We start from the raw sequence: 120,305 nt of genomic DNA, 5'->3' as shown, positions 1-120,305 counted from the left end.
ACACAGTTGACTCCTTTTGCGTTTCACCCACCCTAAACCCCCTTACCCTCTGGTAACCACTATTTGGTTCTCTGCATCTATGAGTTTGTTTTCATTTATTTTATTTGTTTGTTTTATATTCCACATATGAGTGAAATCATATGGTATTTGTCTTTCTCTGTCTGCCTTATTTTACTTAGCATAATACCCTCAAGGTCAATCCATGTTGTCACAAATCACAGGATTTCATTCCTTTTTATGGCTGAGTAGTATTCCATTAAAACACACACACACATATATAGATATATATTTATATATATTTATTTTATATATATGTTTATCTATTATCTGTTATCTTCTTTATCCATTTATCTGTGAATGGCACTTAGGTTGTTTCCATATCGTGTCTATTGTAAACAATGCTGCAATGAACATAGGGGTGCATATATCTTTTCAAATTAGTGTTTTTATATTCTTCAGATAAATACCCAGAAGTGGAATACCTGGGTCATATGGTAGTTCTATTCTTAATTTTTTGAAAAATCTCCATACTTTTTCCCACAGGGCTGAACCAATCTACATTCCCACCAACAGTGTATGAGTGTTCCCTTTTCTCCACATCCTCTCCAACGTTTGTTATTCCTTGTCTTTTTGATAACCATTCTAATAGGTGTGAAGAGATATCTTATTGTGGTTTTGATTTGAATTTACCTGATAATCGGTGATGTTAAACATCTTTTCATGTGGTTGTTAGCCATCTCCATGTCTTCTTTGGACAAATGTCTATTCAGATTCTCTACCCATTTTTAACCTAGATGTTTGTCTTTTTGTTGTTGAGTTATATGAGTTCTTTATATATTTTGGATATTAGTACTTGTCAGATATATGATTTACAAATATCTTCTCCCATTTAGTAGGTTGCCTTTTCATTTTGATAATGGATTCCTTCACTATGCAGAACCTGTTTAGTTTGATATAGTCCCATTTGTTTATTTTTGTTTTTGTTGTCCTTGATTTGAAATTAGAGCCACAAAAACATCACTAAGACCCATGTCAGTGAGGTTACTGCCTATGCTTTTTGCCTAGAAATTTTATCATTTCATGTACTACATTCAAGCCTTTCATCCCTTTTTAACTTTTCTATATGATGTATGCTAGTGGTCTAATTTTATTCTTTTGCATGTGGCTGTCCAGTTTTCCCAGCACCATTTATTGAAGAGACTGTCTTTTCTCCATAATATGTTCTTTGCTCCTTTGTTGTAAATTAATTGTCCATATATGTGTAGGTATATATCTGGGCTCTCAGTTCTTTTCCATTGATCTTATGTGTCTGTTTTTGTGCCAGTACCATACTGTTTTTATTACTACAGCTTTGTGGTATAGTTTGATCAGGGAGTGTGATACCTTGAGCTTTGTTCTTCTTTCTCAAGATTGTTTTGGTTATTATTCTTTTGTGGTTCCATGTAAATTTTAGAATTATTTATTCTAGTTCTGTGAAATATGCCATTGGCATGTTGATAGGGATTGCATTGAATCTGTAGATTGCTTTGGGTAATATGGACATTTAAGCAATATTATTCTTACATCCCATGAGCATGGTATATCTTTGCATTTCTTTCTGTCTTCTTATATTTCTTTCAACAATATCTTAGAGTTTTCAGTGTACAGGTTTTTCACTTCTTTGATTATATTTATTGCTAGGTATTTTGTCTATTTGATGCAAAGGTAAGTGGGATTATTTTCTTAATGTTTCTTTCTGATAATTTGTTATTAGTGTATAGATGCCACTGATTTTTATATATTGATTTTTTATTCTGCAACTTTATTGAATTTATTTATTAGTTCTAATTGTTTTCTGGTGGAGTCTTTGGGTTTTTTCTATATAGGGTCATGTCATCTGCAAATAATGAGTTTTACCTTTTCCTTTCTGATTTGGATGCTTTTTATTCCTTTTACTTGCCTGATTGCTGGGGCTGGAGGGGACTTCAAATATTACATTGAATAAAAGTGATGAGAATGGGCATCCTTGTCTTGTTCCTTATCTTAGAGGGAAAGCTTTCACTATTTTCACTACTGAGTATGTTGGCTGTGGGCTTATCATATACAGCCTTTATTATGTTGAAATATGTTCCCTTTATACCCACTTTGATGAGAGTTTTTTTTTTTAACATCTTTACTAGCATATAATTGCTTTACATTGTTGTGTTAGTTGCTGCTGTATAGCAAAGTGAATGGGCTATACATATACATGTATCCCCATATCCCCTTCCTCTTGTGTCTCCCTCCAATCCTCCCTATCTCACCCCTCTAGGTGGTCACAAAGCACCGAGCTGATCTCCTGTGCTATGTGGCTGCTTCCCACTAGCTATCTATTTTACGTTTGGTAGTGCATATATGTCAATGCCACTCTCTCACTTTGTCCCAGCTTACCCTTCCCCCTCTCCATGTCCTCAAGTCCATTCCCTACATCTGCGTCTTTAATCCTGTCCTGCCCCTAGGTTCTTCAGAACCATTTTTTTTTTTTAGATTCCATATATATGTGTTAGCATATGGGCTTTGTTTTTCTCTTTCTGACTTACTTCACTCTGTGTGACCAACTCTAGGTCCATCCACCTCACTACAAATAACTCAATTTCGTTTCTTTTTATGGCTGAGTAATATTCCACTGTATATATGTGCCACATCTTCTTTATCCATTCATCTGTTGATGGGCACTTAGGTTGCTTCCATGTCCTGGCTCTTGCACTGTTGGTGGGAATGTAATTTAATACAGCCACTATGGAGAACAGTATGGAGGTTCCTTAAAAAACTAAAAATAGAACTATCATATGACCCAGCAATCCCACTACTGGGCATATACCCTGAAAAAACCATAATTCAAAAAGAGTCATGTACCACAAAGTGGTGTTCATTGCACCACTTTGGTGAGAGTTTTAATCATAAGTGAATGTTTAATTTTGTTAAATGCTTTTTCTGCATCTATTGAGATGATCATATGATTTTTAGTTTTCATTTTGTTAATGTGATGTCTCATGTTGATTGATTTGCTGATGATGAACCATCTTAGCATCCCTGGAATAAATCCCACTTGATCCTGGTGCATGATCCTTCTAATGTGTTGTTGGATTTAGTTTACTAATATTTTTTGAGGATTTTTGCATCTATGTTTGTTCATCAAGGATATTAGCCTGTAGTTATCTTTTTTTGTGTGGCGTCCTTGTCTGGTTTTGGTATCAGGGTAATGCTGACTTCATAAAAACTGTTTGAAATGTTTCCCTCCTCTTCAATTTTTTGGAACCGTTTGAGTAGCATAGGTAGTAACTCTTCTTTAAAATTTTGGTAGAATTCACCTATGAAGCCATCTGGTTCTAGACTTTTGTTTGTTGGGAGCTTTTTGGTTGCTATTTCAATCTCCTTATTAGTAATCAGTCCGTTCGGATTTTCTGTTTCTTCATGATTCATTCTTAGAAGATTATGTTTCTAGAAATTTATTTATTTTTTCTAGGTTATCTAATTTGTTGGCATATGATTGTTCATGGTAGTCTCTTCCAATCTATTGTATTTCTGTTGTCTCTGTTGTAACCTCTCTTTTGTTTCTGATTTTATTTATTTGAGCCCTCTCTCTTTTTCTTGGTTAGTCTAGCTAATGGCTTGTCAATTTTGTTTATCTTTTCAAAGAACCAGCTCTTAATTTTATTGATCTTTTCTATTATTTTTTTTGTCTCTATTTCATTTATTCCCACTCTGATCTTTCTTATTTCCTTCTTTCTACTAATTTTGGGCTTTGTTTGTCTCTTTCTAGGTCCTTTAGGTGTGAAGTTAGATTGTTTATTTGGGATTTTTTTGTTTCTTGAGGTAGGCTTGTGTTACTATGGACTTCCCACTCTGAACTGCTTTTGCTGCATCTCATAGACTTTGGTATATTTTATTTCTGTTCTAACTTGTCTCTAGGTAATTTTTAATTTCTCCTTTGATTTCTTTGATAACCCGTTGGTTATTCAGTAGCATGTTATTTTAACTCCACGTTTTTGGGGTTTTTTTTCCATTTTTTTCCTTCTGATTGGTTTCTAGTTTCCTATCACTGTGGTCAGAGAAGATGTTTGATATGACTTCAGTTTTCTTGAATTTGCTGAGACTTGTTTTGTGACCTAAGGTGTGATCTATCCTGGAGAATGTTCCATGTGCACTTGAGAAAAAATGCATGTCCTACTACCTTTGGGTGGACCATTATGTATATATCTATTAAGTTGTTTAAGTCCGATGTTTCCTTATCGATTTTCTATCTGGATGATCTCACCATTGATATAAGTGGGGTATTAAAATCCCCTACTATTACTGTATTGCTTTCAATTTCTCCCTTTAAGTTCATTAATATTTGCTTTATGCATCTTGGTGCGTCTATGTTGGATGAATATACATTTATAAATGTTATATCTTCTTGCTGAATTGGTTACTTTATCATTATGTAATGCTCTTTTTTGTCTTTTTCTTATTTTTTTCTAATTTTGTTTGTTAGGAGTATAGATACTCCAGCTTTTCATTTCCATTTACGTGGAATATCCTTTTCCATCTATTCACTTTCAGTCTCTGTGTGTCCTTACTTCTGAAGTGAGTCCCTTGTAGGCAGCGTATCAGTGGATCTGTTTTTTTTTTATTTATTTATTTTTGGCTGCGTTGGGTCTTTGTTGCTGCGCGTGGGCTTTCTACAGTTGTGGTGTGCGGGCTTCTCATTGCAGTGGCTTCTCTTGTTGTGGAGCACGGGCTCTAGGCGCACGGGCTTCAGTAGTTGTGGCACACGGGCTCAGTAGTTGTGGCTTGCGGGCTCTAGAGCGCAGGCTCAGTAGCTGTGGCACACAGGCTTAGTTGCTCTGCGGCATGTGGGATCTTCCCAGACCAGGGATCAAACCCGTGTCCCCTGCATTGGCAGGCGGATTCTTAACTACTGTGCCACCAGGGAAGTCCCGGATCTGTTTTTTTAAATCCATTCAGCCACTCTATGTCTATGTGCTTATTGCCATTTTGTTAACTGTTTTCTGACACTTTTTGTGGTTCCTTTCTGTTCCTTTTTTCTCATTCTCTCTACCCTTGTGTTTTGGTGGTTTTCTTTAGTGTTATATTTAGTTTCCTTTTTCATTTTCTTTTGTGTATTTACTATAATAAGTTTTTTCCTTGTGGTTTCCATGAGGTTCACACATAACATCCTATTAAATAGCAGTCTATTTTAAGTTGGTAGCAACTTAAATTTTAACACATTCCAAAGCTTTATCTTTTTACTCCCCACCCCAACATTTTATCCTTTTGGTGATACATTTTACATCTTTTTATTTTATGTATTATTTAACTAATTATTTTAATATTAGTTTATTTTACTACTTTCATCTTTCAACCTTTATGCTTGCTTTATAGGTAATTGATTCACTACCTTTATTATACATTTACATTTTACAGTGAGATTTTTACTTTCATATGTTTTCTAATTATTAATTATTCCATTTCTTTTCACTTTAAAGAAGTTCCTTTAACATTTCTTGTAAGGTCAGTTTAGTGGTGGTGAACTCCTTTCGTTTTTGCTTACCTGGGAAACACTTAATCTATCCTGCAATTTTTAATGATAAATTTGCTGGGTAGAGAATTCTTGGTTGGAAGTTTTTTCCTTTTAGCACTTTGAATATGTCATGCCACTCCCTTCTGGTCTGAAGAGTTTCTGCTGAAAAATCTGTTGATAGACTTACAGGGTTTCCCTTGCACATAACAAGTTGTTTTTCTCTTGCTGATTTTAGGATTCCTACTTTATCCTTAACTTTTACCATTTTAATTATAATGTGTCTTGGTGTGTTTCTGCTTAGGTTCCTCTTATTTGGAACTCCCAGAGCTTCCTGGACCTGGATGTCTGTTTCTTTCCCCAGATTATGGATGTTTTCAGCCACTATTTCTTCAAATAATTTTTCTAGATCTCTCTCTTTGTCTTTCCTCCTTCTGCCACCTCTGTAATGTGAATGTTATTCTGCTTGATGTTATCTCAGAGATTCCTTAATCTATCTTTACTTTTTAAAATTCTTTTTAAAAGTTTTCCTGCCCTGTCTGAGTGAGTTCCATTGCTTTGTCTTCCAGCTCACGGATTCATTCTTCTACCTTATCCAGTCTGTTGTTGAACCCCTCTAGTGTATTTTTCTGTTCAGTTATAACTTCTCTTTGGTATTTTCTTACAGCTTCTATCTCTTTTTTGAAGTACTCACTGTGTTTGTCCATTCATCTCCCAAGTTCAATGGGGTTTAGAACATTACTTTGAACCCTTTACTGGGTAGATTGCTTACGTCTGTTTCACTTGGTTCTTTTTCTGAGGTTTCATCTTGTTCTTTCAGTTGGAACATATTCCTTCATCTCCTCATTTTGCCTAATTCTCTGTGTTTGTTTCTATGTAGTAGATAAATCATCTACCTCTCTCAATCTTGAAGGAGTGGCTTATGTAGGAGATGTCCTCTGGGGCTCAGAAGTGCAGTCTCACCAGCCACAGAGCCAGGCACTCAAAGAGTGTCCCTTATGTAGGTTGTGTCCACCTTCCTTTGTGGTGGGGTTGCCACTGCTGCTGTGGCATTCTGGTGGGTGAGGATGGCCCCTAGCTGCAGGGCCTGGACATGGCTGCTACCAGGTGCTGGTGGGCAGGCTTATCACCCAGCAGGCTGTGAAGCCCAGCTGAGGCACAGGCATGTGCAGGGCCCTTGGCGAGGTGCACTTACAGGTGCTAACAGGTTAGATGGATAATTTCAAATTTGCGCCTGCCAGCTTCAGTATTAGCAAGGTAGCCTGGGATTGCAAAAATAATTTCCACCAGTGTCTCAGTCCCCAGGGAGCATCCCAACAGGTTCTTGACTACCCAGCAGATTCTTCAAGATTAGTAGTTGGGTCACATTCACCTATGGTCCAGGTGCTTTTCAATCTGGTGTTTTTGTGCTGGTTTTTGGGTTGAGTGAGACTGTGAGCAAGCTCTTTTAAGAGTGGGTTTTCTGTTCCATTTAGTTCTATAGTTTTCCTAGATATATTCCCCATTTGTTTTCAAAGTCAGGTGTTTTGGGGGCTTGTCTCTTTTGTGCAGGATCTATGGGTTAATGTGTCTGATGTTGAGCTCATATCCCTCACTCCTCAGGGAAAATAAACATACCTTTGTAATCCCTCCCATCTGTGGATCACCATGGTTGGGGTGTGGTTTTTTCTTTGGCAAGTCTGTATCTCCGTTTCTCCTACCATCTTGATGCTGTCTTTTACCCTTTGTTGTGGGGACTCTGTTCATCCAGTTTCCTTTCTGAAGGAATTATTCCATATATATAATAGTTGTAAATTTGTTGTTGTGTTCATGAGAGCCATCTTGAAACCTTCTCCTTTTTTTTTTTTTTTTTCCTAGTCTGGTTTCTCCCTGTTGTTAAGATTGGGTAATTTCTATTGTTCTATCTTCTAGTTCACTGATTTCTTTCTTATGTTCCTTCCACTCTGCTGTTGAGCCCATCTAAATAGCTTTTTATTTCTCCTATTGTATTTTTTAGTTCTAAAATGTCCTTTTGGTTCTTCTTGATATATTTTATTTCTTCACCAAGGCTTTGTTGTTTTCATTTGTTTCAAGCATATTTGTAATTGCTCATCGAAACTTTTTTATCATGGCTGCTTTAAACTCTTTGTCATATGCTTCTAACACCTTTGTCAGCTTGGTGTTGGCATCCATTGATTGTCTTTTTTCATTCAGTTTGAGATCTTCCTGGTTTTTGGTATGATGAAAGATTTTCAATTGAAACCTGGAAATTTTTGTACTATCTAATGATACGCTGGATCTTATCTAAACATTCTATTTTAGCTGGCTTTATTTGACATTGCTCTGACAGGGAAGGTGGGAGGGTATGTCATTATTGCCAGATGGGTATAGACGTCCAGGTTTTCCACTCAGCCCCCAATGACACCAGAGTAGGGAAGAGTTTCTTGCTATTGCAGAATAGGGATGAGAGTTTTAGCTCCCCATGTGTCTCTACTGACACTGGCCTGCTCCATACTTGGCCTTCTCTGATACAGTCCTAGTGGGGGTGTTGGGAAAGACTCATGAGTGTAGAAGTCTAGGTTTCCCCCTCTACCTTTGCTGGCATAGGAGTGGATGGGTGGAGCCATGATGTTTTCTGTGGTGTTTGGCTGGAGTAGAGCAATTATTGTTTAAAAGTTTTTTTGTCTTTTTAGGCTGCTTCTTTTCCTGGTCCTTTGGCAAAAGACCAAAGGGGTCTTTTATTGGGGTTTTTATTGTCTGTACACATTGGTGTTTCCAGGTTGCTGGCTTTTTCAACTACAAGTCTAAGGTATATGAGGCAAAAAAGAAAACCCAGGGAACTGGCGACTGTGTTATTCCTTGAGTCCCCAAGTCTATAGCCAGTCTATACCTTTCAGAGTCTTCTTATCCCTATAAAGGGAAAAGGAGAAAAACTATATGAGCATTGCTGTGAATATAGAAAAAGTAATTGATGAATTTCAGCACTCATCATGACAACCCTCAACACCCCCAAAAGTGAAATATGAGTAGAAGAGAATTTCCTTAGTGTGATAAAGAATATCTATCAATAATTTATTTTAACATTGAAACATTAGAAACATTTAATGGTGAGACGTTAGAGACATTCCACTTAATCAGGAATAAGGCAATGGTCCCCACTCCTAGCTAATATTATACTAAAGGTCCTTGTCAGCCCATTCCAGATTAAATAGAATGCAAGTACGTTATCTGTCTTGCTCATAACTGAATCCCAATAGCTAGAAGAAGTCTCAAAATATTATAGATATTCAGTAAATATTTGCTAGATAAGTGAATGAAGCAGCCTTATCTATGAAAATGAGATACTGAAAAGGAGGAATTATATATATATATATAATCCATGTTCATTTAAAAATCCAAGCAACATAGAAAAATATAAGGAAAAAAGTAAAATAACATTTCAAATCTCATCATGAAGAAGCAACTGTTACTAATTCTGGACACACATCATTTTAACTATTTCTCTATGCATATTTACAGCTGGACGGTAGACAGATAAACTGATAAAAGTGGATCCACGATATGCATAATATTTTAAACAAAATGATATTAAATTTTAACTGAGAGAAAAAGAATTGAAGTGAAACTGAAGAACAGGCAAACTCCAGGTAGATATTTCCTCTCCAGAAACATTATTAGTTCCTAAAAGATCTCACCAAAGGTAAGGAAAACCTTAAGTGATTGGAGTCATATTTAAAGCTACATTTTCCTAATTAAACTGGATCGGTCAATATCTACTTTGAGAAATTAATCAATTGATACGTTTTATGTCTCCTATATTCCTTCTTCTAGCCCTTTGATTTTTTTTTAAATTTATTTATTTATTTTATTTTATGGCTGTGTTGGGTCTTCGTTTCTGTGCGAGGGCTTTCTCTAGTTGCGGCAAGTGGGGGCCACTCTTCATTGCGGTGCGCGGACCTCTCATTATCGCGGCCTCTCTTGTTGCGGAGCACAAGCTCCAGACGCGCAGGCTCAGCAATTGTGGCTCACGGGCCTAGTTACTCTGCGGCATGTGGGATCTTCCCAGACCAGGGCTTGAACCCGTGTCCCCTGCATTGGCAGATGGATTCTCAACCACTGCGCCACCAGGGAAGCCCTGATTTTTATTAATTATATTATTGTCTTGTTTTGAGACATGTGCATTCTCTTCTGTAACAATAACTTCCTCAATCATCAAGCATTAGTTTATGTCAGCCATTGCCAACTGGGGGTAGTTGTGTCTGAAGGGAATGTTGGTCAATGCCAGGAGGGATTTTGGGTTGTCATACCTTGGAGGGGGGGAAGCAGTGCTATTGGCATCTAGTAGATGGAGAACAGGGATGCTGCTAAACATGTTACAATGCACGAAACTTTCTCTACAACAAAGAATTAATTGTCTGATCCCAAACACGAGTGCTGAGTCTGAGAAACCCTGATCAAATGTATAAGTGGATTCAGTGCTCACCAACAGTCCTTTTCAAACAGCTTCTCCTTCCTTGTATTCTGAAAAGTTTTTCTTCTTTAGCTAAATGTAACATCTAGGAGTATTTTTTTTTTCTTCACAGGGCCTTATAATGAATGTATTCCTTTCCTTAGTTGATAATACCTTTCTATTGACTTTAAATGGAGAACAACTTGGCTGGGTGTAAATTTCTTGTGTTAAATTTTATTTTCCTCGGAAAACCGTAGACCTATTTCCACTGTCATGTGGCATTAAATATTACTTTGGAGAAGCTCAAGGTAAACCAAGTTCATTTCTTCTGGTATGTGCCTGTTATATAATAATTTTTAAAAAAATGACTGGCCTTTGTCCCTGGTTCCTAAGGCCTTGGAAACTCTTGGAATTTCCTGAGTAATAGGAGTGCCTTTGTTACTCATGAATCCCTTAAGTTACACCGGAGTTCATGCTAGCAAGACTCAGGATGAGGGGTCTGGTCACCAGAAAAATCAATGATATGATTACAGGGTTGGAGTTTTGAAGCTAGTCCAACCTCTGGGGAGGGAAGGGGAGCTGGAGACTGAGTTCAATCATGTGGCTAAAGATTCAATCAATCATGCCTACATAATGAAACCCAATAAAAACTTGGTGAAACTTCCTGGTTGATGAACAGATACATGTGCTGGGAGGGTGACATGCTCTGATTCCACAGAGACAGGGCACCGAAGTTCTGCATTTGGGACTCTCCCAGACCTTACCCTATGTTTCTCTTCACTTTGCTGGTCCTCATCTATATCCTTTATAATAAAATTGTAATCATAAATATAGCACTTTTCTGAATTACGTTAATTGTTCTAGTGAATTAACAAACATGAGAGGTTTGTGGGACCCCCTGATTTTGCAGTCAGTTAGTCAGAGTTCTGGGTGGTGTGGGGACCCCTAAACTTACAGCTAGCATGGCAATAGTTTTTAGGATGCACTAAAATATTCAGTCCATTAACTTGAACATCATCTCCTTCATGCCCTCACATCTTGCCCATCTTGGATTCTATGTACTACTCATCTCCTTTGCACTACTCTCTCTCACCGTACTCATTTGGCAAAACCCAGCTTTCTGCCAAGCTCCAGATAGCTCTCTGCCTATTTTGTGCTTGCACAAGAGCAGCTTAACATGGTTCTGGAGAAATGTGCTTTGGATGTTTATGATACTTGTTGACAGACTTCAAAAATCCACTTGGACCTTCCTCACTGCTTGGAAGCCCCACTACATTTCTGTAGTTGGAGACAACCATTTCATACCTTCCCCTGTTTCTTTAAACCTCTACCTCTACTTCCTTCCTCTTATTTCACTGAGATTTGTAAATAGCCAGAAAAGAAAGTCCTCAACCTCTTACCATTTAATCAACCAATACTCCTGCAACTCTGCCTGTAACTTCTGCATTCCTTCCAGTGAAGATGAATGAGCTGTCCAAGTTCCTTGCTTAGACCAAACTCTCCACTGTGCACTTGACATCATCCACTCTCTACTACTCAAGAACATTACTCCTTCAATTACTCCTCCTTTCTCCTGCATGATCAATTTCTTCCTCTCTTTTGAACTAGGATTGTAGTAGGGAAAGACAGTCAGCCACAAACACATGGAAATATCTCCCATATTAAAACAATAATATCTTAGGCCATTTATCTTCCTTCACCTCTTCATTCCTCTTCTTTTTATAGCAAAATTTCTCAAAATAGTTATCTATATTTGTAGCTTTTACGTCTTTATTCTCTGTCTCTCTGTCTGGCTCTCCATCTCTGTCTCTTTCTCCCTCATTATGGGAAAAATTTCAAACATATATACAAATAGTTACAGTAGTATAATGAACTCCATGTATCCATCACTCAGCTCCAACAATTGTCAACACATGGCCAAGCCTGTTTCATTTATATCCCTACCCACTCCTCCCTCTCTTTGCATTACTTTGAAACAAACCTAAATATCATATTATTTAATCCATATATACTTCCTTATGTATCTCTGTAAGATAAGGCCTCTTTTAAAAATACCACTATAACACTTGAAAAAGCCACAATAATCCCTTATTATCATTATCAAATATTGTTAAATCATTTAAAAAGTTTCACATTTTCCAGGTTGGCTTGTAAAATTTTGTTTTACAGTTTTTGTGGTTTTTCCCACTCAGAGTCCAAACAAGGCCCACACATTGCATTTCATTGATATATACCTTAAGTTTTTTATCCATAAATTCCATCTCCCTCATCTTTTTAACTTATAATTTGTTGTAGAAAATAGAGTATTGTCCTGAAGAGTTTCCAAAATTCTGGATTTTGCTAATTCAACCCTGTGGTTAAGTTTAACTTGTTTTTCTGTCCCTTTATTTCTTGTAAGCTCACAGTTAGATCTAGATCAATTCTTAGCAAAAAGATTGCATAAATAGTATTGTGTAATTCCTATTGCATGACATCTGGAGAAACAATGTCTAGTAGGCTCACCTTATATTATGTTAAGGCATCAGCCTGATCCATCCAATGCAGCTATTGATTATCAACATCTGTGTTAAAAAAGAAACAATGGGCCCCAAATGGAGTCACTTGTGCTAAAACCAAAACTTACTACCTAACCTAACTGTAGTTAAAACCTTCCCCAGGAACGTAATCCTAACCAGTCAGTGTGGAATTTTCTGGTAGGCACCGATGAGGTAATCCTTTCCATCCTGCAAAGAAATATGAGGTAGTCTGCCACAGACCACGTTTGTCCCCCATAGGTAGGTTACCTAAGCTTGAAATAATCTTTTTTGTTTATGACTTTCTTGTCTTGCCTTTAAAAACCTTTCCCTGTTTTTAGCCCTTTGGAATTCCTCTCTACTTGCTAGATGGGATGCTGCTCGATCCATGAATTTTTTAATAAAGCCAATTAGATCTTTAAAGTTTACTTTGTTGAATTTTTGTTGTTTAACAGATTTTGTGGCAGTGGTGGGATCCAAAGTGAACTTCTGATGGCGTACCGGGACAACAAGAAACACAGGTGTGGTACTCTGTGAACTCTGAGTTCACCGACATTTCTGCCATTTCTGAGGCCATAGGTAAGTTCCCTCTCAGTTCTGAGCTCTATTCTCTTTGTGTTGATCTGCCAATCTAATTGGTTTTTCAGTCTGCAATTCCCAGGTTATTCAGTGGAAACCCCAGCCCTTAATTTTGTCACAAGATCCACATGGGAACTGTTGATGGAAGTGCATAGTTTCCCATCCATGTGGAGCCTCCAGTGTGCAGTACCCATTTATTGAGGTCTGCTGGTTCAACCCTTTCCTCAGTCCAAGATTCCACAGGAATTGTTGGTGGTGCATGCAGGGCCTTCTATTGGAAAATATCCAGTAACTTCTAAACCCCAGGCCTTGGTTCTATCTCAGATTCCATGCTGGGAACTGCTGGTGGTTTAGTCTGCAGTCCATGTTTCTTTGGAATCAATCCACAGTCTCCATTAATTGAAGTCTGCTGATTCAATTTTTTCTTCATTCCCTAGTTCTTTGGTTACTGCTGGTGTCCACAGTTCTATTTCCTCTGCTACTGTTGGTTTCTGTTAATGTGAACATGAAGTAAAGGCTAAATGCTAATGGGGATCTTGGAGGCCAAAAAGCTGCAAAAGTTGGTGGGCACAATTGAGCATTTAAAGGTTGTTAGAGTGCTTGCCCCCTAACCCAAAAACTCCTGTTTTAAGATAAGTTGGTTATGGAATGAGTTAGATTGACACTAGGCGACCTGCCAACCTCAAGAAAATTTCCATGCAATGAGGTACACTGTGAGACACCACACAACCCCAACCCCATGACGCATCTCTCTTAAGTATTAATCTGGCTCTGAAAAACCTAGACTTAGCTAAAATCAATAATAATAATAATAAAGATGGGATCCTTCATTTCAAAAGAGTCAAGTGTGCCACCTTTCAGCATACCTGCTTATTTTATGTCTAAGAACTGCAGTCCTGGAAGCCTGTAAATATCTACAAAAATGGCAAAATCTTACTAAAGACAGCCTAGGATTACAATGCCCATTATGGGAAATGTTCCAATTAGACAATATCAGTTACTTAAGAAGTACACTTGAAAGTAAGGGCTCCCATATTAAACAAACAGAATTGGATACCTATCTTAATTGGTATATGAAGCTTCTAAAAGACTTAAAATTCCAAAATAGTTACATTGAAAGTTTCGCTGCAAAAGGCTAATGAAAAATTAAAGACACAAAAGATATCCAAAACAATACCTAGGCCTCCCCCATTACACCCTCCTAGGGCTCCCTCGTCAAAACACTGGTGCAGAAATGGATGTCTCAGTTGTAATCAACTGGGACACTGGAAAAAACATTGTCCTCAAAGGCCCTATGCAAATTCTTCAACACCAACTCAAATGCCTTCATATCTACCTTCAAAGGAGGGCCCTGTATGGGCACCTTCCAGAGCTGACAAGACTCTGAGGGATTTTCTGATAAACTGCTAAGTTGTTCCTTTAAACAGCCAAGGGAAAACTAAAATTAAAATTAATGAAAAACTTTGCCAAATTTTAGTAAATATCAGAGCTACACTCTCCACTTTAAACACCACTCAGAACCTGCAGATGGGATCGTGGAAAAACTGGCAGAAGCTGGCCAAGGTTGAGAATTCTTACCAGAGTAAGTTCTTTTTTTTTTTTTTTTTTTAATTAATTAATTTATTTTTGGCTGTGTTGGGTCTTCGTTTCTGTGCGAGGGCTTTCTCTAGTTGTGGCAAGCGGGGGCCACTCTTCATCGCGGTGCGCAGGCCTCTCACTATCGTGGCCTCTCTTGTTGTGGAGCACAGGCTCCAGACGCGCAGGCTCAGTAGTTGTGGCGCACGGGCCTAGTTGCTCCGCGGCATGTGGGATCTTCCCAGACCAGGGCTCGAACCCGTGTCCCCTGCATTAGCAGGCAGATTCTCAACCACTGCGCCACCAGGGAAGCCCCCCAGAGTAAGTTCTTTTGAATCTGTCTGTAGTGCCCAATTAAGAGAGGGAAATAAAATTTCATGCTGTTCCTTCCCTTCCAAATCCAGACCAATTGGTTATTAATCCTTTCTCTTCAAAGGATAGCTATTGCCTTCTTGCTTGTCTAGTTTTATGTCCTAAAAACATGGCTTGGCTTTTTGCCTACCTGGGACATGCAGGTGGTTGGTTCTTTCTTTTGGCTATCTTTGAGAGTGACTCTAGATCTTGTGAAGATAATATATTTTGCACCCTCCTTGGGGACACCTCTTGAGTCAAATTGTTACTGAATTAAACTTGGGTCTGCTCGTCCATGCGCAGTAAAGTCAATCTACTGATACTAGGTTGTGGTAAAGGAAAGTGCAGCGTTTACTGCAGGGTGCCAAGCAAGGAGTCCAGGACAGCTAGTGCTCAAAAAGCCTGAACTCTCCAATGGGTTTCAGGAAAGCATTTTTAAAGGCCTGGTGAGGGAGGGAAGTCACAGAGTATGTGATCAGCTTGTGCACAGTTCTCTTATTGGTTGATGGTGAGGTAATATGGCAGTGTCACAGGGGTCAACGTTGTCAATCTTTATGCTTCAGTATGCCTGCTGGCTATGTGCTCATGGTCATCAAGTATTTAATGTCTTCCATTTGGTGGGGGTTTTAGCATCTGTAAAACAACTCAGGAAATGTGCATCAGACACTGTTATCTAGGTACTTCAGAGAGGAGCTAAAGCAGAGGGTATGGGGAAAAGGTCTGTCCCGGGAAGGCCCCACAGGGTCCTACTCGGTGACCAAGAGGTTGTTCAATATTGTCAGAAGTATTCACTGCTTGTCCCAGCTGAAATCTGACATAACTTCATAATGAGAAATTTGGCCAAATTGGAAGCTGATATTCAGAGCCTGATAGAAAAAATATTTTAGACATTCTCTTCTAAGCTAAATGTACCCAGAAGGAAAGAAAAACATCCTAACATAAGTGGATGGTTATGTCAATCCTTAAGTATCTAGGCTACAACCCAGTTCTTTGAGGAACTGAGAGCAACTGTGGAAACTGAGCAGGACCCTGTGGGGCTCCTGGGCACAAAAGTCTTTGTGTGTCTCCCATTTATTGATGAATGAAATAGGCTTCAGCCTTCATGACCTTCCCTGAGTTCCAAAGGGCAGGTTCAAACAGTTGCTAACCAGGGAAGGGAGGGGATGCAGAGACAAGGGAGGAGCAGTCAAGAAACAATAGTGCAGCCTTGGGGCAGGGTCCTGGTTCCCCCTCAGGGGATACACATAAGAATATCTTTGAGCTCTTCTGCAGATACTGAAATCCCCACCAGGTGAAAGAAGTTAACTGTATGCTGCCCACAAGCACATAGACCCAAGACCAGTTGGAACCAGAAGGTTGATGATGCTGACTCCCAATTGCCTCACCACCAACCAGTCAGAAGAATGTCCATGAGCTGATCATGCCCTCCTGTTTGAACCATTACTATAAAACTCCTCACTATACCCTCCAGGTCGGGACACACAATTTTGAGGGCATTAGCCTGCTGTGGCCGCCATTTGCCTGGCAAAGCAATAAAGCTATTCTTTTCTACTTTACCTAAAACTCTGTCTCTGAGATTTAATTCGGTACCGGGTACAGAGGCCGGATTTGGCATCACTGTCCTTACCTCACAAATCCTTGAAAAACTAGAAATACAGCCTAGTGGCAGTTCAAATTCACCTATTCCTTTTACCAATCCCCAAACATCTCCTATTTATCTCAGAAGACATAAATTATTGGCCTTAGGAAACCAAAGTCCTTCTTGGAGGAACTTGCATTTCTTCACCATGACTCTGAGATATAAATGTTTAAGTATAAACTTCAGGGAGGTAATTCTTATCAGAAAAACAAAAATAAAAACAATAAAAACACGAAAGGGAAAAGGTCATTTGAAATTTTGGCAAATGTTAGATTATAATCCTGTTAATTGTCTTTGAGGTTTTCTTTTATACTTGCAAATTGGACTGGATTTTTTTTTTTTTTTTTTTTTGGCCATGCAGCTTGTGGGATCTTAGTTCCCTGACGAGGGATCGAACCCGGGCCACCGCAATGAAAATGCCATGTCCTAACCACTGCCAGGGAATTCCCTGGACTGGATTCTAAATCCTTCCAGCTTCCTGAAATCTGGCTACAACTCTCCAAACTAACGTTTCCAATTTTCTCCCATCCTTCTGATTTGGAGTTAGTAAGAACAAAGTAAATCTCCTTGGAAGGAGGTCCTCCTCACTATCCAGATGGCAGCCAAACTTCAGGGACTAGAACCTTGGATGTACATCTCACAGCTAAAGAAGGCTCTACCTGACATCTGATCCTGTAAAAACGCTGGAGAATGCCAAATCAAATTGACTAGGAAGGTAAGTAGCTGACATCAAGGTAGACTGCTTCCTTCCAAGATGCCGATGCTGGATCAAGACTTGATACTTTAACTAAACATGAAACCCTCTCTTTTTCTGTTTCTTCCTTTGACCTGGAAAGATGACACCACTGATTGTATCTCCCAGGCCTTTGTTAAGGGTGAGGGTGTGTGTTTAACTTCTCAGACTGCTGGATTTGTCATAAAAAACTCCTATCTGCCCAGGGTGCCAAAGACCCCCAGTGCATTTCCCTGTCTCCGGTTAACTACTGCAAACTTGGGGAATTTTGCAGCGAGGATCTTTACAAGGAAAGGAATATAAAGTAAGGGTAACCAGAATAAAACTGCCTGTGTGGCCTACAGACCCTTATACAGATTCAAACGGAAATTACCAGGAGGCATTCATGATTGAAAATTAGCTCCCTTTGACAGACCCCTACTCCCTAGTTAGGAGTAGATGCAAATGAGGAACCTCTCCTTAACTCTTGAAAATATTGCAGAATTAACTGCTTTAGCAATAGCTATCCAACAAAAATCCTTAGACTCTCTGGCCAAAGTTGTTCTTGATAATAGGTTAGCCCTTGATTGCCTTTTAGCTGAACAAGCGTCTGTGTTGTGGCCAACACCACACACTGCACCTACATGAAAGGTTGAAATTCTGGGAAGGTTCTGGGAAGGGTGAAATTCAGTTACATAAGACCACTGAAGTAAGCCACTTGGCTTAAAAAGACGACTCCTTCAGAGTCTTTTTTTGACTTATTTGATTTTGATTGGTTTGATTCTTGGAGACCATGGCTCCAAAGTACACTCCAAACACTGGGAATTATCCTGCTTATAATAATCATAACGATCTCCCTGGAGCGTGGTAGTCTCTCAAAAGCTTACAACATTCTCCAGGAATGTAATTCTAACTGGTCAATATGGAATTTTCTGGTCAGCACCAATGAAGTAAACCTTTCCATCCCCCAAAGAAAGATGAAGCAATCTGCCACATAGACCCCTTTGTCCCCCACAGATAAAGCTGAAATAATCTTTTTTGTTTGACTTCCTTTTCTTGCCTTTAAAAACCTTTCCCTCTGTGTAGTTCTTTGGAGCTCCTCTCTACTTGCGAGACTGGATGCTTTTCAACTTATGAATTGTTCAGTAAAGCCAATTAGACCTTTAAAATTTACCTGGTTGAATTTTTGTTAACACCTACATCCCTTATTTTATAGGGATCGCTGTTTTCTCTGGAAAAACACTTGAGTCTTTTTCTAAGATTATTTGAAATGAGATCTCCTGGAGGATTCTGACTTAAGCTATTGGATCATTCTTATACCCACCTGTCTTAAGAAAAACCTGAATAAATAAATGTACTTCCCAGCCAAGACCAGGCTTTTGAGAGATTCTTTTAACATACCCCCTTTTCCATCATAAGACAACATCATAAGACAACAACAACAAGGAAAATGGGATTAGTGTTGGAACCATCTCTTACATGGAGTGGAAAATAATTACCATTTCTTGAATGTTTTTTGTATGTCATATAGCAGCTCTGTAAGGTAAGTATAACTATGACCATTTTTTTTAAATATGAGGAAATGATTTGAGTAGAGAACAAATAACCTTAAAATAAGTCATACAACTTGAAAATGACTCTGTTGGAAGGGTTATAGCCTTCTACTTTAATGTCAAGTTGTTTGATTCCACCTAGAATCAACTTGACTGGAGCAAAGATTTTGATAATGAACATGTCAAAATAGCCCTTAAGCTGCCTACCCATAAAGTTCCCAAGAGAAGGGGAAAGGGAAAAAGGGCAAGGTGACATAACTGATATGTGATTAGACCCCATCTTTCCATTTTTATTCTTCCCAATATACCCTGCCCCTACATATACAAACGCAGAGGGAAAATGGCAGGCCTTCTCTGAGCCCCACTGAGGTTTTCCATCACTTGCAGAGAGCTGGGTGTGTGTGTGTGTTTTGTGGAATTGGCATAATTAAGTCAAAAGTGGAAAAAAGTTACCTGGAACACTCTCTCACTCGCTCCTGATTTCCTGTCGCACCAGCCAAGGTTGACTAAATCTTTCTCAACATGTAAAATAGTCTGAAGTTATGAATATTTCCCCCAAATAATTCAAGCAACAATAACAAAAAAACCCTTCAAAAATAAAAATATTTTCATAAATGGTTCTACAGGAAAAAGAGCAAAGTTTATAGTACTGTCTCAACCATTTTGTAATCTACTTCCAGATAGAAGTCTACTTCATATACATTTTGTAAGGAGGGAGTAAAAGGCATGATGTGGTGTTTTGGCAAGAAAACAGAGGCCTGGCCACCAGGCCAGGATTTCTTTATGAATCTACTGAAAAAACTACAGAACTGGGCTTTCTACTCAGGTCAGACTTCAAAACCCATGTTCTCTTCATTTTGTTATGAGGCCTGTTCTTTCAATTTATCAGAAGGACAGTGTTATAATCACTATGGACAATAAGACTCTAACAAAAATAGTAAAGACATTCTGAACAAACTTTAGATTCCCAGTATATTAGTTAAAGTGTGCTAGGCTATGCTGCAGAAACAAACCCAAAACTCAGAAGCTTAAGTCTAATGCAGAAGTTCCTGGTTAATGTGCTTTCCCGGGCAGCTCCCCTCCACAAAGTAGCCATAATCCTTATATTCACAGGTTTCACTCTCCCCTAGGCCTCCTAAGAGCCCTGAATTTGATCCTCTAAAATCAGCAAGTTGGCAAGCAGGAGAATGAGAGCCAGAGCAAGGGAACATCAGAGAGAAGAGTGCATTTGTGGAGGATCTCATAAGAATTTAGGCCTAGAGGCATGCATCACTTCCACCCACATTTCCCCACCCTTACTTACAGGGGGCTGAGAAATTAGTCTTGCTGTAGACCCAAGGAGGAAAGAGAAATACTTTGTGAATATCCACATCAAGTAAATGGCACTTTATTTTAACTTGTAAAAAGAATACATGCATGTGGCCAAAAACAAAGTAAAAAATACAGAATGATATAAAATAAAAAATAAAGTAGTCACTGAATTTGTTGCAAAACAGGGTGTGTGTGTGTAGGGGGTGGGAGGGAGATATACATATATATATGTGTGTAAATCTCTGTGTATATATATCTATATAAAAATAAGTTACATATATATGTAACTATTTATATGTAGGTTTTCAAATGAGTCTTAACTCAAAACTTTATTTTCCCCCCAATTTCTGTTTTCTCCCTTGGTACTCAATATCCCTTTTCCATCACTTAATCATTTCTTGGAGGGGGGCTTGAGCTCAAGATGGCAGAATAGAAGGTCATGGGCTCACCCCTTCTTACCGAAACACCAAAATCACAACTAACTGCTGAACAACCATCAACAGAAAAACGCTGGAACCTACCAAAAAAGATACCCTACAGCCAAAGACAAGGAAGAAGGCACAACAAGATAGTAGGAGGGGTGCAGTCACGATAAAATCAAATCCCATACCCACCAGGTGGGAGACCCATGGACTGGAGAGCAATTGTACCACAGAGGCCCTCCCACAGGAGTGAAAGTCCTGAGCCCCACGTCAGACTTCCCAGCCTGGGGGTCTGGTAACAGGAGGAGGACCCCCAGAGAATCTGGCTTTGAAAGCCAGTGGGGCTTGATCACAGGAAATACACAGGACTGGGGGAAACAGAGACTCCGCTCCTGGAGGGCACACACAAGGTCCTGTGTGCACCAGAACCCAGGAGAAAAATAGGAGTGACCTCAATAGAGACTGGGCCAGACCTACCTGCTAGTATTAGAGGGTCTTCTGCGGAGGAAGGGGGTGGCTGTGGCTCATGGCGGGGACAAAGACACTGGCAGCGGTAGTTCTGGGGAGTACATATTGGTGTGAGCCCTCTCAGAGGCTGCCATTAGCCCCCCCCCAAACAGCCTGTAGGCTCCAGTGCTGGGTTGCTGCAGGCCAAACAACCAACAGGGTGGGAACACAGCCCCACCCATCAGCAGACAGCTGGCTTAAAGTTTTCCTGAGCACAGCCCTGCCCACCAGAGGGACAAGACCCAGCAACACCCACCAGTGGAGTCCCTCCCATCAGGAAGCCGGCACAGGCCTCTTAGACAGCCTCATCCACCAGAGGGCAGACAGCAGAAGCAAGAAGAACTACAATCCTGCAGCCTGTGGAGCGCAAACCACAATCACAGAAAGTTAGACAAAATGAGACGGCAGAGGAATATGTCCCAGATGAAGGAACAAGATAAAACCCCCGAAGAACAATTAAGTGAAGTGGAGATAGGCAACCTGCTAGAAGAAGAATTCAGAATAATGATAGTGAAGATGATCCAAGACCTTGGAAAAAGAATGGAGGCAAGGATCAAGAAGATGCAAGCAATGTTTAACAAAGACGTAGAAGAACTAAAGAACAAACAAACAGAGATGAACAATACAATAACTGAAATGAAAAATTCACTAGAAGGAATCAATAGCGGAGTGACTGAGGCAGAAGAACGGCTAAGTGAACTGGAAGACAGAATTGTGGAAATCACTGCTACAGAACAGAATAAAGAAAAAAAGAATGAAAAGAAATGAAGACAGTTTAAGAGCCCTCTGGGACAACATTAAATGCATCAACATTCGCATTATAGGGGTCCCAGAAGGAGGAGAGAGAGAAAGGACCTGAAAAAACATTTGAAGAGATAATAGCTGAAAACTTCCCTAACATGGGAAAGGAAACAGTCACCCAAGTCCAGGAAGCACAGAGAGGCCCAGGCAGGATAAACCCAAGGAGGAACATGCCAAGACACATAGTAATCAAACTGACAAAAATGAAAGACTTCTTGGGATGGTCCTACAACTTTCCAATCATTTTCAGTTATTAAAAGTTTGTCCACTCAAAATTTAAATCTCAGACTCCATGTACATTGTACCTGCTCCCCTCTCCCCAGCATAGACTTGCTCTGTGCTTCTGGGGACCTGCAGTGGACAGGAGGGCTGGCCACTCTTTCTGCTGCTCCTCCCACTATCGTGCCTGGAACAGAGACAAATGGTCTTTTCTATCTCCCAGACACATTTTCCCCCCTCCCAATTCTAAACACTAGATCCTCTGTTTTGGAGGGTAAGGAAAAAAGATTAGGGTAAGAGGAGTTACCATGACAGTGTGACTTTAATCCTCTGTCTGTTGGGTCTACTTGTTTAAGCTCAGGTACTTTCTGGGAGTCTACTTGACACAGATATGCACACATCTTTAGACCACCCTATCTTGGGTGGCAGTCCTCTTCTCTGTTGTCCCTCCCCATTCTCTCACTCTCTGTACCCTGCCATCTACCTCTACTTCCCATTCTGACTCATTTTCTCACTTAGCCAGGAGGAAGGGGACATCAACCTAGAATATGATGCCAGTCTCTTCTTCTTCCAGGCACCTTTAACCTTTATGAGGGATTCCGTTGATGCCCCTCTCTGCAAAGGGGGTGAAAACACTCTTAAGAGCATTGACTAAAGTGGAAATAAGAAGCAGGAAAGGGGGTGAAAGCACTCTCTCCTCTCCTGTCCCCAGGCTTCTGATGTAAACTGAGAAGCAGAGTGGTATGGGGATAGCAGGGCTAATTGAGCCAACTTTTTCCAAACTTAGAGAGACATGCCTTAGTCTTTGTTGACAGTTCTTTTTATACTGGAAAGGGCAGAGACAGTGCCTCTTAATTCTTAGCTTTGAGTTTTAGTTGAGAAATGTGGAGAACAACAGAACTCTTACTAAGCATCATTTATATATATATATATATATATATATATATATATATATATATATATATGATATATACATATATGTATACATATACATATATATAGGATTAAGACACATACACATATACATATGTATGTATGTATGGGTACATATATGCACATATATATTTCCTTTTAAAACATGAATTGGTTCATACTACACATACCTCACTTTGATTTTTTTCCCCAGTTTCCAATGTATCTTGTAAATCTTTCCATATTAACACACTTAGATATAATAAGGTATCTCTCGGATCCTGGGAATCAGTAAATGGTGACTGGAGATACTTCAAAGCCAACTGACCAACACAAAAAGCGTGGGCCTTAAACTCAATTCTGGTTTGATAAAATTACTCTCATCAAACCTTCCAATTAGCAACAGCTATAACAAAACAGCAGCAGCTAACATTTATTGAATATTTTTGTCTGAGACTGGCATGAATTATTCAATACTCACAATGACCTATAAGGTATATATTATAGCTATTCCCATTTTACAGATGAGGAACACGAAGTTCAGAGCAGTTAACTTTCCCAAGGTCATAAGGCTAGCAAAGTAGTGGAGTTAGTATTTAAACCCAAGACTGTTTGACTTTCAAAGTGTGTTCCCAATCAGTTTGTCTCTCTGTTCATCTGTACACTGAATGCTGTATTCTAATTGACTTCCCTTCAATTTTTTAAAAAAAATTATTCATTTATTTATTTATTTGGCTGTGCTGGTTCTTAGTTGTGGCATGTGGGATCTTCATTGTGGCATGCAGGATCTTTAGTTGCAGCACGTGAGATCTTTAGTTGCAGCATGCGGGATCTAACTGCCTGACCAGGGATTGAACCCAGGCCCCCTGCATTGGGAGCATGGAGTCAACTGCTGGACCACCAAGGAAGTTCCAACTTCCCTCCAATTTTTAATTTAAATACAAATTATTCAAACTGAGTACTCATGTAGATCATTCTTATTTGGCCTCATCTGTGCTAAAAGATCCTCTATACCTGAGTTACCCTGGGCTCTTAAATATTGGGTTGGCCAAAAAGTTCATTCAGGTTTTTCCATAACATTTTACTTTGGCCAACCCAATACATACTATACCTACTCTGAATTTATACTTCTTGCATTAGTGTATTATTCAAGACTAGTGTTATGCATTGGTGGAATGTGCAGTTCATAGTATGATTTGAATTGCAAATAGAAACATTTCTAAGTTATAACACTGCCTGAGATTCTACCATTAGGGATTCATTCTTAGGAGCATTGATTAAAGTGGAAGTAAGGGGCTTCCCTGGTGGTGCAGTGGTTAAGAATCTGCCTGCCAATGCAGGGGACACGGGTTCAAGCCCTGGTCCGGGAAGATCCCACATGCCGCAGAGCAACTAAGCCCGTGCACCACAACTACTGAGGCTGCACTCTAGAACCTGTGAGCCACAACTACTGAGCCCACGTGCCACAACTACTGAGCCTGTGCTCCACAACAGGAGAGGCCACCACAATGAGAAGCACCACCTACCACAGCCAGGAGTAGCCCCCACTCGCTGCAACTAGAGAGAGCCCACGCATAGCAACGAAGACCCAATGCAGCCAAAAATAAAAATAAATTAAATAATAAAGTAGAAGTAAGAAGCAGGAGGGGGATCTAGAAATACTCAAAGAAGTAGAACTAAATAATAAAACAACTAAATTTAAACGTAGATTATTCAACAAAATCTCAAATGAATAGGGAGAAAGTACTCATGAAACGTCAGGAAAAGTTTTAAGAAGATTCATACATGTATAGGGTATAAAACTGGAGAAGAAAATCGGAGAAAAAAAGATTCATTCACTTTTGCCTTCAAGAACCTAGGTCCACAAAATGCAAAATTTGCCTTAGAGAAGCATACCTGTCAAAATTGAGACTCCAGAAATGGTGGGATGAAGCAAACTGGGGGAGGCCAGGATCAGGAGTTATGAACACCCAGTAGGGCTGAGTGAAGGGGCACATAGGAGCAAAGAGCCAGGCCAAATGTGGTTCTCCAGGGATAGACCCAAGTTCACATGCATTCAAATTTAGGTTCCAGCTTGTGGGATGAGGCTGTTGGACATCTTTCTTAAGTAGCTTGCGGGTGTGAAAGTGCAAGTGTGACACAAGCGCTGTCAGCCAAGGAGACAAATCCAGTGAAACACCTGGGGTGTCATTCAATCAAATATTGGCAGGAGCCAATTGGCAGAGGTAAGGGCATGCAGGTGTTATGTATTTTATCTTATTTTACTTTGCACTATTTTATTTTTTGATTTATTTCCCTTCTAGCTTCTTTCCTAAAAGGATTAAATTTAACTTTCAATAAGTTACACATACAAAAGAACCACTGAAATAAGAGATTAAGAGATAAATAATGAATTTAGGAGACTGGATTGGGGAATGGATACTAGTGCCAAAAAAAAAAAATCTAGGCTTCGGTGAGCCACAACTGTTTTCAAGTCCACATTGGTTGAACAGTAACTATGAGCTTAGCACTTGTCATGCCTGACCTTAATGAATTTTCCCAGTAACCCATGATGTGGGTATTATCATTTCCATTAAATTTTTTTTCCATTAAAGTCAATGAAGAAACTTGACTTAGGTAACTTGCTCGGACTCCCACAGCCTGGACATGGCAGAACTGGGATTTGAACTTGATTCGACTTTAGAATTTGGGCTCTTAAATCTTACATGATACCAACTCTGAAGGTGGCAGGTGTTGAGCAATCAAGTCAGGAGGATACTGGGGTTCAGCATCAGAACATCTATTATCTGAAGATGCTGGGTATCAAGAGAATAAGGCAGGAAACCCTGGAGGGATAGCGAGGTCAGAACATGAAGGGTATCTAAGAGTGTTGTGTTCAGGGCCAGAACGGATTCTGTACTGAACATACAAGTATAAGTTAAATGGTAGTAACTTTGAAGGTTAGGAAGAGAAAGCAAAAGGAAATTTAGAATGTCTTACACCAACCCCTCACTTGTTGGACTGTAAGCCCTCCTGAATATGTGAAGCAAATAGGTTAGTTAGAATAAAAGGCAAATTCCTCAGAGCACCATTATACACTCCACAAGATGTCAAGTGCCACTTTCTATAATGTCAACATTTCTTCTTTATAAAACACAAATACAGAAGCCACAAGAGGGGTTTACAAGCCACATCATAGAGCCCTTAGTGCCCAGTGATAGATATTAGTCCACTGACCATGATTGGTGCCCTAAGGAGGTGAAAGTTCACATAAGCAGAAACTGTGTACAATTGTGTTTCCAGCATTGCCAAGGAAATCTCTCTCTAAATGATATAATGATGTCATAGTCATGAAGAAAAAAACGAAAAAGAATAAAGAAAAATCAAGAATAAACACAGGCTGAGTTATTTAGAGCTGGATTAAGGGCCTAGTTCAGAAGAAAGTGGAAGTGTCATGTGAAGTTGCCACGGGATGAGGGGGAAATTTATATAATTCTGATATCTAGACTGGGGGTTGGAAGTTTGCATATTTTTCTCACCTAATAGGGTTTCTCCCAACATAGCAAACGTGAAATACAACAGAGTTTGGTTTTCAAGTTTGCCTCCTGATTTGCCTCCATACCTCCAGCATGTAGGACTCAAATATGCTTAGGGGTCAAACTATATATCTTAACTTTTATCTGTATGCTAACTTCTAAGATCATAACGACAGAGGGTAGTGTATGGGCAACTGAAATTCACCTAGTGAAAGAGAGGTTCTGGGGGAGACCAATGCCCTTTTCCAGCTTCTCTGACATGGTTTAATGGGATCAGGACTGGGGCGTACTTTCCCTTTCAACAGCGTGAGTCTTAACCCTTTTTGTTTATTGAACATTTTTTGGGTGGAATTCAATTCAAAAACATTTTCGAGCACCTACTATGGGCCAGGCACTATGCTAGGCACTGAGGATGAAAAGAAAAAAGTTTTCCAGTCAGCTTTCTCTATGCCTTCTGACACCGCAGCAACACCAGTGTAATAAGACTGCCTTTCACAAGCAACTCAGGACCTCCAGAAATATATGCTATGCAATCTCCACAGATGACACTCTGAAAAGTAAAGGCGGAAGCAAAGATGAAAGAAAAAATGAGATGGTGATAAGATTTTTGGAAATAGTGGTAAATCTGGGGTTAGAATCAAAGATTATTGACTCTCAGTTCAGTGCCCCTTTTGCAGATTACCTCCTCCAGGATTTGTAGTAACTGAAATCTGGCAACAACTTTGTACCTGAGGAGTAGTTGGGGGTGAGTGTGGGGAGCACTTACTCCTCCTGAACACATTCTTCAAGAGTGGCATCTTTTCAACGATTTTTAAAAGATAATATATTAACATGATAGTTGCTGAGACTAGGGATAAAACCCCAGAGAAAGCAGTGTGACAAACCACCATTCTTGGTTGTAAGTCACATTAGAAACATATTCCTGCAAATTTAGGCTGAAAAGTTGGGAAGCTGACAGAATTATAGGGTAGGCTGGAGGAACAGGTGCCAAGGATGGTTGCAGAATCCAGGAAGCTTGAACTGGCATTAACGTTCTGGAAAGTGCCACTACCGCCACTTTTGGAATGGCTGCAAAGCCGCTGATACTGGACGCGCAAAGCCACCTCCACCTGCGGCAGGCCACTTCTCCAGGGAAACACCTTCTTCCGGGGTTGAGGTGAAAGCGAGTGCCTATCAATCCTGGCGAGGGGCGGGCCTCACGCCACCTCTAGGCAGCCTGCCGCCCACCGGCTTTAGGACCCGGCGGAGCCGGGAATGAGGCTTGGAGGAGGGACTAGGGGAGGTCATCGCGCACACCTGACGTAATCAGCCCGCGCCAGCAGAGGTGAGGGCGCGAAGGTCTTCGAGAAGCACGTTTCTCGCTTGCCTCAGCTCTCACCTACCATGGCCTCTCCCGTCCAGCAGTCTCCTCAGCCTAGCGGCGGGAAGCGCAAAGGCAAGGCTCAGTACGTGCAGGCCAAACGGGCTCGACGCTGTGATGGCGGCGGGCCCCGGCAGCTGGAGCCCGGGCTACAGGGCATTCTCATCACCTGTAACATGAACGAGCGCAAGTGCGTGGAGGAGGCCTACAGCCTGCTCAACGAATACGGCGACGACATGTATGGTCCAGAAAAGGTACCGGCCCCGGGGAGGGCGGGCCAGCAGGCCTTTGTGGGAGGAGGGAAGGGTGGCAGGCCGGCTACCTGTATACGCATGCGCGAGGTTGGCCGCTTGAGTGGCGGTGAGGGGGCGTGTCCTCGCCTCCGTGTCCTCCCCGCCCTCCCCGCCCCTCCGCAAGGTCTCGGCTCCCGACCCCTACCTGGTCTTGTGTTTCAATGCTTGCACTTTGGGCTTTTTTTCCCCATCATTAATCACGGTTGCTCCCATGTATAGATTGCTTCCTGCGGTTCAGGTGTTGTTTCTGAAGCTCTTTCAGAAACATTTACTTCTCATCGTAGTTTTGTGAAGTATTGCTCACCAGGACACTGAGGTTGAAGTAGGTTAGGTACTAGCTGGTCCAAGTTCACAAGGGCACACTTCATTCGTCGTTAAGGTTTTTGCCATATCTTACCACCATTTGAACATTATGGCTGTAGTAATGTGTTTGTCCTAAGCAATAGCATCTCTAAAATAGTGTTTTTAGTACTTACTAGTGCTAGTTACTTCTCAAATGCATATAAAAATACATTTCAAAAAGTAAGAACTTTTTGAAACAATACTGTATAAAGTCTCATTGTCCCATTTTGGAAATAATTATATTATTGGCTTAGGATTTGGACCAATACACACATGCACACCCCAAGGAATTAAACGGAGGAGCATAGTACAGAGGGCATTTAAATTCAGGTACTGTCATTTACTAGCTCAGGGGATGGGCATGTTATTAATTCTGCTGAGCTAGATAAAAAAGAGAATAATGGGCTTCCCTGGTGGCGCAGTGGTTGAGAATCTGCCTGCTAATGCAGGGGACACGGGTTCGAGCCCTGGTCTGGGAAGATCCCATATGCCGCGGAGCAACTAGGCCGGTGAGCCACAATTACTGAGCCTGCGCGTCTGGAGCCTGTGCTCCACAACAAGAGAGGCCGCGATAGTGAGAGGCCCGCGCACCGCGATGAAGAGTGGCCCCCGCTTGCCACAACTAGACAAAGCCCTTGCACAGAAACGGAGACCCAACACAGCCAAAAATAAATAAATTAATTAATTAAAAAAAAAAAGAGAATAATGATAGAACTTCAGAAGGTTGGCTAAAAAAATTGCATATATACATAAAATAACATCCTGGTATACAATAAAATCTCCATAAATGTGTAAAATTACCATTAGTGCCTGATTGGCAATCCCGTTAGTGGAGCAGAGTGGGCAACAAGTGCATGTCTTGTCTACACCGACAGCTTGAGCAAGTTCTTGAACTATTTCAGTAGAACAGGAGTAAGGATTTTTAACTTCGTAACTATTTGGTTCAATCTCATGAAAGGAGAGTGTCATATCAGGTGCAATCATATCTATTGATAGGATTAAGGTCCACCCTGAAATGATTCATCTGATGAGCACATTTCCCTCTGCCCCAGACTGTCAAGATGCTTTAGAAAACATTTTCAAATGATATGTACCACAGTCTGAGAGAACTCCCTTCTTCCTCCACATTTTGGAGGGAATGGTGTCTGAATAAGAAGCTTTATTGTCAATATTGAATCATCTGCCACTGGGGGTTTCAACATGAGTAGTTAATTAAGAGCTTTTAACATAAGCTGTTGTGGCATTTCTGCTCATTAGTTTTATGCAAACAGTTTGCAGACAAGGATCAGCAACCATCTGGAAGTGAGGGAGAAGATGATGATGTGGAGGCCGCCTTGAAGAAAGAAGTTGGTGACATTAAGGCATCTACAGAGATGAGGCTGAGAAGATTCCAGTCAGTGGAGAGTGGAGCAAATAATGTAGTCTTCATCAGGACACTTGGGATAGGTGTGTCTGACTAATACATTTTAAGATTTATTGATCCTGTAATATCTGGACACCTGTTCTCCAAGAACACTGCCTAGAAAATGGCTTCATGGGCATGGCTCAGTTAATCATTTGATTGCATCCTCTCTACACTGTGTTAGCACTAGGCATATGGAGAGGTAGAATGGGGTGGTGGACATAGGGCTTAGGAGTGGAAACCTGGCTTTGCCACTTTATCTGTATGTAACTTTAGGCAAAAGAAGAATACACGGTTCTGTCTAAAAGGAGCAGCTGCTACTCAACCCCAGGCAGTTTGGAATGGCTCCAGCCATTTGGGAATGTAGTCTTAGGAGAGCCAGAGCTTCTGATTTTTCAAAAGAAGTTGGAAATCTGGAGAAGTTTCTAGGTTTTTAAATGTAGCTAACTACTTTAAAAATATTGAAAACACTGAGCAGCCCAAAACAGACTCGTATATAGTCAGGATGCCTCCTGAGTACTACATTATGATCTTGTGCGTTCATGGCTCTGGGGCTCCTCTGAAGTCTGAAATCTAGACTTCTGTACAAACTTAGCTAATGGATTGATTAAACCTTTTTAAGTGACTTGCAGATTTTTGTTTTGTTTTTGTAAAAAAGCATGTACTATTTAATGTTTATTACTTGGATAGTTGCTGCTGATACAGGAAAACAACAGCATGGTGTTGCCGTCAGATAAATTAGACATCACAAATAAGTTAACTCCAGTGTCTTCAAGAACAATTGTTTTTGATAAAAGCAGAGTTAAAATATGAGATACAGTATTAATACAGAGTAGGCACCAAAGAAATATTAATTGGAAAAAATGGTTGGTTAAACTTGTTTAAAATTCATTATAATGATTTTTTCTACTCTACTGTCAATTTATGTCACTGCCAATGAAAATTCATTTTAGAGAGTTTGAAGAGTTTAAAATGTCTGAGAACTTTTAAACTTACCTGTTTGTTCTGTGCTGATTTTTTCTTTTTATTTTAGAACCTGAGAAATTGGTGCATCATATTCTCCAAGATATATACAAAACCAAGAAGAAGAAGACTCGGGTTATTCTACGAATGTTACCCATCTCAGGCACATGCAAGGCTTTCTTAGAAGACATGAAAAAATATGCAGAAACATTTTTGGAACCCTGGTTTAAAGCTCCAAACAAAGGGACATTTCAGATTGTATATAAATCTCGAAATAACAGTCACATGAATAGAGAAGAAGTTATCAAAGAATTGGCAGGTATGTTTCTCTTAGTGATTTTACATAGGTGTGCCATGGTAAATACTTGTTTATAAGATTTTTTTTTTGAGATTTAAGGCTTACATTTTTGAGTGTAGAACAAGTATATTAAAATGCACTTAAATAATATCAAACCTAACTTTTCAATATGTTGGGTATGAAATTTTTTTGGTAGTTAGATACTAAAGTCTTTTCCAAATCAAGATTGAATTTTCTTTGGGGAAAAAGTTGCTCTTGTTAAATGTCTCAGGATTTTATTTGTATTTATTTATTTAAAGCATTCAGGGAATTTGATGGAAGTCCATGTAGAAGAGTGGACTAGTATATACATATTGTTTTAACAAATTCTAAATAGGAGGAGATGAAAGATTGTTTTTGTATCCGCCAAGCTTAAAGGTATCCTTCTTAGCCTGTTTTCCTGTTATTTTTGTTACAGGAATAGTAGGCAGCCTCAATTCGGAAAATAAAGTAGATCTTACCAATCCACAATACACAGTGGTAGTAGAAATCATTAAAGCTGTCTGTTGCCTGAGTGTTGTGAAAGATTACACATTGTTCAGAAAATACAATCTCCAGGAGGTGGTGAAGAGTGCCAAGGACTCGTCACAGCTTAACCCAAAGCAGGCAGCGCTAACAGGAAATGGGAAAGAAGCTAAATTGGAATCTGGTGACAAATCAAATCAAAATGACCCAGCAGAAGGAAAAAATAACCAGCAGGTGGTACCAGAGGATAGTGAGGAGCTGGGTCAGACAGAACCAATATCTGAGACACATGAGGTGAGTGAGGGGGCCGCTAAACCTGAACTTGCAAGTCAAGTCACAGAAGGATCTGAGACACATGTGGTGAGTGAGGGGGCCGCTAAACCTGAACTTGCAAGTCAAGTCACAGAAGGATCTGAGACACATGTGGTGAGTGAGGGGGCCGCTAAACCTGAACTTGCAAGTCAAGTCACAGAAGGATCTGAGTCACATGAAAATGACCTCTCATAGGAAAAAAAATCGTTTGGTGTTGGAGGTGGATTTCTCAACTGCGGTTCTGTGGGATGTTGCTGGGATTCTATATAAAATTGTTACTAAAAATATTGTTTTTGAGTTTGTGTGCTGCATAATGCTGTACTCACAATAATTGAGCATCCCCGTTAATAGTTTTGTTAGAGATCTTTCAGCCCTATATGGCAGTGTGCATTTGGTTGAGCTAGAAGAGGCTATGGATAAATTGGTGAACGCTACTGCACAGAGCGGAGGGTGGTGGGAGGGTGATGTTGGCCTCTCCCTCTTGATTACCTTCCCCACTCCCCCGCTTCTGCACTGTCAGCTGACTTACGGGAGTGAGCAAGCTCTGTGAAATCGAAACTCAGAGGGAAATTTTCATTCTAAGGAAGGAATTTTTGCATTTTGCAACTCAGCTGTCCCCTGCCACCCTGTTGTAAACATTGCAAAAACATGGGCCATATAGGTTAGAAGTGTATTGTTTTGTGAAGTTTTTGTACTTTTTGTGATTTTCTTGTTTAGTTTTTATGCCCCGCCCGCCTTTTTCTTTGGCCGCTCCGCGACGCATGTGGGATCCTAGTTCGCCAACCAGGGATCGCACCCGCGCTCCCTGCAGTGGAAGCTATGCCCATTTTTATGTTTTCATAACATTTGTTACAACCAAATCTGACGGTGCAGTGCTGCAGTTTTTGGAGGCAAGGTGTGAGATAGAAGTGTTCATTCTAGGAATACAATTAGAGATATTTCTGATGAGGTTAGTTATGAAGAATTAGTCTTCTGAGTTATTACAGTATACTAGTGCAGCAAGGCACGCAAATTCTTTACAATGTAAGCTACTTTACAATGTAAATGGACTTATTATTCAAGCTGTTCCATTCCATATCCTTTGTGAAATGCAACTTACAAACCGAACATTTGCTTCAGCAGTTGTAACTATAAATCATAGCTCCTTGACAAATAAAGATGATTATTTTAATGGCTTTGGAATATCAAGACAGTAAAGCTTTTGTTCAAAAAATCACATTCAGTGAAAAGGTTTAGGAAGCAAATTATGTAGTAGCAGAACTTTTTCCAGGAAAGAAAAATTCACATAGTTGGTAAGAATCTAACAGTACCAACATTAAAATGCTAGGTCAAGGAGCAGTACAAGAAATTAAAAAGATTTTTCTCTCAATGTAATAAATTGACTTATGTCACATGATGCTAAAGAGGTTTTGTTTAAAAGCAGCAGCAGTTGCTGATGAATCAACAGATTTCATGAATATTTGTCATGCTGTAGCATTTGTAAGATTTGTAAATGATGAGGAAATTCAAGGAAACTTTTGCCTGCTAGGAGCCTCCCAAAACAATGGTCAGTATAAATTTAGTAGGTCTTCATATCTGAAAAACAATAGTCTGTCATCTGTACTCCTGGTGCCCCATCAGTGGCTGGCTCCATGACAAGTTTTGCCTCATTTTAATAAAAGAAAATCCTGACGTTGATGTTATAGCACACTGCTTTCTTCACAGAGAAGTGCTGATATTAAAAACTTGGAGATGAAATGAAGAAAGTTTTAAATAATGCTACAAAAATGGTTAACTTAATTAAAGATCCATTTTATGCAAGAATGTTTAAAAAAAAAAAAACTGAAACCTGAACAAAGAGCACATAAATCTCCTGCATACAGAAATCCAGTACTTATCAGAGGAAGAGTTCTCCACAGGATATTTGAGTTGAAAGGTGAATTACCAGTAAATTATAAGTACAATAAAATACTAGGCTAGATTTTGCTAAATGCTTTGAAGACGAAGAATGGCTACAGAAACTAGTCTATTTAGGAGACATTTTTTCATTGCAAGAACAAATGAACAGTTTTCCGCAAGGGCCTGGAGGAAAATGTTTTTTCTTAAAAGTGACAGGAGTCTTAGATTAAAAGAAACTGACTCTTTGGAATAATTACATTGCATAAGGCACTCTTGAAATGTTTCCACAGCCACTTGGATTTGAGAATGAAGAAAGCAACAAGTCTCAGGCCTTATTTAAACTGCTCTTGCAGAACTGCAAAACCAAATTAAATAACATTTCCCCTCCTTTTCCCAACACTGGTGTGTGACTGGGTGAGGAACCCTTTCGCAAAATCTCAGCCTGGGATTTTTTCACTGAGAGAAGAGGAAGAACTCAGAGTCCTCTTCTGACAGTTCTGGATTTCTGTGAAACAAGAGTGTCTTTCAACTTAGTGCTCACACTCATATACATTGAAGATCCCCTTAATTTGAAAGTTTTTTCAAGGGTTCCGCCAGGGTAAAACTGAAAAAAGATGGAAGAGACAGACACCAAAGAGGGCTGCAAAATTAAATGTCCGGATTGAGAATACTAAGGGGTCGTGAAATTAGCTTTTGGAGTTGGATTTTATTAAGTTTTAACAAGTTCGGAAGTATTGTAAGTGTTAAGTCTTCCTGCACCAATGGCTATGTTTGTTTATTGGCTAGTGAACATGGAAATATATTTTTATCCTCCTGGCTAGTGGTCCTGCCGGTAAAACGAAGGATTTGGGAGGAGCAAAGAGAATAGAAAGGGCCTTGCTGGTGCAGATGAGGCTGGAACTTCCTTATATATCTTTAGATATTTAGAATGTTAACTCTTAACAAGTTGAAGTTATCTTGAAAGGATGATAGGAGCATTGTAACTATCATTGGGGGAACACGGATGATAGGATTTTGGTGCCTTCATCAGACTTTTTCCAAGACAAAGATAACTTTTATTTTGATAGTACAAGACTCTGGGAATAAAATTGGCTGTATGCTTACAGAATGTACGTACAACCCTCTGGAACTGGGTTCCTTTTATTTTTTGAAAGCTGCTACTCTACAGAAAGATTTTGATTTAGTAGTTTGTTTTTAATCCTCTTTTGTATTTATTTTTACCAGTATTTGGTAAGACCTTAGTGTGACAAAAGCTATTCTTCCCCAAATGTAAGGTAGTACTGTGTTCTGTTGGAATCTGAATTCAGTCATTGAAAGATTTATTTTCAGGTTTACCAACTGTTTATTTTCACTGACATCTGAGCATGTTATTCTATAAATGACGAGATTCCAGGGTGGGAATTGAGTGCTTTTTGTCCTTTTAATTTTTATTTTAAAAAATTATGTCAGTTAAACTCCACTTAAGTGTTGTGGTTTAGTAAAACTTGTTTCGCTCTGTGGAGGAAAGAGTGTTAAATTTGATATTTTAAAACATGTTTCCCTTTAGTTAAACATGGTTTCTAAATGTTATTTTTACTTGTATTTTGCTTTTGGTATGGCCAGATATTCAGCTTGTTTTTAATAGTTTCTGATGTTTTCAGAAAAATCAAAATAAATTTGTTCCCTAAAGACTGGTGTTCTCTATCTCTCCTTTCTCTTTCTGCCTCTTAGTAAATCTCTTGCTTTATTGTCATAAAGTAGATATATCATAAAAGATGTTTTTATGTCAAATTATGTATCAAAAGTCATGTACATTGTTCAAAAAGTAAAGACACAAAAATTTATTAATTGCTCTTGAATAACTAAAAACTCTTAAGCGTTTTGTATCTTATTCAAGCATTAGATATTTTACAGTGAGTTTGCTTCAAAATGTATAGTACAGTACTTAATTAAGTTCACTTAATTGGCTTTTGAATTCTTTACATTCCTTACTTTAACATTAGTATTTTAATTCACCTTAAAGAATTAGTAGTATATAAAGATTTTAAGCAGAAGAAATTCTGTCTTGAGCATTTCTGTTAGAATAGTTCTAATCTTTATTTTGAATTAATCAGGTAGAAGATAAATTCATTGTCTGTTGTGCTTCTCTAATTAATCATTTGACCCCTGCTATTTTAAACACTACAAGTCATTAATCATTGCCTTTGTTGTTTGGTCATAGTAACAATTTTCTTCCCAAATATTTTTAGATTTTTACTTATTTATTTTTTGGCAAAGTACAAAACAAAAATTCAGTTGAATTTTTCAACCAGGAAAAATCTTAAGCATTTTAAGAGAGTAGTCACTGAATTATCAGGAAGCAAGGACTAAAAGAAAGCAGCCCTGTTAACTACTTAATACCACAGTGTTCTTGTCAGGCTATGTTCAACCCCATTCATGGTCTCTTAAAACGTTGTGTTTGATTTTTCCCAGTGATCGTCTTTGGGAGTTCTTTAACAAATTCCACCTAATTAACAGAAAAACGTATTATGAGACACTTGATTCCATTTTTACTCTCCCAACTGTCAGTATAATAGGGGAGAGCTTTCATGAAACTCTCTGGCATTGAGTGTCAGCGTCTGGGTGTTGTCTTAACAAGCTAATTGGATGCCTTGGTCACCAGAAACTGTTCCATTTATATATAAAGATGACAGTGGAGCGCCATCATACTGGTTTTTAGTGCAAATTCACCTGTATGCTTTGACAGAAGAATAATCCCTTTATTCTATTGCTTTCCTCCAGTTCAAACCAGACCTGGGTCTCTATTGCCCCAGGGAAATGGAGGCCACAACTAAATGCAAAGAGAAACATCAAGTTAATTCTTGGCTTTTGACCTTTTAAGAGCTGGGTCCTGGAGGTTTAGAGATAATTTTGAGTTTATACAATTTTCCCCTTATTCCCTGACTTGACATGACAGTAAACTACTCTTTTTGTTCTCCCTCAGGATATGACTACTGTATTTTAAAATGTCCTCAAACATTTCCGAAAAGCAACTAGTCACTAATTTAGTGATTTGAATGGAGAAAATGTAACTAGTTCTTAGGTTGAAATTAACTACATTTTAGCTGAGATGATGCCAGTCGAAATGGAATTCTCATGTAGAGGATCAGTCAATATCAACTAATAGGATTCTAAGACTAGAAGGAAATTGCAGTGCCATCTGTGTGTCTTTATACAGAATTATGCTTAAATCCCTCCTTTGAAGAAGAAGGTTTCAGGAAAGATTCCACAGTTTCTTTGGATAATATCTTCATCCTGAGCCTTAAATTTGGTCACTTGATACTTAAAGGCACCCTGCTTTGAATTTATGAGTGTGTAATGGCCCAAGAGTACTATGATAGATAAGTCAGGTGCTGTCTTTAAAAACAATTTGCTGTCTTAAAAAAATAATTTTTTTTCCTCATATGGAATGGGACTGATTAGTCTGATAAAGATCCTTAGTAGTTACTTTGTATTGCAGAGTTGACTAAAGATTCTAGTTCTTCAGACATTTGTAGTGTCCTAATATAAAATATTTTAAAGCAAAATTCTTAGGGCTAAAGTTGAAACAGGTGTCTTCTACTTATATAATGAGTTACTATAAAGTCAAAAGCTAGTAAAATCTATATACTTACTAGTTTAGATCCTTATTTGGTAACACACACTTTTAACTTTTGCGCACAATACTTGCCTTTCTTGGATATTTATACGGTGCAGTTGATTTTTTTACATGATCCTGAAGTTCAAGAGTTAATTTCTCTGGGTTGGATGATTTAAAGGGTGCAGATAAGACAACAAAAGCTTTCACTACCTGCAGGAAAAAAAATCAATTTATATTGATACATTTGTTTTTCAGACACATCAGGAATTTGGACCAATGCTGAACACTAACTGGTTCTTTATTGAACCAGTTAGATATTACCCACCTGGACATCATAGGGTAGTACTCCTTTCCCCACTGAACCTGGTTTAATTTCTTGCCCTTTCTGATTGGCACAAATTATTCCCTATTAAGAGGACATGTTTTATATAACTATGTAAAATTTCATTTTCTGTAGCTATATCATGACAATGAAATCCAAGACCCAGCTTTGACTGATTTTCCCAGTATTCAGTCTCATCTTCTGAAATATATTATCTGAGACTAGTGGTTCTCAAACTCGAGTGTGCATCAGAGTCACCTGGAACATTGTTAAAACAGATTGCTGGGCCCCATCCCAGTTTCTCATTTGTAGGTCAGGGAGGGGGCAGGGGTATTAGAGTTTGTATTTCTGCCAAATTCCTGCGTGCTACTGATACTGCTGGTTTGAGGACCACACTTTGAAAATCACTCCTTTTGACTAAGAGTGCCATTAAGTGCACCTTGTAACTCCCCACTGGGGCTCTCTGGGGTCCTTCCCAGTGCATTGGAAAGATGAGCTACTCAATTCTGCACCTCTTCAACCCCTAACACCTCTGAGACTTATCCTGTGTGAGGAGGAGGCAGGAAGACCAAGTAATAATCATAATTCCCCTTCAGTCAAACCTAATTGGCAATTTAGAAGTTTTGGGAAACACCATCACAGTGTAGAGCATGGTGGGAGCACTTCAGGGGCTCAGTTGGCAGTCCTGGGGTTGAAAGGGTAAACTTAAGCTTTGTCCATTAAACATACCACCTGTCTGTACGTAGCCCTTGTATAGCATTAGTCCAGTTTGCACTTTCCATGTTCCAGCACCTCTGGATTGAGTGGCTCCCCTCCCATCAGGCAATGCCGCAGCTTCTTGAATTTATATCTGAAGAGAGAGTTGCATGGGGTCTTTGGGGAGAGAAATATGAGTGGCTTTCATTGCCAGATAACTAGGACATTAGCAACAAGCAAAGAGCTAGGAGAGGCAAGTCTTAGGAAAGTTTATTCAGTGAATATTTGTTGAGCACCTACTCTCTTGCCAGACATTGTTCTAGGCACGTGGGGCATGTTATGATTAAAACAAAGATTCCTGGTGGAGTTTACATTTTAGCAGGTTATTCAAGAGAGGAAAAGTTCGGAGAAAATGCTAATAAGGATATTAAGCACTTATTATGAGCCAAGAAATATGGCAGCTAATATTAATTGAACATTTTTTATGTTACAAGGGCTTTTGGAGCACTCTCATAATCTTCACAAACCCTATTTTATAAATGAAGACATTGAGGCTGAAAAAAGTTAAAGAATTCTCCCAAGGCCTCCCAAATAATAAAGAACAGTGTTGAATAATCTGTACTCTGCACTTACCACTTGTCAAGTATCTCACTCACCAAGCATGCTGCTGACATTGAATTCTTTCCAGAACCTTGTGAGGTAGCTCTTAACTATCTCTTATGGATGGAGGTAAGGCAGGCTTAGCAAGGTCCTCTTGAGTGATTGAGGTCCACTATTAGAAAGTAGCAGAGCCCTGCCTGTTTGACTTTGGAGCTTGAGCTTTTAACCAGTGTCTTACTACTCAGCTGCCCTACAGGACTCAGGTGAGAAAGCTTGGGACAGCCCGACCGATACAGTGAGCCCCAAAATGGGTAGTAGGGTTTGGTAGGACATGAATTGTGTCTATTCAAAATAGAATAGCCCTTGAATTAATCTTGAAATGTGAGCAAGATGTTCACATTCTGAGGGCCACAAGGAGTTGATCAGGAAAAGAGAAGATTCATATCTGCTTTATTCTGTTTCTCATAGCATTCTCCCTCCTAGATGTCTACACCTTGGGGAAACAAAGGATGTCCTTTTCCCATTTGTTTTGTTTTGGCTTTGAAGCATCCACGTTTAGGGGAGAAAGGGGTGACTCTGATGACTTAAATTGTTTCTCTCTTTATCTTCTTATGTATTGAATTCATATTAGTTAAATAAATATACTTTGTAACTTCATCTAATGTTCAGGTGATTTGGCTAAGTTGAATATAAGCTTCAAGTCATAAGACTTTATTAACTTCAAGACAGTATAAATGTAGTTGTGGGTTTTTTTTAGGGTGGGGGTGATGGGAGTGCTGGGATTGTAGAGCTCTGGTTGTCTCTGGAAAAATATTCAGTTGCCCTTAAAGGCCTTCCCAGTGATTCTTAAACTGGGGATGCGGCGGGTGGGTTGCCCCCCAGGAGACTCTAGGCAATGTCTGGAGACAGTTTTGGTCATCATCACTGGTGGAGAGGGAGGTGCTACTGGTATATAGTAGGTAGAGGCCAGGTAGAATGCTGCTCAACATGCTACAAAGCACAGGACAGCACTCCATGACACAGAATTATTTGGTTCAAAATGTCAGTAGTGGCGAGACTGAGAAACTCTGGGCTATCCTGTGCTGAAAAGGGGAGATCCGTGATGCTGGATTATAACTTCTGTTTGTGGTTCAAATGGAGATTTCTGCCCAAATACCTATTAAGGTCTTTTTGCACAAGCATCCAGTACACAGTGGGAGCGCTGCACAGGGTCATGATGGGATAAGTGGTATGATGGAGAAAGACAAAGATGTCAGCAGTGGTTAATTAAAGGTCATGACTGGAGGTGATGTCTACAACCTCTTATTCTCTTCCATTAACATGTGCTCATCTCATGGTCACTCAGTAAGAAAGAAAATAGAGTAATATGATAGTTTTAGGCCTTTCTGGGTGGGTAAATTTACTTGGCAAAAAGGAGAAGGAGCCAGACATGCTGCTGTGGGGATTGGATCAAGGTCAGTTCCTAAGTTCTTGCTTGATCAGTTGGTTAGATGGTATCATTTACTGAGCTAAGACATTAAGAGTTCTATTTTGTAGATGTTTCACTGGAGATATCTAAGTAGATGTGCCAACTAGGCAATCGGGTACACATGTTGGTAGTTCAGGGGAGAATTTAAAAAAACAGTTTTCCTGCCTACCTTCCACAGAGGGTGTACCCAATTCCGAGGCTGCTCTGAAAGTGCTGGCCATCTTGGGAGAGCCTGTGGTCCCACTGGTGAAATAAATGGCCATTGGTTCTTGACTTCCTGTCTCCACACAGCTGTGCTCTGCAGAGGCGGTTCTGCAAAATATGGGCCCCAAGATGGTGGCTGAACATGGCAGACCAGTCTAGCTCTGATATTTCTTCCATGGTATTTTTGGAGTTATGACACTCCAAAGTTATTGGCTTTAAGTGGGGATTCCCTTTATCTTGAAAAATACTCCCCAAATGTGTAAATTTCAATGTGAAATTCATGTGAGTTCAAAGTCCTCTGTCTTCTGTGAATTTTGTGGCATCTTTAAGGTTTCTTGGGGACTCAGCCGAATGTTGCAGGGTTGTTTAGGACAGGGGTCTTAGAAGTGGGGGAACTTGCTGCCCAGGCGATGTGCAAGACAACTGGGATGGGGAAGAAAATAGGAGAACTTCAAATTATATGTATTTTAGAATTCATTCTTTAAAATGTTTATTTTTGATATTTGTGTGATGCACAAAAGTACATGTATATAATTTATAAAGAAATAAACATGTATTAGAGTGTGGTAAAAAATATTTTACTGAGGGATGTGCATATTCAATCTGAATAATACTACCTTAGGGAATTACTACACTGCTGAATGACTTTATTAACTTGAGAATAATCATAATAGTAATTATAATTACTGTAATTCTTACAGAGTGATTACTCTGTGCCAGGTATTATGCTAAAAGCGTCACATGCTTCATCACATTTGATTCTTCTACAACTCAGTTGTGTAGATACTATGCTATCCCTATTTTACGGCTAAGATACAGAATTTTAGAGATGTTACTTGACTTATCCAAAGGTACTCAGTTTATGAAAGACACAAACAGCATTCTGTGGCGTGGCCTTGGGAGAGAATTTTGGGATTGACCAATAGGATTTGGTTTACATTAGCTAGTAGGATAAAATTTTATTCCAACAAAGGAAACTGCCTTTATTCAACAGAGTTTATATGGCTTCTTTTTATAAGCTTCTCTGGAAGAATTTTTTTTTAAACATAAGCTACTTAACAGCTCTTTGAAGGATAATACTATTAATTAACATTTTACTCCCTTTTTTTACAGTTTAGGAAGCACTTTCTCACATATTAGCTTATTTTATCCTCAAAACAACACTTGAGATATGTGCAGTATAATTATCTCCATTCTACATATGAGGAAACTTGAGGGTAAGTGATCTGTTTGTTCATTCATTCCTCAGTAAGTATTTCTTAAGCACCAACTAAATGGTAGGAACTGGGGATAGAGTGATCAATCAAACAGACAAACAGCGCCTTTGCCTTCTGGGAAGTTACAATTTAGGACAGGGGTTGGCAAATTTTTTTCTGTAAAGATCTAGATAGTAAATATCTTAGGCTTTGAGGGTCATAGAGTCTCTGCTGTAGCTACTCAACTCTGCTCTTGTAAGATGAGAGCAGCCATAGACAATGTGTACTCAAATGGGTGTGGCTGTGTTCCAATAAAACTTTATTTATAAAAGTGAGTACCGAGCCAGAATTGGCTCATGGGCCCTAATTTGTCAACACCTACTGTAGAGCAGAAAAATAGACAGTAAATAAAGGAACAAATGAATGGATATGATATCTGGATAGTGATGAGTACCATGAAGAAAACACCAGGATGTGATAGAGTGGCTTGGAACTCTACTCTAGACAGGTTGGTCATGGACAGCCTCACTGATGATAAAACATTAGAGCTGAAATCTGACAGGAAGGCGTCAACTGTGAAAAGGACTAAGGAAGAGCATTCCAGATGGAAGAAACAGCAGGTGCAAAGGCCCTGAGATGGGCCATGTTCGCAGAATAAAATGGTGGCCAGAGGGTGTCAAGGCAGTGAGAGTGTTGGGAGTTAAGCAAGAGCCAAGCCAGGCAGGATACTCATCTCAGGCCCTGGTAGGAAGCAGAGAAATGGAAGCAGAGCTACATCCCTTCCTTCTGTCCTTAAACACTTTTTAAAAAAAAATAAATTTATTTATTTATTTTTGGCTGTGTTGGGTCTTTGTTGCTGCTTTCTCTAGTTGCAGCGAGCAGGGGCTACCCTTCATTGCAGTGCACGGGCTTCTCACTGCAGTGGCTTCTCTTGTTGCGGAGCATGGGCTCTAGGCACGTGGGCTCAGCAGTTGTGGCTCGTGGGCTCTAGAGCGCAGGCTCTGGAGTTGTGGTGCACGGACTTAGTTGCTCCGCGGCATGTGGGATCTTCCCGGAACAGGGCTCAAACCCGTGTCCCCTGCATTGGGAGGCAGATTCTTAACCACTGCACCACCAGGGAAGTCCCTTAAACACCTTTTATTAGGTGATTCTTTCCTGGGAAGAAGCCTAGATCAACCCACAGTATGCTGAGTCCTTGGAATCAAGGAGACTCTGAGATGTAGTTGTGACTGGTGTTATTGCTGGCACTACAGATGAGGCAGGGAAAATACTCACTGAAATAACTCTTGGAAGCTGAGCCACCGATTCTGGCTGTGTGGAGACAACAGGAATTTGGTCTTCAAGCCGGGACACTCTGAAACAATGGACTCCACTGCTGGGATCACCTCCTCACTGGCTACAGTGCACTTGACTTTGGATGCTTGCAGCCAATGGAGGATGTCTTTTGCTGTCAGCTGGGTTGTTCCTGGCATGAAGACAAGCCCTGGGAAAGAGGGAGGGCCCTGAGTAGACTGTGGACTGTGGAAACTTGGACTTTGTGCCTGGGTGGCAAGGAGCTACGAAATCTAACCTTCAGCTACCCTTGCCTTGGTCCCCAGGGACATCCCACAGGACCCTGATCCCTGGGAGATCCTTAGAGCACTGGCTTCAGAGTCTGACAGTCCCTGGATCTGATCTTGTCCTTGCAACTTACTAGCTTTGTGACCTTGAGCATGTTACTTGATCTCTCTGTGTGTTCCTTTCCTTCTCTGTAAAATGGGGAGAATAATAGTGTCTGGTATAAAGTAGGCATTATAATGGTGGGCTATTATTATGTATCATTTTTGTGGAACATTTGAGTCATTATTATGTAACACTTAAATAGCACTTTACAGGTTATAACACATTTTCATGAACATCATCTCATTCAGTCCTCTGAACCAGTGGTCTCCAAAGTGAGTTTGGCAAGATAATCCACTGGGGATGAGAGAAGAAATGAGAATTAAAAAAAAATTTATTTGAGATATTAGAATTCTGTTTATGACTTTATCTCATTTTCGTATGTATTTTATAATATACATACTATATTAACAGAGTAGAACAACTTAAATAACTATATCCAGATGGGAGTATATGTGTCCCAAATATTTTTATTGATAGACTGTGTAACCATAAAAGCTTGGAGACCACTGTTCTAAGCAACCGTGTAGGTCCATGTAGTTGTTGCCATTTGATGGAATATGAGATTGGGTCATAGCTGGCAAGTGGTAGAGTCAGCCCTCAAACCTGGGTCTTCCCAGTGGTCTGGCATCATCAAATTTCGCCTACATTACTTTGGCAATGCTTAATTTATCCCAGCTTCTCACTTCATTCTAAACACTGGCCTGGGCTTCCCTGGTGGCGCAGTGGTTGAGAGTCTGCCTGCTAATGCGGGGGACATGGGTTCGAGCCCTGGTCTGGGAGGATCCCACATGCCGCGGAGCAACTGGGCCCGTGAGCCACAACTACTGAGCCTGCGCGTCTGGAGCCTGTGCTCCGCAACGAGAGGCCGCGACAATGAGAGGCCCACGCACCGCGATGAAGAGTGGCCCCCGCTCGCCGCAACTAGAGAAAGCCCTCGCACAGAAACGAAGACCCAACACAGCCAAAAATAAATAAATAAATAAATTAAAAAAGAAAAAAAAAGATAATTATAAACACTGGCCTGAGATGGGCCTGATTTTAATGTACTAGTTCCTTATGAGAAGAACATATATGGCAGAATTAGATGAAAAACAGAGGGAAGACGGTTTGCACTTTCTAAAGCAAATCAATGGGAAGAAAGTGGAATGTATGTAAAGCATTACAAACCGCCACTACCATTTATTGAGTACTTGATAAGTGCCTGCTATCTCACTTAAAATTAATCCCAGTGTATAGATGGCAACCAGCCCAAGGGTTGCAAAGTGAGTAAGTGGCAGAACCAAGATTCAAAGATACACTTCCCAGACTCCAAAGACCTGTGTCATATACCAGACTCCTTATTTCTTGGTGAGTTTCCTGAAGTCAGCTAAATAGGGAGATGTGGAATTGAGTTCCTAGGAAGGAAACTTTAATTACTGCATATATTTTAAAAGCTCTTACATGTCATCCCCTCTTGAGAAAATGAATAAATATGTGATGATAAGGAAGTTAATCAAGAAAACATCTCTTATCATTCACTCAATATAAAAATATAAGATTATTTATTTTGCAAACCGCTTGTTCTTAGTGGCTCAGAAATTATTAGTACTCTTGGTGGATTTGTGATGTGAATGTATTCAATGGACACGTTGGGGGTCAAGAGGAAGTTCTCTTCTAGTGAATTTTAGACTGTATACACTTCACAGCAAAAGCAAAATATTTTGCCATGTGGTGTTTAGTACTAGCATCTCAATATTCACTCAGAAGATTTAATTATTCTGAGCTTGAGAACATAATCCTCAGCTGCTTGTTTAAGATTTAATTAACTGTATATTTTTGACCATTCAGCTTGTGGGTTTGTTTTTAATCTCAGCATTTCACAAATTGCATACATTATGTTAAGTAATATTAGTACATTTTTTCTCACAAATAAACCACCTTTAATCTCCTTCCAACCCACAGTTTCACATTTGCAAGTTCCTTTTTATAGTGAATGCAAAAAGAATTTTATATATTGCTGTATTTAATATTGGCAATAAGAGCATTTTTCAACACCATTATGAAATCCTTATTATTATCTTTTTAATGACATCCCATGAAATTGAGGCATCATAATTTCAACTAGCAATAAACACACCTCCACTAAACTTTATTCTCAGCTAAGTTGATAAGTTATTTAATTGTTCCTATATAGTTGTTTCCATTTTTTTCTATTATAAATGATATTGCAACAAACGTTTTCGTGTTCTGTATAGTAGTATATCCTTTGGTATTCTTATTTATTTTTAATTGACTTATAAACATTTATGTTGTGTTCTAGAGCAGGGATTGGAAAACCTTTTCAGTAAAGGGCAAGATAGTAAACATTTTAGACTTTGTGGGCCATACCATCTCTGTCTCAATTAGCAATTCTGCTGTCGTAGAGCAAAAAGAACTATAGACAATATGTAAAAGAAGTGAGTGTTGTTGTATTCCATTAAAACTTTATTTACAAAAATAGATGGCCAACCCATAGGCCATGGTTTTTGCTGACTTCTGTAATAGAGGGGAAAAGAATCCTATAGAAATTTTATTTGGGGTATGTTATAAATTACTACTGTGGGAGAAAATGTGTCATTGAATACATTAATCTTTCTGTCTGGAAAGAGGCAGAGGTTTTCCAGCTGGAACCTACAGCCATAGTCTTACAAATCCTTGTGTTATAAAATCCTTTTTCTTCCTTTTGTACTTCCATGTCAGGGAGAATCCAAATATATTCAGAGAAGTTAGTTCTAGAGCATCTGGATGAACACATCATAACCAGCACTGCAAAGAGGCATTGGTACCCACATTTGCTTTGATAGAGTTTTGTGTTTAAGTCCCAGTTGCATAGCTTTCTAGATCTGTGACTCTGGGCAAGCTTCTTAACCTTTCTGAACATCAGTTTCCTCTCTTACAAAATGGGCATCACAGTAATACTTACCTCTTAAGGTAGTTTTATTATTATTGCATCATGATTGCTCCTAATTTCAACTCTTATTTTTCTGTTCTTTGTAAACTTAACTTCAATCAAAACTAACAATTTAGAAAAACCTCTTCTTTCAGTCTCTCTCTGTTTCTGCATGATTTAGAAATGTTAAGTATTGGCACTGACCTGTTCTCATACAAGCCATGTTTATGAGCCACCACTCTGGGATTTGGGGAAGAATCACGGCCACTCTGTCTCCTCTCTCTAGGCTGCAGGGCTTGATGAGCACATTGGCAGCCTTTCGGGACAAGGAGCCCAGTTCTCCAAAGCTCCATTTCACCTCGTCCCCTTTGCCATTCACTCACCACAGGGCTGGGTTGGCTGGTCTGTCTCCTGTCTGGGCATGCATGGGCACATGGGAAAGAGAGGAGAAGGCTTATATGAGTGGTCATCAAATAGATGGGACACCCTCAGTGACTTCCCCTCAGCCCCTGTGCTGGTGGAGTCCAGTAACAGAACCCCGGTTTGTCTTTGGGGGAACAACTGCTCTCAAATACAGCCTTGTTGAGATAACCCATCAGGGTGCCCATCCTTCCCTGACCTGGGCCTGTGACCCAAGTTGGGCCAATCATACCTTCTCTCCCTGATTTTGAGTTTTCTGAGAAGAACAAAAAGATAGAAAATAGTTAGAGCAGTCTATTGGCTATTGGTGCTTATGCATCTGTCGTGGTTCCTGTCCTAGTTAAAACTCCAGCTTCCAACCCAGTTCTGCAAGCTCTTCCACATCCCTCCGATAAATTTCTTTTTTTTTTTTTTAACATCTTCATTGGAGTATAATTGCTTTACTGTGTTGTGTTAGTTTCTGCTGTATAACAAAGTGAATCAGCTATATGTATACATATATCCCCATATCTCCTCCCTCTTGCGTCTCCCTCCCACCCCCTCCAATAATTTTCTTTCTTGCTTAAGTTAGATTCTGTTCCAACCAAAAGCCCTAATGAATGGACTAAGACTGATTAGGAACTTATCATTTTTTTTACCCGAAAGGCCAAGCTCTGGGTTTCATAGGTAACAGAGAATAAGATGGCGGGCCTTTGCTGGAGGAGCATCAACTTGATTGCTTTCTGGAGGAAACTTCTTATACATGATTCTAGAAAGTGAGTCATCTGTACTGCAAAACCTCTTTGCTTTACATATTACCTGGGGGAAAATATCACTCCTCCTTTCTTCCCCTATCTGGAATGCTCTTTTACTTTCCCTGGTTGGAAAATACTTCAAAACCCAATTTCCATTTCACTTCCTTGGTGAAGCCTTTCTTAGCTCCCACTTCTCCTCTCTGACTTCTCTGTGTTCCTGCAGCTTTGTGCTTACGTTCCAGGGGACTCCATTATACTGTGCAGTATCACAGATGTGTCCCGATCCTATGGATGAAAGCTCTGTAAGATCAGGAGCTGGTTCATTTACCTTTGGAACTGGTGACCTGGGATACGTAGCTTAACTTCTATGAGGTTAATTTCCTTATCTGCAACCCCCCAGGGTGGTGGTGGGGATTTGATGAAATAATATAGGTCAGTATTTCTCAATCTTTAGTCATTTGAGAATCACTATTTTGCCAGATCTATCTTTGTATTCTTCTTTACATCGACTCACTTATACTTGTTTACTTTTACTTAAGAAGGAAAATGTGTTTACCACCATATGGGAAAATCGGTACCACCTGCTGAAAGTGGGTTACTGAAAAATAAATATGTATACTGAAAATAAAATAGTCCTTAAATTTTATCTAGAGATTATCAGCTTCTACCCACTCTTTGTTCAAAAGTGAGTTTACCAAGTGTAAGAGCACTGTTAAAGACAATGGATTTGAAGGAAGACTTTCCCCTCTGTTTAATAGGAAGGATTGATTCCGCATATTCAGTACCTTGTATGTCTAGTGTATCTTCTGAAGCACAGGCCCTTGCAGTGCATTCTGGTAAGCACAGGTAGGTAAAATGTTCAGCTTAGTACCTGGCAGGAGGTGGGGGGTGGTAAGCAGGGACCTTGACCTGAGGCTACACTAAATGCGTCATAAGGCTTATTGCTTTATTCTTCTCAACCTCTGTTTCTTTCCCAGTCACGGCAACAATAACTATTCGTAAAACCAAAGCTCAAATTACTGCTTTTTGTGACTAACCCCAACAAATGAATTGGAGAGCAGAGAGTGACTGTGTGGGACTTGGAGAAAATGAAGGGAAAGAGGCATAACTCTGTGAGTAATCATGATGAGATGGGGCTGAGGAAAAAGGCAGCCATACATAGTTGAGGAGCAAAGTTCTTCCCTGGGGAGAGACGAGGGCAAACAAAGGAAACCAGAGGGATGAAAGAATGGAATTAAAAGCAGACCACAGAACAAGGAAATGGAAGGTTGAGAGATAGGTGGACACTAAGCGTCTAAGGGAAGCCCATCATCTTATACCTTCTCTTTTTGGGACCACTGGTCCAGCACATCCCCAGCAAAGTCAAAGTTCTTAGGCAATGATCTCTCACAGCGATTTATGGCTTCAAAGTCAGCAAGAGTCAGAGGTGCCCAAAGCTGGTGACCTTTGTGAAAGCACTGGCCAGAAGGCAACTAGGAAGGCAAGGTAATAAGTCACCACAATTAGATTGCCACCATCCCTCTAATGATTCTTTTGGAAGGACCAAGATTTCTTCCAGTGATGATAAACCCCAGGGACCTTGTTATGCAGGAGACCCCAGGGAGTACATGGACATGCAGCTTGGACCATTAGCTGGGACCTTAGGGAGCATACTCTGTACGTGGTGAGTGAGGAACTACAGCAATTGTAACCCAGCATAGGTTTTGATGGAGAAGTTGCAAATCATATCAGAATAGAGAATCTACACTTAACCCCTTAGGTAAGCTGCTTGGATCAGAGACTGAGAATGTTGAATTGCTCCTCAGGGTCTTGTAAGCACGTCAATCCAGATGCTAGGAGTCTGTTTCATCTTCGGAGATCTGTTTCATTTGGAAACTGTTCCCATAGTAATAACAGCTATTTTTAACATGCATGCAATACTTCATAATTTCCTGGGATCCCATATGCTATTATTTTATGTAATCTTTACAAAACTCTTATAAAGTAGGCACTGCTAGTACCATTATTTGACAAATGAGGAAACTGGAACTTTGAGAGGTTAAGTTGCTGCCTAGGGCCAAGGGTTATTTTACTGCTTGATTCTTTCTCCTTGTTATCATCATCAATTTTCAGCATATCGAGTTGGTGCTCAGCAACCTGCATTGGTGACTAGTGAATTCTTTTCACTAGTAAATTTTTAAAAGTTAGGATAAAAAAAAGATAAAAAAAAAAAAAAGAACTTTTGAAAACTGTTAAAAAACAAAAAACAGCAGGGCAGGAACCTAAATTCTGAGACCAAAGGTAAAAGTCAGATTTGGTGGTTCTCAGTGACAATGGGGGAATTTCCAAGAGGGGTGAAATGGGAAGGTGCAGGGTGGTCAGAGGTGGTTTCTCTTGTTGGCTTTTGTGTCTCACTGATTTTTCATCTTCCACATCCTGCAGCACTTCTTTATCCTGCTCTTCACCATCACCCTTCATGTCTGAAGTCCATAGAGTCAGATTATCACATAACGATTCCATGATACTTGTAGAGTCCTTGTAGCTTTCTTCAATCAGCGTATCCAGTTCTACAGTTGCATCATCAAAAGCTGCTTTTGCCAACCTGCAGGTATGGTCAGGGGAATTAAGAATTTCATAGTAGAACACAGAAAAATTGAGAGCAAGACCTAAGTGAATGGGATGCGTTGGAAGTTCTGCCATTGCAATATCACTAGCAGCTTTGTAAGCCACTAGGCTGTTCTCTGCAACCTCCTTCCTGAAATTCAGCCAGATACCTGCGGTAGTCCTCTTTTATTTTATAATTAGAAAACCTTGTCCAGAATGTCCAGAATGTCACAACAGATTAACTTTAGCTCAGTCTCAACCATTTGCCAGTATTCTCCCATCATTTTAGTTTGTCTTCTCCCTTTTTTTTTCTTTCTGTTCAATGCTGATGATTATTCTCCAGGAAGCTCTGCTAGCTCCAATCACATTTTTATATGCAACAGATAGGAGGTTTCTTTCTTCAGCTGTCAACTCCACATCCATCCCTGCTGCTTTCTTCATTGATTCCGCCGTTTTGTTGTATCGCTCAGCCTGCTCGGCCAGCTTCGCTTGGTGCACCGGATCCTCCCAATCATCCACAATGGCAGCGGCTCCCGCAGGGTCTATGGGCCTTGGACGGAAGGGGATAGCTTCTCCGACACTCTCCCACAACTTCTTTTATTTTGTTTGATTGTTTCTTTGGCTTTTCCTTGTTTTTTTCACACCCCTCTTCACTAGAAGGGAGCTCTTTGGGTAGGGACATTTTGTCAGTTACCATTTACTTCTCAGAACCAAAATAAGGTCTGGAACATATTTGGTCAATGAGCGAATGCATGAATGAGTGAACACGGGGACGTGTATTCATTCTGTTACTCTCAGTGAAACATTTGTACCAGTGATTCCTAAACAATTGTGGGTCACATTTTCCTTGAGAGCAGTGTGCACATAAACACACGCGACCGTGCTGCAGACAGCATCAAATGCTCTATTTTCCCTATGAAAAATTGCACCTCAACCCACTAGCCTTAAATTGCCCAGGCTTCTTAGGCCAGAAATATGCATGCCTTTAAATGCTTTTGGGAAAAGGTGCGTGTGAAGTTGACTCAGCCCAGAGAATACTTTTAACCCTGCAAAACAAAGGAAGCCTTTCCACTGCTCCTTGAGGGAGCCTACAGACTGGTTGAGACCCACAACCAAAACTATTTTAGAATAAGGTCCATACTGCTCTCTCTGGCACCAGCAACATGCACCAGGGTATTGGGTTGCTATCCTCATGCCCACTGCCAATCTGGGGATGGTAGGTGGTCAGTTTGAAACACCACAGCCTTCTCTTAGGTCAAAGCAGAAAATTCTTGCTTCACCAAGTCTTCCTCTGGTTGTGAAGTGATGGAAGTTATTATTTGAAGGTAATAAAATTGGTCACTTGTGGGACTGATGGAAGTTATTTCATCCATCTGCCATCTCTAAAGCACTTTTCATGGAAAACATCAGCCAAGGAGTTAACAACAGGTATGTAGCTTCCTCTAGGTTTGCATTCTGACCCTGTCATGTGTATGTCACCAAATGGCAACTTTTAAAATAAGCTCTCACGATCAAGATGGTGATGCTAGAGAAATTGTCTGGTATAAACTGAATTTCACATATTTAAAAATGACCAGAAATGCTTTTTTAAAAATGAAGAAGATGAAAGCGAAATGGAAAACTCGTGTAAAGAATGTGAAAATTTGGTTTCACCGAAATATTTTCATGGTTAAACACAATCATCTGCCATTTAGCATGTGTAAGTAGTAGTCTGTATTTATGCGGCCGGTGCTTACAGCAGTACAATTTATGCAAATACATACATAAATTCTTCGTTTCATTCAACACTCAAAAAACCCAAAGATTTCTTTGTTTTCCAGCCCCTGTGGGTAAGACACGGCCCGATAGAGGAAAGTCTTGGCTGGAGCAGTGCCCCAGCTTAGTGACCACCTCGCTGAGAATTTCCCAGGACGTTCCCAGAACGGCCAGGAGGGGGCGCGCGGTCACGGCTAACGGGCACGGGGCGGTTTCCCTCCATGCAGTGCGCAGCGAAGGCCGGCAGGGGGCGGGCGCACGCGTCTTCTCCGACCAAAGGCGCCTCAGGGCGGCCCGGGTTCCCGCCCCACGGCCTCGGGCGCTGCTTCCGCAGTGAGAACCGCCGCTCCGTTTCCAAAGGTTCCTTGTCTGAGGGAGCGACTGCGGAGGCTCTGCCCCAGTGCGTCCTCAGCCGGCTGAGCGCGGAGCGGGGAGGTTTGTGGGGCTTCCCCGGGACCCTTGCGTTTTCCGGGCTGTTCCTGGTGTTTTATTCTTTACTTTCTCTAAGAATGTTTGAACAAGGCTTATTGACTGAAGTATCCGTTGGTTGAGGGCTTGACGACTCTAAATCAGGGCTGCAGTGGCTTGTTTCCTTGTTTCTGTACAGATTCGAGGATGTTTCTGGGGAGGAATCCCAGCACGAGCTCAGAGGAAGGGGAGAGCCCTTGAGTGGGACGCGAACACACTCAATACTCAATATCGGGACCTTCGAGGAGAATGAGCTGGGGACCCGCTTTCCGAGTCATGTGGGAACCAGAACCCCAGGTAAAAAGCGAAAACGCACTCCAGTGCATCCATGCTTTCACTAATTTTTAATGGCTCAAGTTTTCCAACAGCGTTGAAGTAGCTGAAAACTATGGAAAACCTGACAAGTAAGTGTAATAAAACTTACGTTATTTTAAACTTAAATATTTCATATATATCCAAAGCAGAATTTATTATAATTTTACTTTACTGTCTTTAATGAAAGCAAGGTCACTAATAATGTTTTAAGAATATACTTGGGGCTTCCCTGGTGGCGCAGTGGTTGAGAATCTGCCTGCCAATGCAGGGGACACGGGTTCGAGCCCTGGTCTGGGAGGATCCCACATGCTGCGGAGCAACTGGACCCGTGAGCCACGGCTGCTGAGACTGCGCGTTTGGAGCCTGTGCTCCGCAACAGGAGAGGCCGCGACAGTGAGAGGCCCGCGCACCGCGATGAGGAGCGGCCCCTGCTTGCCACAACTAGAGAAAGCCCTCGCATGAAGCGAGGACCCAACACAGCCAAAAATAAATAAATTAAAAAAAAAAAATCCTTCCCTCTACTTTAAAAAAAAAAAAAAAAGAATATACTTGTTAGCTTGTCTCCTTTTCAGTTGAGAGACTTGCTGTGTTTTATAATTTCTCATGATCTATGACGATCTTAAATAAGTTTGAATGATTTAAGCTTACTAAAACCTCATTCACAGGACCCCACTGTTACTTATTGTTAATTAAATGATCAAGACCACATTAGAATTGGTTAATATGGCACTAAGCAAAATCTGTGCATCAGTTTTAGAAGCAGCAGCATGATGGTGTTTTTAAATATATGAACATTGATGCTTACCTTCATACATTTCCAATTTCTATATTTTTCATTTTTGCGTATTTTCTTTTTTTTGGTTAAATTTATTTATTTATTTTTATTTATTTTTGACTGCGTTGGGTCTTCGTTGCAGTGTGCGGGCTGCTCATTGTGGTGGCTCCTCTTGTTGCGGAGCACGGGCTCTAGGCACGTGGGCTTCGGTAGCTGTGGCTCACGGGCTCTAGAGCGCAGGCTCAGTAGTTATGGTGCACGGGCTTAGTTGCTCCACAGCATGTGGGATCTTCCTGGACCAGGGCTCGAACCCGTGTTCCCTGCATTGGCAGGCGGATTCTTAACCACTGCGCCACCGGGGAAGTCCCTCTTCTTTGCGTATTTTCTAATTTAGATATTATATTCATATGTCTTCCTACATTTTACATTCATCACCCATACTTTCAAGCCTCGTTTCATTTGCTGTAAGAAAGGAGATAGGCCTTGTACTGAGCATGTGGCTTTATTTAATATCAGAATTGGTTTTTATATATCTTTATTAACTTTCAACTGAGTTGAAAATATCATCCTGTAATGACAAGTTACATATATAATCGAATCTCATTGCATCAGGATGATTTGATTTCATCATAGTGTATTTCTTCATTTGATATTTTATGTGTATGTACTTATTGAATATATGTATATTAGACATGAGACTATCCCACCAGTTCATCGAATTTGAAAAAGGAGAGGTATTTTTTCTTCTTATATTCTCAATATTTTCCGGGTCTAACCTAATTTCCTAGTAGCATTTAAAATTCATTTTGAATTTTATTACATAAATAAGGGCCATATCTCCATCCATCATTAGCTATATGATTAGGTTTATCAACAGTATAATAACCTATAATTCCTCTTAACTCAGAAACATTCTGAGCTTTCAGTATATTCTTATGATCTCCTAAGAAGTGAATTAGTTATTGCATGAAACTTATCAGAATCTAAGTCACTTAGATAAAATATTCTTTTATTCTTTAAATTGATTTTATCACTTGCTGGAAAACATCATCTAGTAAATTATGAGTTTGAATAATTCTTTTAAACCCTTCTGTTTTAGAAAAGATCATGGTGAAATACTGTATCTTTGTGGTAACCAATTCTGTTTATGTTCTATCAATGAGCCAAAGATGGCTCTGGTGTATTGGCGGGCTGGTACCCCCGTTAGCTCAAAAGCCTCCTGGTGCTAAACTCAAATTTTTATACATTGAGTGTTTTAAAACATAGCCTCAGTAAGAGAGTTTTAGTCATTTACATTGTTCCTGATTTTCATATCCCGTGAAACTGTGCCCAACATCTGCTAATTGTAGGTAAGTCCAACCCTGTAGCTCTGCAAGACCCCAAGCTACTGCTGCCCTTCTGAGTGCTCTGAGACTCCCAGCCTGGCAGCGCAGGGACCTCACTTAGGCACGTCAGCTTCCTCTCCAGTTCCCCTCTTCCCAGAGAGATGCCTGGCCACCTTCTGCTTCTGGGTATTAACCATTGGAAGGTCTCCTGCTGTGATGGACTTCTCTTCATGCAAACCTTGTCAGAGTTGCCCACATGAAGCTTGTTGCATGCTCCTGCCACCTCATGGTCACTTCTTTCTCCTTTAGCCTGAAACCCCTCAAACTCACTGTACATTCTGCCAATCTTTGAATATCTCTTTGAATTGGAAATATTTGATTCTGTTTGTTACTGCTGAAAGGTATGCATGGGAACAAAATAAAAACAAGGATTATTCAGAACAACTGAGCCAGTCACAATGAATCACTTGGCTGTTTGTTCCTTTTTTGAAAATGTTCAGCCATGGTGTGAAATACACTCTCTAAAATCTCAATATTGTCTACCATCCATGGTGACCAACTTTACAGAGACACTTCAAAACCAGAAAACCACATAATTATATAATACACAATGTAATGTATGCATATATGTATTATTTTAACATAAAATAGGTAAAATGGATGTTTCTGTGAATTATATATTATTGTGTAGTACTTGATCTAATGTATACATAATGGCAGCATAAATGCTAGTATTTAAATAAAACAAGGGTACAATAAGAGTAGTTGTGTCAATTACTAGTTACTAATAGTAGGAGTAAATATGCAATCATATGTAAAAAGATAAAACAATGATTATTAAAAACTTAATTTTATAATAGATTTATTTTTTAAATTTAAATTAAATTAAATTTTTTTTTTTTTGGCCGCACTGCATGGCATGTGGGATCTTAGTTCCCTGATCAGGGATCAAACCTGTGCCCCCTGCAGTGGAAGCGTGGAGTCCTAACCACTGGACTGTCAGGGAATTCCCTATAATAGGTTTAGATTTGTGAAAAAAAAAATATTGTGAAGATAGTATTGAGAGTTTACACATGCCTAAGACTCAGTTCACCCTAATTGTGAATGTCATAACACTTGGTACATTGTCACAATTAATAGCCAAAATTGATACAATATTATTAACTAAAGTCCACATTTTACTTAGATTTGCTTGGGTGGGTTTTAACTTTTTCTGTTCCAGGACCCAGCCCAGCTGGCACATTGTATTTAGTCATCATGTCTCCTTAGGCTCCACTTGGCTGTGACAGTTTCTCAGACTTGGCATATTTTTCATAATCTGGAAAGTTTTGAGGAGTATTGTTCATGTATTTTATATAACAGTCCTAGTTGGTATATATTTTATGATATTTCAAATGTTTAGACTGGGGTTATTAGTTTTCTGGGGCAAGGAGGGGTGACGATCAGGAGGCACAATGTCATTCTTATCACTTCATCTCTAGGATGTTTACTTTCGATCACTTCATCTCTAGGATGTTTACTTTCGAGATGACGACTTGATGTTGCCTTTAATCACCTGGCTGGGGCAGTGTTAGTCAGGTTTCTCCTCTGTCCATAGTGTACCTTCTCTTTGATGAAATCACTATGTGCACATCATAAGGAGTGGGAAGTTATGTTTCTTGTCTTTGAGGACTGAGTATCTATGTAATCATGCAGATTTTTTCTATATGGAAAATGTTTATTTCTCTCCATATGGACTCCTTGAAATTTCTTTTATGTTTTCTAGAATAGTGCAGTACTTCTTTATATGTTTTCTTGCTCAAATAGTTCCAGCTTTAGCCATTGGGTTCTCTTTCAGGTAGCTCCAGTGTCCTGCTTGTGCACCCCGTCTTTGTTTTTTGTTGTTTTGTTTGTTGGTTTTTGAGAACTACCTTACTTCCTGGCACTAAGGAAAGTTGCTGTGCACTCACTTTGCATATCCTGCTTCAGTCTTAGTATCAGCCAGTTCTTCAAAGTGCCCTTGTTTCTCCTTTTGGAGAATGGTATTTAAAACCTAAATCAGGGAGTTCAGTGTGCTCATCACTACTAAGGTGTTCTTGATTCTTTGCCATCTCAGCGGACAGTGCAAAGAAGAATGTGTCTATATACTAATCTGTGTATATACACGTAACAACCACTATCTGTATGGAGCAAGTTGAATGCGTATGATGGCAAACATGAATTCATACAGATGACTCCACCTGTAACCTATTACCATATGGATGATTCTAGCCTTTTCCATATAAGAGGGTGTGGAGACAAGGGAACCCTCTTAAACTGTTGGTGGGAATTTAAACTGATACAGCCACTATGGAGAACAGTATGGAAGTTCCTTAAAAAACTACAAATTGAACTACCATATGACCCAGCAATCCCACTCCTGGGCATACACTCAGAGAAAACCATTATTCAAAAAGATACATGCACCCCAATATTCATTGCAGCACTATTTACAATAGCCAGGACATGGAAGCAACCTAAATGTCCATCGACAGAGGAATGGATAAAGAAGATGTGGTACATATATACAATGGAATATTACTCAGCCATAAAAAGTAACAAAATTGTGTCATTTGCAGAGACGTGGATGGACCTAGAGACTGTCATAGAAAATGAAGTAAGTCAGAAAGAGAAAAACAAATATTGTATATTAACACATATGTGGAATCTAGAAAAATGGTATAGATGATCTTATTTGCAAAGCAGAAATAGAGACACAGACGTAGAGAACAAACGTATGGATACCAAAGAGGAAATGGGGGGCCTGGGATGAATTGGGAGATTAGGATTCACATACATACACTACTATTTATAAAACAGATAACTAATAAGAACCTATAGTATAGCACAGGGAACTTTACTCAGTTCTCTGTGGTGACCTAAATGGGAAGGAAATCCAGAAAAGAGGGGATATATGTATATGTATGGCTGATTCACTTTGCTCTACAGCAGAAACTGACACAGCAGTGTGAAGCAACTATACTCCAATAAAAAAAATAAATAAAAGTTTAATTTGAAAAATGAACCAAATTACATTTGCAGTATAAAGCCGAAAAGTGGGGCTTGGTCAAGCCTTGCCCTGAGCTTTCAGTTCAAGGAGACAGTTAGGATTTCCCAGGTGTCTCGTCTTGCCCATATAATTGCTTATATGCCCTTCATTCTTATGGAACCTGCAATTTTATGGGGAAAGAAACTTGAATATATATAATACAACAGTAAACTCATTGAGGACATAGTGAAAAGATGCCTAGTTCCTTTGTTCTCCATTTCTTCATGCTTAAGTGTCTACAAAGAGTCTTGTCATTCAGGGCAGGTCTGAAATATAGTGTATTAATAGAAAATTTGAGGTAAATTTCACAGTAAAAATAAGTTTGACTCAGTAAGTCATGCATACAGTGAATGGTAGACCCACAAATAGTGTTTCTTGGGCAGCTTTCAAGGGGCAAAAATCTTAGCTTTCAAATGAGGTAACTTTGTATCTTCCCCAAATTCTACTTTAAAGACTTGATTTCACCGTGCATTTACTTAGATCTTTCTAACTAGCTCCATGAGAGAAATTTGATGCACATTTTTTTTCCAGTGAAAGAAAATTATCTTCACTGAGTTATGCATATAGTGAATTCTATAACAGAGTTGTAGCACTAGGTTTTCTAAGTCTCCATTGACCTGAAAAAGCCTCACTTTTCAGCGGGGAAAATCTGTACCTTCTTTTCTGGTTAGAGGGAAAGTTTTGTTTCCCCATTAGATAAATAGTTGTTTGTGGTAAGCTGCTTAAAAATAATTGTATGGTTTTTCTGGAAAGCTTTTTTACTCAGAGTTTCATGCATACAGTGAATGTTAGGCCCAGAACACCAGTGTTTCCAAGATGGCTTTGAAGCTCAAAATCTTAGCTTTCAAACCAGGTAAGGATGTATCTTCCCCAGTTCTGCATTAAAGATTTGACTGAACCATATATTTATGTAGATGTTTCTTACAAACTACTTATTTAGCTTTTAGAGAAATAATCCTTGGCATTTTTGGAGTTATGACCCTCAAAAATTGTTTGTTTAAATTGAGGATTCCCTTTATCTTAAAAAAGTCACTCCAAATGTGTAAATTTCAATTTGAAAATCACATGAGTTCAAAGTCTCTGTCTCTTGTCAATTTTGAGGCATCTTTATAGTTTCTTGGGAACTCTGTAGAATGTTGCAGTTGTTTTTTTTTTGTTTTTTTTTTTTGCAGACAGGGGACTTAGAAGTGAGAGTGAGAAGGGCAACTGGGATGGGAAAGAAAATAGGAGAACTTCAAATTATCTGTACTTTTTATTCATTCTTTAAAATTATTTTTGATATTTGTATGATGCACATAAATACATATGTATAATTTATAAATAAACATGTATTAGGGGAGTGTGTTAAAAAATATTTGACTGAGGGGTGTACATATTCAATCTGGATACCACTACCTTAGGGAATCACTGCACTGCTGAATGACTTTATTAACTTGAGAATAATGTATAATAACTTGAAAACAAATGAACACACAAACAAAACAGAAAGAGACTGATAGATACAGAGAACAAACTGGTGGTTGCCAGAGGGGATGGGGGTTGGTGGGGGATGAAAAAAACAGGTGAACAGAATTATAGGTACAAACTTCCAGATATAAAATAAATAAGTCACAGGGATGTAATGTACAGATAGGAAATGTAGTCAAAATATTGTAACAACTTTGTATGGTGATGATGTTAACTGTTCTTATTATGTTGATCATTTTATCATTTTTTTTTCATCTTATCATTTTTTAAAATTAATTATTTATTTGGCTGCGTTGGGTCTTCGTTGCTTGTGTGCGGGCTTTCTCTAATTGTGGCTAGTGGGGGCTACTCTTCGTTGCGGTGCATGGGCTTCTCATCGCGGTGGCTTCTCTTGTTGAAGAGCACGGGCTCTAGGCACGCAGGCTCAGTAGTTGTGACTCGCAGGCTCTAGAGCACAGGCTCAGTAGTTGTGGCGCACAGGCTTAGTTGCTCTGTGGCATGTGGGATCTTCCCGGACCAGGGTTCGAACCTGTGTCCCCTGCATTGGCAGGCGGATTCTTAACCACTGCGCCACCAGGGAAGTCCTGATTGTTTAATAATGTATAAAAATATCAGTTCACTGTTGTACACCTGAAACTAATATAATATTGTATGTTAATTACAAATCAATAATAAAATAAAATATCCACCAGAATGTGAATATACTGTGATACACTCATCTCCTGGAGTCTACTCAAATTCACCAGAGTTTTATGTTTGGCCTCATAGAGAAATATACTCTGCTAATCAAACAGCAAAACTTTTTCACAATCTGGATTTATCACTGTTGAAGGGAATATCATTTTTAACTGACACATTCCAATTTTTTTTTTTTTGTATTTAAAGATATTTATTTATTTATATCCTTATTGGAGTATAATTGCTTTGCAATGTTGTGTTAGTTTCTGCTGTACAACAAAGTGAATCAGCTATATCTATACATATATCCCCATATCCCCTCCCTCTTGAGCCTCCCTCCCACCCTCCCCAAAATTTTAAATCTAGCAGATTGATCATTCTGACACTTTAAGTGTTATCTTTCTCCTATAGTGAGAATGATTTTGATCACATCTCCTTACTCAATGCCCATCCTATGATCTCCTTACCTTTTCCAGGCTCTGGAATGAGTGATGTTGGGAACCCACACTTTTAGGGAAAATCTATGACTTACCCAAAGTACAGAATCTGCCTCTCTTCCCTTCACTCCATCTCCTTCTCCATTTGGCTTGTATATAGAAATCACAGTATTAAGCCAGTACCTTTCAGATTGGCTTACTGTAACTACAGGCATACTCATTTTATTGTTTCACTTTATTGCGCTTCACAGATACTGTGGTTTTTACAAATTGAGGGGTTTGGGCAACCCTGTGTTGTTAGATGATGGTTAGCATTTTTTAGCAATAAAGTATTTTTAAATTAAGTTATGTACTTTTTGAAAGATATATTGCTACTGCACACAATAGATTACAGTACAGTGTAAACATAACTTTTATATGCACTGGGAAACTGAGAAAAATTTGTGAGACTCACTTTATTACGATATTCGCTTTATTGCAGTGGTCTGGAACTGAACTTGCAATATCTTGAAGATGTGCCTGCACAAGGAAATCACGGACTCTTGTTTTTTTCATGATGAGATAAAAATAGACTACCTCATCCTTCCTGTCTTTGTCTAGTTAAAGCCTTTAAGATGCCCCAGTAACCCTCAGAACCAAGAAGTAATGATTGTCAACTCCCTGTGACCCAGTATATGTTGTGCATAACTTCCCTGGATAATCATTAGCTCTAGAGAATTCACAGACTAACTAACTTGTGTATGTGTTGATGGCCTAAGTTGCCCCCGGATTGCTGCAATTATCTGTAGATAGAAGGAGGAACTTACCCTGAAAAAGGATAGTCACCTCACTTGCATTCAATATTATTTCAACATCAGGTTCAAGTTGCGAAATGTCAGAAGGGGTGGTCATTATAACACATGATAAAAAGTTTGGACTTTATCTGGACAGTAATGAACTCAGTCAACAATTTATTTCTAAATGATTACCTTGGTAACTGAGTGGTAAATGTATTAAAGGAGAATTTGAGAAATGCTTAGAAGAAGAATTCCTTCTTCTTGGAACCTGGTAACTTAGTGACTAAATAAGGCAGATAGGGTTAAGGGCAAGGAGGCACAGAATTATGATGTCTAGGTGTTTGACTAAGTAAACTGGGATAGGTGGTTGTAAGACTCTGAGAGGAATAAGTTTGGAGGCAGGAACACAGAATTCAATTGTGGTCATGTTAATTTATCTATGCTGTCTATGAAATACTGAGGTTAGTGTATATTTAGTAATCAGCTGGATATTTAAGTTTGAACTCTGGGGGAAGTAAAGATTTTTAATGTGGTTAGGAAATTATTGAGAGAGAGAGGGAATAAATGGAATGAGGGAAACTGTTGGGTGTGGATGAGTCCTTGGAGAACAATAATACTTTAAGAGAATAAAGAGGAAGAGAATCCTATGATCAATACTGAGAAAGAAGACTCAGAAAAGGCAGGATGTGATAACAGAAAGGTAGAAGAGAGCAATGAAAGGGCTGATTAACATTGCTGTTTAATTTTAGCTACCCTTAATTAAAACTTCAGTCCACCAAAAGAGCCAGTCTGCCTACAGAAGGGGAGATAGAGGGGAGGAGTGAGCAGGGCAGGGGCATTTGCTCAGAAGAGCAGGTATATTTTCAGACTCTAAGTTCTGGCTTTTTGATGGAGTCATGACTTTTTTCAGTCATTCTTCTCTACCCACCCATGGGCACCATTCTGTCGTCCACGTCCCACCAGGGCCCAGGTACTCTGAAAAGAAGAGGGTCCTGGGAGAAGAGAAACAGAGACCCCTGGGGCTGTGAGCTGGATATAGAGCCTGTCCCACAATTGGTTTGGGAGGTCCAGATGTCCCAGCAAGCCCCGCAGAAGGTATGAGAGAATGTGATATCTGAAATGTGTAATGCAGAAAGGGCCCTACAGAGAGCCAGGCTGATAGAATCTCTGCCATATTTTGATGCTTCTATGTCCCTACCCAGTTACCAGGACTACTGAGTCAGAAGAAGATTATAGAGAACTCATAGCAGCTCTTAAATGCCCTAGACCAGAAGTGACTTGTGTCACTTCCACCTGCAGTTCCTTGTCCAAAAGTGGAATTCAATAGCCTCACCCTAACTACAGAAGAAGCTTGGACATGAGAGAGACGTGCACATGGAATCTTTAGAGAATTCTACTGTATCTGAGGCACAAAGGGATACTAAACTCGCTCAGTGTCCCAGAGCTGGTAACAGATAAAAGCTAGACTGAAACCCAGGCTGCCCGGCCCCAGAGCCTGTCTTCTTGACCACAATGCTGGTGTAACAGTTCCACACGGGAGATCTACTGAGATCCAGAGGGCACCTCGTGCACTGTTCCTCCTGTCCCCACTCTCTTCTCAAAAGTGACCGCCTCTTCTGCTTGAGTAATAGGGTGTTTTGTACTTCATAATCCTTAGCTTACTATGGCCAGTCAACTAGCCCTGCCTGCTTACTTGCTCCTCTCCATAAAATAAGAGTCTATCCTGAGCAAGGATTCACCATGAATGCATCAGCCAGAAAGAGCAAGACCCACCCCTCAGAAGCCAGGCTTGGCCCTCCGCCCTAGCAGGGGTGTTCTAGCTGTCTCCAGCAGTCTTTGGTGGTGGCTTTGAGCAGAGGTATTTTTCTCCCTGGTTCAATGGAGGTTGGGAGGCAAAAGGTGCTGGGAAAGTTGCACCAGGATACTAGACATCCCCCATCCCCTTACAACTCCCCAAAATGGCTCTAGAAGAAAATGAACAGTACAAGCCACTACTTGTGACAATCTGGACTTATCCAATGCAACATCAATGTCAACCCAGTGTCTACATGGCTGGGCCAGGCACGCTGCAGACCGTACATTGTGCGAACCTTTCAAAGATCCCGTGGGACAAATCTTATTAACAACCACCCACTCCTCCACTTTTCAGATGAGAAGACAAAAGTTAGAAGAGGTAAATGGCTTGCCATGGGCCATCTTATAAGAGTCTGTGCCAGGATTTAAGCTCAAGACTTTGGGATACCAAAGACCCTGCATCTTGCCAGTACACCACACTGTTTCTCTTAGAATCCCACGTTAATAAAAACAGGCAACATTGATTATGCCAAGCACTGTGCTATGTGCGTTTCATGAATTATTTCATCTGATACTAACAATGACAACAAGAAAGAGCAACCATAGGAAATAGGTGTCACTATTGCCATCCCATCTCATAGATAAGGAAACTGAAGTGTAGAAGAAGGAGGTCCACGAAGGTCAAAGAGAGCGTAAGCGGCAGACCTGACGCTTAAACCCAAATCTCTCTGCCTCGGATCACAGACTTTAACTACTAGGCAACGCTGCCACCTGGCTGTCATTTAAATGAGAACATTGGAGACCTGGGACTGGGAGAGGGGAGCAGGTTAGCTACAGAGAACTTGTGAAAGTGCTCCATTTGGCTTTATCTGTTCATTCACAACGCAAGGCCTCCCTACAATAATTGGAGATTACTTTATATAGTTTGTTTTTCTAACCGATTTTCTCTCCATGAGGGCTTGTGATTGCTTTCTGACCCATTATACGTGAGCATCTCCTCCCCCTTCTGAATCATTCAATGCCTGCCAAGTTTTCCACCCCAGCTGTGGCCAGGGACCAAGTTCTGTTTTGTGCACAGAGAGAACTGAACTTCTGATCAGAGAGAACTGAACCTGCAAAGTCCCCATCCAAGACCTAACCCAAGTGTTTCCTAGACAGTACCAGGTAAGATGGAGGTGAATGACAGCTTCTTGGGGGGGGGGGTTGTGTTTATATGTGTGTGTTTATCTGCCACAGTGCAGTAAAGTATATGCTGAACTTAAAATCTGAAGACCCAATTTCAAATTCTGGCAGTGCCACTTACACAGACCTTGAGCATGTCTCTTAACTTCTCTGACACTTCTTTTCCTTTACTGCAAAATGAGGATGGTGATATCGAGAGAGAGGGCTCAATGGGAATATACATGTGATATGCCTAGCACCGTGGCTGGCACATGGGTGATCGATTTAATGTTAGACAGCTCTGAATGTGGTGGGCTATGGGAGGAGGGTACCGAGAGGGGTAAAAAAGACCCAGAAAATAGACACTGGAAAGAAAACTCCATTATGCAGAAGTTTGTTCACAGTATATAAGGTGAATGCCTTTTATTAAAAAATATGTTTTTAATATCTAACAGGGAAGGGGTTGGCCTCAGAATTTGCTGGGAGTTAGAAGGCACCTCAACATTTATTGAGCCCTTATTCTGTATCAGACTCAGTGCTGGCAAAGTGATTTATATTGATTATCGTGCTAATCCTGTGGAAGCCAGATAGTGGGTATTACTACTATGCCCTCAAGTTTGGAGACATGAATGGCGGTCAAGATCGCTCAGCTGGTACCCAGTGGAGCCAAACCTGGCTCTGTAACTCTAGGATCCCCTATAACACGCTAAGGATGTTGCCTCATAAAATAAACAGCTTTTCAGTCCAAATGCTTGTGAAATCAAAGCTCTGTTGCAAGAACTCGTCAAGGCACTGTGTACCAGTCATATGGGATTAGGGTCCATCTAATGACCTCGTTTTACTTAATTACCTCTTTAAAGATTCTATGTCCAAATACAGTCACATTCTGAGGTATTGAGGGTTAGGACTTCAATATGTGAATTTTGAGGGGACACAATTCAGCCCATAATAAAGGATTAATTAATTTCCTCATTATTTCTCTTGGTGTTGTTTTGGTTTTTAGCCACTTATTAAGGGGTTGTTTGCACTGTCCTTGAGTATTTTAAGGACAATCCTGCAGTGATGTAAACACCTGTGTATAAAAATAGCAACTGAGTCTGGTTTCTTGCTCTCAATGAGCTCATGCCTGTGAAGAGAGGTAGGTGTTGGAAAAAACAGCAGGAAAAGCAGGTTTTAGAAGTAGCTCTGCTACTAAACTTGCCTTGAAACCTTGGGGAAATCCCTGTCCCTCTTGGGATGTTGGCCTAGAATGGGGGTTTTAAGCTCAAATGTCGACAAGAGCTGATTAGGTACAGTAAGTGCAGAAGCAAGTAGCTGTAACAACATAGGGAGTAGTGGAAACCCTGTTGAATTGGACAACATTCCGTTTAATTTTCAGCTCCAACCAGTTGGTGCCAGGTTGAAATAAAGGCCCAATGTTGCCAGGCCTTCTGAGTTTTCAAGAGAAATCTTCAATTCACATTTTAAATGAAATGTCCCAGATTTTAAATATTGGCAATTCAAATTTTTTCCTCCAAAGGATGAGGGTCAAACGCCTGGGCCAGCTGATTATCTTAGGGTCTTTCTTCCCTTAAGTGCTCTGATAAAACAAAAGACAGTACTATTGATTGACAGGCACTAAAAAGGAAGGGGACATACTTTAGTTCATGGGGTCTAAGGATCCACACAGACAAGGAAACTCTAAGGGATGAAGCTTTCACATATCTGTCCTCTTTTCTGCAGACAGTAGCAGGGTTCTGAGGGCAGCATCAAAATTAATTGGGGTTAGGTTACTACGAGTCTAAACAGGTTGAAAATAAATTGAGTCAAGTTTTATTGATCTCTTTTATGGGTCTATTGTCAAACAGTATTATCTTATTGCTGAAACAGGGGGAGGAGGCTTAATTGTTTGCAGTGATGAAGTGCTTGAACCTCAGAGCTATTTGTGAAGTGGCTTTCTTCTCACAGAAGTTCTAGCTTAAGCCAATTTTCACAATCGAACTTCAAGAAGCATCCTAATAAATGAGCGTTCTGCTCCCATGTTAGAAGCATTTGTTGGGATTTGGAGTGGCAAAGAAACTTTGTTTCATAGGTCAAGTGATGGATTGGTAATAGCTACCTGGAATGCTGTCCTGGGGAAAACCCCGAGGCCAGATCCCGGTCCAGTAAGGAAGGTGCTGTGATATTAGCCTCCTCTGTCCTGAGTGTGGTGGTGCATAGTTGTCAATATTCTTAGAGTCTCAAGTGACAGAAACCCAATCTCAGGCAGGAAAAACTGTTGGCTCATAGAATTCAGGACAGGATATTACCAAGAGAGGGGTAGAGATGCAGATGGGCCTCAGGAACAATAGTTCTGAACCAGAGACTGGCATGCCTCTGAGATACTCTCTGCCCCTTATTTCCATGTCTCTGAAATCTTCCATGTTTTCTTCACTCATGCAGAGCAGTTATCTCCACATGACAGGAATTATAGCCACCGACAATTTCCAAAGTGTGCATTTCATGGCTTCTACCAAGGAGAGACTGCCTTATATACCCTTTGGTAACAAGCACACACACAAATTTTGGAGAGGGATTATGATTAGCCCAGTTTGGATTAAAAAATCATGGGAAATGACTGCTCAGCTCTGGACCAACTTTGAACAGGGGGTGGAATCATCTAAAAATATGTTAGTTTCCATAAGAACCATACATTTGGGCTCGGTGGGAAGAGAGGTCTCCAGAGCAAGGATAACATGAGGTACAGGGCTTTCAAAACGATGAGTTTCTACCAAAAAGGAGGTGGCCACATGGCTGCCATCCCAGGGGGTTAAAAAAAAGAGAAGGAGAAGACCCTCAGAAATATGTGCCATCCTTATCTGGTAGTTATAGCCCCTCCCCATCATTTTTTGCCTCATCTGGAAAGAGAAATCCCCACCTTAATCAGTAAGTTGTGCCTTCCATATTCCAGTGAGCTGAAACAAAGTTATCACTCTAGCAGTTAACCAGAATGTGCCTTCCTTTTGTGGAAGAAATTCCTGCTCTAATGACCGACATATTAGCCATCTCTTCTCAAGGCAGGTGGTGGCCTGAGAATTCTGTGCCTGCTTCCTGAGGACTGCTCCACCATGCAACGGCTGATGAAGTTCCGAGTCCTCTGGGACATCCACAGAGCCCGCTGTGGCTTCCACCCTGCCCTTCAGCGCCTGCGCTGCCAGTCTTTATCGGGAGCTGGAGCCCTAAGATGGAATGACAGTGATACACCTGAGGAATTTAACTTTGCAAGTGATGTACTGGACTATTGGACTCAAATGGAGAAGGTAAGGAGGCACCCATGATGGGGGGTGAGAACAGGATTGACCTCTTTCTCCTAGTAGGTTGAGGGGCACAGAACTAAGAATGGCTTCTGGCTAAGTTTACAAGTATCATGAAAAGCTTAAGTTTTTGGCTTCAATTCTCAGCCTGGACACTTCCTCAATTCTCTGAGCCCCAGTGGTTTTATCTGTGAAATGGGGATAATCTCATTTAAGAAACAAGACAGCAGGTGAAAGTGTCTGGTACACAGTCAGGTAATTGTGACCAAGTGTCAAGTTCTAATCACAGGTCAGCAAGTTGATGTTGGTCTGAATTCTCACCTTCAACTACTGGAACTGTGAGTCTAACTAGAGTTCATCTCATCACACTTGGGCTTGACTTCAGGCTACACCAAGAGGGAGGGTACAGGCAACCTGACTGTGCACATGAACATCTGACCATGTAACAAAATCATGTCATCTATCTTCCTATGAGGATGGCAAGTACATCTGGAGTCTTCCCTGTCAACTACCTACTTGAGCATGTGGCTTTAGGGTGTGTCCAGAGAAACCTGTCCCTGTGGTCTCTGCAGAAAAATGCACGTTCTTGGTTTGTCTTTTACCAAGAGACAGACCAAGAGAGGAGCAGTGGTGACACTAAGAGTTGGGGTCGACAGTGGGTGGTGTTCCAGCTACTAAGTCGCAGCTGGTAATGTCCACATTGTGAAAACCCACTGAACACTGTTTTTGTACAGAAGAAAGAATTCACCTAAGATGGAGTCAGAGAGTTGATGTATTTTTAATTTCCCATGAACATACATTCATATGTTAGTATTCAAAGCTTACATGCCTTTCATAGGGACTTTTTTTCCTACCTCCATCTTTTTCCTTTTTCTGAATTTCCATAATAACTCCAAGGAAAATAGAGCCCTCAGTTGTGGAGAGCCTTTTTTTAATGTGCCATGTCAAGCACTTTGCATTTATTATTCTGATTAGATGGACACTTTAATTATCCCCATCTTCCAGCTGAGGAAACTGAGGTTCCAAGGGTTCAAATAACCTACAGAATTCACATACCTAATAAGTGAAGGAGCAGGATTTGGGTCCAGGCTGTCTGATTCTATAATCCACTGTTTAACCTGGTCTCACAATCTGATGATGTCCAAACATCTCTGCCTTTAGACTACAAACTGACTTTCATCACTGCCCAGACCAAAACTCTGGTTAGACCTTTTGCATCATGAGAAATGGCTGGAGAGGCCATCGTTTTTTTTTTTTTTCTGCATTTATCTTCATAAAGTCCTTATTAGTTCACACATCAACCCCTGGAGATGATCACCATGTAAATATTTTCCCAGGGAATGCCCCGTCTTTGTTGGGTCATTGTCAATTCCTCCATATCTCCAAACTTCTCCTACCCCCAGCACCTCCACCCTATTTACATTCATTCTCACAACAGTTCTGATCTGTCTCTTTCTACTTTTCCAACTGCCTTGATCACGATCGGTGTCTCTCTAGTGACGTACGGTGTCTGACACCTAGCAACCCCTCAGTACACATTTGTGGAACACATTAATTTCGAAGCTTGCCTTACGAGCACCGTAGGGATTGATGCTGCTCCCATGGAAGACCTTCTGGAGGGCGTGTGCCACCACAGTCCACTCTGGCTTTCTGGGCCTCCCCTTACGACTTAACAAGCATCATTCAGAAACTGATCCGTAGCCTAATCAACAACACAACCCAAACCACAACAAATAGACAGAATTTATTTTGACTCAATTTTCAACACATTTTACTTATTAAAAATGTTAAGTTAGAAATCCAACATTTTAATGTAACTTTTTTTAGCATAAGCCAGGCAACATAGGTTCAGGGGTGGAGAATATAGTCACTCATTCAGGCCACCAATTTACAACCCCTGACTATCCTTGGGAATTAAACCCTATATTACTCTAGGCTCCAAGGATACTACACTCCAATTGATTCATGGAGCAGCCTCCCAAATCTATTCATGAGAGGTCACGTTCATGTCCAAAATCATTCATTCTGTCTCTTTGATACTGCATTCATTCATTCAGTTAGGATTTAGTGAGTACCTAACATGTGCCAAACACTATTCTAGATAAGATAGGGATAGAAAAGTAAACAACGTACAACGCTCCATCTTTCCTCTTTTGATAGTGTGACTCTCCACTTCATGTCTCAGGAGAGATGAGTGCAGCATCTGTGACGTTGACTTCTGTTTGTTTGGGCAAAAATCATGACAGGAGCAAATTCTTCTTACTACCTTCTGATGTGATTTAGTAATAAATATTGCTCAATAAATATAGTGAAATATCTATTAACCACAGAGCTTAAGAAAGCAACAGCTGAATGTCATTGCCACATAATGTCTGGCTCTTTGTCCTATAATATTTTCCCAAAGAAATTAAATGCTGACAAATTTTCTAAATTTCTTAATATACAATAGTCATGTTTGCCTACGTTATTTTTTTCTGAGCCAATAGGTCTATGTTTCATGGCTCTTGAATTTATTTCTATGTGCAAGTCCCCACACAGCAAGGGAAGAAGAATGCTTTTATAGAGAGGTAAAGGAAGTTGGGAGGGCTATCGTAAACAAAGAGTCCATGGCTTAAGCTGAGTCCTTGCCAGGAAAGAAGAAGAGTCTTTCTTCTTCCTTTTGGGCTTTGCTATCATTACAGCATGTGAGAGCTTCCCTGGCTGGTCTCCTAACTCTGTTTAATTGAGGTTCTGTTTATTAATTTTTTTTAACAACACAAAACATTCATTCCTATATGGCAGCAATCAGTAGAGCTGAATGGTTGCTGCCTCCTTGGGAGATGCATGGCTCTCCAGTTTGCCCCTGAGGAACCTGGCCAACTTATCTCGTTTGTTACTTGCTTGGTCTCTACAGGCTCTGAGTTTGCAACCTCTGGAATAAAAACAAGATTATCTCAATTTATCTAAATATTAATGGCATAATACATGTTATTTCCAAATTAATGCAAAAAGTTTTAACATCCAGAACTTTAATCTACTTTGGTAAATTTGTTAAAGGTCTGTGTATTAATCAATTAGTTAATCCATGTGAAACTGATACTTCATGACTGTGTTTCCTAGTTTGACATATCATACTACACAGTGATCATTTGATGAGGCTGTAAGGATTATACTCATTTCTTATCAATGGCAATTTACAGAAGGATAACATGGCACTTACCATTTTAAATTATATTTAAACCACTTTCTTTGTAAGTTAAATTACAATCAATCTGACATGTAACCATATTTAAAATAAATAGTTTGGGCATAATCTACATACAGAAAATTTAATTACTGCCAAGTTTAGAAAAATAAATCATAAGTTTTATCTAAAGAGATAAGTCTGATCTTATCTTTAGATTTTTTATTGAAGTATGTTGACTTACAATATTATATTAGTTTCGGGTGTACAACATAGGTGATTTAATATTTTTATACATTACAAAATGATCACCATGATAAGGCTAGTTACTACCTGTCACCATAGAAACTATTGCTTTTTATATTATTGACTATATTCTCTATGCTATACATTACATCCCTGTGACTCATTTATTTTATAGCTAAAACTTTGTGCCTCTTAATCCCCTTCAAGTATTTCATTTCTCCCCCCTCTGGCAACTACCAGTTTGCTTTCTGTATCTATGAGTCTCTTTATGTTTTGTTATTTTTTGTTCATTTACTTGTATATTTTAGATTCCACATGTAAATGAAATCATTATGGTATTTGCTTTTTCTGTCTGACTATCACAAGACCCACTAGTTCCATCTATTTTGTCACAGTTGTCAAGATTTCATTACTTTTTATGGCTGAGTAATATTCCACATATGTGGAATGTATGTATATATATATACATTATATATATAAAATCCATTCATCTATGGATGGGCACTTAGGTGGGTCCCATATTTTGATTATTGTTAATATGTTGCAATGCATATATCTTTTCAAATTAGTGTTTTTGTTTTCTTCAGATAAACACTCAGAAATGGAATTGCTGGATTGTGTAGTAGTTATTTTAAATTTTTTGAGGAACCGCCATACGGTTTTCCATAGTGACTGCACCAATTTACATTCCCACCAACAGTGCATGAGGGTTCCCTTTTCTCCACGTCCTTGCCAACACTTGATATTTGTTGTCTTTTCAATAATAGCCATTCTGACAGGTGTGGGTTGATACTTCATTGCATTTCCTTGATGATTACTGATGTAGAGCATCTTTTTATCTATCTATTGTCCATCTGTATGCCCTCTTTGGAAAAATGTCTATTCATGTCCTCTGCCCATTTTTTAATCAAGTTGTTTGCTTTTTTGCCCTTGAGTTGTATGAGCTCTTTGTATACTTTGGATATTAACCCTTTTCAGATATATCTTTGGCAAATATCTTTTCCCATTCAGTAGACTGCCTATCTGTTTTGTTAAAGGCTTCTTTCACTGTGCAAAAGGTTTTTACTTTGATGCAGTCCCATTTGTTTACTTTTGCTTTTGTTACCCTTGCCTAAGGATACAGATTCATATAAATACTACTTAGATCAGTGTCAAAGACCATACTGCTCTATGTTTTCTTCTGGGACTTTTCTGGTTTTTAGGCCTTATATTTAAATCTTAGTTCCATGCTGAGTTTATTTTTGTATATACTGTGAGATTCTGTTGCACACAGCTGTCCAGTTTTCCCAAACCATTAATTGAAAAGATTGTCTTTTCTGCATTGTATAGTCTTACCTTTTTTGCTGTAGTTTAATTGACCAAGTAAGTGTGGGTTTGTTTCTGGACTCTATTCTGTTCCATTGATTTTGTCTGTGTTTGTGCCAGTGCCATATTGTTTTGATTACTATAGCTTTGTAGTATAGTTTGAAATCAGGGTGCATGATGCTTCCAGCTTTGTTTTTTTTTCTCAAGATAGTTTTGGCTAATTGGGGTCTTACCATGCGAATTTTAGAATTATTTTTTCAAGTTCTGTGAAAAATGTCATTGATGTTTTGATAGGAATTGCATTAAATCTATAGATTTCCCTCGGAGTCTGGTCATTTTAACAATGTTAATTCTTCCAATCCATGTTTTTGTTGTCATCAGTTTCTTTCATCAGTGTGTCAGTTTTCGGGATACAAGTTTTTTTTTGTTTTTTTTAAAAATTTATTTATTTATTTATTTGTGGCTGTGTTGGGTCTTCGTTTCTGTGCAAGGTCTTTCTCTAGTTGCGGCAGGCGGGGACCACTCTTCATCGCAGTGCGCAGGCCTCTCACTGTCGTGGCCTCTCTTGTTGCAGAGCACAGGCTCCAGACGCGCAGGCTCAGTAGTTGTGGCTCACGGGCCCAGTTGCTCCGCAGCATGTGGGATCTTCCCAGACCAGGGCTCGAACCCGTGTCCTCTGCACTGGCAGGCGGATTCTCAACCACTGCACCACCAGGGAAGCCCGGGATACAAGTTTTTTACCTCTTTGGTTAGAATTATCCTAGGTGTTTTATTCTTTTTGACACAATTGTAAATGGGATTGTTTTCTTAATTTTTCTTTCTGATAGTTAATTGTTAGTGTATAGAAATGCAACAGAACCCACACAGTTCAAACCTGTGTTGTTCAAGGGTCAACTGTATTTGCTTTATGTATTAGGTGCTCTTATGTGGGCTGCATATATATTTACAATTGTTATATCTTCTTGTTGGATTGATTCCTTTATCATTATGAAATGTCCTTCTTTGTCTCCTGTTACTCTCTTTGTTTTATTTTTTTTATCTTTATTTTTTAAAATTTATTTTATTTATTTATTTTAGGCTGTGTTGTGTCTTCGTTGCTGCGCATGGGCTTTCTCTAGTTGCGGCAAGTGGGAGCTACTCTTCATTGCGGTGCGTGGGCTTCTCCTTGTGGTGTCTTCTCTTGTTGTGGAGCAAGGGCTCTAGGCGCGTGGGCTTCAGTAGTTGTGGTGCGTGGGCTCAATAGTTGCGGCACATGGGCTATAGAGCGCAGGCTAAGTAGTTGTGGCGCCTGGGCTTAGTTTCTCCGCGGCATGTGGGATCTTCTAGCACCAGGGCTCAAACCTGTGTGCTGCACTGGCAGGCAGATTCTTTTTTTTTTTTTTTATTTAATTATTTATTTATTTATTGGCTGCATTGGGTCTTCGCTGCTGTGCGTGGGCTTTCTCTAGTTGCATTGAGCGGGGGCTACTCTTTGTTGACGTGCGCTGGCTTCTCATTGCAGTGGCTTCTCTTGTGGAGCACAGGCTCTAGACATGCGGGCTTCAGTAGTTGTGGCACACGGGCTTAGTTGCTCCGCGGCATGTGGGATCTTCCCGGGCCAGGGCTCGAACCCGTGTCCCCTGCATTGGCAGGCGGATTCTTAACCACTGCGCCACCAGGGAAGTCCCTGGCAGGCAGATTCTTAACCACTGCGCTGCCAAGGAAGCCCCGCTCTTTGTTTTAAAGTCTATTTTGTCTGATATGTGTATTGTCGCACCAGCTTTTTTTTTTCACTTCCATTTATGTGGAATACTTTTTTCCATCCCCCGACTTTTTCAGTCTGTGTGTGACTTTAGATCTGAAGTGAGCCTCTTGTAGGCAGGTTATAATGGGTCTTGGTTTTTTTTACCCATTTAGCTACTCTATGTCTTTTGATTGGAATATTAATCCATTTATATTTAAAGTAATTATTGCTAAATATGTAGTTATTGCCATTTTGTTGTTTTCTGATTGTTTTTGTAGTTCCTTTTTTGTTCCTTTCTTCTTTTTTTCCTCTCTTCCCTTGTGATTTGATGACCATGTTTAGTATTATGCTTGAATTTCTTTCACTTTTCTGTGTGTGTACCTATTATAGGTTTTTGGTTTGTGGTTATCATGACATATATATATATGTATATATATATATATATATATATATATTTTTTTTTTTTTTTTTTAAGTTGATGATCTCTTAAGGTCAAATGCATTCTAACCACCCTACATTTTTACTGTTCCCCCCCATGTTTGTTGTTTTTGATGACATATTTTACATATTTTTCTTTTGCATATCCATTAACTACTTATTGTAGGTATAGATGATTTTATTTCTTTGCCTTTTAACATTCCTACATAAGTGGCTCCTGATCTTGGAGAAGTGGCCTAATGTAGGAGATGTCCTATGGGCCCAGCAGCACACTCCCCACTGGTCACCAGAGTTATATGCTCTAGGGTTGTATGCTCTATGGTTCCCCCCTCTGTGGGCTATGTGGGCCCTTCTGTAGTGGCATGGCCAACTACCGTGGGGGCACTGGTAGTCAAGGCTGGCCCCCAGACTGATTGGCTGACATTTCCTGTCTCATGTAGTGGTTGCCAGCCTGTAGGCAGGGCTGGTTCCTGATGTGGCTGGCCATGTGGCCTGGGGTGTTCCAGGGCTGATATTGGCCCTGGTGGGTGAAGCTGGATCCTGGGATAGCTGGCCGTGGGGTTAGGGAACCTGGAGCTGGGGTCAGTCCACCGGTGATTGGGGTCATCTTTAGATTTAATTTAACCCTGAAATTCCTTATTTATATTCCAGAGTTGTTGTTTTTTATTTATTCATTCAGTACATATTTAACGAACATTACTATATACCAGGTGCTCTTCTAAGAGCTTTGATAAAGAATTTAAAAGTTATCACTAATTTTTTGTTGTTGTTTTATTGAGATATAATTGAAATATAATTATCACTGTTTTCCTAAAAAAACAAAAACCAGCAGTTTTTCAGGTCAGACTCAACACACTAGCATGCATATCAAAATATTTAGACATAAAATCTGGGGTTTTCATTGCAGAAAAGCTTTTAGTAAAGGATTTAACTTTTTTTTTAATACATAGGTTATTAAGATTTCTATTCATCAACTTTGGAAAGTTAAATTTTTTTAGCAATTTGTTCATTTCATTCAAAATATCATAAAGTTATTTTTTGACATAAAGTTATTAATATTTTTATTATTGCTATTTTAATGTCTGTAAGATTTGTAATAATGTACACCTTTTATTCTTGATATTTTTAATATGTTTATTCTCTTTTTTTTTCTTGATAAGTCTTCCTAAGAGTTTACCAATTTTATAAATCTTTTCAAAACCAGTTTTGGTTTTACTGATATACTCTATTGTGTATTTGCTCTCCATTTGATTGATGCCTACTGTTATCTTTATTATTTCTTTTCTTGTATGCTCCCTTGATTAATTTGTTATTCTTTTTTTAGCTTCTTGAAATGGAAGCTTATGTCCTTACTTTTAACCCTTCCTTCTTTTCCAATATATGCATTAAAAGTATAAATTTCCCACTAAGCACTCCTTTTAGGTACATTATACAAATTTTGATATGTCATATTTTATTACCATTCTGTTCAAAATATTTTTTATTTGCCTTTTGATTCTTCTCTGGCCCATAGATTACATAGAAATGTATTGGTTAGTTTCCTGATAGTTGAGATGGGTTTCTCATTGTCTTCTTGTTAATGATTTCTAGCTTAATTTCATTGTAGTCAAAAAGTATACTGTGACTTTTGAAATTTCTGGAGGTTAGTAAACATTACAAATACAATGGAAGAGAATGTGAGTTATATCATTGTTGGGGAAAGTGTTTTATCTATGTCAGTTAGGATTTAAATTCTATGAAATCTATCATATTCTATCATTAATTTACAGAAATTATAGAAATTCTACTTGTATTTCATTTTAATTAAAAATGAAGCAAGCCCTTTCTATAGGCAATAAATTCTTATGTGTTTTAACATTCAGAAAGAATCATCTCATTCATTAATCACATGAGTAATTGATCTACTTTCCAATTTTCCTTCTTTAAAGTATATTTTAGTTAGAGATTAACAAGGAGTAGCTATGTAGGTTTTTGTTTATTTAAATCAACTGTTTTGATCTATAATTTACCTAGAATACAATTCACACATTTTATGTGAAAGTTTAATAAGTTTTAGAACATTTCTACCACCTCAAAAATTTCCTTTTGTCCTTTCCTAGTCAATACCCACCCACCCCGACCCTGAGCCCCAGGTAGACACTAATTTGCTGTCACTAGCCATTATATTTCTCTTTCCTAGGGTTTCATAGAAATGGAATAATATAAGATGCACTCTTTTGTGTCTGGTTTCTTTTACTCAGCATGTTTTTGAGATTCATTCATATTGTTTTGTGTATTACTTCTTCATTCCTTTTTATTGCTGAGTTAGTGTTTTATTTTTTAGATCTATTTCTCAATTTCCTTTGGCTTCAGACTTCCCTGCATAAAACTTTAAATCTCATATCCAGTTTAAAGGTTGTGTTTTATCTTCTTGAAAACATGCTAATCTTAATATCACATTATCAGATTAATTCTGAGCCCCCAAAACCATAAATGCTTAAGCAATATCTTCTTCAAGTTGCAAGAGTTAAGAGTCTAAACTTTTGTCTGAATTAAGACAACAATTGTTTTTACCTTGATACCCCAAACTTTCTATCATTTTGTAAACTCATACAGAAATATTATATAATCTGTTCCCCTTATATAGACAGTGTACAACTAGTCATTTATACTTGCTAACATTCCTTAATCTGTTGGAGAATATTTTTTTCATAGCACTGATTTTTCCATAGATATGAATATATGTATATACATATATCTGTGTGTGTGTGTGTATGTATGTATGTATGTATATAAGTCTTATCTCAGGTGAGACACACTCTTTTGTTCCAGTCATATGAGGCAAAGATGGTAGGATCATGTTTGCACATATGTGGGAAATAATTTCTGGAAGATTATACACCAAACAGTTATCAGTGTTGACCTTCAGGGAGTGAAAATGTGATGAGAAATTTGAAGAAATTTTTCTGTTCATAAGAAATTTTTCTGTTAGTAAGATTGTGCATTGCCTGAACTTTTACTCTGAACATGCTTTGTTTGGGGAATTAAAAAAACTTTAAAAAATCATTTTACTTGGGGAAAATAAAAGACTTGATTTAAACAAGAAAATGAAAATTGTCCATAAACATTTAAATCTGTTTACATACATGTGTCTTGTATGTCTTGTTCACCATTGTATCCTTTTGGTCTAAGAACAGTGCCAAAGAAATAATGAGAACTTAGCAAATATATATTGAATGAATGAATGGATACTATTATATAAATTTGGATTTAATGTAAATATGGTTTTGCTTTTCTAAATTGATATTGTATTATAAGATTTTTACTGCAAAAATATTCTGAAAGTTTTCTTGATTGGTTTAATCATATTCCATAACATGGAAGTAACAATTCTGTCAACAGCATATAGTTGAATTCTAGGTTTTTTATCCATTTTGCCAATCTAGTTCTTTTGATTGGGGAATTTCATTCACTTACATTTAAAGTAATTACTGATAAGGATGACTTACTATTGCCATATTGTTAATTGATTCCTTGATGTCACAGCTTTTGTGTCCCTCAGCTCATCCCTTACTGCCTTCCTCTGTATTTAGTTGATTTTTTGTAGTGATATGTTTTGATTTTCTTTTCGTTTCCTTTTGGGAATATTCTGTAGATAATTTCTTTGTGATTACCATGGGGATTACATATAACATTCCAAATTATAACACTTCATTTTAAACTAATAACAACTTAACTTCGTTCACATACAAAACCCTACTGTTTTCCAGTTCCCTTGCACCTTCCTATATTATGTTATTGATTTCACAAACTATATCTTTACAAATTGTCTACCCATTAAGATAGATTTATAATTATTTTTTATGCTTTTGTGGTTTCCATACAGTGAAAGAATAAAAAGTGAAGTTATGAACCAAAATTATAACAATACTTTTTTTTTTTTTTTTTAGAAATTCACGTTCTTTTATTTATTTATTTATTTATTTCTTTATGACTGTGTTGAGTCTTCGTTTCTGTGCGAGGGCTTTCTCTAGTTGCAGCAAGTGGGGACCACTCTTCATCGCGGTGTGCAGGCCTCTCACCATCGCAGCCTCTCAACAATACTGTTTTTATATTTGTCTTTGTATCTATCTTTATTAAAGAACTTTATACTTTTATATTTAAGTTACTCTCTAATGTCCTTTCGTTTCAACTTGAACTCCTTTTAGCATTTCTTGTAGGGAAAGTCTAAGGATAATGAATTCCCTCAGTGTTGTTTTTGTTTTTATCTGAGAATGTCCTAATTTCTCCCTCAGTATTAAAAACTTTTTAATTTATATTGGAGTATAGCTGATTAACAATGTTGTGATAGTTTCATGTGCACGGTGAAGCAACTCAGCCATACATATTCTCCCTCATTTTTGATGGACAATTTTGCTAGATATAGAATTTTTGGTTGACAGTTTTTTCTTCCTTATCACTTTAAATATATAATCTCACTGCCTTCTGGTCTTCAATACACTGGTAATCTTATTAAGAATTTCACCTGATGAGTCACTTTTCTCTTGCTGCTTTTAAGATGCTCTCTTTGTCTTTGTCTTCTGTAGTTCGATTGTAATGTCTCTCTGTGGGTGTCTGGGTTTTCCTACTTGGAGTTCATTGAGCCTCTTGTATTTGTCTCTGCATGCCTTTCCTCAAATTTGAGAAGTTTTTAGCCATTATTACTTCAGATAAGTTCTATGCTCCATTTTCTCTCTTTCTTCTCCTTCTGATATTCCCATAATGTGTATGTTGGTCTCTTTGATTGTGCCCCATAAGTTTCTTAGGCTCTGTTCATTTTTCTTCTTGTATGTTTCTTTTTGCTCTTCCAACTCAATAATTTTAGATGACTTGTCTTCAAGTTTACTGATTCTTTTTTCTGCCTACTCATGTCTGCTGTTGAGTCCCTTTGTGAAGTTTTCAATTCAGTTATTGTATTTTTCAGCTCCAGAATTTTTGTTTGGTTCTTTTTATAATTTGTATCTCTTTGTTGATATTCTCATTTTGTGTATATATTATTTTCCTGATTTGCTTTAGTTCTTTGTGTTTTCTGTTAGCTCTTTCAGTGTATTTAAGACAGTCATTTAAAAACCTTTGTCTAGTAACTGCAGCCTATGTCTCTTTAGGGTCAGTTTCTGGAGATACATGTGGTTACTTTCAATAGGCTGCTTCTCTTTTTCTTTGTAGACCTTGTGATCTGTTGTTAAAAATTCGATATTTAAAAACAATAGCCACCTCTGTCAGTCTTTGCAGACTGGCTCCATGCAGGGAAAGACCTTCAATAATCTGCTCGGTATGAAAACTTAAGGTCTTCTCTGGCATGTGTCTTTCCTGGTCCTGTGCATGTGCTTTTATTTTTTTATTTTTTTCTAGTTTTGGCTGCTCGTTAACGTTTTAACTTTCTTAAAAGTCTGCTTCTTCTGGGGGACTTAAATGTTCTATTCTTTCTTTGTCTGTAGTCTCTAATCCCTAGGTAACCACAGGTCTACAGTTTCCACACACTGTGACATCTGCCACTGTTTTCAGATACCTCCACTATGCCCTCATACCCATCTGAGCTCCAAGTCAGTCAAGACAGAAACGAGTGCCTAAGGCCGCCTCCAGACAAGCCAGAATGTTGCACACAAGTTTCAGTCTTTTTCATCTCTCCTAGGGGAGGGGCTGGGAATTGGGTGGCTTCCTCTGACTGCACTGTACCACATCAGAGAGCGGGTGGTGCAAGAATAAGCAAAAACACCACAAAATTTCTTACCATTTTGGTTATGACTTTTTATTGTTTGGGCATTTGTTGGTTGCTGTGGATTTGTGACTCTTTTCTAAATTCCTACAAAGCCATCGTAATCTATTGTTGTTTACTTGATGTTTTTGTGAGGGGGAAAAAGGCTCTGGAGCTTCCAAGACTGACTTCTTGCACCGCTTGAGGTACCTTAATTTAAAAAATAATTTCCCCAAATATTCAGGAATTAAATTATCCTCTTTTATTTTGTTGTAATAATAATAACAGTAATTTTATTGAGCACCTACTGTATGCCAGGCACTGTTATACACACTTGACCTTTTAAAATAATTAATTTGAACTTTACTACATTCTAGGTAGTATTATTATACCCGTTTCATAGGTGAGAAAACTGAGGCACAGAGAGTAACCTACTGTCCATGTGGAACTAAGAGACACATGGGGAATAAAATTGTAAGTCTTCAATAAGTAACATGAAGGCTCTTCATGGTTTTATGTGACTTAAGAGGAGGGGGTTAGAGTAGACCAGAAGAAGTTGGCTGGATCACACCTCCCCCCAACATCTCTTGGCGCTATAAATGCTTTAAAATGGGATCTCAGACCTTGAGCTACACTCACAGTGGAATGTGACTGTGGTGGTGGATTGGCCAAATTAGTGCCCCTTTCCTTTGAAGCAGGAAATAACATGTAGCATATGATCCTAACCAGGAAGGCAAGAGAGGTCCAAACCCAGCCCTGTGGTGGGTGAATAACCAAGGGGATGAAGTGAAGTGGAGTTTCAGAGAGATGACAGACTTAACCCGTCGTGCAGCCAACGTCTTCACACAGACCTGTGGCCTCCAGGAGGGAGACAATCTAGCCTTGATTCTGCCTCGAGTGCCTGAGTGGTGGCTGGTGATCATGGGCTGCATCCGAACAGGTCAGTGACCCAAGCAGACCTTTGGGCTCACCTAGAGCCAATTTGTCCTGAAATATTAGGTGCTTTCTCTTCCCCCCAATTTTTCTTTTCTTTTCTTTTTTTTAAACATTTATGCTGAACTTGAAACATGTATTTTTTTTGTTTTTTAAAATTTTATTTATTTATGGCTGTGTTGGGTCTTCATCTCTGCACGAGGGCTCCCTCCAGTTGTGGCAAGTGGCGGCCACTCCTCATCGCGGCGTGTGGGCCTCTCACCATCGCAGCCTCTCTTGTTGTGGAGCACAGGCTCCAGACGCGCAGGCTCAGCAATTGTGGCTCACGGGCGTAGTCGCTCCGCGGCACGTGGGATCCTCCCAGACCAGGGCTCGAACCTGTGTCCCCTGCATTGGCAGGCAGACTCTCAACCACTGCCCCACCAGGGAAGCCCCCCACCCCCAATTTTTCTTCTTCACAGTCTTTCTTTTTCTCAGACTCACTCAAATATTATTTTACTCCTTCTCAACCGCTCTCTCCCTTATACTCACATGCTCTCAAACACAATGTCGTAATTCTCTCTCTCTCTCTCACACACATGTGCACACACACACACACACACACACACACACACTTTCTCTTACATGGTCTCAGACATTCTTGCTTTTTTATAAGATTCATCAGTTGTTAACGTTTTGCCATATTTGAGCCCTCTCTCCCAGTGAGTCATTTAAGAATCAGTTGCAGACACTGTGACACCCATAAACACCAGATAAACACTGGAGCATGCGTCTGCTAAGATCCAAGACATTTCCTTCACATAACCACAGTAGAGTTATCACACAAGAAGTTTAACACTGATGCAATATAGTTACCTGATATACATCCATCATCAAAATTCCTCGATTGTCCCAATAATGTCCTTTATAGTATTTATTTGGTTTAAATCAAAAATCCAATGCATTGCATTTAGTTGTTATACCTCCCCCGTCTCCTTTAATATATAATGTTTCTCTATGTTCTACACTGTCTACATGACGATGATAATTTTGAAGCGTCTAAGCCAGTTGTTTTGCAGAAGGTCCATCAAAATTTGTATTCCTGACTCCTTCTTCATGATTATCTTCAGGTTAGACATTTTTAGCCCAGGTACTAGAAGGGCAATATTGTGTCTTCCTTGGTGCATCACATTGGGGATATATAAAGTTGGTTTCCCCTAATATCATTGATGTTGTTTTATCACTTTAGAAAGGTAGTATCCACCTTTGTAAAGGTACCTTTTCCCTTTGTAGTTAGTAAGTAATCTGTCGTGTAATATTTATGGGACTGTGTGAATATCCTGTTCCCCAGCTGTCTTTCACCTTATAGTTTGAGAATCCACTGATGATTCTTGACTGAAGTGAATACTTTAATGGTGGTCGTTTATTAGGATTTTCTATTTATATCATTCCCTCTACATTTATTAGTTGGCATTCTTCTATAGAGATTTTCCTTTCCCGTTTAATTGCTTATCTATGCATTAATCTATATAATCAGTATGGGACTCATGGATTCTTTTTTGAATCGCTTCAGTTGTTGTATAATGCATGCTCATACAACAATATGTCGTGCTCTTGCTCACATATTCTCTGTCTCATGTTTTCTCGCAAATAGTTGATTAATCCATCAAGATCAAGAATTAACAGCAGTGGCTGAGGGAGTATAGAGAAGCCATGCCATCTGTGTAGTGAAGAGATGGTCCATGAGAAACCCAAGACATGAGTTGAGTTGAGACCTCTGGGATAAGAAGAATTAAAGAGGAGTAGAAGCAAAGGACGGAAATTCCAAGAATGGTCATAACACATGGAAATGCCTAGAGTCAGGAGTAGCCTATACGAAGAATGGTCATCTTGAAATAGAGAATAGAGTTGTGGGAGAGAAAGATGGAGAGTGAGCAGTGCCCTCAAAGTCAGGATGGGGAGTGTGGTGTTTTCCTGGAAAGAGGGTCCAGGTGTTAGTGAAGAGAAGAAATGTGGAGGGGAAAAAGTCAGTGCTCTGTGGAACTAAGCAAGCTAATAATACGGAAGGTGGGTAGTAGGAAGATTCAGGACAGGGCATCTGGTGGAGAAATTAGAATACAATAGGGACAGACAAAGACTTGAGCTAATTGTTGGTGATGGAAGATGGAAGGGAAAGTAGAAAAGTTCAAAGGACATTGTAGTTAACTTTGGGTATGACGAACGAAGGAAAGAGGGGAAATTCAAGATGACACAAGGAATGATGACAAGAGATGACAAGAGATTCACGATGACAGAGAAGGAAGTGAGAGGAGAAAAATGAGGGCAGGGATGCAGTGTCAGGGACACTGTCCTACTTGTATCTTTCCCAGATCCTGTGTAAATTTGTATAAAGAAGGACTCACCTGTCTACTGGCTAGATCCATTTAGAGTAGAAATTATTAGGGCAGGCTTTTCAAATTTTAATGTGCATAGAAATCCCTTGGAGATCTTGTTAAAATGCAGATTCTGATTCAGTAAGTTTGGGGTGGGGTGTGAGATTCTGTGTCCTAGGCGGTGTTGATGCTGTGGACCATACTTTGCATATCAAGAAGTTAGGGGATTTCTATGCAGATAAACCAGGTCTGACAGCCAAGGTTGTGAGGCTGTGAAAGAGATACCAGAACAAGCAGTTTCTTTCTCATCCCTAGGGATCGTCTTCATGCCAGGGACCACCCAGATGAAGGCCAAGGACATTCTCTACCGACTACAAGTGTCTAAAGCCAAGGGCATCGTGACCACAGATACCCTTGCCCCAGAGGTGGATTCTGTGGCCTCTGAGTGTCCTGCTCTGAAAACCAAGCTCCTGGTGTCTGACCACAGCCGTAAAGGGTGGCTGGACTTCCGATCACTGATTCAGTGAGTTTCTGGTCTGATGAATGTGCTTTCTGAGGAATGGCAGGAGAAAGCCACTCACTGCCAAGTGCTGGTAGAGAAGCAGCCAGTGGGAGGAAGCTCACCAGGTCTGAGCCTCTCTTCACAGCTATGTCACTGATTTGCTGTGCAACCTTGGGCTAGTTCCTTCTCCTCTCTTGGCTGCAATTGTTTTATGTATAAAATGAGGAAATTGAACTTCTATGGCTCTCTCACTAAAATATAATCACCCCTGTGCAAAGGAGATGTGTAAAGTCAGAGGGTTATTGTGTTGCATATTCCTTGTAGGTGGGGAATCTGAATATTATTTTTATGTAAATAATTAGCAATTAAAGAAATTGAACGAAAGGTTAAGATGAATTTTTAAGGTGAAACTTGAGACTGAGAAAAAAATGACAGGCAGCTTTGGGAGCAAACACTTTCCATGTCTTAGGGGGTGGGTGTCTATAGGGACACCTTGAAGGGAAAGTTAGGGAAGTGCTGAAGGTAAGAAAGACCCCTCCACCTCCAAAACTCTGATTCTGCAACCCTTCAGACATTCTTCATATCACACACAAACCATGCTGGATTTGTTTTCTTGAAGTACTTCCACAGTTTTTAAAGCTCTTTACTTCAACCCCCAATGGCAAATATTACAGTGAAATCACATCTTATGCTAGATTCTAAAGTCAGAGAATTAGATTAAAATAGCTTAAACAAAGAATACTCATTAAAACTCGCCTAAATTGCCCAGACTCAGTATGGTATCATTTCTCCACAAGAGCCAGTGCTCCCTCCAGCACTGGGATTACTTGCAGCCTCTCTGACTGAGTACTATAGGAAGCTTGCATTTACAATTGTAATAGGCCCAAGAAAGAGACCCTCAGCCAAGGAGAAGCTCCCCAAGAACCGAGGCAGATGGAGGGAGCTACGGATTCTACCTTCCACCTCTAGCTCATGCTAGGGCAGATGTACATATATATATTCCTTACACTCTCATTCTCCCTAGCTTTCTCTTTCCCACCCCTCAACACCAAGTTTATGAGGTTAAATTCCCATGAAGCTAGTCTGTGTAAAATACAAGGTTAGCAGTGTGACTAAAAGCATAGTATATGGATCACACTCTCTGAGTTTGAATCCTGGCTCTGCAACTTGCTGGCTATATGTCTTCAGGTAAGTTACCTAACCTCTCTGAGCCTCAGTTCCCTCATCTATAAAATGGGCATAAAAGCAGTACTTACCTCTTAGGGTTGCTATGAAGATTGAATGAGTTCTTATTTGTAAATCATTTAGAGCATTGTCTGGAATCATTGGCAATACTATTTCAATGTTTATTAAACTAAAAATAATCCATCATATTTTCCCCACTTTTTAAAATGAAGAAATGTCAGTCCACCTATCCAAGTCACCCATAAACTTTGTTTGATGCCTAATACTGGGAGTTGCAAACCCCAGTTTTCTGACTCTAAGCCTCATATTGCTTCTTTTGCTTCCCCAGAGGATGGAAAAACAGGAAACATGACTTCTGTCCTTTTGTATTGAATCCCTTTGCAGATCAGGATCCCCAGTTCACACCTGTATTAAGTCAAAGACCCTGGACCCAATGGCCATCTTCTTCACCAGTGGGACCACAGGCTTCCCCAAGATGGCAAAGCACAGCCATGGACTTGCTTTGCGATCCTTCTTCCCTTCATGGTAGGAGAGAGGGCACCAGCTTAGAAGCTGGGCCACAGATCTGGGGTGAAGTGTGTATGTATATGTGTATGTGCTGGGAAAGGAACTCTTGGTGGAATTGACCCCATGCTGTTTATCCTTTCTGCTCTCTTTGGTTCAGACCCCTAAGGGTGTGAGAAGTATAGACTATGCATGAGTGTTTGCTGACAGAGGCATCTGAATGACAAAGGAGGCACATTTGGGTCCTTCCTGAGCACCTTCACAGCAGGCATGGAGGAGATGTGGGTGGAAACAGTAGGCATTCTGCAAACCACACAAATGACAAGCCCCTGTGTCACTGTCAGTGGTTCCAGGGTTTAGTGGGGAAAGATAAAATGCTCCAGCAATGTGACCTTATGTGACAGGTCCTCTCCTCTCCTCGATTGTGGACAAATCCGGCATGAAGTTTCCCAATCATGAACTGTTAGGGAAAAATAATACCTGGAACTAAGCCACACCAAGCCACTGCCCTAACCTGGAACAAACATAGAGGCTGAAGCTGGGTTAACCATTTAATCAATTTTAAACCAAACTCTTCTCCCTTCTCCCCGTCCCCCAACTAGTAATATTCAAACCAGACCACGTTCTGTATACTTTGTACCTTATTAACCAGACCAGGGGGACAAAGAAGGCTTTTTGTAGACATTTGGTATCTGTGCTAATGATAACAACTGAGTAGCAAAATCCTGGAGAATGGGGGTGGAGAAAAGGGAAGGATAGTATAGTAGTCAGAATAGTATCTGAGGCTAACTGTATTTTGGAGTTAGCAGGAAATTACTGCAGCTGAAGACATCTGATGTCCTCTGGTGCCTGTCAGACACAGGCTGGGTTCTGGCTGTCCTGGGGTCCCTGCTTGAACCATGGACAGCGGGGTCTACAGTCTTTGTCCATCATCTGCCCCAATTTGACCCCAAGGTCATTGTACAGGTAAGAAGACGAACCTTTCGATATCAACAAACTCCCAGAAAAAACTCATTTCGAGTTCAAAAACTGGATCCAACTGAGAAAATACTTTATTTAGCAAAGAAGCCTCTTAGTATAATATAACCCTGGTTCTGGGTTTCTCAAATGTGAAGGACTGAATCAATCATTGTATCAGAATTACATCAAGATGTAACTCTGAAGAAAACACATATTCCAAACCTTTCCCTAGACCTATGGATCAAACTTGTGGACCTGGGAACCAGAATATACATTTTGAGATATGAAAGCAAACAGAACAAGCTCAGGTCTCCTGTATCCTGGATCCTGGCTCTACCAGGGCCAGGTAGCTGGTGTGTGAATGTTGTATTTGTGTGGCTACTCAATTTAATGACGTATTTAGAAACTAAGGTGTTGGAATATGACAGATCTAGTTTCGTATCCCATGATTGACATTTATTAGTGGTTTACTTACCACTCTGAGCTTCAGTTTCCTCATCTGTAAAATGAGAGTCTTAATGGTTACTATCTCCACAAAATTGTTGGGAATATTAATGAGATGACATAGGAAAGGTGTGTAAAGTGCTTAGCCCTGAAACTAGCACAGAGAGAACACTCAGTAAGTGGTAGCAGTTGCTATTATGCATACACCATGATAATAACAGGTCACCTGCGTGAACTCCTTCAACGTATTTCTCTTCACTTAAAAACTGTCTTTGTGTCTCCACTCACTCCCCTGCTTTCTATCTCAGAGGTAGACCTGCCCCTTCACCTCTCAACGTCCAACTCCCTCCCAACAACTGCTGCCGATCCTGTTCTTTTCCCTGCCCTTCTGTTTGGAGCCCCTCTCTATTAATCTTTAACTCATTAAACCTTTTCTCCTGTATTTTCAATCTCTCACTTTTCATTGACTCTACTCCCTCAGTCCATAAACATATTCAAAGTTCCTCATCCTAAGAACACCTTCCCTTCACCCTGGTACAGCTTGGACCAGCCCCGTCTCTCCTCCCTTAAGGTCAAATTGCTCCATAGCACATTCTGCACTTGCTACAGCTACCGCCTGTTCCCCCAGCTTAGTCCTGAGCACCGCAGTCATCCAAGGCTCTGCCCTCAACTGTCCCTCCCCTCTAAGCAGCTGCCTTTACTTCCATTTCTCCAGCAGGTACATCTACTCAGGTGGCTCTCAAAACTGTCCAGTCTTCTCTCTCCAGGCTAGTTCCCCCCTGTTTTTCTGCTGGTTGGTTAAGTTAATCTGATCATCCCTCCGACACCTGAAACTGTACCTCCCACTTCTCACTCCCTGTCCCTGTGTCAATATCTGCCTCTCCGTCATTATTTTCTGCCTGCATCCTGCCAGCCTCTGAGGCATAAAACTGTGCAAGCCACACTGAATCCACCTCTCTCCTTCCCCCACCAGGTCTAATTCTCCTTCCCCTACAAGGGGTGTCCCCAAAGTCTCAGTGTATTTTAAGCTTGAATGATTTCAAAGAATTGAGTCTACAAATTCACCCCCATCCCTGCATTTGAAAGTTTAATTGTTTAATTTACTTTACACTTATTACTTTCGTGAATTTTTAAAAATAAACTTTTTAAATTACTTGGTTTCAGTCTCTCCTATTGAAGATGGGAGATAGTGACTAAAACGAAAAATGTTAAATTAAAAATTTCCTATTCAAATTCACAAAACAAAACTTTCCCTTCATTCCCTCCCTACCCATCCCCTCAACTTAGACTTCCTTGTGTTGCGCCAATAGTACCTGACACATGCCATGTACGAAATTCATGCTCAATTTAAGTATACTGAAAGAATTAACAGATGAATAAATGGGCTCTCCTAGAGGAGAGGTCAGAGTTAAAATGCTAATAACAAATCTATATTTTAAATCTTAATTGTAAAAATAAAATTTTTTCTCTCCTAACTCTCTAGACTTTATTCAAATACCCTATTACTCAATGCTTTGCTGCGCCCTCTGTATTTCGAATGATTCTGCAGCAGAATTCCACCAGGTATGGTAGAAGTGGCTGCGGTTGGTAACAGGAGTCTTCGGGTAGGATTTTAAGTTATGTGATGCACTGTGGTCTGACTGATTTTAGCTATGGTTCTTTGAGGATACTGTGTGTGTGGGGGGGGGGCATAAATGTTGGTGGTGATATTTAGCAGCTAGTCTAATTATTTCTTTAAACAGGATTCAGAGAACCAAATGAAACACTCAGTGAGCCTTGCATCATTGTGGGTTTTTACTTTTACACACATTTTGTTGTGAGATAAACATACAGAAAAGTATATAAGATATGCATTTACAGATTAATGAATTGTCGAAAATAAAACACTTATGCAACCGCTCACCCAAGGCACAGAAATAGAACATGGCCAGTGGCCCCAGAGACCTCCTCATGCCTCTGCATCTCCACTAAAGGAATCCACTACCTTGGCTTTTATGGTGTTCGTTTCCTTATTTTCCCTCATAGTTTATATAGGAAATATCCCTAGACAAATTACTTTACTTGCTTTTGAACTTCATGTAATCGTACATTATTCCGTAATATCTGGCTTCTTTTTTCAACATTATGTTTCTAAGAAGTGTCTGTGTTGTTATATAATGCTGGAGTTAATTTTCATTGCTGTATAACATTACATTTAATGAAAGTAGCACATTTTTAATCAGTTCTATTATTGGGCATTTGGGTAGTTTTCAGTTTGGGACTATTGATTAATGCTGCATTTAATTTTTGAACATGTACATAAACACGTAAACACACATTGCTGTAGATCTTCTCTGGGAGAGGAATTGCTAGGTCACACTGACATTGTCCCCTACTACTTTATTTTCCAAAGTATTGAACCAAGGTATGCTTCCCCTAGCAGGGGAGGAGAATTCCCATTGTTCCACATCTTTGGCAATATTTGTTTTTGTCCAAGTTTTAATTTTTCCCAATCTGATGGGTATGTAGTATCACACTGTAATTTTATTTTTGCATTTCCCCATGTTTGTGGATTAATTTTTAACTCACTTGATCTGCTCTTTGAACCTTAGGGTTGTTTATGTATCTTTTAGCGACTCTGAAATTGAAATGGCTACTTAAAAATCAGAGCTAACATTTTTTAGACATATAAGACTTAAAATATCAAGGACTTCAATTTATGAAGGTAATTGAAATACAGCTTGATTTTATTCATGAACCCTCAATCTGACAGAATTATGTTTCCAACTGTATTTCAAAGCTCATATTACAGCTACTTGTTGCAACGTTCTTGAGATGGTGAACAAACCCCATAAAAATTCAACCAGGGCATGAATATTGACTCTGTTGGAGACTCTGCCCATTTTATGTACTTTGGATAAAGCTCAAGAAGAATGAGGAACATACGCTCAACGAAGCCAGCTCTCCTGTCCATCACTACAGGCTCTGTATATACGAGGAGAGGGTGACAAGGGATTCTGCCACGTCCCTCATCCGTACAAGCTGGCTCAGCTCAGCCCCGTGCAAGGTGGTACTAAGACCCCAGTCACTTCTACCCATTTCCTTCAGGGAATCCATCATTATTTTGTGATGGTTTTTGTATTATTTATGGAAATCTTCATGGGGAAAATAGATGAGAGGATTTACATCACACAATGTACCTAGCAAACTGCTGCAAATGTTCACAGCAGACTTTTCTGTTCTCTCCCAAATTCCTGCTCTCAGGGCTGTTACCTGTGATCCTTCTTCCCTTCACTTACATGAAGCCTGGTCTTCCTTGATGTCCCGAGCAATTCATTTCCAACCCCTAATTTGCGTTCTCCAGCCAGAAACACAAAAGGCCTTCAGTTCACATAAGCCCACTCTTCCCAGAAGGCGGTACACTTCTATTACCATCCTAGCATATCCTTGGGGTCTTATCCCTCAGCCCTTATGGTTTATACAAATATCCCTCTTAGCCACATAGAATGCTTAGAATGTGTTCCAAGCACACTTTTCTCTCTCTTGTTACATCAACATCCATATTCAATCCTGATCTCCCTGATTTAACCCATTAGCCTCACCACCACCACAACCTACCCCTGCCAGATGAGTTAACAGGTACCAACAGGAAGTGACTTCCACTTGGACTTGACCATCAGTAAAATGCTCAGAAGACAAGTAAGAAAGCGAAGAAGCAGAAAGGTGAATGATCCAGATGACAATGCTCTGAGCTCTCCCTGGGCCTGGGGCAGAGCGCCCAAGCCCAATCTGCGGAGGCCCTGTTGACACCTTGCCTTCCCCTCAGCCTCAGGTTCCCCACCCTGGAGCACTGCTGTACTGGTGGGGAGGCCCTGCTGCCCGAGGAGCAAGAGCTGTGGAGAAGACAGACAGGCATTCTGCTCTACCAGGCCTACGGACAGTCAGAGACGGTAGGTGAATGGTCCCTCTGGGCCAGTCAGGATGTGCTCGTCCACGGAGCCCAGCAGGTGAGCTGAATCCTGCTATGAGTGTGTGCAGAGGCCCCACTGTGCACGCAGCATTGCTCAAAGCCAATGGGAGGTTCTAGAGCTCTAGGCTAATTTGTCCCAAATCAATTTGCAGAAAAGACAATTGTAGCTCATCAACTTGTCAAAAGACCAATGTGCTGAAAGCTATTGGACAAAAACTTAGAAAGGGGTTTAAGGACATGGTGCCACTGTACCTGTGAGAATTAGTTTACGGGAGCCCAGGAGGGGCACTAGCATAGAAGGCACTCTCCAGGAGCATGGAAGCCACCACTGCAAGTCCTGTCCACTTCACCGTCCCTTCCTAGGCAGCAACCACATGAGCAGGCAGGAGCTGGCCCCGGAAGTTCGCTAGTTCATTTCTGGGTGTTTATGAGGAGAGCACACAGCTTTGATTGTGAGACACTAGCAGGAGGAGAGATCTTCTATATACACGCCACACACACACACACACACACACACACACACACACACATACACATACACACAGTGTGATCCCAAAGAGGATCACTGACCAGTCAGGTGGGCAGGGCATTCAAAGAATAATGCATGTCTTGAATCTCGAGGACTTTATCCATGATAGTGTGGGCAGGTATCTCACTTCTAACTCATTTTCAATGCATTTCCGATGCTGGACAGAGCCACTTTCCTCTACTTCCCTATCATCCCTTTAGCTGACAGAGGGATGACTGTCATCTCAGAGCCTGTAGCAAAATAGCTGTTTTAGTCCCAACTGACATACTTTTCTGACATTATTTTGCAAATAAATAAATAAATAAATAATCAGTTACTGGGTCTGCTTCCGGGATTGAGAAATGTTAAGACTCTAGGACTGTCCTTACTGGTTCACAGTTTGCATTCAGACAGGGAGGGTGAGGTTAGAACTACACGCTACACCCATGACACTAGTCCCTTTGCATCAACTATTCATAACAACAGAATACTCCCTGATACCCGGATGTTGCTTTATTTCTGTGAACATTTTCAGACCTATCCACTCATCTCTGCAACATTTTCCACATGCCTAGAGTGTGAGCAGTGACATTGCAGAGGGGAAAGTACTTCCTCTCTCAGGAGCTCAGACCCCAGTTCAGATCTCAGCCTTGCCAGTTATAGGCTTCGAGACTATCAGCATATCACTGAATCTTGCAGAGTCTAGCTTCCCCATCTCCAAAATGGAAATATAATGCCTATCTTGCCAGGTTATGATAAGGTAAATGAAAGAAAGTATACAAAGCTCTGGGCACAGTGTCCAACCCCTATTGCAGTTATGGTTGTCACTGTTGTTTTAAGGTAGGTATTGTGTTTAGATGCTGGGGGTGCAGAGATGGATGGGACAATCTCTATTCTCTGAATGCTCATTATCTACTGAGGGAAACAGACAAGCAGTAATACAAGTGTAGGGAAAAATACCACAGAAAGAGAATCTCCCAACTTCCTTTTATTAGGGCCTGAATGATAGCTAGTAGCAGTTGTTTATTGAATTCTTGGTGTGTGCCTGGCACACACTCACAAGCACTCTAAGCGATAATGTTATAATTACCCCCCTTTGGCAGAGGAGGAGATCAAGGGGGATTACTTGGTACATAGCTAGTGAGCGGTGGAGTCAAGATTCAAACCTTGGTCTCTCTGAGTGTAAAGCACTTAACTTTAGGAAGAATGATAATTTAGAGAACCATAGAGAAGGAATAAGGTTCATCAGGAAGACATAGGGGGTAGGGGAACAGCGTGAACAATCTGAATAATCTCAACACAGCTCTGAGAAGCAGTTGAGGCAGCTACAAGTAAATGTTTGTTAAATATACTCATGGCCCTCCCCGGCAAATGGACACTTGTCTGGCATACAGTGGGCACTCCACACCCTACGTTACATGCCCACAGCTCTGGGCTCACTCCTCTGCTTCTTCTTGGCCTCTCCCACTGGACTCTGTAGCCCCAGCACCGGGCTCAGGCCCAGCCCATGTCAGGTGCAGTGAATGTCTGCTGACTAGAGTTGGGTCTATGCCTTCTAGCTTCGCCACGAGGGCTCTTTGCACAGCATCAAATGACATCTGTGAGCAAGGATGCTGTTTTTGTGATCAGCCTGGACGCTTGGCCAATCCCACTTCTCTTCTTCTGTGAACAGGGAATAAGTTGTGGCACTCTCCGGGGGATGAAGATCAAGCCGGGTTCCATGGGGAAGGCCATCCCACCCTACGACATTCAGGTCTGCTGGTAAAGACATTGGCAGAGAGCAGTTAGTGCTCGGCTATGGTGGGACCATTGTGTGACACGAGGTGACAGAACCAGTCATGCCTCCCGGTTGTCCTTCGTCTTCTCCGCCTACTTTTCCTCCAGTTTCCTGGCGAGGTTTCAGTTGAGACCTGCAATGTCCTGGGCATGAGTGCAGCTTGCCAGGACAGCCAGAGGCCTCATGCACCAAGCCTGGGAAAGAGTACTTGCAGTAGCTCAGGCGGCTCTCTCCACTGCTGGTGCTTTTAGTTTTTCCTGATCCGTGTTTTCTAGCTTGAAGACACATTTGTGATGTCTATATATGCATGAAACACATAGACCCATGGCTTGGGTTTCACCATTTGCTGATTTCAAAGCCTTTTGACAGTTTTATTCTATTTTCTGACAGGGCTCCTCTACCACAACCCCCTCCCCCAATTACCCCCACTGTGTCACATGAATGAGCCAGGCAGTGTTTGGGTGGGGCAGGAGTGTTGGGGATCCCTGCAGGGTGGGATTCACAGGTCTCTTGCTCCAGATCATTGATGACAAGGGCAACATCCTGCCGCCCAACACTGAAGGAAACATTGGCATCAGGATCAAGCCTACCAGACCCATAGGCGTCTTCATGCGCTATGAGGTAAGGACACAGCATCTGCCCCCATACAGGCCCAAGAATCCTTGCAGGGAGCTGTGTAAGTGTGTAAGGGACTGGACTCAACTCTGCATCCTGAGACTTCTTCCTTCTTCCTTTATTCACTCCAAGTCAATTAAACCTTTTCTAATTAATCTCAAAGCTCATAGTGTGTTCCCACATCCCTTTCTGTCATAACCCATCTGGCACATATAGGCTGACTGTTGGGGTAGAAAACAGCCTGGCTTCAGAACCACCAGACTTGGGGTGCAGTGATCTCTTGTGGTTAAGAATGCTGGCTTTGACTCGGTTCACATCATACCACCCCACTTACCAACAGGGTGCAAACAAATCTATTCATCTCGCTGAGCCTCCAGGGGCGCTATTATCCCCACTTTAAAGAGGAAGAAACTGCAGATTGGAAGCTTTACATGTCTTTCCCATGTCAAATAAATGACAGGTCTAGGATTCAAAGTGGTGTGTTTTGGACCCCAAACTCTAAATGAGAAATCCAGGGACTACAGAAACCTACCATAGACTATAAGGAAACCTGCTGTAACTCTTCATCAGACAAACCCTAGCTAGCAGTGGCCACTAAGAGGAAATCCTCAGCTTCCAAGATGGACTGTAGAAGGGTAGACAGACCCTGAAATTGATCTCAGACTCCATCTCCTTTCTACAAAGTCACAGCCACTGGTGTCACTGTTGTGCTCACACTATGGCCTTGGGTGGGTGGGTGGGGTCCTGTCCCTTTGTGGTACTATTGTCCAGAAGCAATCATGCAAGCCTTAGCCTTAATTCTCAGTAGCACATTTTAAAGGTTGGATAAAAGGGAAAATGAACACAGAGTAACAGGTGTATAGAGCAGCAGTTCTTAATACTGCCTGTACGTCAGAATCATTTGAGGGAATTTTTTTTTTTAATACTTGGATCCAACCACAGAGATTCTGGTTAAATTGAACTGGGGTGGTCCAAAGCCATGACTTAAAAAAAATTGTACATAACATGTTTTATTTTGCAAAGGTGTCTTCACATATGGCCACACTGATTTCCTTCATTTCACATGTTCTCATGGCAATGAGACGTGTCACTCTTCCATCGAGATTTGTTAGCTTATATTCTGTTCTTTTATTTTCTTTTTATTGAGGCATATATATATATATATATAATATAAAATTTACCCTTTTCACCATTCCTGAGCATACAGTTCAGTAGCATTGAGTAAAATTTACAATATTACACAACCATCACCGCTATGCATCTGCAGAAAATTTTCACCATCCCCAGAAGAAATTCTGTTCCCATTAAACAATAGCTCTCTAGTCCCCATCTCCCCAGCATTTCGTAACCTCTAATGGTACTTTTTGTCTTTAAGAACTTGCCTATTTTAGTTACCTCATATAAGTGGAATCATACAACATTTGCCCTTTTGTGTCTGGCTTATTTCACTTAGCACAATGTTTTCAAGCTTCATCCATGTTTTAGCAAACTGTCATTTTTTTGAGACTGAATAATATTCCATTGTATGTATATACCACGTTTTGATGGACATTGGGTTGTTTCCACCTTTTGGCCTTTGTGAATAATGCTGCTATGAACACTGTGCAGGTAACTGTTTGGGTCCCTGCTTTCCCTTCTTTTGGTTATATGCCCAGAAATGGAATTGCTAGATCATATGGTAATTCTGTTTAACTTTTTGAGGAATGGCCATACATGTTTTCCACATGCACAAGTGTTTTCATTTCTCCACATCCTTACATACACTTGCTATTTTCAGTTTATTTTAAATAATGGCCATTCTAATGGGTTCAAACTCATTGTGGTTTTGATTGACATTTCTCTAATGACTAGCATCTTTTCATGTTCTTATTGACCATTTGTATATCTTCGAAGAATTGTCTATTCAAGTTCTTTGCCCATTTTTAATTGGGTTGTTCATTTTTCTGTTGTTGTTTTTTCTAATTTGTAAGAGTTCTTTACGTAGGCTGGATATTAATACCTTATCAGATATGCAAATTATATGCTTTGCAATTATTTTCTCCCATTCAGTGGGTTGTCTTTTCACTTTCTTGATAGCATCCTATGACATACAAAGTTTTTAAATTTGGTGAAGAACATTTTATCTATTCAATACTTTTTCTTTTATTTCCTGTGCTTTTGGTGTCATATTCAATAAATCATTGTGAAATCCAAGGCAAGATTTTCCTCTGTGTTTTCTTCCAAGAGTTTCATAAGCTCAGCTCTTACATTTAAGTTTTTGATCCATTTTGAATTAATTTTTGTGTATGATATAAGGTAACTTCATTCTTTTGCATGTGGACATCCAAGTTTCCGAGCACCGTTTGTTAAAAAGACTCTCTTTCCCACTGAATGGTCTAGGCACCCTTGCCTAAAATCAATTGACAGTATATGTGAGGGTTACTTTTTGGGTTCTCTATGCTATTCCAGTGGTCTGTATGTCTCTTTTTATGAACGTATCACATTGTTTTGATTGCTATAGCTTTGAAGTAAGTTTCTGAAATCAGGAGTGTAAGTCCTCCAACTTTTTTCTCCTTTCTAAAGGTTGTGTTTGCATTTTGGGATCCCTTGAGATTTTATGTGAATTTTAGGATGGGTTTTTCTATGTCTGCAAAAAAACACCATTGCAATTTTGATAGGGATTGCACTGAATCTGTAGATAGTGTTGGGCAGCATTGTCACCTTAATATTGTCTCAAATCAATGAATATGGGATGCTTTTCCATTTATTTATGTCTTCTTTCTCTTTTTCAGCAGTGATTTTTAATCTTCAGTGTACAAGTCTTTCACCTTCTATACTAAATTTATCCTTAGTATTGTATTCTTATTGATGTTTTCTTAATTTCCTTTTTGGATTGTTAATTGTTAAAGTATAGAACTGCACCTTAAGTTTTGTGCATTGATTTTCTTTCCTATAACTTTGCTGAATTCCTTTATTAGCTCTAACAATTTGTGTGTGTGTGAGAAAGTTTTTTAGGGTTTTGTACATGTAAGATCATGTTATCTGTGAACAGATCTAGTTTTAATTCTGTTTCATCTTGGTGCCTCATTTCTTTTTGTTGCCAAATTGATCTGGGTAAACTTCCAATACTTTGTTGAGTAGAAATGGTGAGATCAGGCTCTCCTGTCTTGTTCCTGATCTTAAGAGAAAATCTTTCAGTCTTTTACCAGTGAGAATGATGTTAGCTATGCTTTTTTTTAATATATGGCCTTTGTCATGTTGAGGCTGTTTCCTTCTGTTCCTAGTTTATTAAATAAACTGAGGGTTTTTATCATGAAAGGGTATTGAATTTTGTTAAACGCTTTCTCTGCATCAATTGAATAGATATGTGGTCCCCCAGCCCCCACTTTCATTCTATTAGCGTGGGTCATTACATTGATTGATTTTCATATGTTGAACCAGGAATAAATCCCACTTGGACATGGTATATAATCCTTTTAATATGTTGCTGAAATCTGTTTGCTAACATTTTGCTGAGAATTTTGCCCCAATTATTCATAAGGGTCTGTAGTGTTCTTTTCTTGTAGTATCTTTGTCTGGATTTGGTGTCAGAGTAATGTTGACCTCATAGATTGAGTTAAGGAATATGTCCCTCCTCTTCAATTTTTTGGAAGAGCTTGAGAATAATTGGTATTAATTCTTCTTTAAATGTTCGGGAGAGTTCACCAATGAAGCCATCAGGTCTGGGGCTTTCTTTTCAGGGTGGGGAGGGATGAGAGGGTTGATTACTGATTCAATCTCCTTACTAGTTATATAGTTCTATTGAGATTTTTTATTTCTTCATGATTCATTTTTGGTAGATTATGTGTTTCTAGAAATTTGCCTCTTTCATCTAGATTATCCAGTCTTTCAGTGTATAATTGTTCATAGTGTTCTCTTGTAAACTTTTCTTTTTTTGGAATGTAAAATTGCTAGTAAAATCTCCTCTTGCATTTCTGATTTTAATAATTTGAATCATCTTTTTTCTTAATCAATATAGCTAAAAATTTGTCAATTTTTCATCTTATCAAAGAACCAACTTTTGGCTTTATTTGTTCTCTCTATTGTTTTCCTATTCTCTATTTTATTATTTTTTTTTTTTTTTGTTTTTTTTGTTTTTTTTTTTAAAATTTATTTATTTATTTATTTATTTTTAGCTGTGTTGGGTCTTCGTTTCTGTGCGAGGGCTTTCTCCAGTTGCGGCAAGCGGGTGCCATTCTTCATCGCGGTGCGCGGGCCTCTCACTATCGCGGCCTCTCTTGTTGCGGAGCACGGGCTCCAGACGCGCAGGCTCAGTAGTTGTGGCTCACGGGCCTAGTCGCTCCGTGGCATGTGGGATCTTCCCAGACCAGGGCTTGAACCCGTGTCCCCTGACATTGGCAGGCAGATTCTCAACCACTGCGCCACCAGGGAAGCCCTATTTTATTATTCTTAGATCCAAACTTATTTCCTTCCTTTGCTAGCTTTGGATTTAGTTTGCTCTCCTCTTTCTTGTTACTTAAGGTGTTAAGTTATTGATGTGAGATTTTTTTTTTCCTAATGTAGGTGTTTAAAATTCCAAAGCAACACTGCTTTTGTTAAAGTCACAAGCTTTGGTATGTTGTAGTTTGGTTGTTATTTATCTCAATGTAATTTCTAATTTCCCCTGTGATTTCATTTTTGACTTATTGGTTGTTTAAGACTGTATTGCTTAATTTTCTACATATTTGTGAATTTCTCACTTTTCTTTTTGTTGTTAATTTTTAATTTCATTCTATGTGATCAGATAAGATACCTTGTATTATTTCAATCTTCTAAAATGTACTAATCTTTGTTTTGTGGCATATTATGTGGCCCATCCTGTAGAATGTTCCATGTACATTTGAGAAAAATGTATGTTCTGTTGTTCTTAGGCAGGGTATTTTATATATGGGTCAGATCCAATTGGTGTGTAGTGTTAGTCAAGTCCTCCACTTGATTATTGACCTTCTTTCTGGTTGTTCTATCCATTATTGAAAGTAATATATTGAACTCTCCAAGTGTTATTGTAGAACTGTATATTTCTCCCTTCCATTCCATTAATGTTTATTTTATATAATTTGGAGTTTTGATTTCTCCCTTTAATTCTGTCAGTGTTTGCATCATATATTTTGACACTATGCTGTTACGTGCATATACGTTTCTGAATGTTATATAGTCTCAGTGAATTAATCTTTTGTTCAATATATAATGTCGTTTTTTTTTCACTCATACCAGTTTTCAACTTCAAGTTTATTTTGTCTGATATTATTAGATAGCCACCCTAGCTCTCTTTTGACTCCTATTTGTAGGGATTATCTTTTTCCATCTTTTCAACCTACGTTGTTTCTTTGAATCTGAAATGAGTCGCTTATAGACAGTGTAGAGTTGGATCATGTTTTATCATCTGTTCTCCAAATCTCTGCCTTTGGATTGGAGAGTTTCATCCATTTACATTTAAAGTAATTATTGATAAGGAAAGACTTACATATGCCATTTTGCTATTCATCTTCTATATGTCTTAATGCTTTTTTGTCCCTCATTTCCTCCACTACTGCATTCTTTGGTGTTTAGTTGATATTTTGTAGTGACACATTTTGCTTCTCTTCTAATTTCCTTTGGTTTATATTCCTTAGATATTTTCTTCATGGTTACTATGGGGATTACATATAACATCCTAAAATTATAACAATCTAATTTGTATTGATACCAAATTAACTTCAGTTACATACAAAAGCTCTACTTCTAAGCATTATGGTGGTGTAAGACAATCCCTTTATCTCTCTCCTTTAATCTACAACTAGTAAAACATCCATAACTCAACACCGGTTCCTCTGCTCAACACACCAGGACACAAGAGAGATCTACACATCTGTAATCTGAAGGTGGGTGGGTTGGAACACATAGAGGAGGCAGAACCAGGGCCCCCGATACTGGCCTCCTGGCTATCATGGGTGAGCCACAGTCCCAGAGAATCCAGTAGCAGCAGTGAAGGTGACACACATGACTCTGGTTTCCAACTGCAGCAGTGCCCATGGCCACAGAGAACTGGGCAGCAGTAGACATGAGCCCCATGACCCCAGTCCCTTCAGGCACAGGAGCACATGAAACTCCAGACCCCTGCTTGTGGTGGTGGGGCCCATGAACTTGACAACCCCTGGCCCCAGCTTCAACCCCTCCCTCCAACTTCCCCCACTGGGGCAGCAGTGGCTGCAACCTAGGCAACCCCAAACACAGCGGAAGCTTCTGCTATACCAGTGTTCCTGGTGGTGATGCCAGCAACAGAAGTGACACCAGCAACAGCAAGGCACCAGTGACTCCAGGGGCACAAGAAGCGATTATGAGGGCATGGGGCCACACCTTGCACAGAGACAATGGAAGATGGAAAGTGCAGATTCTCAAATACCGCAAGAGGCAGCTCTGGAAAGGCAAACCAAAAACTTGTGCTATACTGCCACCTACTTAAAAACAAAGGAAACACCTCTAGTTACCAATTGTTGGTTTGTTAGAAACAAAGTAAGCAAAACTTTATCTCTTAAGAAAGGTGTTGGATACTTAAATGCACTGGCACAAGAACATCTCATCAAGCACCATGAAAAACGATAGCAATGCAGTGTCCCAAAAAGAAAATGACAATTCTCCAGAAACCAAACTGAAAATCACAGAAGAGCGTGCTTTAACTGATGGAGAATTCAATATAGCTATCATGAAGAAACTCAATGACCTACAAGAAAACTCAGAAAAGCAATTCAATGAGCTCAGGAATAAAGTTGATGAACAGAGGAATACTTTACAAAAGAGATTGGTTACCCTAAAGAGAAACAAACAAATTCTGGAGCTGAAGAACTCAATAACATGAGATAAAAAATGTACTAGAAACCATTGGAAATAGAGCAGACCATATGGAAAGGAGAATTAGTGAGCTCAAAGATAGAAATCTAGAAATGATTCAGGTAGGAGAGAAATACGGTTTTTAAAAAATGAAGAAACTCATCAGACTCCATTAGAAAAGGCAACATAAGTATAATGGGTATTCCAGAAGGAGGAGAGAAGATGAGATCAGAGAGCATATAAATAAATAAGAAATAATAGCTGGGAACTACCCAAACCAGGAGAAGGAACTGGATGTATGGCTCCACAAGCTAATAGAACACCTAATTATCTCAATGCAAACAGACCTTCTCCAAGGCACATTATATTAAGCTATCAAAATCAATGATAAAAAACAATTTTAAAGGCAGTGGGGAAAAAAAGACATTATCCTTCAAAGGTACTCACATTAGCCTATCAGGAGATTTCTCAGCAGAAACTACAGGCCAAGAGAGAGTGAAATGACATATTCAAATGTTGAAAGATAAAAACTGTCAGCCAAGACTATTCTAACCAGCAAAGTTATCCTTCAGGTATGAAGGAGAAATAAAGGTTTTCCCTGACAAACAAAAGCTGAGGAAGTTCATTGCCACTAAACCTGCATTACAAGAAATGTTGAAAGGAGCTCTTCTACCAAAATGAAAAGACAAAAGTACACAAAACTTTGAGTAAATAGATAGAATCAGAAAATTGCAACTCTATATAAGTTGTTAAACAGTCATAGCATAAAAGGGGGAAAAGCAGGAAAGATAACTAAGGTACTTCAATCTGGTAACAAACATACAGTATAAAAGAAGATAATATGAGGTACACACACACAAATATAAAAGGGGAAGAGGAAAACGATGGAACCTGCATAGGCAAATGAGGTAAGATGTTATCTACAGAAAAAGGGCTATTTTATTTATGAGACATTTTATACAAACCTCATGGTAACCACAAAACAAAACATAAAAAAGAATAAGCTGAGAAAAACAACATAGAAAACCACCAAACTAAAATGGCAGAAAGAAACAGAAGGAAAAAAACCAAACCAAACCCCCAAAAATCCAAAAACAAACAACAACAAAAAAGTGGCAATGCAGAGCAACCAGAAAACAAAAGATAAAATGGCAGAACTAAGTCCTCATATATCATCAGTGATCACCCTAAATGCCAATGGATTAAAGTCACCAATCAAAAGACACACAGTGGCTGGATGGATTAAAAAACAAGATCCAACTATATTCTGCCCCCAGGAGACTCATCTCAGCTCTAAAAACAAAATAGACTCTGAGTGAAGGGTTGCGAGATGATACTCCAAGCAAAGGGCAGCCAAAACAAGTGGGTGTAGCTATATTTATAACAGACAAAATAGACTTCAAGCCAAGAAAGGTAAGAAGAGCAAAAGATGAACATTACATAATAATAAAGGAGAGAATCCTTCAAGAATATATGATATTTATTAACATATATACAGCCAACCCTCCAGATCTGCAGGTTTTACATCCACTGATTCAACTAACTGCTGATCAAAAAAAATTCAGAACACAATTCCAGAGAAGCAAAAAGCAAATCTAAATCTGTTGTGTGCCAGCAACTATTTGCATAGCATTTACATTGTATTAGGTATTATAAGTAATCTAGAGATGATATAAACTTTACAGGAAATTGTTTGTACATTATATGCAAATTATAAGAGACTTGAGCATCCTCAAATTTTGGTATCTGCAGGGGTTCCTGGAACCAACGACTGTATACACCTAACGTAGGAGCACCTAAAGTATATAAAGCGATTATTAACAGACCTAAAGGGAGAAATTGATGGCAGCACAATAATAGTAGGGGACTTTAACACTCCACTTCCATTAATGGATAGATCATTTAGACAAAAAGTCAACAAGGGAACATTGGCCTTAAATAAAACATTAGAGCAAATGGACTGAATAGATTTATATAGAACATTCTGTGCAAAAGCAGCAGACTACACATTCTTCTCAAGCACACATGGAACATTCTCAAGGCTAGGCCATGTGTTTGGACACAAAATAAGTCTCAATAAATTTAAGAAGCCTGAAATCCTTTCAAGCATCTTTTCTGAATATAATGGTATGAAACTAGAAATCAACTACAAGAAGGAAGCTAGAAAAGTCACAGATATGTGGAGACTAAACAACATGGTACTGAACAACTACTGTGTCAATGGAGAAATTAAAGGAAAAAATTTTAAATACCTGAAGACAAATAAAAATGAAAGTATAACATACCAAAATCTGTGGGTTGCAGCAAAAGTGGTACTAAGAGGGAAGTTTATAGTGATACAGGCCTACGTCAAGAAACAAAAAAAGTCTCAAACAATTTAACCTTACACTTAAAGGAACTAGAAAAAGAACAGGTGAAGCCCAAAGTCAGTAGAAGGAAGGAAATAAAAATCAGAGCAGAAACAAATACAATAGAGACTTCAAAGACAATAGAAAAGATCAATGAAAGAAAGCTGGTTCTTTGCAAGATAAACAAAATTAACAAACCTGTAGCTCAACTCACAGAAAAAAAGAGAGAAGGCACTGATAAATAAAATAAAAAACAAAAGAGGTGTAATAACAATGGATACTACAGAAATACAAAAGATTGTGAGAATATTATGAACCAAAAATGGACAACCTAGAATAAATGGAAACATTCTTAGAATCATGCAACCTTCTAAGATTGAATCATGAAGAAATAGAAAATCTGGATAGACTGATAAACATTAAGCACATTGAAACAGTAGTTGAAAACCTCCCAGAAAGCCAGATGGCTTCACTGGTGAATTCTACCAAACATTCAAAGAAGATTAATACCTATCAGATTGAAACTATTCCAAAAAATTGAAGAGGAAAGACTGTTCCCTAACTCATTTTACAAGGCCAACATTAGACTGATACCAAACCAGACAAGGATAATACACACGAAAAAGAAAGTTGCAAGCCAATATCTCTGATGAACATAGATGCAAAAGTTATCAACAAAATATTAGCAAACCTAATACAATAATACATTAAAAGGATTATACACCATGATGGAGTGGGACTTATTACAGGGATCCAAGGATGGCTCAATATATGCAAATCAAGCAACATGGTACACCACATTAACAAAACAAAGAATAAAAATCATATGATTATCTCTACAGTTGCAGAAAAATCATTTGACAATGTTTAACATCCATTTATGATTAAAAATAGCTCTCAATAAAGTGGGTATGGAAGGAATATATCTCAACATAATAAAGCCCACTTATGACAAACCCACAACTAAAACCATACTCAACAGTGAGATGCTGAAAGCCATCCCTCTAAAATCAGGAAGAAGACAAGGATGAGCATCCTCGCCCCTCTTATTCAACATAGTATTGGAAGTTCTAACCACAGCCGTTAGGCAAGAAAAAGAAATAAAAGGCATCCAAATTGGAAAGGTGACAAACTTTACTTGTCACCTTATTTGCAGATGACATGATTTTATATGTAGAAAACCCTAAAGACTCCACCAAAAACTATTGGAAGTAATAAATGAAAAGAGGAAAGTTGCAGGGTACAAAATCAGTATACAAAAATCTGTTGCATTTATATACAATAACAATGAACTAGCAGAAGAATACATTAAGAAAAAAATCCCACTTACAATCACAACAAGTAGAATAAAATCCTTAGGAATAAATTTAACTAAGGAGGTGGAAGACCTGTACACTAAAAACTATAAGACATTGTTGAAAGAAATTGGAGAAGAAGCAAAGAAATGGAAAACTAGTTCATGCTCATGCATTGGAAGGATTAACATTGTTAAAAATGTTCATTTCACCTAAAGTAATCTGCAGATTCAGTGCAATCCATATCAAAATCACAATAACATTTTTCACAGAAATAGAACAAAAAATTCTAAATTTGTCTGGAACCACAAAAGACCCCAAGTACCCAAAGCAATCCTGACTGAGAAAACAGAACAAAGTGGGAGGTATCACACTTGCTGATTTCAAATCATACTACAAAGTTATACTATTCAAAATAATTTGGCAGAAAAACAGACACATAGATCAATGGAAATAGTTGAGAGCCCAGAAATAAACTCACACATATATGCACAACAAATTTATGACAAGGGAGCCAGGAATCTACAATGGAGAAAAGAAAGTCTCTTTAATAAATGGTGTTGGGAAAGCTAGACAGCCACACACAAAAGAGTGAAACTAGACCACTATCTTACGTCATACACAAAAATTAACTCAAAATGGATTAAAAACTTGAATGTAAGACCTAAAACCATAAAACTCCTAGAAGAAAACATAGACAGTGTGCGCTTTGACATTGGTCTTAGCAATATATTTTTGGCTATGTCTCCTCAGGCAAGGGCACCAAAAACAAAAGTAAACTGGGACTACACCAAACTAAAAAGCTTCTGCACAGCAAAGGAAACCATCAACAAAACAGAGAAGGACAAATACCTGTGATTTCACTCATATGTGGAATATTAAAAAAACAAACAAAACAAAAGCAAATGCATAGATATGGAGAACATATTAATGGTTATCAGAGAGAATGGGGGTTGGAGGGCAAAGTGGGTAAAGAGGGTCAATTGTATGGTGAAAGATGGAAACTAGAGTTTTGGTGGTGAGCATGCTGTAGTGTATAAAGAAGTCAAATTATAATGTATGTGTGAAACATATGATGTTATAAACCAATGCTACCTCATTAAAAACATGTAAGCAGTAAAAGAAACAAAAACAAGAAACTCTACTTCTATAGAGCTTTGTCCCCTCTTTCTGATACTGATGCCATAAATTATATCTTTGTACACTGTACCCAAAAATATAGACTTAGAATTTTTTTTATAAATTAAAAAAAAATACTATAGAAAATTAAAAGTGGAGTCACAAATCAAAATTACAGTAATATTGGCTTTTACATTTGCCCACACACTTACCTTTTCCAAAGATATCTTTATATGGATTTGACACATGTCTAGAGTCTTTTCATTTTAACCTGTAGGAATCCCTTTACCATATCTGCTAGGGCAGGTCTAGTGGTAATGAACTCCCTCAGCTTTTTTCTGAAAATATCTTAATTTCTCCCTCATTTTTAAGGAGTGTTTTGAAGGCAGGATAGAGAAGTCTTGATTGACAGTTTTTTTCTTTCAACACATTAAATATGTAATCCCACCACCTCTGGCCTTCAAGGTTTCCTATGAGAATCAGCTGATAATCTTACTGAGGATCCTTGTATGTGATGAGTCACTTCTCTTGCTGTTTTCAAGATTCTATTTGGCTTCCAATATTTTGATGTTTATGTATCCTGGTGTGGGTCTCTTGGGATTATCTTATTGGATTTCTTTGAACTTCTTGTATTTGTAAATTCATGTGTTTCATTACATTTGAGAAGACTTTGCCCCTTATATCTTCAAATAATCTTCCTGTCCCTTTCTCTGTTTCATTTCCTTCTCTCATAATGCACGTTTGTCTGCTCGATGGTGTCATGCAAGTCCATTAGGCTCTGTTTGCTTTTCCTCATTTTTTTCCTTTTTGCTCCTCAGACCCAATAAATTCTATTGTTCTGTCTTCAACTCTCCAATCCTTTCTTATTCCTGTTTTAAACTGCTGCCAAACACTTTAGTGAATTTTTTGTTTTAGTTATTGCACTTTTCTAGAACGTCTGTTTGGTGCCTTTACATAATTTCCATCTCTTTGTTAATATTCTCATTTTGTCCATATGTCATTTTTCTGACTTCTTGTAGTGCTTTGTCCATTTCTTCCTTTACCTCTGTGACCACATTTAACAAACTTGATTTAAACTGTTTGTCTAGTAAGTCTTATGTCTGGACTTCCTCAGGGATGGGTTCTGTCAATTAATTTCATTCCTTTGAATGAGGCATGCTTTTTAAAAAATATTTATTTTTTACTTTTGGCTGTGTCGGGTCTTAGTTGTGATACAGAGGATCTTTGTTGCGGCATGCCAGATCTTTTGTTGCAGCATGTGGGCTTCTTTCTAGTTGTGGCATGTGGATTTTCTCTCTCTAGTTGTGGCACACAGGCTCCAGAGTGCATGGGCTCTGTAGTTTGCAGCATGCGTGCTGCCTAGTTGAGGCAAACGTGCTCAGTAGTTGTGGCGTGTGGGCTTAGTTGCCCCACGGCATGAGGGATCTTAGCTCCCTGACCAAGGATCGAACCCATTTCCCCTGCATTGGAAGGTGGATTCTTTACTACTGGACCACCAGGGAAGTCCTGAGGCATGATTTCTGTCTCATTGTATGTCTTGTAATTTTTAGTTGAATATTGGTCCTCTCACTATTACAATGTGGTAGCTCTGGAAATCAGATTCTCCTGCTTCCCTGGGGGTTGGGGTTGCTGGGGTTTTGTTGTTATTGTTTTGTTTTGTTGACCATTGAAGCCTATAATAGTATGTTTGTTTTGAGACGTTTCCAAACGCTTCTTGCAAAGACAATTATTTGCCATGTGTGATCACACTGAAGCTTCTGATCATTTAGCTCATGTTCAGCTAATGTTTTGACAGAGATATTCTTGAGTGCTAAGAGGTCAAACAAACAAAAATACCAATAACAACAAAAAGGAGAGAACAACCAATGTACAATTTAGGTCTGTGCTGGGGTACTCCTTCACCACTTAGCTAGGCTTGCTCTGAGCCTAGAGATCAGTCTGAGGTGAAAGCTTAAGGTCTTCTTAGGACTCTTGTGAGCACATGTCTTGCTCAGGTGTGTGCATGGTTTTCTAAATACTGCCATGTGCACAGCTGTCTTGAATATCCTAATTTCTCGAAAGAATCTCACCCCAGCTTCTCCTCCAGACCTTGATGATCTATTGTATATCTCCACCCATAACTTCTTACCTCAGGCATCTTTTAGTTTTGTAGTCTTCCAGGTAGCTTCTATGAACAGTGCCTATTGCTTTTCCCACTTATATTCTGAGTTACATGAACTGGGTGCCTTGCACCAGTTCTCCAATTATCCCGAAACAGGTTACAACAGGTGTGTACAATAATTTGCAAATGAGATCTTCTCTGCTCTCTCTGGTTGGAGCAGGGGGACCGGGAACTGGGCTGCCATCTGCTCAAGACCAAAACTGCCATGCAGGACAGGGGAGCAAGGGTGAATAAAATGTCACAAAGCTTTTCTACCATGTTTAAGATGGCTTTTTCTTGATTGGGTATTTATAAGGTTGTTTTAAGCCTTTGACTCTTTCCCAGATGTCATACATAGTCAATTCAACTTCTTATACTTTTTTTGTGGTTTTGTGGGGGAAATGAGACCTTAAATCTTCCTCATATGCCATGTTTTTTTGACATCACCCACCATTAGCACTTTTTAAAAGTAGTCAAGGTGAAGAACTCACTTTGGTGCCTCTGTAGACTCTGACCATCTCTGTGTGGTAGATGTGATACTATTCTCCTACCATTCAGGAGCTTTTCAATGGCCCTGAGAATCTACTTCCAAGAAGTTCAGGCCCAGAGAGACAAAAGAATTCCTTCCCTGGGTGTGGGAGTCCCATCTGCAAGGTTCCAATCTCTGACCCTACCTGAGATGATTGACATCAAGAAGTTTCATTTCCTTCAAGGAAGACCTGTCCACAGGGATGTGTCAGGTCAACTGTATCACAGTACACTGAGATGGACAGCAGTTCAAAGGGTACATGAATTGGGGGTGGGACTTTTTCTGTACCCTTTGGTGTGGTGTCTCCTAAATTTCAGTCATTAAATTCCATGTCAACTATTTTTTGCCATATCCATGCACCATCTATATTATTACTTACATTATTTTTCACTTTAAATCAAATTATTACTTTAAAGCATTTGTTTAAAAAAGAATTTGATCTGCTATCACAAGTGGAAAACAGTATCCCTTGCCAAAAACAGGAGGCAATTATAACCATAACTATAATACAGACAAAACATTTTCTTAAATTCTAGCTAACTTCTATTTTCACTAAAAGTTCTGAAGTGGTGTAAAACTCTAAATGGAAAGTTACCTTTAAAACTGTATAAAAATAAAAAATTAAAGGCAAAAAAAGCTCTGAAATGGAAACTTATCTTACTCTTGGTAGTTGCAGAGCTTTTAAAAATATGTCCGAGAATCTCAATATCATCAGATCAATTGGACGGGACTCTAAAAAAGGATGCAATTTAATGTTTAAAGATTTTTTTTCTGAAACCTCTTAAAGTTATTCCATGTTCCAGAAGAAGAAAAATCCCAACACAGTGCTTAGTGGTGACATGCATAGGCTGTAAATTCAAATGCCAACCCTCCCACTGCCCAGCTGAGTGACTTTGAGTGAGTTGTTGTGCCTCCTTGAACATCAGTTTCCTCTTCTGTAAAATGGGCTAAAAAATGCCAGCCTCACACAAATCTGTAAGGTTCACAGCAGCTTTATGCATAATAGTTAAAAATGAAACTACCCAGATGCCCTTCAGTGGGTGAATGTTTAAACTGTGTCTCATGTGTAACGTGAGATACTGTTCAGCAATAAATATGATCAAACTGTTGATGAACACAACAATGTGAATGGATCCCCAGAGAATGATACTGAGTTTTAAAAAAGAGCCAGTCCCAAAGGTTATATACTATATAATTCCATTTATGTAACATTATTAAAATGACAAAATTATAAAAATGGAGAATAGGTTAGTCATTGCCAAGGGGTTAGGTATGGGAAGGGAGGAGGAAGAAGGGAGAGGAGAGAAGTGGATGTGGATATAAAAGCAACGTGAGAGATCCTGGTGATGAAGGGACTGTTCTGTACCTTGACTGTGGTGGTAGACACATGGACCTACACATGTGACAAAATGGCATAGAACTAGATACACTCACACACACACACGAGTACAAGTAAAAAACTGGGGAAACCTGAGTAAGATTGGTGGATGTTATCAATGTTAATATCCTGATTATGATATTGAGCATTATTTTTGCAAGATGTTACCATTGGGAGAAACTAGGTAGAGGGTACATGAGATCTCTCTGTATTATTTCTTATAACTGCATGCAAATATACAATTATCTTAAAAGTTTAATGAAAAACACCAGCTTCATAGGCTTTCTGTGAGGCTCAAATGAGGTAATATTTTGGGAAGAAAATTCATTCAGCAAACGTTTATTGACACCTCCCGTCTGTCCAGCCACTGTGTAAATGCAGAGCTTATAACAGTGAATAAAATAGAGTTATGCTCTAGCGGAAATTTTATTTTACTGGAGTGGCACACAGAAGTGAGTTGTTATTTCTAAAAATTGTTCTGGGGACTTCCCTGGTAGCGCAGTGGTTGAGAGTCCGCCTGGGAATGCAGGGGACACAGGTTCAATCCCTGGTCCGGGAAGATCCCACATGCCGCGGAGCAGCTAAGCCTGTGTCCCACAGCTACTGAGCCTGGACTCTAGAGCCCGTGAGCCACAACTATTGAGCCCACGTGCCGCAACTACTGAAGCTCGCACACCTAGAGCCCATGCTCTTTACTTTACTTTGGTCAAAGTAAAGTTTGGTCAAAACTTTACTTTGGTCCCTACATTGCGGCAACAAGAGAAACCGCCGCAATGAGAAGCCCGTGTACCGCAACGAAGAGTAGCCCCCGCTCGCCGCAACTATAGAAAGCCCGCGTGCAGCAATGAAGACCCAACGCAGCCAAAAATAAATAAATAAATAAATGAAATAAATTTAAGAAAATTGTTCTTAAAATTGGTTTAACATTGTTCCCTAATCGACCAGTAGCATGCATTGAGTGCTTGCATGTAATGAAAGTAGACTCAGAGAGATTATAAAAATTGCCCAGGTGCCAGGTAGAGCCAGAAGCAGGATTCAAACCCAGATCTGAGCCCATTGCTGTAGCTCATCATCTCTAAACTCACTGTTTTTGACAGAGGAGTATTGTTCTCTTTGCAGAGTAACCCGGTGAAGACAGCCGAAGTGGAGTGTGGGGACTTTTACAACAGTGGGGACAGAGCAACTATTGATGCGGAGGGCTACTTCTGGTTCCTGGGGAGGGCCGATGATGTCATCAATGCCTCCGGGTAGGTGTGGCTGACCCTGAGCCGGAAGGTACCACCCTCACGAGCCTGGTGGGAGGTAGCACGCCCAGACATTCCTTCATGCCTCGGTGACGGACTCTCAGCCTAATATGAACCAAAGTAAGACATCATGCAATTTAAAGGCACTGGGAAGGAAAGCTTTACTTTGGTCCCTATTTGTTGAGGGAGCTTATTCTGTGTGCTCCTCTCATGAAGCACATGTCACAGAAACACATAACACCAACAATAATAAAATTCACCTGTATGGAATACGCTCTATGTGACGGTACTCTCTGTAGAGCTTTGTACGATCCACCTCCCAATGCTGTAAGGTAGATGTGATTATGCCCATCTTATTTTATTTTATCTTTTTGGGGTGCGGGGAGGGGGTGGGTGTGGAGGCCCGCACTGCGCGGCATGCAGGATCTTAGTTCCCCGACCGGGGATTGAACCCGTGCCCCCTGCAGTGGGAGCACGTAGCCCTAACCACTGGACCGCCAGGGAATTCCCATGATTATGCCCATTTTACATGAGGAAACGGAGTCAGTGACCGGTGAAAAACGTTGCCTGAAGTTTCAAAGACAGTACAGGGTGGGGCCCAGATTTGAACAAAGGTGGTCTGACTCCAAGTCTGTTGTTCCTAACTCTTACATGATTTATAAAGAAAAAAAGTGACACGTTACACTAGAATAACATGTTTTCTTGGGAATTTCGGGAAAATTGAGTTTTTTTTTTTAAATTTCTAGAACAAATGCTGATATAGTGAGGCATAGGGTGTAAAATTTGTACAAATGTTTAAGCAAGAGTTTTCATGCCAGGGGCAGCTGCTTCAGCTTGAGCCAAGCCCCAGAGCACTGGGAGGACGAAGCATTCACCTCCCTCACCTGGGGTCGAGAGGTGAGGAGCCCTGGGGAGCATCTGAGCCTTGTATTCCTTAGCATGGAATGTTCAGGACATCACACTTCAGTCCCATTACACAGGCCTCTGGCGCCCTGTGACAGATACCCTCCATGCCAAGGGAAGATGTGTCTCTCCAAAAGATGCGATCTGAGGGCCTGGGTTACCCTCGCCCGGGAATTGGCTCAGAAGGAACCATTGGTCCTGCAGGTACCGCATTGGGCCAGCAGAAGTGGAGAACGCCCTGGCAGAGCACCCAGCGGTGGCTGAGTCCGCTGTGGTGAGCAGCCCCGACCCGATCCGAGGGGAGGTGAGGAACGGGACGTGGAGGTCATCGTGGCTGGGTGTGGGGCTGGGAAGGCAGGTGAGGGGAAAACTTCCAGGCCATGCCTACCCAGCCTTGGAGCTAGGGTGAAGGGAGGGGCAAGGCTGGTGTGCATGTGCACTTACACGATGTGGTCAGCAGGGGGCACTGTGGCCTCATCTGTGACTGGAACGATGCTGATTGTGAATGCTGCTGCTGCTGCCATCTAGTAGTTCATCAGCTCTTACTGGGTGTCAGCTCTTTTATCCTCACAGAACACAATGAATTAAGGACTCTTTTTATACCTTTTTGCAGAGAAGGAAACAGAGGCATAAAGAGGTTAAATAACTTGCCTGGATTACACAGCTAATAAGTGGTGGGAAATTGAGCACTCTGGCTCCAGAGCATGCATCCTTGATTCAACAAGTGTTTATTGAACACCTTCTACGTACAGTCCCTGTGAAATGAAATGAGGACATAAATAACAATAGGAAACTAATAAATTACCAACATTTATTAAATGCCCACAAGGTCTTAACTATTATTAAATGCCCACAGAACTCTACCTAAAATAATAGTGAAAATGGTGATGATAACAATGATAGGAATACAAATACTTTTAAACTGGCTTCACGTTTTATGTGTATTATCTCATGGAATCTTTACACAAACCTGATGAGGAATGAACCTGTTCTCTCCCCATTTCGCAGAGAAGGAGATCGACATTAAGATAGGTTAAGAAATGTTCCAAGGCAAAGAGTGGAAATTGGAAGTACTGGGATTTGAACCTGGGATTTCCCAAGGCTCTACTGTCAGTTTGTTTTCCCATTAATTTAGCAAGCATTTACTCTTTATTTTTAAATTTTTATTTATTTATTTATTGGCCACGCAGTGTGGCATGGCACGCGGGATCTTAGTTCCCTGACTAGGGATCGAACCCGCGCCCCCTGTGGTGGGAGCGTGGAGTCTTCACCACTGGACCTCCAGGGAAGTCCCAAGCATTTACTCCTTAAACTATAATTTGGTTGTCACTCGCCCTGAGCCTCCACTCCGCTTCTTCACTGCAGGTAGTGAAGGCTTTCATTGTCCTGACCCCAAAATTCCTGTCCCATGATCGGGACCAGCTCACCAAGGAGCTGCAGCAGCATGTGAAGTCAGTGACAGCCCCGTACAAGTACCCAAGGAAGGTGAGTGAGAGCAGATGGATGGGGTCTGGTCCCTGTGAGTGGTTCCGGGGGCTCCACTGTCTCAAGTCTCATGCAGTGTCTGGGGTGAAGCCTAAGTAGCCAAGAGCACTAATATTTTTCTCTGCAGAAGAAGCGTTTCAGCTTAGGGGTGTGAGGGAGCCCACTGAATCGGATGGAACCTCGATCCTGTGTCAGAAACTCATCCATTGCTGGAGTGTCAACCTAAAGAGAATAATCAATTACCCAAAGATATCCAAGAAGGTTATTTATAATCTTTCAAAATTTGAAAAAGACACCCAAACCAGCAACTTCCAAACTATTAAACAACATTATTTGTCGTGAGAAATACATTCCATATTGCAACCCAATACACATAAACATACATAACAAACAAAAATGAACAAAATGATATTTACCCTAACAACATGTAATACATTCTGATATTTTTTGTTCAACTTCATTTGTTTTAAATGCTCTGTACAACCTATAAAAATGTGCAGCAATAGAGAAATGATGAAATTACTCATGGAATTTAATATTATTCTGTAATTTAAAGTAATCATGCAGATTGTTAACATAAAATATCACAATAATATATTATTGAGATAAAAAAGCAGGCTAAGAAAGAACATATGTAGTGCTGATTTGTTTAAAAACAAGTTAAAATTTCCTTCTTTTGTAGTAATACTTTGCTGCATTGTCTGAATGTTTACAATCAATACATATTATAAAGCTATATAGCTAACATTTATTGAGCATTTACTGTGTGTACCAGACCCTGGACTCAGTGCTTTACATGAATTATTATTTCATTTAATCCTCTCCACAACCTGAGATAATCATCCCAGTCTACAGAGAGGAAACTGAGGCTGAGAGACTCAAAGTAAATTGCCTGAGATTAGAGTAAATAGAAGCTGGAATTCAACCCCATGTGTATCTGACAACAGAGTTCATGCTGCTATACTATTAGGGTCTGATGCTTTATCGAGAGTAGAATAGAGGATGTGTACCAGTCAGGAAGGGCTACATGTTACTGTGGGTAACAAACAGTCCCAAAGTTGTAGTGGATTATAATGAGGACGGTGTCTTTCTTGCTCACGCCACTTGTCCACCATAGCTTTCCCGGAGCCTTTGCTCCACATCCCCTCATCCTGGGACCAGGATAAAGGAGCAGCCACCACGTAGGTACCTCCCAGAGTCCTAGAAGAGATGGACAGAGGGGGTGGCCTGTCTCAATGACTCCCAACTTTTCTGTTAGAGGTGGCAGGCACACTTCACTCCTACTCATATTTCACTGGTCAAAGTACATCAAAGGGCTGCATCCAACTTCAGGAGGTCCGAGGAGAATCTGATACAAATGGTGGACCCCATTAAGGCCCCCACATGGCGCCAGCCTGTCTGGGGGACTGTGAGAGGGCAAAGGAGGAGAGCTGAGGCTTGATAGAAAATGACGGGGGGACTTAGTCAGAATGTGTTTGCTTTATCCTCAACCAGGTGGAGTTTGTCTCAGAGCTGCCCAAAACCATCACTGGCAAGATAAAAAGAAGTGAACTCCGGAAGAAGGAGTTTGGTCAGATGTAATTGGCAGTAAACTCAGAAACCACTGTGTGATGTTGGCCAAATGCCTGGCGGCCTCAGTTTCCTCACGATGGTGAGGGTGAGGAGAGGAACGCAGAGAGAGTTGACCTGAAAGAGAGCCAGAAGTGTCAACATTCCAGCATTTTTGTCTTTTAAATTAATATCAATCACTATCCTTCCTCCAAGTTCCCTGTTCCTTTCAGATTGCCCAGCTGAGCACTCAGAATGGGGTTGAAGCAAATTAAATACTGACTCAGCATCCACAGTGAGTCTGTTGTGCATTTATTCTGCGAAAGATCCAGTGCTAAATGCTGTCCCTTGTAATTCCCCCAGCCCCCATCAGAGATTGCCCCAGGGCCTGATTCTCCCTCCTGGTTCCAGAGACTCTGGGACCCAGTCAACGACCAGGACATAGAGGTCTAGGAGGAACAGTCCATGTGGCCCCCGGGGTCTGCTCCTGCCTGGCTTGCCTCTGCCCAACTGGGGGTGAGGCGGGAGGCAGGGCAAGTGTGGTGTCTGGGGAATGGAGAAGGGGGAGGGCAGCCCAGCTTGGTGACGACACTTGCCTGCCACACCATCCCTCACCTGCACCCTCCAGTGGACCCACTGCCTCTCCTCCCACCAATGCTGCTGCTGCTGTTGCTACTTGCAGGTCCCAGCCTGGACCAGTGCAGGTGAGTGAGGGACCTGCCCTCTGGGGGCCCAGGAGTCCTGCAGGACTCCTCGAGCCCTTCCCAGGGACCCAGGAGCTTTGTTCCCCAGCCCCTCCCCAGGGGCCCGGAGTCCTCCCCAGACACACATCCTTATACTGTGTAATCTCCTCTGCCATCCAGAGCCCTCTGATCCCCCTGGCCTGTGGTCCTATGAACTAACCCTTCACTCCATCCATCCTTCCAGCCTGAGATGGAACCACCAGAGGCTGGAAGGAGCAGAGGCAGAAGAGGCTGAGCCTGGGGGTGAGAGAAGCGCATATTGTCTCCTTCTCACCCATTCCTGGGGGGTCACCGATAGGGAGATCCCCTCTGCAGCTGCCCTCTTCTGAGGTGCACAGATACACACACTCACCGGGTAATATACAGACATCACAAACACGGAGATGCAGAGGCAAAGAATCACCCCCAGCCTCACCTGGGGACTCAGGTGTTGGGCTCATGGACAGCTCACACACAGACCAACGCAGGCAAGGACACCCTGGGGGGAACACACACACACACAAGTACACACACAAGTACACATACTCAGGGCCATGTGAGACAACCCCCCAGGGCAGACCCACACACACCCCAAGGAGGTGCACACATGCACACACACACACACACAGACATGTAGGCAGAGACATAGACACAGAACACAGGCACATACACACAGGCACAAAAAGAAGACAAACACACAGATACAATCAGGAACACCCAAAGGGACAGCAACTTCACACACAGCACACTCACACACATATGAAACACAGACACAACTCCACGGACCCATATGCCCTGAGACACATACCTAATACATAATCCCCTGAGTCACAGACACACACACGGATTTGCACAACCAACATACACTCATTCAGTGACAAAGGTACAGATACAATGCATACAGAGCATACCAGAGAGACACTCAATGTCTCAATGCTGTGCAGTGGAAAATTCACATTCACAATCGAGATGCACATATAGTATATTTACAAAAATTAACCTTATTTATTTTGGCCACAAAGCAAATTTCAATATATTTCAGAGGAATGAAATCACACAGAGCATGTTTTTTGGTAATGCAATTGTGCTAGAAGAGTCACTGATGAAAAGCTAACTAGAATTTCCCATGTTTGGAAATTGAGAAGTACACTTATAAATAAAATATGAGCAAAGAAGAAATCCCAAAGGGAAAGATGTTATAGTTGAACTGAATTACGTGGTCATGATAATATGGTAATAAAATATGTTTCCTTCTGGCTTGCGAATTCCACTTTGTGTGACCAGATGGTATGGGTATGGTCTCAAAATCATCCCTAATTAACGTAGACATTTCAACACCTGAAACAGGGTTAGGTACATCACCTGTTAGCATGGGCTTTAGATTATGAACCTAAACAAGGGGAAAAAAATCCAGTCTGACTCTCATTATTGCTTTCCAGGGACCTCCAGAAATTGAGAATTTTAATGGAGAAAGTTCATCAGCTTCTCTTCCGGGGGATCTGAGTACAGCACCCAAACAGCTTGGCAGTACGAGGAGTGCTGGGTGGGGAGAGCCAAGCAGGTGGGCTGGGGCCCAGGGACCCAGGTGGTTAGACAAACCCCACTGATGATCATCTATTCTGGGCCCTGTCCTGAGGTGAACTTCCTAAAGGTGCTTTTATGTGTGATTGACACAGTGGTTTCCCAGCTCATTCAGGCCCATGACAGCTTTAAAATCGTTGCTTTAAACCCCATAGATTTTATTATTATGGAAACTTATTGTAAACAGGAAACATTCTATTACTGTTCTAATGGAAAATCAATGTCTTTTACCATAACTACAAAGAAATGATAAAAAAACAAGCAAAACAAAAACAAAAAACAGGGATAACAAAACAATAGTGTTGAAATCTGTTTAGATGCAGTTGCCTGCCTACAGAGTCCCACATTTGGGCTGTGTGGTTATAAAAAGACAGACCAGGCACAGAAGGGGTGGAAGTCAGACTAGCCCAGAAGTGAATGGGAGGCAGATGCAGCCTATAAGGGACTGGGGACTTCCATGAACGGTGCCAGGGTCACCCTGGTTACAGCTCAAGCAAGGATGAGGGAAAGAAGGAGAAGTGAACAGAGTTAAGGGGCCTGGAAAGGGTGAGACCATTCGTGCTGCAGACGAAGCATCCCCAAAGCCGGTTCAGCCTCCCATCCAGGGGAGCCCTCCGTGGCCCCTGAAGGCAGGGCCAGGAGCCTTGGGCTTGAGACCCAGCTGTGCTGCTTACCAGCGGTGTGACCCTGGGTGGGTTTTCTCCCTAAAATGGAAATGTCTGGTCCTGCGTCCAAAGACTGTCATGAGGACAAAGGGAGGCCATGTGCTGAGCGCCTGTGCCCATCAGCTTCCTCATCTCCCAGGGGCGACTGTCCTCCCAGAACTGGCACCTTAGAAGCTGTGAAGCCTTTAAAGGCCCCTCCTGTTACCAGCCTGTGCTAAGCACTGTACTTGGCAGGCATCTCCTTATGGCCCATACCATGTCTATCCCCATTGCACAGATGGAGAGTCAGGGAGAGGTGTTGTACCCAGGCTGAGAAAAGGGTCATGGGGGGACTTGGGCCTGGGTGGGAGTGGGGGGAATGTTGGGAGAGGAAGAAGCTGGAGCTGGAGCCTCCAGAGAGAGAAGGGGCCAGAGAGAATCTTGGCCTGTCGTCCAACTTTGCTCAGGGTCAGCCCTGCTCAGAGGATGAAGCCAACCAGGGGGCCATGGTCACACCTCACTCTTCCACCTCGGGCTGATGGTCAGTCATTGCTGTGGTGATGATAATATTATCATACTATGGTCCTGATGATGTCTTTACTGTCACTGTTGTTATTGTGGGAGAGGGCACAGCCCACTCTGACACACAGGGCGGGTCCTGGGGAGGCTCACTTTTTTCCCTCTCTTGACCTTGGGATCTGCTAGGCCCCATGCAACACCCCCATGTTAAGTGCACGCTGTCATAGCCCAGTCCCTACCCTGTGCCCCCTCCCCAGAGCCACCCTACCCTGGCCATTCTCTGGCATCTCAGAGCATAGGCACAGCCCTCTGGAAGGCCCTCAATGGGGCAGGTGCCTAGCACTGGGTTTGGAGCCAGGAAAACACCCCCTTCCATGACAGCCTAGGTGGGGCAGGTCATGCTGATCTCGAGGGTGTGGCGGCTTGAAGCAGGATCTCAGTTCCCTGACTGGGAATCAAACCCAGGCTGTGGCGGTGAAAGTGCTGAATCCTAACCACTAGACCACGAGGGCCAGTGGGCTTGAAACAGGACCTCAGTCCTTGTCTTCTCTGAAGAAAGAATTCAGCAAAGAGACAAAAGGTAGTGAAGCAGGTAAAGCGTTTATTAGAAGAAAAGTACATGCACAAAGACACATGGATAGGCTCAGAGAGAGAGAGTCACGCTTTTGGGGTGGCTTAAATTGCTTATATGGGGGCAGTTTTCCGGGTTCCCTCTAGCCAATCACCTTGATTCATCTTGCTTTGTGCCCATATTTGGTCTGACTCAGGGTCCTACCCAATGTGCACGTGCATCTTTTAGCCAAGATAGGTTCCAGCGTGAGAGTCTCTGGGAGGTTGGCAGGACATATTACGGGCTAGCGCCCCCTCCATTTTATGACCCCTGAGGAACCTTTTTGTGCATGTGTAGTCCAGGAGGTCTCCTTGACCTCAAGAATGACAAATATGGTAGTCTTATCTTTTTACTCAGGCAGAGCTGAGCTTCTCCCTGTTCCTGCCTTTATCTTTTCCTGGAAATGTCAGCAGGAGACAAGCTCCAGCTGCTCAGCCTGGAGCCCGTCTACCTTCTACGTCAATGCCAGGGTCTGTTCACCCCGACTGCCTGTGGAGGTATCCACTAGAGTGCCAATGTCTGGGAGTATGTGTGTGTGTGACTGTGGATGTATAAGTCTGCATGTATGAACCTGTGTGTCTGAGTTTCTGTGTCTGTGAGCATCTCGATTGTGAACGTGAATTTTCCACTGCACAGCACTGAGACATTGAGTGTCTCTCTGGTATTCTCTGTATGCATTGTATCTGTACCTTTGTCACTGAATGAGTGTACGTTGGTTGTGCAAATCCGTGTGTGTGTCTGTGACTCAGGGGATTACGTATTAGGTACATGTCTCAGGGCATATGGGTCCGTGGAGTTGTGTCTGTGTTTCATATGTGTGTGAGTGTGCTGTGTGTGAAGTTGCTGTCCCTTTGGGTGTTCCTGATTGTATCTGTGTGTTTGTCTTCTTTTTGTGCCTGTGTGTATGTGCCTGTGTTCTGTGTCTATGTCTCTGCCTACATGTCTGTGTGTGTGTGTGTGTGCATGTGTGCGCCTCCTTGGGGTGTGTGTGGGTCTGCCCTGGGGGGTTGTCTCACATGGCCCTGAGTATGTGTACTTGTGTGTGTACTTGTGTGTGTGTGTGTGTGTGTGTGTGTGTTCCCCCCAGGGTGTCCTTGCCTGTGTTGGTCTGTGTGTGAGCTGTCCATGAGCCCGACACCTGAGTCCCCAGGTGAGGCTGGGGGTGATTCTTTGCCTGTGCGTCTCCGTGTTTGTGATGTCTGTATATTACCCGGTGAGTGTGTGTATCTGTGCACCTCAGAAGAGGGCAGCTGCAGAGGGGATCTCCCTATCGGTGACCCTCCAGGAATGGGTGAGAAGGAGACAATATGCGCTTCTCTCACCCCCAGGCTCAGCCTCTTCTGCCTCTGCTCCTTCCAGCCTCTGGTGGTTCCATCTCAGGCCGGAAGGATGGATGGAGTGAAGGGTTAGTTCACAGAACCACAGGCCAGGGGGGTCAGAGGGCTCTGGATGGCAGAGGGGATTACACACTATAAGGATAGGTGTCTGGGGAGGACTCTGGGCCCCT

General features: G+C 40.3%; 2 protein-coding genes and 1 pseudogene across 10 annotated transcripts; 2 read left to right on the top strand and 1 right to left on the bottom strand.

Annotated features, from left to right (window-relative positions):
- Positions 1-27,867: 27,867 nt before the first annotated feature.
- THUMPD1 (THUMP domain containing 1) lies at positions 27,868-67,444 on the top strand. Of its 8 annotated transcripts, XR_009497684.1 has the most exons (7): positions 27,868-28,173; positions 29,826-30,000; positions 30,990-31,238; positions 31,675-32,015; positions 52,665-52,822; positions 57,538-57,575; positions 61,071-63,506. XR_009497684.1 is itself a non-coding variant. In XM_059897973.1 (6 exons), the coding sequence occupies exons 1-5, from the start codon at positions 27,943-27,945 to the stop codon at positions 52,776-52,778; spliced, it is 1,110 nt and encodes a 369-aa protein (XP_059753956.1). In that variant the 5' UTR covers positions 27,868-27,942; the 3' UTR covers positions 52,779-52,822; positions 67,356-67,444. The 8 variants fall into 8 exon arrangements, 7 of the variants coding, with proteins under 7 accessions (XP_059753956.1, XP_059753959.1, XP_059753954.1 ...); XM_059897973.1 differs by lacking the exons at positions 57,538-57,575; positions 61,071-63,506 and adding an exon at positions 67,356-67,444; XM_059897976.1 differs by lacking the exons at positions 57,538-57,575; positions 61,071-63,506 and adding an exon at positions 67,341-67,360.
- On the bottom strand, positions 36,315-52,280 carry LOC132349387 (acyl-coenzyme A synthetase ACSM4, mitochondrial-like; annotated as a pseudogene).
- LOC132349529 (acyl-coenzyme A synthetase ACSM1, mitochondrial) lies at positions 52,803-115,017 on the top strand. 2 transcript variants are annotated; one of them, XM_059897964.1, is made up of 15 exons: positions 52,803-52,822; positions 63,515-64,323; positions 67,356-67,598; positions 80,910-81,120; positions 83,780-83,987; positions 85,536-85,676; positions 86,462-86,621; positions 88,543-88,622; positions 90,865-90,988; positions 93,189-93,269; positions 93,813-93,914; positions 110,662-110,789; positions 111,894-111,993; positions 113,055-113,174; positions 114,669-115,017. In XM_059897964.1, exons 3-15 carry the CDS (start codon positions 67,407-67,409, stop codon positions 114,753-114,755), a joined length of 1,734 nt encoding a protein of 577 aa, XP_059753947.1. In that variant the 5' UTR covers positions 52,803-52,822; positions 63,515-64,323; positions 67,356-67,406; the 3' UTR covers positions 114,756-115,017. The 2 variants fall into 2 exon arrangements, with proteins under 2 accessions (XP_059753947.1, XP_059753948.1); XM_059897965.1 differs by having other exon boundaries at positions 67,341-67,598.
- The last annotated feature ends 5,288 nt before the right edge of the window (positions 115,018-120,305 follow it).

The sequence above is a fragment of the Balaenoptera ricei genome, chromosome 15 (genome assembly GCF_028023285.1).
Source record: "Balaenoptera ricei isolate mBalRic1 chromosome 15, mBalRic1.hap2, whole genome shotgun sequence".
Lineage (NCBI taxonomy): Eukaryota > Metazoa > Chordata > Mammalia > Artiodactyla > Balaenopteridae > Balaenoptera > Balaenoptera ricei.
Note: the sequence above shows the minus strand (reverse complement) of the source record. Positions and strands in the feature narration are given on the sequence as shown.

What these genes read in the sequence shown, in the direction of transcription:
- THUMPD1 (XM_059897970.1), top strand. Translation starts at nt 27,943, where the DNA reads ATGGCCTCTCCCGTCCAGCAGTCTCCTCAGCCTAGCGGCGGGAAGCGC. An exon ending in ACATGTATGGTCCAGAAAAG is followed by an intron (nt 28,174 to 29,825) that starts GTACCGGCCCCG and finishes TTATGCAAACAG; the next exon opens with TTTGCAGACAAGGATCAGCA. An exon ending in AGTTATCAAAGAATTGGCAG is followed by an intron (nt 31,239 to 31,674) that starts GTATGTTTCTCT and finishes TTTTTGTTACAG; the next exon opens with GAATAGTAGGCAGCCTCAAT.
- LOC132349529 (XM_059897964.1), top strand. Translation starts at nt 67,407, where the DNA reads ATGCAACGGCTGATGAAGTTCCGAGTCCTCTGGGACATCCACAGAGCC. An exon ending in CTGCAGCAGAATTCCACCAG is followed by an intron (nt 88,623 to 90,864) that starts GTATGGTAGAAG and finishes CCTTCCCCTCAG; the next exon opens with CCTCAGGTTCCCCACCCTGG. An exon ending in TCCCACCCTACGACATTCAG is followed by an intron (nt 93,270 to 93,812) that starts GTCTGCTGGTAA and finishes CTCTTGCTCCAG; the next exon opens with ATCATTGATGACAAGGGCAA.